Source organism: Erigeron canadensis, chromosome 5, assembly GCF_010389155.1.
Source record: "Erigeron canadensis isolate Cc75 chromosome 5, C_canadensis_v1, whole genome shotgun sequence".
Taxonomy (NCBI): domain Eukaryota; kingdom Viridiplantae; phylum Streptophyta; class Magnoliopsida; order Asterales; family Asteraceae; genus Erigeron; species Erigeron canadensis.
Window position 1 is genome coordinate 3,638,189 of NC_057765.1, and position 144,179 is coordinate 3,782,367.

General features: G+C 34.3%; 14 protein-coding genes and 1 long non-coding RNA gene across 27 annotated transcripts in view; 4 read left to right on the forward strand and 11 right to left on the reverse strand.

The window, feature by feature from the left end:
- LOC122598901 (disease resistance protein RRS1B-like) overlaps nucleotides 1–2,391 on the reverse strand; it is a 2,947-nt gene extending 556 nt beyond the window's left edge. The window contains exons 1-4 of the mRNA XM_043771381.1: nucleotides 2,278–2,391; nucleotides 2,121–2,192; nucleotides 918–1,142; nucleotides 42–815 (exon numbers count right to left, since the gene is read on the reverse strand). Of these exons, the coding sequence (XP_043627316.1) occupies nucleotides 42–815; nucleotides 918–1,142; nucleotides 2,121–2,192; nucleotides 2,278–2,391 (1,185 nt within the window). The remainder of the gene's footprint in view (nucleotides 1–41; nucleotides 816–917; nucleotides 1,143–2,120; nucleotides 2,193–2,277) is intronic.
- On the reverse strand, nucleotides 2,392–8,784 carry LOC122601010 (disease resistance protein RUN1-like). The gene is made up of 2 exons (XM_043773788.1): nucleotides 8,303–8,784; nucleotides 2,392–3,370 (listed from the first exon to the last, which is right to left on the reverse strand). Exons 1-2 carry the CDS (start codon nucleotides 8,782–8,784, stop codon nucleotides 2,392–2,394), a joined length of 1,461 nt encoding a protein of 486 aa, XP_043629723.1.
- An 8,165-nt stretch (nucleotides 8,785–16,949) lies between these two features.
- On the reverse strand, nucleotides 16,950–29,399 carry LOC122600367 (disease resistance protein RUN1-like). Its single transcript, XM_043773075.1, has 12 exons — nucleotides 28,320–29,399; nucleotides 28,095–28,169; nucleotides 27,674–27,895; nucleotides 26,836–27,582; nucleotides 21,350–21,938; nucleotides 21,173–21,270; nucleotides 20,907–20,996; nucleotides 20,728–20,802; nucleotides 17,718–17,846; nucleotides 17,560–17,616; nucleotides 17,408–17,476; nucleotides 16,950–17,290 (listed from the first exon to the last, which is right to left on the reverse strand). Exons 1-12 carry the CDS (start codon nucleotides 29,322–29,324, stop codon nucleotides 17,237–17,239), a joined length of 3,210 nt encoding a protein of 1,069 aa, XP_043629010.1. The 5' UTR covers nucleotides 29,325–29,399; the 3' UTR covers nucleotides 16,950–17,236.
- Nucleotides 29,397–31,703, reverse strand: LOC122600368. The gene is made up of 3 exons (XR_006324040.1): nucleotides 31,626–31,703; nucleotides 30,387–30,818; nucleotides 29,397–29,428 (listed from the first exon to the last, which is right to left on the reverse strand). It is a non-coding gene; the product is annotated as an uncharacterized LOC122600368 (long non-coding RNA).
- Nucleotides 31,704–44,178: 12,475 nt separating this feature from the next.
- Nucleotides 44,179–46,893, reverse strand: LOC122601011 (senescence-associated carboxylesterase 101-like). Its single transcript, XM_043773789.1, has 5 exons — nucleotides 46,882–46,893; nucleotides 46,666–46,785; nucleotides 46,158–46,210; nucleotides 45,689–46,031; nucleotides 44,179–45,574 (listed from the first exon to the last, which is right to left on the reverse strand). The coding sequence occupies exons 1-5, from the start codon at nucleotides 46,891–46,893 to the stop codon at nucleotides 44,249–44,251; spliced, it is 1,854 nt and encodes a 617-aa protein (XP_043629724.1). The 3' UTR covers nucleotides 44,179–44,248.
- Nucleotides 46,894–47,739: 846 nt separating this feature from the next.
- On the reverse strand, nucleotides 47,740–55,582 carry LOC122601012 (disease resistance protein RPV1-like). Its single transcript, XM_043773790.1, has 6 exons — nucleotides 55,098–55,582; nucleotides 50,803–51,895; nucleotides 50,254–50,328; nucleotides 49,934–50,158; nucleotides 49,048–49,833; nucleotides 47,740–48,348 (listed from the first exon to the last, which is right to left on the reverse strand). Exons 1-6 carry the CDS (start codon nucleotides 55,580–55,582, stop codon nucleotides 47,740–47,742), a joined length of 3,273 nt encoding a protein of 1,090 aa, XP_043629725.1.
- Nucleotides 52,260–57,668, forward strand: LOC122602277 (50S ribosomal protein L18-like). 2 transcript variants are annotated; one of them, XM_043774986.1, is made up of 2 exons: nucleotides 52,260–52,515; nucleotides 57,115–57,668. In XM_043774986.1, the coding sequence occupies exon 2, from the start codon at nucleotides 57,128–57,130 to the stop codon at nucleotides 57,503–57,505; it is 378 nt and encodes a 125-aa protein (XP_043630921.1). In that variant the 5' UTR covers nucleotides 52,260–52,515; nucleotides 57,115–57,127; the 3' UTR covers nucleotides 57,506–57,668. The 2 variants fall into 2 exon arrangements, with proteins under 2 accessions (XP_043630921.1, XP_043630922.1); XM_043774987.1 differs by lacking the exon at nucleotides 52,260–52,515 and adding an exon at nucleotides 56,238–56,382.
- A 2,514-nt stretch (nucleotides 57,669–60,182) lies between these two features.
- LOC122601013 lies at nucleotides 60,183–61,680 on the forward strand. Its single transcript, XM_043773791.1, has 6 exons — nucleotides 60,183–60,267; nucleotides 60,354–60,452; nucleotides 60,551–60,591; nucleotides 60,675–61,022; nucleotides 61,119–61,217; nucleotides 61,321–61,680. The coding sequence occupies exons 1-6, from the start codon at nucleotides 60,183–60,185 to the stop codon at nucleotides 61,678–61,680; spliced, it is 1,032 nt and encodes a 343-aa protein (XP_043629726.1).
- A 3,819-nt stretch (nucleotides 61,681–65,499) lies between these two features.
- LOC122599355 (disease resistance protein RPV1-like) lies at nucleotides 65,500–82,870 on the reverse strand. Of its 10 annotated transcripts, none has more exons than XR_006323912.1 (10): nucleotides 82,288–82,870; nucleotides 79,677–80,799; nucleotides 79,503–79,568; nucleotides 71,663–71,887; nucleotides 70,838–71,548; nucleotides 69,686–70,283; nucleotides 69,496–69,593; nucleotides 69,062–69,194; nucleotides 66,264–66,351; nucleotides 65,500–66,016 (listed from the first exon to the last, which is right to left on the reverse strand). XR_006323912.1 is itself a non-coding variant. In XM_043771861.1 (9 exons), the coding sequence occupies exons 1-8, from the start codon at nucleotides 82,776–82,778 to the stop codon at nucleotides 69,544–69,546; spliced, it is 2,985 nt and encodes a 994-aa protein (XP_043627796.1). In that variant the 5' UTR covers nucleotides 82,779–82,870; the 3' UTR covers nucleotides 68,700–69,194; nucleotides 69,496–69,543. The 10 variants fall into 10 exon arrangements, 2 of the variants coding, with proteins under 2 accessions (XP_043627796.1, XP_043627794.1); XR_006323914.1 differs by lacking the exon at nucleotides 65,500–66,016 and adding an exon at nucleotides 66,024–66,167; XR_006323915.1 differs by lacking the exon at nucleotides 66,264–66,351.
- Nucleotides 82,871–89,198: 6,328 nt separating this feature from the next.
- On the forward strand, nucleotides 89,199–107,322 carry LOC122599129. Of its 3 annotated transcripts, none has more exons than XM_043771586.1 (17): nucleotides 89,199–89,761; nucleotides 92,349–93,447; nucleotides 93,811–93,894; nucleotides 94,696–94,917; nucleotides 95,249–95,998; nucleotides 96,093–96,678; nucleotides 96,768–96,865; nucleotides 98,709–98,840; nucleotides 98,905–99,018; nucleotides 101,040–101,530; nucleotides 101,989–103,093; nucleotides 103,164–103,238; nucleotides 103,868–104,092; nucleotides 104,183–104,860; nucleotides 105,345–105,924; nucleotides 106,023–106,118; nucleotides 106,379–106,842. In XM_043771586.1, exons 1-16 carry the CDS (start codon nucleotides 89,292–89,294, stop codon nucleotides 106,088–106,090), a joined length of 6,777 nt encoding a protein of 2,258 aa, XP_043627521.1. In that variant the 5' UTR covers nucleotides 89,199–89,291; the 3' UTR covers nucleotides 106,091–106,118; nucleotides 106,379–106,842. The 3 variants fall into 3 exon arrangements, with proteins under 3 accessions (XP_043627521.1, XP_043627520.1, XP_043627522.1); XM_043771585.1 differs by lacking the exon at nucleotides 106,379–106,842 and adding an exon at nucleotides 106,849–107,322 and having other exon boundaries at nucleotides 89,200–89,761; XM_043771587.1 differs by lacking the exons at nucleotides 98,709–98,840; nucleotides 98,905–99,018; nucleotides 106,379–106,842 and adding an exon at nucleotides 106,849–107,322 and having other exon boundaries at nucleotides 89,201–89,761.
- Nucleotides 107,323–114,587: 7,265 nt separating this feature from the next.
- Nucleotides 114,588–117,852, reverse strand: LOC122600797. Its single transcript, XM_043773560.1, has 5 exons — nucleotides 117,429–117,852; nucleotides 116,190–116,804; nucleotides 116,045–116,103; nucleotides 115,170–115,241; nucleotides 114,588–115,090 (listed from the first exon to the last, which is right to left on the reverse strand). Exons 1-5 carry the CDS (start codon nucleotides 117,759–117,761, stop codon nucleotides 114,775–114,777), a joined length of 1,395 nt encoding a protein of 464 aa, XP_043629495.1. The 5' UTR covers nucleotides 117,762–117,852; the 3' UTR covers nucleotides 114,588–114,774.
- A 1,145-nt stretch (nucleotides 117,853–118,997) lies between these two features.
- On the forward strand, nucleotides 118,998–119,429 carry LOC122601014. Its single transcript, XM_043773792.1, has one exon. It carries the CDS (start codon nucleotides 118,998–119,000, stop codon nucleotides 119,427–119,429), a length of 432 nt encoding a protein of 143 aa, XP_043629727.1.
- A 348-nt stretch (nucleotides 119,430–119,777) lies between these two features.
- Nucleotides 119,778–122,752, reverse strand: LOC122599961 (peptidyl-prolyl cis-trans isomerase CYP28, chloroplastic). Its single transcript, XM_043772582.1, has 3 exons — nucleotides 122,383–122,752; nucleotides 121,205–121,531; nucleotides 119,778–120,159 (listed from the first exon to the last, which is right to left on the reverse strand). Exons 1-3 carry the CDS (start codon nucleotides 122,735–122,737, stop codon nucleotides 119,951–119,953), a joined length of 891 nt encoding a protein of 296 aa, XP_043628517.1. The 5' UTR covers nucleotides 122,738–122,752; the 3' UTR covers nucleotides 119,778–119,950.
- A 4,258-nt stretch (nucleotides 122,753–127,010) lies between these two features.
- LOC122602308 (protein IQ-DOMAIN 19-like) lies at nucleotides 127,011–128,311 on the reverse strand. The gene is made up of 2 exons (XM_043775011.1): nucleotides 128,010–128,311; nucleotides 127,011–127,958 (listed from the first exon to the last, which is right to left on the reverse strand). The coding sequence occupies exons 1-2, from the start codon at nucleotides 128,298–128,300 to the stop codon at nucleotides 127,182–127,184; spliced, it is 1,068 nt and encodes a 355-aa protein (XP_043630946.1). The 5' UTR covers nucleotides 128,301–128,311; the 3' UTR covers nucleotides 127,011–127,181.
- A 9,796-nt stretch (nucleotides 128,312–138,107) lies between these two features.
- LOC122601015 lies at nucleotides 138,108–138,422 on the reverse strand. The gene has a single exon (XM_043773793.1). It carries the CDS (start codon nucleotides 138,420–138,422, stop codon nucleotides 138,108–138,110), a length of 315 nt encoding a protein of 104 aa, XP_043629728.1.
- Nucleotides 138,423–144,179: the final 5,757 nt, after the last annotated feature.

Genomic DNA, 144,179 nt, shown 5'->3' on the forward strand with positions numbered 1-144,179 from the left:
ATATATATATATATATATATAATTTTTTTAAAAAGGCAAACCTGGACACATGAACTCCTGCCTTTGGTAAGCTCAGCATCTCCAACCAAACACACCTTAAGATCTTGATATGATCTGAGCCAAGTCATGTGTTTCAAATCAGATTCTTCAAGCTTGGTTACTGGTATCAATTTGAAAAGGCCTTCAACTTCACACAAATTGACACAGCCTTCATAGCCAAATTCTTGCAATGTGAATCGATGTGACTCAAAGGTAACTATATTTAACTTAATACAGTAATAAATGTACAATTCCGCAAGTGTACTCGGAAGACATCGCAACTCTTTAAGATCATTGCAACCACTGACATCAAGGACCCTAAGACCTCTAAGATAATTGTAACTAGGCAGGAACTCAAACGGACTATTGACTAGATTCAAGTATATCAAAAGCGATTGGTCTTTAAAAGTAAGCGGAAAATAATCAGTGTCACTAAGATTGCAGTTCATTAGATATAACCGCTCTATTGACTGCGGCAAAAGGAAGGAAGCTTGCTGGGTACTTTTTATGGAATGAAGAGATGATCCTTTTTGACTTAATTTTCTTTTTATTTTTTGCAACAGCCCTTTTTGACTTAGTTCCTCCCTCGTGCACAGCTTTTTACACCCTGTTAAATTCAATAAAGCAAGACAAGTAAGACCTCCAAGATTTACGTGAGTCAGACTTATACAATCCCAGAGAATCAATATCTCAAGATAACGGAGTCGATAGATATTGCGGATTTCGCGTAGATCCTTTGAGCTTCTTAGGTTCAAAATCTTGAGTGAATGAAGATCCTGTTTCCAAAGTAATATGAATTAGTGCAAACTATGCCTCCACATAAAGACCACGAAAAATTGAGGAAACAAGCTAAAATAAGAGGATGCTGAGTTCCCTACCACAGGTGGTTCAAATTCTTCCAAGTAGCTGTAGCTCATACCTATAGCCACCAAATTTTCCATGCACAAGTCGGAAGGTATGGCTCGTAAACGGAATCCAATCCAGCAGAGCCATCTTAACTGTTCTGAAAAATTCTTGTAGGGTCCACTGAGACCCACACAGTTTAGCTGGAGCAATCTCAGTTTGTCCATCTTCTTAAATGACGCTGTAGTTAGGTTTGATGACTGCATATGTAACATTGAAGTATATGATGCCCAGTTAACTTTGAAATTCTGAGGCTATACTAAAACAAGAATGCCAAACAAAATTCACAAGCTTTATTATCTGGTAATTAAACAAATGTGTATAAACTGAGCTGAATTTTGAGCAATGTAAGCAGCCGTAAGGCTGAAGATTGTCGTGAATAACTCCTAAAAAGAGTTCGAATTATACATACGTCTGTTCAAAAGTTATGTCTTAGCTTTGAAGGTTAAACTATATTTAAGTGGCCGAGTTTAAAAGGTACTTTTATTCGTTCCCTTTTGAATTTTTAATTATATGATTATATACCTATCATAACTAATAAAACATTTTGCCCCCTTCCTTTTAAGCCTTTAAGAACTTGAAAAGTCGAAACTGCCCCACTCATCTACTACTACTCTAAAAGGTGTCATTCAATACCACCTAGAAAATATTCGCCCCGACACCTTTGTGCGTGTAACCTGCTAGTAAATACCAATGTCCCTGTACTAAGACTTGGAAAAGCTTCATAAATCTTGAGTGTTAGACCATAACTTAGTGATTCTATTTATAAATGAGTGGTAGTTTAGACAATTCCACGTATATTCTTATTCGAGTATAAACACCCCTATATCTATAATCCCTATCAATCCATATTATTCCTCCATGATACTGAGTTCCTCAGTGCTTTATCCCCATCCCTAAACACAAAACAAAACAAAAAAACGTACAATACGCTCCACCCCTATACCGACCCCCTGCCGTCGTCACCAACTCACCATCTACGACACCACAACCACCATTCCTCACGCTCCCAACTGTCAAAACAAACAATACACTTTTTTCACACGCTAACCTAATTTCTACATTAAATATTTATATTCAAGCCTAATTTACATTAAAATCAACTATACATTGAGCATTTAACCGCCAAAATTTTATTATTCCGCGGAAAAATCATAAACTAGCTTTGGACAACTTACCTTGTACGCATGCGGCGCTTTTCCTTGATTTAGCAGCTTTATGTCAAGAGCACCTTCGATATTTTCAGTACCCTAAATAAAAGGATGACAAACGTATATAGATCAAACTAAGAAGGTATGAAAGGTAAAATATGCTGCAATTTACATCTTATCGTACCTTTCCTTTTATCAACATATCATAAGACTCCTCATCTCTCCAAACTCTACTACGTTTAGAAGGGTCTTTGGGTGACTCTTTATAGACAATTGTTCTTGCCATTTCTTGAAGCATTCAGTGCATCATTAGTTTTTTGTTTGGTGAAACCGAAAGAAGGCAACTCTTAAAGAGGGTTTCTATTCCAGATAAAGCCGAGTAATCAGGCTCTAATATCTTCACTACATAATCTATGTCTATGCCAACAAAGAAACAAGCAATATGCAAAAACGATTCTCTATCTGAGTCAAGTGGCAAGGACTCATAGCTCCCTATCAGTACACTATGAATTCTAGCATGAAGCTCTTTTTCAAACGAATTCAATCTACTTTCCCAAAGTTGCCTGTTATTCTGAGATAGGGAGGAACCCAATACTTCAAGAGCAAGTGGATTTCCTTCACAATACCATAGTGCCTTCTCTACAAGACGGTCATAACCATCGGTCAGATATTGGGATCTAAAAGCATGACGACTTAACAGCTCCAGTGAATCATTCTTATCAAGCGATTTCATTTCGAGTTCCTGACACCACCGAGCTGCAGACTCAAACCATTTATTTGGATTACTTTTCCTTGTTGTTATTATAATCTTGCATTGTGTTTTAACTCCAGTTCCAATTAAGGCAAACAATTGGCTCGGTTCGACAATGTTATCAAGCACAATGAGTGCCTTTTCTGTTTTTAGGGCATTTTCGATCTTACTCGTACCTTGCCAAACACTGGGGATTTTTCTCTTCTTGCCCTGTAAGATATCTTCAAGAAGCTTTTGTTGTAGCTTATGCAATTGTTTTGTTGATTTACTACCAATGTCCTCCAATATGCTGATGCTTACAAAACTTTCCCAATTAGAGTAGACAGTGTGCCTGGCCAAAGTCGTCTTACCAATTCCTGCCATTCCCCAAACTGCTAGTATTTGGGCATTGGATTTTTCTAACCAATAATCGATCTCCTTACGCCAAGTATCCATTCCTACTAGATTGGCTTTACGATAAACTTCTTTGAGATCAAGCCTTTTCTCAATGATGTGAACAACTTTTTTCAAAAATTTCGTTTCAGGCCTGCATCAAAACACAAGAGTGTGGTCCCTTATATCTTTATATAAAAAAAAATCCAATTCCATGCACGTCCGTAAGAATCTAAGCATAGCAACATCTTTCAGCACAAGATGTAACTTTCAACTCTCTAGCTCTTTTAAATACAAAAATAAGAGTTACAAGCAAACACGCGGAATAAGAGATCCTAAGACCTCTAATCTAACTAGTTGAACCACAAATTACACTATCATCTAACAATCTCAACAAAAAGGCGCTTTTTTGTTCTTAAAAAGCTAATACACTCAAGCCACAATTTCGAGGCTTATATATAAATAAATAGCTATCTATGTACACTACGTATAAACCATTTAGCCTTTGTTGATTTTAGATTAAGTTTAAACATTCACAATCTCTCATGCATGAGGTACAAATAAATAAAGCCACTTTTTAATTACCTCTTCATTGTAAAATCTTTTTAGTTATCTATTCAACTTTTTGCAAGTCTAAACTACTAATCAATTCATTCTAGGGCCACTGTGAAAGATTAATTTTGTATAAAATGATAATTTTGAGAGAACTTGAAGACTAATTATTTCATTAACCAAAAAATAAACCCTTAACTTAATCCAAGAGATCATTTGCTAATTATACTCTAACTATCAACTAAGTATATCATAGACATTTAACTAATAATAACATATACATATATTAAAACATATTTGTACACCCGTGATTTTGACATCCCCATCTTCAATAGCCGAACTGAGTTGAAGGCAACATCTTTGTATGGACATCAGTATATTGGTTTTGTATATTGGTTTTGTGTTGGTAGGTAGCTAAGATTGATGAGACCTTCCATGACCTTTTCTATTCTAGAGTAATAGTCAATTTCAATGAGTTTCTATGCTCATGGAAGACAGGATTCTTAATGATGTGTAATGCAAACCGAGCGTCATATTGGACGGTGACAGACTAGGGTATCCCAACTCTTTTAGTAGTCTAACCAGCCATGTAATTATAGCTGCAAAAACAACAGCCATATAGCATGATATTCATGTTCGGGAGAAGAACAAGAAATAGTAGACCGCTCCTTAGATTTCCAAATCACTCGAGATCTCCAAAATAAAATGACATAATCATGGCGAGTAACAAGACAAGTAACCCAATTGGAATTTGAATAAGCAAAATGCACTAACCAGTAGCTCCCTTTAAATACTTCAACAGATGAGTGAGGTGCTAATATGCATAGTATCAAAGGCGCGAGGCGAACTCAATGGGCAAAGCTAAGAACAAGGCATTTTATATCCCTTCTTGCATGTTTAAGGGTGGATACGTAACAAAGACAGCAAAAAGAATGGATATCGTCATATGAAGGAACTTCATTTGTCAACATTACATAAGATGTAATATCCCCAATCACAAATGGAAAGATTGGACTAATAGAAAGATCTCTAGTAGTTTAAAGAAGGTGTTTATGATCGCCTTCAACACCACCATTCTGTTGGGATGTGGCATTACAAGAGGCCTGATGTATGGTACCCTTGTTGGAGTAGAATTCGTTTTGCTATCATATCTTAGAACCCAAACATTATCCGTCCAAATAAATTTAACAGTGGTCTTAAAATGGTTCTCAAAGCAATGAAAGCAGTAAGGGTTTAAAAAGCGACATTCTTACTGGCAAACATATGAGTCCAAGTGGAGCGACAAAAATATCAACTATCGTTGGAAAATACCTGAAACCATTACGAGTAGGTAGAGAGTAAAGATCCGTTAAACGAACATGAATTAATTTGAAGGTTGCAGAAGTCTTGAAAGAAATCATAGTTGAAAAAGGCGTAGGGCGCACTCAATGCGCAAATACCTCAGACATGACCTACGCGAAATGCGGAAAAGAAGAAGGCGCAGGACACGAGAAAAAAAAAAGTGCACTTAACTAAAAAAAACAAATGTAATTCAAATTACCAAAGATCCATTCAAAAACCCATAAAGCGCACAACCAAAAACTTCAGAATTGTTCATAGACCAAAAACAAAAAAAACTTCACACTAAATTGTTCATAAATTGAAAACCAACCTTAGCCTTCACACCGTTAAAACGGTGTTGAAATCATGTCTTTAATAGAATGTAGAACAAACGTTAATTTAATCTCTATATAAACTGTAACCCTACTGTCATAATACAATAAAATAATACAATTCAAATGATCAAGTTAGATTAAACACATTAACATGATGAACTTTAGCCTTTAACCCATAGGCATTTAAGTATAACACTGTTTAGCAAAAACAGCGTTATCAGGAAACATATATGTGAAGATGCAGTGTCGTGTCATGTGATCAGTACCACCATTAAGGCATGAGGCATTAATAAACCATTCATTAACAAGATGAATAAAAGCAAAATCACTTACCGGCTAGATAAGTCTATTCCACTACCAGTCCGAGGAGTCAACTTATGTTAAGACAGCATTCTAATCAACTAACTCAACAGTGAAGACCGAGAGAGCAGGTGAATGGTACAACTTTCTTGAAAATGCAGCCACAAACAAACTTGAATAGCCCCTTTCACGTTTGCCACCACCGCTGCAACTCCACCTATCGTGTTTGGCAAGTGGCACCACCATAGATCTATCACCTTTGCCATTTGTGAATGTGTTCGTTTAACTATTGTGTGTGTGTGTGTGTGTGTGTGTGTGTTTTTTTTGGATATATCGGCAACACAAAAAATGAGAAAGAGAAAGAATATGATCAGAAGGCGAAGATGTTGTGAATAGTAAGTTACTAACCTTTTGTCCTTAAACATGGGAATAAATATTTCAATAGAACCTTTTATGATTATCTATTAAAAATATTTTACAAGTCACAATATTAAAATTTTTTACGAGTCACGATATTTTGGAATAATTTTTTATATATTATTAGATGATGTCATAAAAAAAATCAAGATTATATATGAAAAAGTCTTCTCAAAATAAAATAACATCATCACAATCTTATTTTATTAATATAAAAGATTATAATAATAATAATAATTATTATTATTATTATTATATATAATAAATAAATATAAATATATAAAAAGTTGTGTGTAATTAAACGCATAAACTTTGAATTTATAAAGATACAACACAACGAACGTGTTTAACTTCTTATTATGTTGAACACTACTATATTGTATATTTTGAATGAGCGATGTTAAAATTATAATTTTTTTTAAAAATCATAACATATAACAATTATACATCACATTAGCTATGTTAAAAATCTAATGATAATTCAAATCCTATACCTTTAACTCCAAAATGGTACTATTATAATAATTAATTTTGATCTACAAATTTGTTTCTATTTTAATAGAAACCTTTCATGATTATCTACTAAAAACTTTAATATCATAATATTATGAAATAAGTTTTCATTTTCCTTTTTTTATGTCAATTTTTAAATTTTTTTGGATGATGTCATAAATATATTAAAATTGTATATTAAGAAGTCTTCTTTAAAATAAGATGACATCATCAAAATTTTGTTTTATTAATATAATATATTATTTTTAATTTACTAATTATTTTTAATTTCCTTTTTTTCCTTTCAAGTCTTCACATTCAGTTTTAACTTGATGTAATTTCTTTTACATATTTTTGATTCGCATTATCGTCTATTATTAGTACTTGCTCATTACATCTTAACATTGTCGACTTTTAATTTTTTAAAGACTAGTTTTATATATGTATTAATCTAAGTGTCCAATGTTTTAAATATACAATACGTACTAGTGTTTTGAATTTTTCAAATGATTATAATGTTCAAAGTTTTATATAAATTCAATAATGTTAAGATTATAGTAAACCAATTACAAATATTTTTATCTTGTATTTGTAAAAAAAAATACATATTTGTAATTCGCAGGATTTAATCAGGGTTGATTAATTAGTTGTACAGATAAATGACTTGGACAAAACTAGCTCATATATGTTACTGGAGTAACGTGTCTCAATTTTGTCCATATGTTTTTTTTTTCTTTACTCCCTTGGCTTTTAAGGTTATAGATTTTAGTTTTATGATGGAGAAAATATCAAGTAATTCTATATTGGATGTGTGATTACGTCTTTTATATTAAAAATTTTTTGAATTGTATTAACTAATTTATAGTAAAATTTATATTGATTGAACTTATAATATGTTTAAGTTAGAAATTTATTATGTTTGCTTTGAAATATATATTTTCCTTTAAAAATCCGGTCTGAGGTCGAATCATTAAAATATTGTGATATTGATTCAATGTTTGGTCCGACTTTTAAAATATTGCTTGAAAGCCACGACTTTGATGTAGTCCAAATTTGCCTTTATAATTTCATACCATAACAATTTAAAAAACACTAACTTCAATAACCATAAAATGAACCCTGAGGTTCGCTTAAAGACGAGATTATTTACTAATTACACTTTAACTATCAACCAAGTACGTAGTACCTTTAACTAATAATAATACATGGGAGAAATGGATATAATGTTATACGGCAACTACCCTCACATGTTAATATTTTAATAATTTTTGTTTAATAAATAAATGTTTGAGCCCTATGAATTTTATGTATTAAAAAATTAATATATAAGTTAGATACCTAGTAGTATCATATAACTATCATCTAATAACATATACATATACAACAAGACTCGATCACTCGGGTACGGCGAGGTGATAAGCATATGTATGTAGACGTATATTTATATAAAGAAAAATATTGATCAACTTAACTTATATGCCTAAAAATCAACCTAAAACCTTAAGAATTTGACATATGAAACTAATCTACTTTCCTAATATTGCCTCTTGATTTTTCTATATGTCATAATTTTATGATCGAATTGATTTACCATTCACCTATACAAATAGTAGTATTACGGCTGTTGAAATATATTCTTGTAATAGTATACGAAGAACATAGACACATACCCAATTGCAACTTCGCCAGCCATATTACCTACCTTCTTGAGGGCTGCCTTCCACCTTTCAACGTTACCTTGTGTCCACTTTGTATTGCATTTCACCTTTATTTCGAAACTTCCCTCTTGATTCCTAACATGTGAGGGATCAACCTTATAAAAAATCGGTAAAACAAAATGTCTTCGCTTATTTGCTTGCTCAAGGATCAAACATAGCTCGTCAAGACACCATCTAGAATTTGCATACTTTTCAGATAGTACAACAATTGATGCTCTTGATTCTCTAATTCCTCTCTCAATTTCTGGCTGCAGATCTTCACCTCTGCCAATGTCATCATTATCCCTAAAAGTGATAAGTCCTGCATCTTGTAATGCAACATAGAGATGATCGGTAATAGTGAAACGAGTTTCGCCTCGAAAACTTAGAAACACATCATATCTGCAAACTTTATTGTTAGGAACTGGGGATGTATTGGAAGAAGTGGAAGCCATTCCAGTGTCTAGTTTTTGCTTGGATGAAAGATATATTAAAGGCTACGAAAAGTCTTCGGTCTCATGAACAATTTGAGTGGTGGGCGCGTCAACTATATTAAAAGCCATTGAAGTGCCTAGATTTTGCAACTCAATGACACTCTTTGTATTATAAGTGTTAAATTTCATAATTGGTTCGTTTACTTTGTATATAATGTAACATATTTTATATACTAGAGTAAATAAATTTAATTTTTATATAATGTAAATAACAATATCTTACATGATTGGTTCGTTGACTTTGTATATAATTTAACATATTTTATATTTTAGAATAAATAAATTTAATTAACATATTTTTTATTTTCGAATAAATAAATTTAATTTTTATATAATATAAATAACAATATCAAAAATTATACATTGTTATGGAAAATGATAAATCCTCTTAAAAAATAACCTAAAAATCCTCTTAAAATTATAAAAAGATGGTATGTGGTATCAACTAATTTTCTTTTTTAATTTTATCCCCTGATTTTGTCGCATGTCTTCATCTAGTAGTTAGGAAGGTTTTTAGCTAATTCTTTAAGGGAGATTAATCATTCCCCTTATCTATACTTCTATACTACATAACTAGATTTTAGACCTGTGTCCAACACTGGACACGAGATTTACGATATTATCAATATTAAATCTTTATACATTTAAGTCATAAAAGCTTATAATTTTGAAGATATACGGTTCCAAGTGTTATACTTTACAAGTTGTAACACAATAATCACATGTTTGTCATTATCATTATTAGCTGAGACATATTGTAACACCCATCATTTATAAACATGGATTTCCATAAACTTTCACCTAACGGTATCAAAGAAAGCGGAACAAACATTTAAAAGTCCAAACCAATAAATTCAGTTTGGTTTACATTAAAGGGTGTTACTTGCCATATCATTGAAACAAGTCTAAATGAAAATCCATCGGTTGCCCAACATTAAACAACCGATAACAAAGTCTTTACAAGTCTTAAATAGCAAAACATAGTTCAAATGTCTAAAAGGAGCGGCCACTATGGGTAAACTATAGTCATCTTCAAATGCTATCTACCCATGCCTCGCTCTTTATTCATCAACGATCATAAGATTGCTAAACCTGAGGGAGCAACACATTTCAGGAAAACAAGTGTTAGCTAACGAATTAGCTAAGTAAGAATACACAAGGTTTAGAAAGCATTTGTCCAATTAAAACATTATATAAAAGTCGTATTACATCATTAAGGCACATATCATCTCATAACGTCACATCTTGGCATATATCATCTTTCATTAAGGATAAATTATCCTAAAGGTGCCTAGTCATAGTTAACATCTTCACATATCACATCTAAACATCTTTTAAGTATAACATAAGTCACACCCGACTAGATAGATTAACCTTACGGCTGTCCATCAATGTCGTTAAGGAATGGCAAGCCAATCCAGGAGTAATCCGTATGTTCAATGACAAATGGGGCGGGTCAGACCTCCCGTATTACTCTTCACATCTTTGACCATGTTGCAAGGAGCCACCCAAGCAACCACATCTACGCACCCGCCGGGCAAGGGCAAGTACGGGTTAAGCTTAACACTTTCACATCTAGATTACGAGCTCGATTTTTTACATATCATATGGTTTAGGTGTTTACACAACCTAAACAACTAGCACATATACATCTTTTACGTTTGGGCCCTTAAACGTGCACGTGACATGACAACTTAAAGAGTCTAGTGAACTAGATGAACAAGCCATACAAACATGCATAATACAATACATCTCAAAACATAGCATACCATTTCATTTCATTTCATATAACATCATTTCATATTATAGGGACTGCATATCAGGCCTCAAAGGTCATTTATATATCCCATGTCACCTCCCATGTATCCCGAATACCCATAAACGATCAATATATCAAATGGAAGTTAATATATGAAAACCATCTTTTGTTGAACCCTCAACGTGTCAAAGTAGTGTATCTTACCTTGATACAGCTTACCAACAAGTTAAGAGTATCTTAATGTGCTTGCTAAGTGCTCCCGACAACCTAGAACGAGTATAAGATCGAAATATAAGCTAAACAAAGTATTTTGTGAAATTTGGCAACAGGTGCGTCGCATTTTTCAAACAGAAAGTCAGGTCAGTTGCAGGTGCGGCGCACCTGCCCTTGGTGCGTCGCATATCGGGCTTCAAACGAAAATCAATTTTTCAAAACTGGGTTGTGGTGCGTCGCACCACCCATTTGGTGCGTCGCACCTGGGGTGTCGACCAGCAAACTAAATTCCAAACTTGCTCTAAACGATTACTATTCGATCTCAAACCTTTGGCCCGACCTGGAGACACAAAATTGACCTTTTTGACAACACTTTTAATGACTTTAATCCATCAATCAATCCTTTAATCCTTTACAACATAAATCAATCATTGAATCACCCGAATAACATGAAATCGGTAACCGTTTAATCAATTAACCTAACCGACACCCCATGGCTTGGGTTGAATACCTACCTATGACTTTAATAATCAGATTTCAAAAAGAAAATTACCTATAATACCTGTAAATGACTTAGGGGATTCAAGATCTAAACAAAACTTGAACAAAACACCTAGGAACGAAGAGTTTTTGATGATGGATTGCTTTGGGAGGGAGAGAGGATCGGTTAGGGTTCTTCACACACACATTCCAGAAGTTTTGTGACAATTAGGGCTGCCTAATTGCTCATTAACCCCTGGCCATCCACTCATTAAGTTACACTTAGGACCCCTCAACTTCTAAACTTAACGTTCTTAACCTAACTCACTCACCGGGAGACTTAACACACTAACAAGCACTTCATTACATCGTCCTACTTAAATTACTTTCATTAAACATCACGTTAGTCATATCACATTAAACATATAAACATTTAATCACATGATCACATATAAGACACATGAACTTAATGACCTAACGTTAACTAACGGAAAGTCAAATAGTCAAACACGAAAAGTTTGGGATGTTACACATATTTATGCAATTGTTTGTCGTAGTCATTACACAAGGCACATGCTACAATAATTTCTCTATTATAAAATTTTTTAAAACCAGTTGTACTCATAAAATGATATTATTTTGAAAGATAATTAAGAATTAAAATATATACATACTTATGATCTTGTACTTGACATTCAAGTATATGTATTTGATCATGATGTGGACCCATAACATGAATAGGTCTATTTTCAATCACATGTTTTATGGTAATTAGATAACAATTAGGATTTTTTTTCATATTCTTTGATAACAATTAGGACTCTTGATTTGAGTGACAATTGTTATTAATACGCAAAACTAATATATAAAAAAGGAGGAAATTTATATCTTTTTTATTGAGAGATAAAATGAATCTTGAATGGATGTCATGTTGATTTGGATTTATTGTTGAAGTAGCCATCTGTTGTAAATCGTGTTTTTAAAAGAATACGTATAAACTAATGAGATTTTTTCTATAAATATTAATATAAATACTAATATAATAATATATTTAGTCATTGGGATTTAGCCCAACTGAACATTTAATGCCCCTTATGTCTTTCAGTTAAGTGTTGGTCATGGGTTCGAAACCTTTGAAATGCATATTAGGAAGTCCTTGCCAATGAGGTAAGGAATGTGGGTTTTCTCTAGCATTTAGTTGGTTTCCTCCAGAAAGGTAGTGGGGCTTACACCGCCAGTCATGCCCTCAAATTGACCGTGTTGGTGATGTGGTCGATCTCTATCGGACGATGAAGAGGCATTGCCGTCGAGTCCAATCACCACTGTTGTTCTAAAAAAATATATATTTGGATGATGATATTATTAGGATTTTTAATTTATAACTAAATTAAATGATGACATAAACAAAAGTCAATTTGGTGAAATTGAGCGATTTGATTGGTTAATAAATTATTAGATTTTGAAATAATTTTTGTAGACAATATTCCATATGTTGAATTTTTTTTTAATTAATTAAATGATTAAAAGTTTTAGAAACCCCGTGTCTAGTGTTGCACACGAGTCTAAAATCTATACCAGCTATATGGCCTCAACTAAATGTGCAAAAATATTATGTATGTATTTGATCATGATACGGGCCCATAACATGAATAAGTGATAATTAGATAACAATTAGGATTTTTTCATATTCTTTGATAACAATTAGGACTCTTTATTTGAGTAGCAATTATAACATTAAAAAATTAAATATAAATACTTTTTGTAACTTTAAAAAAAAATTCTAAAAAATCTTCTCAGGTTGACAGTTAAAAATAAATATAAATTAAACATTCACGGCTAAAAAGTGTAAATTATTGATGGAAAACAAAAAAATATAAATTAAAGGGACTTTTTCTACAAATTAATATAAATACTAATATGATAATATATTTGGATAATAATTATTAAGATTCGTAATTTATAGTTAATCTAAATAATGACATAAGCGATAGTCAATTTGATAAAATTGAGGGATTTGATTGGTTAATAAGTCATTAGTTCAACAGTCTTATAGTATGTATATATAATAATATATATAGTTCCTCCGTCCCATTTTAATTGTCTTATTTTGATTGGTCAAGTCTTTTTTTCTGATTTTGACCGTAGATATCTTTGTTTGTGTTATATATTAGTTAATGAAAGTTATATCAATGAAAAGTACTATTAAAACTCAATCAAATCATATATGTTATATAAAGTGTTATATAACACAAACAAAAATATTTACGGTCAAAGTTGAAAAAAGACTCAAAAAGTCAAATTAGGACACTTAATATGGGACGGAAGGAGTATTAAGATAAAAAGAATAGCCCCCTATCTGGGGAGAATGTCTAAATTACCCTTTATAAAAAAACCTCACCATTTTTATTTGTAGTCATTCACACACGTAACTCTCTCTTAATATTTAAGACCCTTAAATAAAATGCATATGCATATTTTAATTCAGTTTGACACGAAAAAGGAAAAATCATAAGATAAAACGGTTTAGTAAAAAAAAAAAAGGAAAATCAACAAAGGACTTTTCTTTCTATCAATGTCAATGAAATTTCAGTATTCTTTTCGCAAAAATAATTTTTAGAAATGCCTTAAATTTTATTTTATTTTTGAAACATATACATTCGAAGTAAATTCACATAAGCTTTCTTGGATCCTTTTCTTTTTCTTTGATCTTTTTTAACATCGACCAGTTAGCACCTATTAGAATAAAACAACTAAAAAATAAGCACAAAACTTAGTGAAGAATATAAGCATCAAACAAGCAACTTAACAACATTTTAACCATGACAAACATAGGGATTTACAACTCCTATCTTGCAACGGATCCGTGCATATGAAATGCATAACAACTGAAATCTAGCGATAAAGCTAGAATATCCCTATGATACAAACAACTATTACGGTTAGTCACAACAACTATAACATAACTATTATATTACTATATGATACCTCGGTGGTCATAGTCCTAATTTAACTGTCTCATGTATATGACACATCGGGATTATATAGTTATCCAACCTGTCTATATTACTCATCTTTTACGAACAATAGCAATGATCACCAAAATTGCTTCCAACTTGTCATATATACATTAGCGCATATAATTTTCAATATAAACATGTTAACAACTTTTCTCAATCAACTTAACCAGTTTGACTTTTAAGTCAACTATTCACATATTACTATTAATTACTATTAATTTTATCTACAATTCTCCATATGGATTCTTGAACTACAACCTTACTATCTTCGTGCTAATAACATCAAATTAACTCCTTTAAGCTAATAAAATTATGGGTTATTTTTACTTCGCAAGAATTCATCTTTTCCAAACTAACTATAATAAAATTTCACCCCAATCTCTACTTGATATAAACAACAACACGTTCTATGTTCATTATAATTAGAACCTCAAATAACAATAACCCACTTTTTATGTTACTCAAAATCATCACCTAATCATCAAATCCTCATTTTCCACCATTACCATAATCATAATATATAACAAAGACTAATTTTTTTTATAAATAATCCTTTAAAAATTGAAATTAATGGTTCTTATGAGTATAATAACAGCATAAAAACAAGGGATAATGGCACGAGAATATAACCAACTATGGCCAAAAGGTTATGTAATGTAACCAACTACTCGACTAGCTATGTAGTGTAACCAACTTTGTTTTTTGGGTTATGCAATGTAAGCAACCGGATACAAAACAAGTTGCCGGTTACCACTTTTATTTTTATGGGATAATGGCACCGGAGTGTAACCAACTATGACCAAAAGGTTATGTAATGTAACCAGCTAATCAACTAGCTATGTAGTGTAACCACCTTTATTTGTTGGGTTATGTAATGTAAGCAACCGGATGGAAAACAAGTTGTCGGTTATCATTTTTATTTTTGAAGAACATCAGCAGATTTCGGCGACTGGTAAAGAACAGCAGCAGATTCTGGCAACATGATCAGACTTTTTTTTTTTAGCTTTTGCATCCTTTGTTAAGCCATTGCCATTCAAATCTTTAACAATAGTTGTGGAATCCAATAAAGCAAACCCATTGAGGTATTTGATCATGGTATAGTGCGGTGATTAATATTATAGAATGAATCGGCGTGGTGAAACCATTTGTCTACGACGACAAAGGAGAGATTTATATAGATATAGATATATAGTGATCATATAGAAGAAGATATATTGATTGATAATGATATAATAAATGGGGTGGGTTAATATATTTGGTTTTACATTCTCATTTTGGGTTGTGTTTCATAGTCGTATGATAAAATGAAAAAAAATTAAAGAAGCAAAATAAATGTATAATCATATAACTTCATTTTTGTTAGTGAAATTACAAGGTGGTTATACTACATAGCTAGTCAAGTAGTTCACTACATTACATAACCTTTTAGTCATAGTTGGTTACACAACATAACCTTTTTTTCATAGTTGGTTACATTCTGGTGTCATTATCCCTAACTTTATTTTTGGCTTAACCGGATGGAAACTTGAAGTAGCCGGTAACTTACATGACATAACTCAAAAAACAAAGGTGGTTACACTAGATAGCTAATCGAGTAGTTGGTTACATTACATAACCTTTTGGTCATAGTTGGCTACACTCCGGTGCCATTATCCCTAAAAACAAAACCCATATCTTATATCATCTAATTTCATCCTCCAACCGTTTCTTTTAATTATCTTTACTACACTATAAAAATTATGTCATCATGTTGAAAAATTATAAAAAGAAGAGTTTGGAAATAACCAATTACCCTTAATGACTCCTTCTTTACTACTTATAACAAATTACTTAATTGTCCTTAATGAGCTAATATTACCCGTTAAATCTTTATCTTTTAAAATATCTCCATTATCACTTTTACATAAATTACATTTAAATCAATCTACATCATTCGACGTTGCCACCACCGTCACCACTATTACTACCAATCGCCGTCACCATTAGACCGTCGTCACTGTCATCACCGTCGCATTGCATGAATACCATGCTAGTCTTTATAATCCGTAATTAGGTATAAGAATTATACTCAAGAAATCTTACCTTGAATTGATATAGAATATAATAAACACATAAATTAGGGTTAAACTAATCTTCCTTTTTCTTCTTCCCCTTCCTCACGGCTTCTCTCTCTGCTTTCTCTCTCGATCTGCTTCTTTCTAGTAATATGGGAATGAAAATAATAATAATAATAATAGATATATAAATAATAGTTATTTTTATCAATAAATCTTATGCCGTTGAAAAAAATAATAATATAATAGATATAAATATAGATAACTATGAGTATAGATATGTATATATTCATCATTTAGTTAGTCGGGTATTTACACTCCTAGTCTTTCTAATCTCAATCGTTTAAATTAACTTGTCACCCTAGAACACAAGTCTCCTAACTTAAAATATTTAGGTCTCGGTCGTATGCATAGTCACCCATCATTTCTAAAACAATAACATAATCATTTTATAATAATAATAGTATTATTATAACCATTATTATAATACCTTAAAATTATGGGGTGTTATAATTTTAATAAGTTATTTCAATTAATTTAATCATTTGGGCAAATTTGATATATTTTAAATTCAATAATGGCATTTATGATACCCAAACGAGATATTTGTAGTAACGTAGATACAAGCAGCACAAAATGGATCAGGATACATACATGACATATCATTTACAATTTTACATGCATGGTGGTCTTTTGATATTATTCTTATAAACTATCTTGGCTACTTGTACCTTACAATGACTATAGAATTGGATAGATTTTACATTATACATAACATATGTAGCTTTTTTGTTACCCTGACTCATTCACTAAACAAGTTTCTTCTTCTTCTCGGGCTATTTCCATTGTATATCATATACAGAAGCGACATACCTTTAGTTACTCTTGTCTTACAGTTTCTGCTTATGTGGACATGTACACTTAGCATAACAATCTGAAAGTGTCTGAATGTTGCATAAAAAAAAACAATATAAGTGATATAATACAGGAGTATATACTGTATGCTATATCATATATTAGTGACTTGTTTAGTTGTTTCTCACAAGGAAAATAGGAAATACCTCGACTTCTTTCTGAAGTTCTTTGATATAATCCACAACCATATCCAACATGTCTGCTGTGCTTGTTTGCTGCAAATATCCAAACCGGAGACCTTAATTTTGCAACTTAGTATCTTACAGATATATGAGAATTGAAAGAACAATAATTTTACATTGGGGAAAAAATCTTGTAGCCTCCTCATTGCTTGACTTATTCGTAATCGCCTTACCTATTAGATGAATACAACAAAATAAAAAACACACAATCTTTATCTTTTTGGTACAAGGAAAGAATTGATAGATGAGAACTTAAGTGTTTAATAAAATTAACCCGTTCTGCAATGCTTCTTGGACGAGTAACAAAACCCCTTTTATCCCTGCTTCTTAATGGCACATCATCTTGAAACTGTAACGGTTTTTCCATTGCAGACATCTCTCTTGAACTCGTTTGTTCATCATTCTGTTCATCAAGATACTCAATGGTCAAATTCAGACTAAATTTACTCGAATCAATTACAACCTTAGCAACTATCATCAAAACTATGAAAACATCACCATTTTAGCCTGATCTTCAGATAAACTTGTTTGGTCAGTTTCACCAGATTCTTTTTAGAAACCGATCAGTTAATATTGTTGATTCATTAAAAGTATGTGGACGATTTGTCTTAGACATGATGATGATGATGATGATGATGATGAGTGATGATGATTTTAGTAATCGTGATCCTCGTCCGTACATCTTCAACATGATTAGACCAGAAGAAGTATATTTGATAGATTACGAGAAGAAATTCATTAAACGGAAGTTGGAAGTGATGAAGTGCTTGATAGAAATGATAAAACTGAAACAGAACAAGAGACTATTGATGCTGAAAAGAAAATTGTTGAAGTAATCGAGATCGATTCTGAGTCTGATTTTTGATGAAAGCCGGTGAACTGGATGAATTGATGATGAAGACAGAGATAGAAGATGAAATGAAAATGGTTAAAGAAGTTGAGATCGAGAAGGAAGTTTAGGTTGAATTAGAAGGAACCTCTAGTGCTAAAAAGGAACAAGATCCACGAAGTTTTGACGGGTTTAAAAACATGCTGGAAAATGAAGGGTATAATCAAGATATCTTTGATCATCTCAATACACCTTGAAGAAGCTTATAGTGCTTCAAATACTGAACTATTTCCAAATATGACAACAGAAGAGTCCCCAACCTCCAAAATTATTAATGAAGGAAAATTATTCAGAAACAAAGAGGAGAATTGGAATGTGAAGGAAAAGCAGCTGGACTCTGAGATAACGGTATCTGGAAGGAAAAGCATATCAATTTTTACAAAAAAAAAAAAAACCAACAAAGATCAATACAAAGTATTTAGCAATGAGTGACATGATGGTCAGCTAGAGAATAGAATAGTGATGGAAGATTTGAGGATGAAAGATTTTTATGCTTTGGAAGAACAAAAACAACACAGAATCCAGATGTTGACAAGCATGCCAATGGTGAAAAAAGACGTTTGTGGACAACATGCTTATAAGTCAAGCGGGCTGATGTGAAGTGGAATGTGTTTTTTGAGGTTGATTTATTCGATTTGCTATTTAGATATAACATTCACTGTATGAATTCTCCCACAATGCAGTGATAAAGAAGGATGAATATCGAGTGGCTCAAAAAGCATTACAAAAATATCGAAAGTTAAACCAAAACTTTGGTTTAAATATATCAAGCTAAAAAGTTTAGTATGTATTATGTAATAAAATAAAAGGGTACGACTCCTGGCAAGAGACACAAGAAAAGGAAGGGACGCACTGATTTGAGGGGTGTGGGCGGTTAGTGTTAGTTATTAGGGGAATAGGGAGTTTTAGTGAAACAACACACCCTTTCATGGTGTCCTTTCGGTATGTACAAATAGGGGTCAATGGAGTATATATTTTATGAACAAGATATTGCAAGTATCAATAATATAGGAAGTTTATTCATTCATTCGTGCCTGTGATTTGTTCATCATAACAAGATCAATTCCAACAATTGGTATCAGAGCAAGTTAATTAAGACTATTTCATACCCGTTAACTCCTAGGATGAGAAGTGGGTCACTTGTTTTTGGTAGGAAGAGTTTCGGCCTTTGTTTCCCCTGGGTAGAGCAAGTCTACTTAGTGAACTCGCAGGTGGCGAAGATCAATTGGTCAATACAAATCTTGAGTGGATGGTCGATCGCCGCCTCCTTGTCCCGGAGGCTATCGAGAGGGGCTTGCTATCATAACCTCTTTCCCGGTGTGAGGGCGACGAATTCTTTTTTGTTCGGTCATAGGTTGGTCCAAAGTACGAGAGCCGGCTTGATCCAGGGAAAAACAAGTGCAAGTGGCGATCGATTTAAAAGCAAGAATCAACATGGAAGGGTTGTTATACTTTGCATATAGCGACCAGACCAAGAAAGCAGATACCAAACCACCACCACCATATGTTGAGGAAGAGCTCGTTATTAATATGATGGTGGCACAGACACAAATGATGGTCTTGGTGACAAAGATGGTTGGACTAGACCCGAAAGAAAAACCAGACTCTTTTGTAATTAATTAAACATAAAAACAATATTGGAAAGATATATGTATTAAACTAGATAATTATTCCGCGTAATACGCGGGTAAAAATTATATAATTAATGACATGTTAAATTTTTATAATATCGTAATTAAACAAACATAAATAAAAGATGTTAGAAAAATGGTGATGCCTTCATTTTTACAATCTTTAATTTTTTAATTATTCTAGGCACCATATACATATCAATAATATTTTTATTTAAATATCATAAGATATTAACGATGTAAACCTAAATATTTATTATGTTATATGATAAAAAAAAAATTATATAAAGTCATAAAACAAAAGGAAATATTATAAAGAAAAAAAAGGTGCATTTAGAAAAGCTAATATGAAACTTAGAAATTATTTCCCATAATTAAACCATCAAACTAGTTACTTTCTATAATTAGCCTCTTTCATAGCTTAGAGCCTTTAAGTGAAAGAGCGTGACACATAATGCAGGGGTTACTTTCCATAATTAATGACCATATTTGAAATTATCAAATTAAAAATAAAACTAAGAGTGTTAAAAAAAAGGTATATGACATCATTTTGATCTAATGGCTCAAAATAAAACTTGAACTTCATGTAAAGGTTAAAACTTTTCTAATGAATTAAGGTTTCTCTTTTATTGTATATTAAAGATTAAAGATAGGCAAAATAATAACACAAGTGGCTTCTTGATCTAGTGGTAAGGGGTGCCCATTTTCAATTCCTTTATTCAAGCATTCTTGTTTTGTTTATAACAAGTATACTATTGGATTACCTGCAACTCGCAATATTCAATTTCGTCAATGAGTGAGCTTGAGGTAGATGCCATGGTTTCATTGATGAACAAGTCCTGAAGATTGTAACGTTTTTGGGATGAGTGAATGGAGCTAAAATCTTACACAAAGAAAGGTTAAACTGTTTTTGTATTTACTAAATACATATATAATTGATTACCCATGGTATTGCTTTACTAAGTTCAGATGATTCCATAGTTTTGTCTACAAGAGATGATTTTGATAACTCTGCAATCTTGTAAATTCCCTCCTGTTTTGTTTTTACAACAAAAATGAGAGAGAAGTTATAGAAGCTTTACTATCATACACGCTAAAATCACCAAAATAAAAAGTCATAAGACTAAACCATATTATAATGGTTCAGTTAGGTTACCATTCCAGGTAATTAATCCATGCATAAGAAAAAATATTACACAGCAGACTTACCATTTCAGGACCATACATGATGCATCTAACAGTCTTCACTTCTGTATATGATTGATACGGTAGCTCCGGTTTACCAGTCAATCTCCATCCTCCTACCTCTGTTACAGTTATAAACTTCCTCTTTTTAAAGTGTAATTTCAAAGAAAACCCAACATTAGCTTAACAGGAAGCACATACCTGAATAGTTGATTTTATCATCAACTAAAATCCTGAACCAATCAGCATTGAGTTTTCCAGCCTCCATTAACTCAAAGTAATCACGTCGACAAAGATAGTAAGCCCCTGTGCTAAGTTGAAATTCAGAAACATCTTCTCCAAGAATTGCTACACATTGTTTCTCTTGCAAGGTTTCATTTTCTGCTTCATCAGTGTACACAAGATTTGAACCGCACCAATGTATATCTAGAAGACCCTTGATCACAACGATAGACACATTAACCGTCTCTTCAATTTGTAATGCTTTCCCAATTGGCCAATAGCTTGACCAAATACCAACTTCATCAGGTTTGCCAAAGACTCTGGGGTTGTACATCAAGTTAACACCTCTGGGCGTACTGAGTTTAGCAAACCATACCCAATCTTCACCGTGTGTTGTATATTGAAAAGTTATGATTAATCCTTCGAGCCTCCTGTGCTCGGTGCATGTAGGCACTTTAAAAGACAATAACGTTGATTGGGATGTATACATGTAATCAGTATCTGTCATCATATTTGAATTCTTTATGTTTGGCAGAGATGTGCTCATTATATTATATTCATACAACATCTGTGCCACAAAATCAGAAGATTCCAGTCAGTCATGTGTTGGCGGGGGTTTATGCATGGGTTATATATATATATATATATAGGGGAAAGATGAAATGAACCACCACCACCACCATGATCATCCGGCGACGTCGACCATCTCCGGCAAGACTTACACATATGTAAGTACAACTTACACATGTGCAAGTACAACTTATGTACACAACAATGAAGGTTAAAGGCGGAGCCCGTCAGTCTATGGCGGAGCCATAGCGGCTAAGGGCGGAGCCCGTTAAGTAGATCACCCATCACCGGTCACCCCCTATCACCTATCACACTATGACTTATCACCCTCAATGACCTATTATCACCCCCACCAGCTTTGGTTTATGAATATCCTTAAGGGCGAAGCCCGCTCCGAATCATAATTTTTGACAACCACCACCAGCCACCATCACGTCCGACCACCCCGACCACAACGCCGGCATCAAGGGCTTTGCCCGTACTGTAGCAAACCGTCACCATGTAACATTTGTAAAAATTTGACTTTAGTTGACCCGTTAAGTATGTGTACTTGTGACGTAATTCGTATTAATTAAGTGTTGCATGATCAAATTTCTTGCGTTATAATCGTGTTCAAGGTGTTTATGTGGATTAATAATCTCACGAGTAAATTATGTTCAAGGACTAGTCAAGGTTGATAAGTCGTTTAGTTAGTAATTTAATGAAAGGTTCAAGATTTATTTTATGGTGGAATTAGTTAGTATGGTGTAAAGATTATCCATGGGTCAACCCATATCCTAAACCCATGACCCAAACCCAACCTTATCCCCTTACACCCTACCCATCCTCCCATTCACTCAATTCCCTTAACTCTTTCTCTCTCACACTCTTAAATGCAAGAGTTTTCTTACTTCTCTTTCTCCCTCTCTAAATTTAATACATCAAATTAAATGTTTCAAGCAAGATTTGGTTAGGGTTTTTCATCATCATCATCATTTTATCAACATATCAAAATTTGGGGCTTTAAAGTGCAAGAATCCATTCAAATCAGGTCAAAAATTCGGGTTTGAGCTTTGGTGGAAGATTTGGTAAGTAAAACTATCTCATATTCACCATTTCATGTTTATAATCATGTTTCTAGTCATATTCAAGTGTTTTTGGGTCAAGAATCAAGTCAAAAATGAATTTGGGTCAAACTAGGGTTCCATTAGGGTTGAAATGGGTTAAGGATCGATTTGAGCAAGGTTTGGTGTTATCAATCGAATTTATATAGTGGGTTATGTTTGTCTATGTTCAATTTCGCCTATTCAAGCTTGAAAAATGAGTTTTTGGTCAATTTTAGTGTCAAAACCCGTTTTGAGCAAGAACATGCCCAGGTGTGGCACATTGGGTATGCATGTGCCACAGTTTTTGTGTAAATTCCGAACAGGGTCAAATATGTGCCACATGCATGTGTGCATGTGCCACATAATTGACAAAAATCCGAAATAGCTAAATATGTGCCACAATTTTTGTGTAAAGTCTCAACAGAGTCAAATATGCGCCACATATTTGCCCAAGAATCTGAAAAAGCCAAATGTGTGCCACATGCATTTCCTGCGTGCCACATATTTGCTAATTTTGGATATTTTGTGTTCTAAATCCATCTTATAAACCATTCTTGGGGTGGTGGCATAGTATAGGATATAATGTGACGATAAGATGTTGATGTAATAGGTTTGTGATTGTTGTGCTCCCCGCTCACCCGCTTAAGCTCATTCTAACTTCTAAAGCTAAGGTGAATTCGTAGCCCCTTTTCTCTATATGATTTTGGGGTGGAAAGTGTACAACATGTTTACTCGTTTTGTTGATCGTTATGTGTTCGTTTAATTGTGAATCAAGGTTGCATGAATGATTGGCTATTTTATCAAGGTTATGTGTTTGTTTGTTTTGTGAATTGAGGTTGTATGAATGTTTGGCTAGTTATCAAGGTTATGTGTTTGTTTGCTTTGTGAATCAAGGTCGTATGATTGTTTGGCTAGTTTATCAAGGTTATGTGCTCGTTTGGATTGTGAATCAAGGTTGTGTGATTGTATATGTTCGTATCAAGGTTATGAGGTTCATTAAATGATCCAATCAAGGTTTCAAGGCTTGGTGATCGTTTAACGATCCCAATTATGAGATCATTTAATGACCCAATCAAGGTTTCAAGGTGTGTGATCGTTTATCGATCCAAATCAAGGTTTTATGATCATTTAATGATCTAAATATGTTCGTATCAAGGTTAAACGGTTGTTATCCCGACACTTGGTTCTTATAGTCAAAACCTACGAACTCACCAACTTTATGTTGACGCTTTTTAGTACGCTTTTCGGGTAATCAAGTGAATCAAAAATGTGATGGATGATTGCATTGCATGTGATAGGATTGAGCTTGGACTTTGTGGATCCGTGATTCATTGCACCCGTTTATGGGTTATGCCTAGGATCGTCAGCCATCATTTGGACTATTTTTTTTGTAAACTATTGATGGTGTTGTGCTCCTTGTGCATTATTTGATCTGTAACTTGTATTTGTACTTGAATTATGTATGGATTACTAAATCCTTGAATGCATTTAGTACCTCTACTTAATTTCCATGTCACGCTGAGCTTTTCTATTAATGCCCCATGTTTCCGCCTAGTTGGGGTATTACACACCATCTCTTGGATCACCGCCCATCAAATCCATACGATTCCCATATGCGTCCCTTGACGGTCAGTTTAGAACGGATGAGGACCTCTGACCCGTACCATATCCACCCGAAAACGAACCTGATTCTCGCCGAAAAGTTAGCTTACACATGTGTAAGTTGTATTTACACATGTGTAAGTCTCGCCGGAGATGGTCGCCATCACCGGAGGATCATGGTGGTGGCCGGAGATGGTGGTGGTGGTGGTCGGAGTTAACTTATGCATGTGTAAGTTACATGGACTTTTTTTGGACTCAAATTAGCTAGACTTAATTTATCCCACCCCTATATATATATATATATGTATATATACGTATATGTATATATATATATATATATTGTGTGTGTATGGAGGGATGAGAATATAAGGTTGTCTCATACCTAAAGTTAGGTATGGAACTCGTCACATCTTATTATTTTAATCAATTATAAATCTTGGGGTCTAAATCATATATAGGGAAAAGTTAACTTAGGGACATCTTAGATTAGGAACCATTAGGGACAAATCTCAATCATTCATTTTTCACCATCTCCGACCACCACCATGATCCTCCGGCAACGGTGACCACCGCCACCACGACTTACACGTGTAAGTTATACAACCACCATCACCACCACCATAATCTCCAACCACCACCGTCATCCTCCGGCGACAGCGACCACCGCCACCACAACTTACACATGTATAAGTTACATGGTCCCTAATGGTCCATAATTTAAGATGTCCCTAAATTAACCCATCCCTATATATATATATATGGGTTTGGTATTGTAAAACAAGTATTAAAGTAAAATAAATAAGACAAGATCTTGACCCTGATATCATGGTAAAATTGATGCACGAAGATTCACGAAGCAATTGATGCCCGATGATTTTCATGATGCACGGTGATTTTTAGTGAAAAGAAACCTATTGTTTTATTTGTTTTACTTAAATACTTGTTTTATTATACCTAAAACCTATATATATACATATCTATATACACATATATATTGTTCTTATTTGATTGTCCTTCTATATAGGGTAACACTCCGGTAAAAACAGTCTTAAAATAAGAACGGTGAGAACACTTAAAAACATCATTTTGATGCATTAAAAGTCCATAAAACTAAGTGCATAACTAATTATCATTATTTAAGTGTGTAACAACACATTGATCCGTCAAAATCGAAAAAATCACGTTTTTTGTTTTGTACTTTTGTGCATCCATCTTGGATGCATATTCATCAAAATGATGCATCCAACAAAAAAAGTGATTTTTTCGATTTCGATGGATCAATGTGTTATTAAACACTTAAATAATGATAATTAGTTATGCACTATGTTAGTTTTATGGACTTTTAATGCATCAAAATGTAGTTTTTAAGTGTTCTCACCATGTTCTTATTTTAAGACTGTTCTTATTTGATTGTCCCCCCTATATATATATATATATATATATATATTATAGTTGTTAAAAGCGATCGCATTGTGCGCCTAGGCCCAAGGCGCAACGGATTTTCAGTTAATCGCATCTGAGCCGTAAGCCAAAGGCCCATAAGTTTAGGCGAGATTTTGGGGAATCATTTTTAACTTAAATGGTAAATGGGTCTGAATTACAGATCTTGTTGTGGCTGGATATGAAGGAATCCAGACATCAAGGAGGAGAAGATGTAGAGATAAGATGATAAAGTATAGGAGGGGATACTTGTTGATTTGACATATGGATATGGAACTGTGGAGGCGTACAAAAAACCCTAGAGTGATAGAAAGAAAGAAGTAGTACTTTGTTGTTTTTCATCACGCTTTCTTTTGTTCTTTTTTTTTGTGTGTGTATAATACGTTAGGGTAAATGGGCTGTCTATCCAATAATACAATAAAGCCCATGAAACAAGAACTTATACTTTTTTAATTTACAATTTAGCCCATTAACTCTAATAAACATATCATTCGTACCAAATAATTAACAATATTTGTGAATATTGGTTGAATAATGGCATTTGCTTTGTTTTACTTAAAGTGCGCTTTTTTTCTCTAGTCCCGCGCTTTTTTTGCGCATCTCGCCTAGGCCACATATAGTACCTTTGCGCATTGAGTGCGCCTCCCGCCCTTAACAACTATGATATATATAATACAACAAATATTAAATTATTTATATGCGATGGGCTCCACATCTAAGCTTAGATGTATGGAAACCCTATATTCACTCTAGGTTAAGTAGGCGAACCTGGACACACGAATTCCTGCCTTTGGTAAGCTCAGCATCCCCAACCAAGCACACCTTAAGATCTTGATATTCTCTAAGCCAAGTCATGTGTTTCAAATCAGATTCTTCAAGCTTGGTTATTGGCATCAATTTGAAAAGGCCTTCCACTTCACACAAACTGATACAGCCCTGATAGCCAAATTCTTGCAAAATGAATCGATGCGACTCAAAAGTAACTATATTCAATGAATTACAGTAATAAATGTACAATTCTGCAAGTGTACTTGGAAGACATCGCAGCTCTTTAAGATCATTGCAACCACTGACATCAAGGACCCGGAGATGTTTAAGAGAATTGTAACTAGGCAAGAACTCAAACAGACCATTGACTAGATTCAAGTATATCAAAAGTGGTTGGTCGTTGAAAGTAAGAGGAAAATAGTCAGTGTCACTAAGGTTGCATGAAGAGGAGAATAATCGCTCTAATGACTTTGGCAAAAGAAAGGATGCTTGCTGAGTACTTTCTGTGGCATGAAGAGACGATCCTTCTAGACTTACTAATGAGCTTACTTCCTCCCTCGTGCACAGATTTTTACACCCTGTTAAATTCAGTATAGCAAGACAAGTAAGATCTCCAAGGGTTACGTGAGTCAGACTTGTACAATCCCAGAGAATCAAAATCTCAAGATAACGGAGTCGATAGATGTTGCGGATTTCCCGTAAAAACTTTGAGCTTCTAAGATTCAAAATCTTGAGTGAATGAAGATTCTGTTTCAAAATAATATGAAAAATAAGAGGGATGGGCTAGTAAACATAAAAACTATGAAAAGTTATGGAACTAGCTAAATTAAGAGGTTACCACAGGCGGTTCAAATTCTTCTAAGCAGCTATAGCTCATATCTATAGCCACTAAGTTTTTCATGCACAAGTTGGAGGGTATGGCTCGTAAACTGAATCCAATCCAGCATAGCCATCTTAATTTTTTTGAGAAGTTCTCATAGGGTCCAATGAGATCCACAAAGTTTAGCTGGAGCAATGTTAATCTGTCCATCTTCTTAAATGACTCTGTGGTTAGGTCTGACTGCAAATATAACATTGAAGAATATGATGCCCAGTTATCGAGTAAATATAAATATCAAGGCTAAAGTAAAACAAACGTATCATGAGGGAAATCACCAACTTATACAAAATGTGTAAAACTGAACATTTAACCCCCAGGATTTTTATTATTTTTTGTGCGAAAAAATTATACACTAGCTAGCTTTTAACAGCTCTATCACCTCATACTCATACGACTCTTCTCCTTGATTTAGCAACTTTATGTCAAGAGCCAGACCTTCGATTTTTTTTGAACCCTAAAAAGAAAGATGACAAACAAATAAAAGTACAGATCAACTAAGAAGGTACGAAAGGTGCTATGTTTCGTTACTGCAATATATATAAAACTCCTTATCTGTATCAAACTACAGATCAAATAGAAAGATGCAGTTAATATCTTATCATACCTTTCCTTCCTGCAATATATCATGAGACTCCTTATCTCTCCAAACTCTGCTACGTTTCGCAGGGTTTTTGGGTGACTCTTTATAGACAATTGTTCTTGCCATTTCTTGAAGCATTTTATGCATCATCATTTTGTTGTTTGGTGAAACAGAAAGAAGGCAGCTTTTACAGAGAGTTTCTATTCCAAACAAAGCCGAGTAATCAGGTTCTAAAATCTTCACTACATAATCTTTGTCTTTCCCAACAAAGAAACAAGCAATATGCAAAAACAATTCTCTGTCGGAGTCAAGTGGCAATGACTCATAGCTCCCTATGAGTACATTATGAATTCCAGCATGAAGCTCTTTTTCTAACGAATTCAATCTACTTTCCCAAAGTTGCTTGTTATTCCGAGATAGTGAGGAGCCCAGTACTTCAAGAGCAAGTGGATTTCCTTCACAATACCATAGTGCCTTCTCTACAAGATGATCAAAACCTTCGGTCGGAGCTTTCGACCCAAAAGCGTGAAGACTTAACAGCTCTAATGATTCATTCCTATCAAGAGATTTCATTTTGAGTTCCTGACACCTCCAAGAAGTAGACTGATCAAACCATTTATGTGGATTACTTTCCCTTGTTGTTATTATAATCTTAGATTGTGTTTCAATTCCAGCTCCAAGTAAGAGAAACAAGTGGCTCGGTTCAACAATGTTATCAAGAACAATGAGCGCCCTTTCTGTTTGTAGGGCATTTTCAATCTTACATGTACCTAGCCAAACACTAGGGATTTTTCTCTTCTTGCCCTGTAAGATGTCTGTAAGAAGCTTTTGTTGTAGCTCATGCAATTGTTCTGTTGATTTACTACCAATGTCCTCCAAGATGCTGATGCTTCCAAAATCATCCCAATTAGAGTAGACAATGTGCCTTGCCAAAGTCGTCTTACCATTTCCACCCATGCCCCAAACTGCTAGTATTTGGGCACTGGATTTTTCTAACCAATTATCGATCTCCTTACGCCAAATATCCATCCCTACTAGATTGACTTTGTGATAAAATTTTTTGAGATCAAGCCTTTTCTCAATGATGCCAACAACTTTTTCAGAAAACTTTGTTTCAGGCCTGCATCAAAACACTGCAAGCTCAAAGCTCTAAAAATCCATGAGTGTGCTCCCTTAAGTCTATATATATTATGCGTGAATACAAATTATCAGTCGTTTTATTAAAAAGTATGCAACAATCAAAGGATAACATACATTCGGCTCAACATGTAATTTTGTTAAAATGTATCATAGATTTACAACCTACATCATAATTATAACTCTAATCTAACTAGTTGAATAATAGATTTTTAGATAAATGGGTAAAAATGAGAAATTTGTTTTGATATCTATTGAAAGTAAAAGAGGTTATGATAGGATTCCAAAGCTGGAACTGGGTCAGAAAAGGATCAAGTAAATTTTCTCCTGAAATATTTGACACATTCTTTGGCAGGAAAACATAAGTAAAGGACAAGCAGTTTTTAGCTACTTTTTAGAGGCAGTTATTTAGCAGACTTTATATATATAGTCCTGGTCATTTATTTTGTATCGGGTGGTTGTTTTAACAAATTAATAGGGTCCAATGGCCTAGTGGTAAGGGAAGCACTTGGTGATCTTAAAGTCCTAAGTTCAATCCCCGCTTGACACGGAAAACAGTTCCTATGAGGTACCCGTTACCAAGGAAGCCTAGGCCCTGATGTGAAGTTCTAAAAACGCGGGTTTGATCTATCGAGGTGCCCAGATCATGTGGGGATTAGGATGGAGGTATTGTGCCAGAATCATATGGCTCATAGGGGATGAGTAGATGGGTATCCAATTGTGATACTAAGGGTTCCCCATTACCCCTTTCATTTTTTAAATTAAGTTAGGGTTATTTTACTTTAAAACTGGAGATCTGCCATCTCGAATCGGCTTTTATCTAGTAATTATCAAATTTATCATCCAATTATCATTATATAACTTCTGGGGTTACAAAGTTTCAAAATATAACGGACTATTATTAATTTTGGAGATATTTTCTAGTGTAATATAAGAGGAACCGTAGACACATACCCACTAGGAACTTCGCCAGCCATATTGCCAACCTTCTTAAGGGCTGCCTTCCACCTTTCAACGTTATCTTCTGTCCACTTTGTATCATTGGGTATCACATTTATTCTAAAACTCTCCTCTTGATTCCTAACATGTGCAGGGTCAACATGATAAAAAATCGGTAAAACAAAATGCCTTCGCTTAGTTGCTTGATCCAGGATTAAGCATAGCTCGTCAAGACACCATCTAGAAGTCGCATAGTGTTTAGAGAGTACAACAATTGATGCTCTGGATTCTCTAATTCCTCTCTCGATTTCTGGCTGAAGATCTTCACCTCTTTCAATGTCATCATTATCCTTGAAAGGGATAAGCCCTGCATCTTGTAATGCCTTGTAGAGTTGATCTGTAAATGTAAAACGAGTTTCGCCTTGAAAACTTAGAAAGACGTCGTATCTGCAAACATTATTATTAGAAACTGGAGATGTATTGGAAGAAGTGGAAGCCATTGAAGTATTTAGTTTTTGCTTAGATGAATGATTAAAGGCTACGAAAAAGTCTTCGGTCTCATAAACAATCAGAGAGGTGGCCTTGTCAACTAATTTTATTAATACAACTTGGTGTACAACATGACAGATAACAATCTTTTTATAAGAGTTTAACTAGTCATAGATTTGAAGTTTTGAACCACTATTGATACCTTGAGCATTTTTTGTCTTTCAAAACATTATTCTATTGCAAAAATAGAGGAAGTTTAGTTTAGTACAATAATTATTTTGACTATCATTCATTAAGAGGTGATTGGTTGACGGTTAGAGCTTCATTCAGAAACACATAACAATTCAAAACACACTAGTATTAATACAGAAACACTAGTATTTAATCATACAATTCTTATGTTTGCCAAACTATTTGAATTGATAGGTCGCACCGAATAAGTTCAACAAAAGAAGCATATGTACCTATGATCGATACTGAATGTCGAAACACAAAAACTGCATACCATTACATCATGTGGTTATATAGACTATATATGTTAGTAAAACAAATTAGTTGCTAGGTTCAGATTTCGTTAGCATAAATAAAAAGGTGTAAGCGCTACCAGTATCAGGATATCTACTAAATAATTTGATGGATTATTTTATGAGTACCGATAACTGAACTGTTTCATATAATTCGTTATATATATATACACACACAGAGAGAGACATAAAGATATTAGCTTAGGTATGAAATTAAAGAAGAGAGAAATCAAAATAGAACCTTCATGGAGAAAAAATTGGAAGAACTGAAGGCAGGTTCCAACAGTGGTTGTTCAGGACGGTGGTTTCTTTACGGTGGCGGTCGGGCTGTAATTCAGGAATTAGTCAATTTAGAAATTTAAAATTTAAAATAAATTATAATAATGTTATAACGATCGGACACAATGCGGGTAACCGTTACCATTAGACAAAAAAAACACATTGTTACTTTAATGATCAAAATAAAATGTTTTAAAAGAATTTAGTGGTTAAAGTGTGAAGGACTAAAATATTATCACGCTAAATAAAATGAAAAATATAGAACCCAAGAAGTTAATAGAAATAAAAGAGGCCGTCTGATCATGATTTCAAAGTTGTCTGATCATGAGGCTAAGTGGATTGGTGGATAGATTTTCGTTAAAGAGGCCGTTTTTTCTTGTGGTGATGACAAGGCCCCTGGACCCGACGACTTTAACTTTAGATTCGTGAAAAAGTTTTGGAATAAGATGGAGGTCGATTTTGTGGGTGTATTAAATAATTTTTTTGAAACAGGAACAATCAGCAGGGGTGTTGGCTCGTCGTTTATCACCTTGGTGCCCAAAGTTAAAGATCCATGTGCCTTAATGATTACAGACCAATGACGCTCATTGGTGTCATAAGCAAGGTTATATCCAAGGTCTTGGCGAATCGATTGAAAAAGATTTTATGTTCTGTTATCTCTGACTCCTAAACAGCTTTTCTTAGTGAAAGGTTGATCCTTGATGGCCCGTTAATCTTGAATGAAATGGTTGCTTGGCTGAAAAAAGAGAAAAGGAAAGCTTTCATTCTTAAAGTTGATTTCAATAAGGCATACGATAATGTGAATTGGAATTTTCTTTTAGAGGTTCTGGAGCAAATGGGCTTCCCAGCTCGGTGGCGGTTATGGATCCGTGGTATTCTTGCATCAGCTAGGTCTGCAGTATTAATTAATGGCTCTCCTACATTTGAATTTCAATGCCAAAAAGGTATGCGTCAAGGTGACCCTCTATCGCCTTTTCTTTTTCTGATTGTTATGGAAGGTCTAGCTTGTTTGACGCGGTCTGCTAGGGAGGCGGGTGCAATCTGTGGCATCAGTCTTCCTAATCAAGGCCCTGTTGTTTCTCATTTGTTATATGCGGATGATGTGACTTTTGTTGGCGGCTGGTCGGTTATCAATATTAAAATGGTGACCCGCCTTCTAAGAGTTTTACATATTTGCTCGGGTTTAAGCATCAACTTTTTTAAATCAAACTTATATGGGGTGGGGGTCGATGAGGTGGAAGTAAATAGAGTGGCCGAGAATGTTAAATGTCAGGGAGGTGCCCTACCTTTCACTCACTTGGGAATTAGAATTCGAGGAAACATGAATAAGATTGTGAGTTGGGATTTCATTTTTGACATCTTTGAATCTAGGCTCGCCTTGTGGAAGGCGGATTGTGTTTCTTTTGCAGGAAGAGTCACCCTCATTAAATCCGTTTTGGAAAGTCTGCCGACCTACTACTTTTCTTTATTCAAAGTTCGAGAGAAAGTGGTATCGGGTTTGGAAGTGATTATTAGAAGATTTTTGTGGGGAGGGACGGAGGAGGTGCGAAAAATCCATTGGGTGGTGTGGGATCGGGTGGCTTCTCCAATCAATTCGGGTGGTCTTGGTTTATCTAAACTAAAAGAGTCGAATCTGGCTCTATGATGTGACTAATTTATACCCATTACCCACATCACTATTGGCCATTTTAATATATGTTTCTAGTCGTTTTTGTATGCATTTGGCACGTTTATGGTGTTTGTTAGTGTTTTCAGGCTCTAAACAGGTTGCGCGTTCATTTGGTACATTTTCGGGTGATTATTGGCCAGAAAGTACGTTATGTTGATAAGAGTTGATCCAAATGAACGAGGCGGCAGAGCTTAGTAAGTAATCGAGACCGAAACAAGTGGTCCTGTACAAGCTCTGGACTGCGCCGCAATGGGGATGCACAAGCCCACTGCGCCGCAGTCCTGATCCACGGAATTAAAAGGAAAAACCCCCACTGCGTCGCAGTGGGGATGGCAACAAAGGGACTGTGCCGCAATCAATGAAAGATGAAAGGAGGCCGTGGAATCATACTGCGCCGCAGTGGTGATCACATGAACCACTGCGCCGCAGTCAACCGAAGTCATAGTCGACCAACACCTCACTGCGCCGCAGTGAGGAGAAGCCAAGACCCACTGCGCCGCAGTGGGTGCACGGGAAAACAGACCCTGACTTGCTTCTGCATTAGATTTTGAAGGGGTATAAATAGGAAACCCTAACTCGAAAATTGATCATCAAATACTCTTTCTAGGAGCTGCTCTATAAGGATTCTTCCTTCTCCAATCAAGTGTTTCACTTAGGCGGATTCATCGAAGATATTACAGGCACCCATCTAGATCGTATCTACATTATTGTCTTGCAATTTATTTTCTTCAAACAATTGGTACATCATGTTTCTTTTCTATTTCATTGATTATTGTGAATTGATCATGAGTAGCTAACTGTTTAATCATCCACCTTGATGAAACGAGACGGATAATGTGATTGCTATATTTTAATTCAAAAGGGTTAATTTAATTATCGTTGTTCCGTGATCTTGATGATTTTAATTCTTTTCATTAATTAATTTTGATATTGGTTGCATATGATTCTTCGTTGGTGGTACCAGTTGAATGTGTATGTGATTTTAAAGCGGTTACTTGTCTATAAGTAATTATTACTAGTTCATGGTATGATAGTGAATATCATTTTAAGAAAAGATTAAATTTGTCAACGTGATTGATATCGGTTGGTGGTACCACGTTATTGTCACATAGGTTCAATTGATAATTTGATAAGTCGATAAAAACTGAATGTTAGGAGAATTGTCTTTGTCTTGGTGGTACCGGCTTGGGTAATTCAACTAGTAGTTAGGTGATTCGATAATTTGTTCACGGTTGGTGGTACCACGTGAGTAGAATAATCTTGTCATGACTATCTTTCAAACTCTAGAGAATTTGTTACTCATTAAATGCAATCACATTTGAAGTCAAGGGAAGTCAAGCTGGATGACTTTTAATTATATCGTATAAACTTGTCTTTTAATTTTATGCAATCATTTTGCAAATCAATTTATTTAATTGTCAAAAGGGGAATTTTGAAGCAACACCTGTTTTCCAAACCGTTCAACAAGCAACTAATCATTTCACAGTCCCTGAGAACGAACTCAGACTTACCTCTTGACTATATTACAAACGATCGGGTCCACTGCTCGTGAGTGCGTAGTAGTGAGTTCTTTGGTAGTTTTAGTTTATAAATTTAAAGCTCGATTTTGCACATCACTCTACTTTCAAAATGGATATGGAGATATCGGAATGACGATAATGCTTTTTGGAAGAAGGTTATTGATGCAATTCACAATACTAAAAGGTGTTGAGAACCGCTACCACTCAATCGCTCAACTACCGGGGTATGGAAATCTTTAGTGTGTAACATCAACAAGGTCAAGGTGGCAGGGGTTGGTTTCAATAGTCGTTTTAAAGGTGTTGTTGGATCTGGATCAAAGATAAGATTTTGGATCGATATTTGGGCCTGGGACGAACCCTTAAAAGACAAATTTCCTCGGCTATTCAAACTTGAAAAGGAAAAGAAATGTTATGTTATGGATCGGTTTTGCAAGGACAATGGCAAATTTGGCAGCTTATGTAGATGGAAAAAGGAACCGTCTTCGTTTGAGGAACAACAAGATTTGCAAAATCTTTCGAGTTTGTTGGCTGGTTACACCATTAATGGATCTCCAGATAAATGGCTATGGGTGGACGGGAAAGATAATGTATTTACTGTTAAAGGAGCAAAAGCGTTAAAGTAAGCTCCTGGCTAAAATGAGTTTTGGTTCTACCCACTGGCTTTTCTTAGAAGTCATCTAAGAACTAATGATCAGTTCATTGTCAAGTGGTCCAAATGGGTCACCAAGGATTGCAATATATTTATGTGGAGAGTTTGTTTGGATCGCATAGCTACAATGGAGGCCCTTAAGTACAGGAAGGTTGTACTTGAGAATGTGGAGTGTGTGTTATGCAATGGTGGCCTGGAGGAAACTGTGGAACATATATTATGCTCATGCGAAATGGCTGCGATAATTTGGTCTAAAGTCAACAACTGGTGCAAGGTAAACCCTTTATTTTTCATCTCGATCAAGGACCTTTTCCAAGCTGAAGAGTATGTAGGTGCTGGAAGATTGACTAGAAAGGTCCTTAAGGGGATTATATTCACTACCTGTTGGTGTCTTTGGCGTGCAAGAAACGACATAAGATTCAATGGTGGGAAACGAAACGTTGAAAATGTCTTCCTAGATATCAAGACTACGAGTTTTCTTTGGTATAAAAATAGATCGAGGAAATGTAACATTAGTTGAATGATTTCGATATTTGTATGTAGTAGTGGGATGTACATATTGTATTGCCACTCATCGATTTGATGGGTTGTATCCCTTGTGAATAAAAGTCAATTTTCAAAAAAAAAAACTACACAACACTTTAACTAAACCATTAAATTTTTTAAAAAAAATTAAGCAAGCATGTAGGCAGGCTGCTGAGCCAGCAGCCAGCCAACTTGGTTCACTGTTCACGCGAAAATACTTTAAATAGGTTATAACGCAAAAATACTTTAAATATGTTATAATTCAAATTTCAAATGTGATAAAATAACAAGCAATTTAATCACGTTAATTATACAAATCATCTTAATGGTTTACACATTTTTGTGGTTTTATCTCTTTATTTTTAATAAATTTCTTTATTTGTCTTTACATTTTTAATAGATTACATCTTTTTTAGGTATGTAAGGTGTTAAAAAAGCTTGCACATTTTCGTATTTTTCATTCCTCAAAAAGATATAAGATGCTAGAAAAGTAAAGACGAAGAACAAAATTCACTAAAAGCAACTTTAAATGATGAAACCATGAATATGTATAAACCACATGGATGATTTGTTCAATTAACTCTAAAATAAGGGAAAATTATAACAATAATCAAATATAAAAGTGTATGTCTAGATATGGACACCTACAAGGAAAATTAACACAATGGTCATGAGGTTCTTACTACTAACTATTTTAGTAAAAAATGATAGTAGCTAAACTTTTACTAGTTTATATTTTTTTTTCCTTCAAACATAATAAAAAGCAATGACATAAAATTGTCAAATAGACAAGATTTGTTACATGGCAAATTAAAATCTCAATTATGTAAATGGCAGTTTCAATTCTATCAATTTAAGTTATATATCCGAGTGTTACAAGCCGACCTTTGATTAGAGACAACATAATTCTATTGGAAAAATACAAAAAACATATAGACTCGAAGTCGGGCCTAAAATTTAACAAGCCATTTAATATCGAAAGTCATGTTAGAACTCACTTTTGACACATTAAAACAAATTTATGAATACTAAAAAAATATCCAAATAAAAAGAAGCAAAATGTAATACATATATTATATGGAGTATTCTAACATCGGGATTCGGAAGTACAATCAGTCCCAAACTATTATTTTCTTGCTTTATTAATACTAACTAGGAACTTCCCGCATCGTTTTTTCACGTTTTCTATCTTAAAAGACTATACTACAAACACAACAATTTAACTTTATCAATAAATTCGTAAAACATACCCAAACGTCTATTCAAAGGAAAAAAACAAGTGCCTTAAGTGTATATGGTTTTCCGGTTTGCTAATTGTTCATATGTAAGTAATTCAAAAAGGCTTCAGACATTGCAATTAATTTTGTTATTAACATAGTTGCATTATGCTACTTTACTTGGGTAGAATTCATATACGCCTAATGGATGACCAAAACCTTGATAACAAAATAAAATTCATATCAAATACATATTGATTCACTATATGAAACAAAACCATATATCAACAAAGTTACAAACAAACACTCATAAAAATGAAAAGGAAACAGAAACTATATAAACTACAAGTCATTTTAGTTTTAACATATTGACATTCAAAAAACAATTCATAAAAAAAAGGTCCTTACTTTATCTCAAGACCTTTTAAAGGCCAAAGAATTTAGACATCTTTATTTGGTTGATAACAAAATAAAGTTTATAATAAATGGGACGTTTATAATAAATAAAATGGGAAGTTTATAATAAATTATCATCAAATAGCAAGTAATCAAGGATCAAGAAAACACAATTAGATCCATTTGACACCAAGGAATCAATCACAAATTGTGACTGATGAGCGTCCATTTTGTGATAAAAATCCCTAAGGAAAGGCTTCATTTCTATGCTTAAATGAGTTATTATTCCGGAACTATTGGTACTTAATGAATGATGTGTTTATGCAGGTTCACGGAAGATGCGAGAGATGGTAAATGACATCAAGTGACTCAAGAAGGAAGCCTATGAAGTTACAAGACACAAGGAAGTGATTCGGGAGCCAAACGAAGACGCAAGAACAAGAACAGCAGCCACCAGCACCGCTGGCCACCTTTCAAGCGCCGATCGCCACTCACAAGCGCCGCTCCCTTGATCACCAGCACTGCTAGCCCAATTAAACCCATGACCAGCGCCGCTGGTTAGCCCACCAACGCCGCTGGTCGGCCAAGATCAGAAACTGACTTTTACACCTATTTAAGTCGAAGTAACCCTCAAAACCCTAAGAGAGAGCCGATTCAGCAGCCCTAGCCGCCCATCAACAACCCTAGATCGATTTTGCAGATTCCAATGAGGTTTTGGAGCTTCTAACACCTTCCGATCTTCACTCTTGGTCTAGATCTTTCATCTTTATTTACTTTATATTATCAAACAATGTATTTTATCTTTTCAGACTTTGTTATTGATGTGTCATATTTTATACCATTTCCCACGTGATTTTAGAACCAATTATTCGTTATTTTTATAGTTTTATATCCAACTTTCGATGCTTTGAAGGTGTGTTAAGTGTTTTCAGGTTGGAAATTGATTAGACGAATGAATTGGTTGAGTTTGATGATATATGGAAGAAACGGGAGGAAGATTCGGTTGAAATCAAGCTAAAGACGAAGAAAACGAATCATGGAGTTTGTAACTCCCGTTACTGGAGTAACGGTCGTTATAGAGGAGGTTTGTGGTTTCTCCTGTAACTGGCAATTACTACACAAACGGCTGTTAGAAATCGACTAGCATGTAACGGCCGTTATCCTACTAACGTCCGTTAGTCCTCTAGTACAAATGTAACGGCCAGTTACTACACTAACGGCCGTTACACGCTGATGACATATATATACTCGATTAGGGCTCTGTTAACATGGACGAATATTTGGCAATTTTTATTTAGGTTTCTCATAGTTCTTAGCTTTTTGGAGCAAACAAGTTGTTAGGGTTTCACATCTTTTCAGCTTTGGATTGTAATCATCATTGCTACCGGATTATCTTCAATCATTTGGTATAATATGATTTCTTCTCTATTTGTTTGTTCTTGTGTTTTTAATATGAGTAGCTAAATCCTTAGCATCCGCTTGGGTAGTAAGCATGTCATAGGGTCGAATTAATATTACTTGTAAGTGTTGGACAAGGTTTATATGTTTAATCGAAGACCCACATTTATTTGGATTTAAATATTGTTTTCAACTTTTATATTAATTGATTGATAATTGTAATTAGAAGTTCGGGAGAAATCTATGTCATTGATTTATGAAACGGTTAATCGGTCTATAATTAACTTGAAATCGTTGAGTTCGGGAGAAATCAACGATAAAGATTTTAAACAATTGAATTCATTTCGAGTGAGTCAACGCTTATGATAGAGGGATCTGATTAGGCGAATAAGCAGTTCGAGAGAAAGCTTTCAAAAGATTAAATCATAAAACCAACTCAGGTTTTTATTGCTTAACTGTTTAGAGTAGAAATTAAGTGCGGGAGCAATAATTATATTTTGAGCGGTTAAAGTTTCAAGTATAACGGGAGTTCATCTTGTCTACCTTTTGAGTCGTTCAACAAATGCAAGTAATATTTAGACCCGATGATTGGCATGTGAGCTGATCCAAGTAGGTGTTCCTTTAAATCTTTGTTAAGATTCAACAACCAAATATACTCTTGCGATTAATCCTACGGGATTACTGACTTTTCCTACTAACTTTTGCAACGTGGCAATTTAGCCACAAAACCCCCCTTTTTAATCTGAACCACTTTATTGTAACAATTGCTTAATAAGTCCTTGAGTTCGACCTCGGTTTACCAAGTCAACTATATTGCATACAAACGGGTTCACTGCCCGCAAGTGTGTAGTAGTCAGTAGCTAGGTATTTCGTGTTTATAAATTTAAGACTAGAAAATACACATCAGTCTTTCCTTTAATAGTGCTAGGCTAGTAGGCTGAATACTTGTTTGGATCGATGTGATCATGTAGACGTTTATTGTTTTACTGTATTTGTTTAGATTATGTTGAAATGTGCTATACTGTTTATCGTAGATCCATGTTTATTAGTAATTCCTGTTGCTATTGGTTTTATATCTAAAGATATTAGTTTAATTCTGATGGTTATCTATGATCATGCACTAGGACTAATATGCTAGGACAGAAAACGACTAGTCGGTCTTTAACTAGAAGTAAAAAGTGATTCACTTGTAGCCGAGGGATCCAGAACCATAGTAACTAGAATGAATTGAACATGAAGCTTAACAATACCAGACACGATCATTTGACTTGTAATCGAGCATTGTCGTCACCGGAGGGAATTATATCTGGTTATGGCTTAAAAGCCATGTAATTAAAAGATAAATTATTAACACAAACTTTAGGTCATTAATACTTAAAACAATGAATCTAGCGAGAATTTGTTTTAAAGGGTAGTGTGAGTCTAGCGACAGCACTACTAACTAGGCAAAGTGAATCTAACAAGAATCTGAACCATGATTAAGTTTCCAACAGGCTAGCAAACCAGTAGGATAATATTTGGTCATACCATGAGATCGGAGAGTCCAAACAAGTATTTTAATTTAATTACTGTTATTTGCTTTTTCCAATTACTTTCAGATTAGCCTCACGCTGAATAAGCGGCAACTAGATTTTTATTTTACTGTCAAGTATTAGTTTATTAGGAGTTAGTGACAAACCCCCCAAACAAACTAGAATTACACGTACTACTAGATTAGGTAAAGCAACGCGTCCCTGCGAACGATCCTGTAACTCACCACTAGGCTATACTACACTGACTGGGTTCTCTACTCGTTACGTGTGAGGTTAGATAGTTACTTGTACAACATAAATTTAAAGACAAGAATAAAAACACGCATCAGTGACCAATTTCCAGCACTAAAGGTTCCAATCTAATGCAAATTTTCTCATACGAAGAATAAACCGAAATCACTAATGATATATAAATCCAACCCATAAACCAGGTCAAAGGGCTTCTATCTGACCCAGAAATTTTACAACAGCCCTGAAAATATACAAAGAAAATATAAACTCATTATTTATTATTTATTTATTTATTTATTTATTATTATTATTATTATTATTATTATGTATATAGATCAGGTGAGGCTATAAAACAAAAATATAATTATTATATATGAATCCAACATATACAACCCATACAAAAGAACTGGATTTTTTATATCTAAAAAAAATCATCTGTACTTTTCGGATCTAAATACAATAAATTAAATATACCTCTATATGTATGCATACCAGAAAGTGAAGAGTAGATCGATATATCGGAGTAGATCCAGAGCCTACCGCCAGCGACAATTCCGGCTATCAAGAACCGGAAATGTTAAAGATGTATATATATATAAATATCAACATAGATATATAGATATCAATATATCGGAGTAGATCTAGAGCCCACCACCGGCGACAATTCCGGCTATTAAGAACCGGACAATCTGATTGGGAGAGAAACGAGATTCTGTTCAATTCGCCGGTTATTAAGAACCGGACAATTCCGACGACAATTTCGGCTATATAGAGAAACAAGATCGAAGAGCATTACCATTAGGAGAGAAATTCTGATTTTCTTCTAAACTTTAATTTGAAATTTGAAATGAAAGAAAAGGAAGGTGGAATAGATGAGTGGTCCAGACTTTTCTTTAAGTGAAAATGATTATTTTTTTTAGGTGGTAAAGCTTCTTTGAGAAGCTTTAACATCTTTCACATACTAAAACACCTTCAAAAACATACTAATATCATCATCAAAACATCACAAAAATGACGTGGCTACTCTCAATGGCTGACAAGTCAGTTTTGTGGCATAAACATGTTTTCCTCCTTTAGTAGTATAGTAAGATAGTAAGATAAGATAATATTAGATAAGATAAGATAAGATTTATACATACATTATTATTAGTAGATCGGTATGAAAAACAAAATAAAATATTAAAAAAAGCAGCAAAAAGAGAGTGTAATTACATTTATGTCATCTAACAGAAGAAAACAAAATAAGACACGCAAAACGATTCATGGTTTTTGGGATAGTATACAATTTCTTATACGTGTAAACCATAAAATGCCTATATTATTTGTGAATTTTTAAATGAATATTTTGTGAATAAAAATTAAGGAGAAGATATAAAATAGTATGAAACAATTATTTTTTATTAAAGTAAACAAAAAATAACTAGACAAGTGATAAAGTCCACCAAAAAATATTTGGCTTATTTGATAGCTAAGATCAAATCTTACTATTATGATTAGATGGTAAAAAAACTCATGACCATTATAGTAATTTTTTTTTGTAGGTGTCTATATTTGGACATACACCTTTAAATTTGACCATTGTAGTAATTTTTCCCAAAAAATAATATGTTAATCTAAAATAATATGTAAATCGTGATGACATGGAAAAGATTTATTGGTGTTTGACTGGTTGTTGACTTGTTTCTTCCCAAAATACTATAACAACAGGACTCAATCCCTATACAGGGTATGAGGGAGTTGAGGGCTAGACAATCTTGCCTTCTATAAGGATCTAGTGAAGATCATGTAAAAGTAGAAAAAAGTAAAGAGTTTAGTTACCATACACGTAGGCCGAGTGTCACCTGGCAACATTAAAGGGTAGAGAGGGTAGCAAAAATATCACATAACACACTTTATTGCACATCTAGCAATACATAGTTAATAGGTAATTTGAATATATTGAACATCAACTTAAAGACATAATAAAAAAATCATCAGAATAAAACCAAGCATGTATAGAGAGATTACAAATACGAGTAACCTATATAAGAACTCGCCTTAACCGCCTCCCAACAAGTCAATAGAGACAAAGATGAATAGCATCAACCAGTAATACAAACATAACATAGAAATTAACTAGGGAATCCTGAGTCTCGCGGTGCCCAATTATATACTAAACCTGGGCTAATCAACCTATGCGCCTAGCTAGCAAGAACACAAACCTTAAAACCCCTAAAAGGTGCAAATAAAAAGTATCATGCATGACATTCTTACATGTAAGGAGATAAATTACCTCGAAACCCCTAAAAGGTTTACATATTTACCTTATCTATAATCTCTTATAAAACATATTGAATTCTCTTATTTTACGAAATTCAACACTTTTTTATACCCAAAATACCCCTATTTCTTAATCCTAATTTTCATATACACTTAATCTATATTTTTATCTACTACTCCTTTATAATGATTATTCACCCCCCCTATTTTAGGAAAGGGTTAGAAAATAGTTAAATGGAAAATTACTAGATTGCCTTTAATAAATAACCCTTAAGGAAAGGGTTGTTAGATATTACCAAAATTACTCTTAATAAATTAATTTACATTTTAAACCCTTATCTTCTAAAATATCACTATCACCATTGTATCAACTTACACGGTTAGATCACTCGACACCAATTGTCGATGTTATCAATCACCACCCGTCACCGACATCACTAAACCACCGTTGCCGTCACCACCGCCGCATTGTGCGGGTACAATGCTAGTATTATCTAATAAAAAAAACAACTCTCTCTTTAAATGTCACATGGAAAAAATATATTAGATAACATTAATTACATTACGAGTCTTTTATCTTTTAAAATATTTTCATTAACCGTTTTAAATCAATTACTTTTACATCAATTATTCACACCACTTGACGCCACCTCCACCACCAACAGTCGCTCTCACCACCACACCGTCGCCGCCACCACCATCGCATTGCGCGGGTACCGTAAGACTCTAAACTAGTCCTAATCTACTAAGTATCGGTCTTGTTTTCTCACAAATAAATCATTTTGGGTCAAAAAAACCAACGCGAAGCAAAAGTAAAATCAATAAACCTTTTCGTTTTTCACATCCACAAGATGGATCTCTCACGCGTTGGTTATCTGTTTTCTTTTTAGGTACAGCCGTGCAGTACCACAACCACATCATTATAACGATTTCCTTTTTAACAATAACACCACAACTTAACCACATCAAAGAAACTCGAAACTGAACATCTTTTATCAATTTTAAAGCAATTAAAAATTGTACATGATATAATTCTTTTGGTTTTTTATTTCTACATTAAGATACTGGAAAGAAATCATACATTTATCTATTTTTAATCAATTAAAATAGATCCACACCTTTTGTAAACAGACAAGTATTAATAACTGAAGAAAATAATTAAGTATATTATTCACAAACCAGACTTGAATTACTGATACATTCTGTAGTTCCCACTGTTCATGTAATTAGCAAACTCAGAAACGTACGAGTTTCCTTTGTATTCTTTGTACTCCTTCCACCATTCCATCAGGCTGCTCCCATCCAAGAAAATTTCCGGCGACACGTCAAAGTTGTTGATACCATTCATCAAATAAGCCTCAAACTGCTCCAGTCTTTTAATGATGTCGTCTGCATTGTTGCTCGATCCTTCCTTCCTCAAGTCTCTTAATACAATCCACGCCTCCTCTACATGAGCCCAGAAGCAAGAATCCACTGTAAGACTACTAGCCCTATTTCTACTAACTCTTCCATATGAACCCCCAATTTCATCATACCACTTCTCTATCAGATAATAATGGTACTTCCTAGTCCGAATGTAGTTCGTGTAGCCTATTCTATAGTGATCGGCTATCCCTAGGGGCTCAACAATCATTCTGTAGTTGTTTGCACTCAAAAGCCAACGCATACGAAGCTTTGCACCTTCTTGTAGTGGCATTTGTTCCTTTTCTCCAACAAGCTTATCAAAATACAGGTCCAAGTACTGCTTATGCTTAAGGATTTCTTGTTGCATCTGGATTTCTTGTTTAGTTTTGGGGCTTTTGTAGCTATCGTAGTAACCTCCTTGTGATCTTCTGCTCTTCATGTACCATTCCATGTATGTTAAACTTATCTTCATGTCGTTGAGCTTCTTTGTAGGCTCGTAGCTGTACGTAATAGTATGGCTTCTAATCTTGCGTACTTGTTTCGCCTCTATTCTTAGAATCAAATCATCTGAAATATCACCCAACGCACCAACTTCCTTAAACTGAAATATAATTCCTTCCCTTAATGTATTCAAGTAAGGTTCGCCTGGTTCAACAGCCCCCCGATAAAGAACCTTCCTTTTGATTGATTTCATATCGTTCCCATAATCAGGTATTTCTTTCTTTTCAGCATTCAATGCCGCCATTGTGTCTAAAACTGCTAGGATTGCCTCTTGATCTTCAAAAGCTGCATGCCCACCTGATTCTGTGCAACACAGGAATGTACCAAAAGGCTTGTAAATTGTTTTTGATGTGAAAAAACAAGCAAGAGGATCTCTTCTGGTGACCACATTCAGGAAGCTGGATTTCCATGCTCGGCGTTCACCAATGGCACGTTGAAGGGCCTCATCACCAAGCAGGGGTGAACCAAAAGTTATGCAAATCGGCTGTTTATATTTCTTAGCACCATTGGCTTCTTCAATATCTGCAGCATGTTGGAGCCTTAATGTGAAAAGAATTGCCAGGTACCCCCCTAGAGACTGTCCAGTTATAATCAACGGTTTATTCCTAAGCTGAAGAACAAGCAAATACATATCCGATCTCAGAAGATGCAACAACTGATCTTGATTTTAAAACTTCCATATGTGCATTTTGATATTGACATGGGAATTAATTAAGATATATACCTGATCTTCTAGCTTTGAGAGATCAAGAATGAATTGCTCATACAAATCAATGGCAGCTTTGTTAATGGAGCATGATGGGTTGACCTTTGTGGATATAAAGTTAACAAGGCTGTGGTTTTCTGACGCCACTAAGTCAAACTCTCCATTAAGAAATCGTTTTGTATAATCAAGCGGAATCTTAAAAGCCAAAATTGGGATTCCATATGGATTTGTGTGAAGTTCAAAAGTCAATGTAGTGTTTAAAATTGCATCAAATGCATCTGGAAGAGAATCTATACTGCCCAGAAAATTCGACAGCTCGACTTTACTGTTGAACCTGCAAATTTTATGGATCCAAAGAAAGCTATATATGAATGGCAATGCATCAGCAAAAATATATTAATAACCTTGAAACACATTTTCATGATTCCATTTTTTCATCAGAGTTATTTAATGAAATAAGATTTAGATGGGCAAAAATAGAGCATACATATTTGATGCAGAGAGATTCAAATCCGAGTCGATGTGTGGGTTCATCGTTTCCTGAAAAGGTCAAAATATCATTGAAGCTATCCGTACAAGAAACAAATGTATGATATTATCGATTTAAAAGTTAGTATTCTGAAATCCAGGTTAAAAGAGAAGAAGAGAAAAAGATCTTTATCTATTTAACAGGTTTTAAGCCTTATTTCTTTTTTCTTTTTTTTTTTTGTGAACGCCATTCTATTCTATTCCTAGAACTAAATTACACGTTTGCCTGGAAACCAGGACTCTCGAAAAACCCCCAATTAATCCACCCCCACAAATGTGGGAAGTGGGACTCGAACCCATAGATAGTCAGAAAAAAAAAAAAATCTTTATCCATAGAAGACCTCGAGCTTTCATATGATCTAATTGTAAATATGCAGAAGAAAAAAAGTCTGGCTTAGTAAGATAGTCATATGTGAATAATGGATGAAACTATTTTGTTATATCTACAAAGTATCATATTGGATTACCGGAAGGGAAAACCTCCTCAAGTCGGATTCTGTATCTGTAGATTCACTTTCAGTATCAGATTCGGTATCTGTAGCTTCACTTTTGAGATCAAATGCACTTTTGGGAGATCCCAAGGTTTCCTGTGAGAAGTTGAAATATCATTGTAGCTATCCACGGAAGAAACAAATGTATGATTTTATCAAATTAAAAGTATAACAAATCTTGTTTTATAAAACACAGAAAGTCATTACATTACAATGGCAGGTAGGGCAACAAGTTGCTCTGCTACCTTTATCTATTTAACAAGTTTTAAGCCTTATTTCTTATTTGGACTCTAGTAACCGTGTGGAAGAAAAAAATTTCCTGGTTTTCCAGGCAATTATTTCGAGATGAAAATAGAAGAAAAAAAAAAAACCCTTGCTTAGTCAGATTTTCATATGCAAAAATGGATTATAGTACTTTATATATCTACCAAGTATAATATTGGATTACCCGTAGAGACCAGCCCAAATCATCATATTCTGAATCTGAATATCCAGTTTTGTCACTGATGTCGGTATCCTGTGTGGATTGTAAAGTTTTCAGATGAGCGAATGCAGCTAAATGTTACACAAAGAAGGGTTAAACTGTTTTCTTCTATCTACTAAACCTATAATCTATATATAATCAATTACCATTGATATTGCTATACTAAGTTCAGGTATGGACTCCATAGTTATATCAACAAGAGATGATTTCGATAACTCTGCAATCTTGTAAATTTCCTCCTGTGTTGTTTGTACAATAAAAATGAGAGAAAAGTTATCAAACATAAATGGCCATGTATCAATGGAAACTGAAAAGGGATTCGGGATAGAGATACTAAATAAAAACTGTAGCATAATTCTACCTAGCCTTTCCTGGTAAAGGAAGAATATTCGACAGCAGACTTACCATTTGAGGACCATACATGATGCATCTAATGGTCTTCACTTCTGTATATGATTGATACGGGTGCTCCGGTTTACCAGTCATTCTCCATCCTCCTACCTCTGTTACAATTATAAACCTCCTCTTCATAAAGCTTAATTTCAATGAAAACACCCAACGTTAGCTTAACAGAAGTACATACCTGTATAGTCAATTTTATAATCAACTAAAATCCCGAACCAATCAGGAGTGAGTTTTCCAGCCTCCATTAACTGAAATAAATCACGGCGACAAAGATAGTAAGCCCCCGTGGTAAGTTGAAATTCAGACAAATCTTCTCCAAGAATTGCTACACATTCCTTGTTCTCTTGCAAGGCTTCATTTGCTGCTTCATCGGTGTACACAAGACTTGCACCGCACCAATGTATACTCAAGTTACCCTTGATCACGACGATAGACACAATAACTGTCTCTTCAATTTGTAATGCTTTCCCTATAGGCCAATAGCTTGACCACATGCCAACTTCATTAGGTTTGCCAAAGACTCTGGGGTTGTACATCAGGTTAACACCACTGGACGTACTAATTTTAACAAACCATACCCAATCTTCACCGTGTGCTGTATATTGAAAAGTTATGATTAATCCTTCGAGCCTCTCGTGCTCGGGGCGTGTAGGCACTTTAAAAGACAATAATGTCGATTGTGATGTATACATGTAATCAGTATCAGTCATCATGTATGAATTCTTTATGTGTGGCAGAGATGTGCTCATTATATTATATTCGTACAGCATCTGTGCAAAATAAGTAAAAATTTCCAGTCAGTCATGTGTTTGTGGGTGTTTATACACGGTCATCTGTATCTTTATCTTTATCTTTACTCTCTTATAAAAGAAAAAACCTCTTTTTATTTTAGGTAATTCTACCTTTGAATTACCAGAATTACCCTTGACTTTTTATATTTTGCCCTTAATGAATTATAACTTACATTCTAAACCTTTATTTTAATAATTAACACTTTAAGCCCTTATCTTCTAAAAATTTCTATTATCAAAAACAATTACATCAACCTACACCACTTGACACCGCCACCACCACCTATAGTACCATCACCAACACCACTAGACCGCTTTCCCCACCATCGCCGCCGCATTGCGCGGGTACCATGCTCGTTCCCTACTAAAGTATTTGACCCTCCCCCTAACTCTCCAATTGTGAACCTATCTCCCTAATATACCCCTATACAATCAACACACCTAACAAATAATAAACATGGTCTACCAAATATACCCTTAATAAATTAATTTCCAACATTTATTAAAATAACTACACTACCCCTTATATACATCAATAAAGTACACTACCGCTGCCGCCACCACCACCCGCCCCCGCGACCACCACAATGCGGCTACCACCATTGCCGCGGCATGGCGCGGACATTCATCTAGTATATGTGTGTGTATTTATATATTTCTGGAAAAAAAAAGGCAAACCTGTACACATGGACTCCTGCCTTCTGTAAGCTCGACATCTCCAACCAAGCACACCTTAAGATCTTGATATTCTCTGAGCCAAGTCATGTGTTTCAAATCAGATTCTTCAAGGTTGGTTACTGGCATCAATTTGAAAAGGCCTTCAACTTCAAACAAATTGACACAGCCTTCATAGCCAAATTCTTGCAATGGGAACCGCTGAGACTCAAAAGTTACTGTATTCAACGAATTACAGTAATAAATGTACAATTCTGCAAGTGTACTTGGAAGACGTCGCAGCTCTTTAAGATCACTGCAACCACTGACGTCAAGTACCCGAAGACGTTTAAGATAATTGTAACTAGGCAGAAATTCAAACGGGCTATTGACTAAATTCAAGTATACCAAATGCGGTTGGTCGTTGAAAGTAAGAGGAAAATAATCGGTGTGACTGACATTGCAGTTCATCAGGTATACCCGCTCTAATGACTGCGGCAAAAGAAAGGAAGCTTGCTGAGAACTGTTTATGGCATGAAGAGATGATCCTTCTTGACTTACTTTTTGTTTTTTTGTTTGGAACAGCCCTTCTTGACTTACTAATGGACTTAATTTTTCCCTCGTGCACAGCTTTTCACACCCTGTTAAATTCAATATAGCAAGACGAGTAAGACCTCCAAGGGTTACGTGAGTCAGACTTCTACAATCCCAGAGAATCAAAATCTCAAGAAAACGGAGTCGATAGATATTGCGGATTTCGCGTAGATCTTTTGAGCTTCTAAGATTCAATATCTTGAGTGAAGGAAGCTCCTGTTTCCAAAGTAATATGAATTATGCAAACTATAGCACCAATTAATAACCATGAAAAATCAAGGAACAAGGTAAAATTAGAAGATGCCGTGTTCTCTACCCCAGGTGGTTCAAATTCTTCCAAACAGCTATAGCTCATATCTATAGCCACCAAGTTTTCCATGCACAAGTTGGAGGGTATGGCTCGTAAACCAAATCCAATCCAGCAGAGCCATCTTAACTGTTGTGAAATATTCTCGTACGGTCCAGTGAGACCCACCCAGCTTAGCTGGAGCAATTTTAATTTTTCCATCTTCTTAAATGACTCTGTAGTTAGGTCTGATGACTGCAAATATAACATTGAAGAATATGATGCCCACTAAGAGTATTTAACCCACAAGTTGGTAAATATCATACACTAGCTTATGAAAGCTCTATTACCTTATATGCATGCTGCTCTATTCCTTGATTTAGCAGGTTCATGTCAAGAGCTAGACCTTCGATTTTCCTTGAACCCTAAGGAGAAAGATAACAAATGTAAGACATGTAAGATAAAATTGTTGAAAATTAGTAATTCCTTAATCCATGGTGTTAGATAAAACTATGAAATAGTTTGTGTAATTAGTGTATAGCATAGAAAAAGTGAAAAGGTATGACTCTTGGTATAGAGACATAACCAAATGGTAGGAAAGATAACCGAATAGAAGAAAAGGATGCAATGGTTCATTAAGGGGTACAAATGAACAAACACAACCATTCACTTCCACCTTTTCGTAATCTATATATATGTAATAGTTATGTAACAAACAACATAACATTGTATTCTCCTATCAGAATTCTCTGTCCATAAAAGTGTGTTATTATCAAAGTCTCTAGAAACATATTGTTTCATCTATTCTTGTTTATACCAAAATAAAGTATTATTGGTTGATTATCAAAAGATCCGTATTCGGCCAACAAAAATAAGTTGCAATTAATATCTTATCATACCTTTCCTTTTTTCAATATATCATAAGAATCTTCGTCTTTCCAAACTCTACTACGTTTCGCAGGGTTTTCGGGTGACTCTTTATAGACAATTGTTCTTGCCATTTCTTGAAGCATCCTGTGCATCATCAGTTTTTTGTTTGGTGAAACGGAAAGAAGGCAGCTTTCAAAGAGGGTTTCTATTCCAGACAAAGCCGAGTAATCAGGCTCTAATATCTTTTCAACATAATCTCTGTCTTTGCCAACAAAGAAACAAGCAATATGCAAAAACAAACTTCTGTGAGAGTGAAGTGGCAATGACTCGTAGCTCCCTATGAGTACATCAAGAATTCTAGCATGAAGCTCTTTTTCAAACGAAGTCAATCTACTATCCCAAAATTGCTTGTTCTTCCGAGATAAAGAGGCACCCAATACTTCAAGAGCAAGTGGATTTCCTCCACAATAACTTAGTGCCTTGTCAACTAGATGGTCATAACCTTCCGGAACTTTGGATCCAAAAGCATGATGCCTTAACAGCTCTAACGAATTATTCTTATCAAGTGATTTCATTTCGAGTTCCTGACACCTCCAAGAAGTTAACTGATCAAACCATTTATGTGGATTACTTTGTTTTGTTGTTATTATAATCTTGCATTGTGTTTCAATTCCAGTTCCAAGTAATTCAAACAAGTGGCTTGGTTCAACAATGTTATCAAGAACAATGAGTGCCTTTTCTGTTTGTAGGGCATTTTCAATCTTACGCGTACCTTGCCAAACACTAGGTATCTTTTTCTTCTTGCCTTGAAAAATATCCCCGAGAAGCTTTTTTTGTAGCTCTAACAATTGTTCAATTGATCTACTACCAATGTCTTCCAAGATGCTGATGCTTCCAAAATTTTCCCAATTAGAGTAGACAATGTGCCTGGCCAAAGTCGTCTTACCAATTCCTCCCATGCCCCAAACTGCTAGTATTTGGGCACGGGATCTTTCGAACCAATAATCGACCTCCTTATGCCAAGTATCCATCCCTACTAGATTGGCTTTAAGATAAACTTTTTTGAGATCAAGCTTTTTCTCAATGATGCCAACAATGTTTTCCAAAAACTTTGTTTCAGAGCTGCAAACACAGCAAGCTTTGTTGAAACAAACTAATAAAGTCTTTTAACAAATACTCGTATTACTTAATTAACTATCTATTATTTATACCTATATTTACAAAAGAGGTGGTCTAGGGTCTCCTTTTCGGCTTTCACTTCGCTTTGCCGTTGAGAATTTTTTCAAGGGTTTCCGTAGGCTTACAGGCAGCCTCTCTATCTCAAGGTTGTCTACATCTTAACTCATTATACCCCGCTTATGCCGGCATTGAGTACTTCTATTGTTGTTATTTATAAAAGAGGAGGGTATTTTAGGAATTTTCTTGTCAAACTAGATTGGGTATAACTACCTCAAAATCTCATTGTAAATTTGTAATAGGTAAGAAATCATTTTGCAAATTCACACAATTAATCGATTCAGATAACCTTTCACATTTTTCACACACTAACCTTAAATCCTTCATTAATCGATCCTAAAAGTGGTATCAGAGCCTAGGGGAGTATATTTAAGCTACAATATCATGTTTTTGGAGTTGATTTTGATCCTTTTCAGCTGCGTTTGATTCGGTTATGTGATTACAAGAGGATTAAATCGTGATTTCAGAGTGGGAAGTGGTGCTGGAATTGAACATATTTCAACTCGGTAATATCCTATCGAATTTCTAGCTGTGATTTCATATAAATTTGGATAATAATCTGTTTTTACTTGATTTTTTATTTATGAATTTTCAACAACATGAGTGCTTAATTCTGATTTAAATTGCTTAAATTGATGAATAATTGTTGCTTCTGTTACGATGTGACTCGGTAAGCTAGGAGCTATATTCAGTTGAGTCTTTGTTACATTTGATTGTCGATTTGAGCTGAAAGTTTGTTTGTATAATTGTTACTCGTATAGCAATTCATTTATTTTGGATTAGTATTTGGATGAATTCATTACATAAATGGCTGAACTTTGATTGAAGAAAAAAATGCATAGAACATGTTTGATGAAATGCCTGAGTGAAAGTTTGCTTGATGAATATGACCTTGATATTACTTGTTTATTGCTCGGTAGTACCTGCTTATTGGCTCTGTTCTTTGCTGGTAAATTAATTTATCTTAGTAGTTTAACTCGGTTACAAGCTCACTAGGTTTGCTGGGTACTAGATCAGTATATGCTTGGTAGTTATCTCTTAGCTAGTCATAGTTCATTGGTTCTTGGTTTTGGTCAGTATCAACTGTGTTTGTAAGCTCCACACTTCTGGTTCGTATTGGCTCTGTTCTTTGCTGGTAACTTAATAGTTAATGAAATTATGATCAGGTGGTTTAACTAAGTGTTTTTGGTTCAGTTTATACAAGTTTGGTTCTTGATTCGGTTCTTGCCTTAGTTTTTTTGTTCGGTTCTCAGTCAGGTTTTTGTTTTGGTTCTTGCCCTTAGTTTTTTGGTTCGATTCTTGCCTTAGCTACTTCAGTTCAGTTCTAGGTAAGGTTCTTGGTTCGGTTCTGATTCAAGTTCTCAAAAAACGAAGCTAGTTTGGTTTGGCTTTTAGTTCGATTCTCACTTCTGAGTTAAGTTCCGTTCTAACTCACAGTTTTAGTTCATTTTCTGGTCAAGTCTTTAACACCAGTTCAGTTTTTAGTCTAGTAAAACCCATAACCGAACCACTTCAGTTCGGTGCTGTGTCAAGTCTTAACTCAAGTTCGCTTTCCTCAAGTTTTTCTTTTCTAGTTCGGTTTTGTGTCAAGTTCAACACTCACTACAAAACCTAACCACTTCGGTTCAGTTTATGTTCAAGTTCAGGTCAATTATCAAAACCGAACCATACTAGTTCGGTTTTCTGTCTAGTTTTTAGTTTGGTTTAGTTATTTGTATGGTTTACTGATGTCGCATCCCGAGTAAATGTTCTTAAAACAAAATTTAGATTATGGAAAATTATATGGATCTTATTATTAAATACTCGTATATCTTTATATATAATAAAAAAGGATTGTTTTTTAAAAGTATTTTTAAAAAGATTATGATGTGTCAAGATCACACATTTTTAAAAGGTTTTTTCTTTCATTTATGATGTCATATTTGACACAAAAAAAAAACTCACTTAATGCTTATTTAAAATTCTTAATCTTTTATTTGAAACAAATAAATTTTAAATTTTTCTATGAAATATTATGAAATGTCTTTTTATACTTTGTTAACGTAACATGTACTCTTATTTTACGTATCATTGTGTTAGTCGATTCACTATCTTCATATCAAGTTATAATATATTGATAACAAAAATTACATACGTTCTTTTACATTTTTTTGGTTTTCAAATTTTAGCTAGTATTTACAATATATTACATAATATTATGTAATTATATCGATAATAATCAACGGGGGAAGACAAGCGAATTTGGTCAGGGGTATTAAACATGAGGGGCAATGATTGGAGGAACCTGCTGAGGTAATAATCGTTCAGCAAAAATCGTTTAATTGACCTATTTTGAACAGAAATTCAGCAACTGATACACATTATTGAAACGGATAATAGTCTGGTCTTGGTTTTCGGGATGAAATGGTGTCTATGGATGAGTTAAAACGGGCTATTTGGAGTTGCGGGAGTGAACTCACCATATGATGGCTTCACCTTTGGGTATTAAAGGTTTGTGATACGAATTCACCCATAATATAGGTCCGTATCAAGCCATAAGCTAGGTGTAGAACTCACTCCCAAACGCTAGCTAAAAGGAGGATGAGACACCTAGGTTTATAAACCACCAACCAATCACATATTTGGCCGATGGGTGATGGTAACAATTTGTTAAGCACCATTGGGAGCTATTAAGTGGGGATGTTTATGCTGTTATGTCATAACTTTTTAAAACGACAAGAATTCCATATAGTTGTAATTCGACCTTCATTACCTTGCTTCCGAAGATAGATGATTTCATTATTGTTGTTGGGCCAATTAACCTTATTGGTATCCAATATAAGATCATCGCTAAGGTTTTTGCTAACTGCTTAGCGAAGGTGATTGGTTTTATAGTGCAAAACAATCTGCCTTCATCAAATGTCGTTGGATCCTAGATAATCCACTCATTCTTAGTCTGGTAATAAATTGGTTCTCAAGATGCAAATCCAAATTTTTGTTGGTTCAATTTAATATCTATGTCGTCGTGGTATTGACTATGTTAAAAGCTGTAAGCTAAAAGACTGGCTCAAAAATTTCTATCTAATATAGGAGGAGCATAGACACATACCCATTTAGAACTTCGCCATGCATATTGCTAACCTTCGTAAGGGCTGCCTTCCACCTTTCAACGTTATCTTCTGTCCACTTTGTATCATCGGGTATAACATTTATTTGGAAACTTTCTTCTTGATTTTTATCATGTGAGGGATAAACATGATAAAAAATGGGTAATACAAAATGTCTTAGCTTAGTTGCTTGCTCCAAGATTAAAGATAGCTCGTCAAGACACCATCTAGACGTTGCATAGTTTTTAGATAGCACAACTATGGAAGCTCTGGATTCTCTAATTCCTCTCTCGATTTCTGGCTTCAGATCTTCACCTCTGTCAATGTCGTCATTATCCCTGAAAGGGGTAAGTCCTACATCTACTAATGCCTTATAAAGATGATCTGTAAAAGCATTTCGAGTTTCACCTCGAAAACTTAGAAAGACGTCATATCTGCAAACATTATTATTAGAAACTGGAGATGTATTGGAAGAGGTGGAAGCCATTGAAGTGTTTTAGTTCTTGCTTGGAGATGTATTGGCAGAAATGGAAGCCATTCAAGTGTTTAATTTCTGCTTGGATGAAAGACTAACGGGTACCAAAAAGTCTTCGGTCTCATGAGCAATCAGGTGGGCACGTGACGTCAACTAAATTATTAGTATAAATTACATGGTTGTTTATATAACGAAGCGCGTAACCCGACCAGGGAAAAAGAAGTAACCCGACCACCTGGTGGTCCCCACTATTAGCGGCGACGTCGCCGCAAATAGTGGGTCCCAAGGTATCATGCGTCTGCAACGTTTGACTCGATCACGTGGTGGTGGTCCCCACTATTAGCGGCGACGTCGCCGCAAATAGTGGGTCCCCCCACTGGCAGTATTTCGATATAAACAATGCATCTCTCTGTTTCGATACATATTCGATCCATTCGTCTTTCTCCGAGTACTTCTCCTCCTCCTCCTCTATAATTTCCTCCTCCTCCTCTATAATTTCCTCCTCCTCCTCTGTAAGGAAAATTCTCCAAGAAAATCCTTTCTTCTCCATTCTTATAACTCACAAATCCGGCCATCTATCCCCTCATCATCGTTATCAACATTCCTTTTTACACTACCTACCTTTTCCGGCCTCCCGGAGTCCATTTTTAGGCGTGGTTTTAGCGGCGACATTTTTTCGGCGAAAGCAGTTTTTATAGTTTTCCGGTTTACTGCGGCGATAGCATTTTCCGGCGACTATTATTTTTTCCGGCCAGCCAGACAGTCCGTTTTTTGCTCTACATATTTATCCGGTAAACCATTTTTCAGACGAGGTATTACTCATTTACCTTTTAAATAGTTGTTTTTATATAAATATATAATAGTTTTATCAAATATTTGTTTGGTATATAAATTATTAGTTATAGAGAATAAATGTTATATATGTTTGTTAGAAAATATATGTTGAAAAAAAAAGTTAGAAAATATGTGTTAGAAAATATTAGTTATATAAATGTTATAGACAAACTTGCAAAATAATAATCCAAGCAAAGATTCATGCATACGAAGAGAAGATCTTACTTCAGGTGGCAAATTGGGCGGGCTGGGTAACAGATTATTTCGGTACATTCAAGTCAGGTTGGTTTGACCCTGAAAAACTCGTTAACCATATATTTATAAATAACAATTTGTCATTAAATAGATTGTGGAAACAACTTTAATCCATCTGTTCTTCATAAAGAGATTAGACGGTTGGATGCATTAGAAATACATGTGGGTAACTTCCAACCCGTTTGACCTGTGGCCTGTCTGATCCATTTGATATGTTTACTTAACGACTGGTTTGTTGGTTTGGCTCATTTGACCAGGTAAAGATAAATATTGCCCAAATTGACCCGTGCAAGTAATTGGTCTAGCTGCCAAATATAGATCAGTAGGTTAAAGTTAGTGACCTTCAGTAACTTATTTTGGCATTTCTTAAATAGCCCATAGTTATCCATTACAAGTATATTGATGGTTTTGCTGAGTAGCTTCCATAGTTAATTATCAGGGTTTTTTTAATGTAGGAGAATACAAAGGATGACGGTGTTGAAGAGGTATGTGCTGAGGTTGTTCATGTCATTAAAATACGTTACTGCTAATGTAGTGGATAGGAACAATGGGCGAATAGTTGCAACAGCATCAACAGTTGAACATTCTATCAAAAACTCACTTGAGTGTGGTAGAACCTGCAATGCAAAAGCTGCAACAGTTGTGGGTGAGGTGTTGGCTATGCGGCTTAAGGTAGAAGGTCTTGAATCTGGCCAAGAAAGAGGCATTCATGTTGACGTGAATAAAGAGCTTGAGAAAAAAGATTTCAAAAATCGAACCAAGGTTTGGGCTATTATCAATTCTCTTAAAAGCAACGGTGTCAGGCTCATTCTTGACGAGAATAATGATGCTTCTCGGCTAGGTTAAGCCTTTCTGCTATGACTTGTTTAGCCTGGTACTATTTGGTCCACAAAACACATCATCGGTTTGATCTTTGTTTAAAAAAAATTTTAGAATGGAAAAGCTATATGTTATGAGTGATGACTACTGTGCAGAAGCTCGGCACTTAAGAATAAATACCATGAGTGATGACAAAATCCTACTAAATAGTATAATCTTATATGATGAGATGATGCAAGTTGTTTATTGTTATGCAGCTAATGCTTTATCAACCCGCTACATAATGGGATGTATGTCAATAAGACTGCTGCCATTGTGACATTGCCTCCTGGGTGAGTATGAAAATTTGTATATAGCAATGAGTAACTTGTAAGTCAATTTTTGCCATTAAACTAAGATCTGAACTTATTATTTTTTTTTTATTGTTGCAAAGCTTTATCTGTTAAAAAGTTGAGTCTATCGCCAATATAACTTTGCCTATGAGTCAAAAAATAGTAATTTTGGGTAATCAAAGTGCCAGTTTCTTTTATTAGATAGTATGAAGATAGAAATATTAGTTCAAATTTACTTCCTGAGAAACCGATCTCATTATAGTCTTCAAGTCTTGGGACATCCCCATTTATAATTTAGATCTGCCATTGAGCCATTAGCTAGCCCACCACCAAATGAGAAAAACGCTTGCTTTCTGAGAAAACTGATCTCAATCCACGGTAGGTGCTAAATGCCAAGTGGAAGCCGCATCATCAAGTTGACTAGTCAAACTGGTCATTAAGTTACCAATTGTTACATAAGATACAAGATTTGCAGGTAGGATGGTTAATTGTAATAGAACTAAAGTATTTAAAACCCTTTTTAAAGTTATACACAAAGTCACAAACTACTCATCGTCTTCTAAGATTGCATATCCAAAATTGTCATTTTGTTAATTCCGGTCTCGTGTTTAGTTCCTACCCTCTCAAGTGCTCAGAAATGCATTTTTTTTTGGTCTTTTGTACCGTATGTACACTAAACTTATGAAATTAAATATCTCGAAATACTTAAGCTGATGGATACAATCTAATTTTAAAATACTATATATATACGAAAAATATTAATAGAAAATGTGGTTAGCCTCCAAATAATTTGCTACCTTAATATGTTTGTATAATTGAAGTCTTGTTAATATTATCCCTTGTTATAGTTTATAGACCACATCAAGGTGGTGTTTGTTTGGGACTTAATAAACTTAGTTATGACTTAATCAAAGATACTTAATTCGTTAAATCATCAAAAGTGTTTGTTTTTTTACTTAATAAACAAAAACACATGTATTGACTTTCAATACAGACATTATTTATCCATTCAGCTTATCAATTTAGTCGCTTAATGGTTTAAAAAACAAAAACATACCAAGTCTAATAACAGAACGAAGCGTGTAACCCGACCAGGGAAAAAGAAGTAACCCGACCACCTGGTGGTCCCCACTATTAGTGGGTCCCCCCACTGGCAGTATTTCGATATAAACAATGCATCTCTCTGTTTCGATACATATTCGATCCATTCGTCTTTCTCCGAATACTTCTCCTCCTCCTCCTCTGTAATTTCCTCCTCCTCCTCTGTAAGGAAAATTCTCCAAGAAAATCCTTTCTTCTCTATTCTTATAACTCACAAATCCGGCCATCTATCCCCTCATCATCGTTATCAACATTCCTTTTTACACTACCTACCTTTTCCGGCCTCCCGGAGTCCATTTTTAGGCGTGGTTTTAGCGGCGACATTTTTCCGGCGAAAGCAGTTTTTATAGTTTTCCGATTTACTGCGGCAATAGCATTTTCCGGCGACTATTATTTTTTCCGGCCAGCCAGACAGTCCGTTTTTTGCTCTACATATTTATCCGGTAAACCATTTTTCAGACGAGGTATTACTCATTTACCTTTTAAATAGTTGTTTTTATATAAATATATAATAGTTTTATCAAATATTTGTTTGGTATATAAATTATTAGTTATAGAGAATAAATGTTATATATGTTTGTTAGAAATATATGTTGAAAAAAAAAGTTAGAAAATATGTGTTAGAAAATATTAATTATATAAATGTTATAGTTTAATGTTATATAAAATATATGTTTGTTATAAAAAATATATGTTAGGAACAAGTGTTAGTAAATATATGTTAGAAAGTATTAGTTATAGAAATGTTAGTTAGAAAATATATGTTGAAAACAAAAGTTAGAAAATATGTGTTAGAAAATATGTGTTAGAAAATATTAGTTATATAAATGTTATAGTTTAATGTTATATAAAATATATGTTTGTTATAGAAAATATATGTTAGAAAGTATTAGTTATAGAAATGTTATAGTATTATAGTTAGGAAAGATTAATTATGTTATTATAGTTAAGAATGATATAATTTTTAGAAATTCATATTTTATTTAAGAAAACATTTGTAGTTTTAATTATTGTTTATTATAGTTCAAAATATGATTTTTAGAAAACCCTTTTTAATATGATTGTAATTGTTAATATAGTTGTTATTAGGTTAGTATTAATGTTAGAAACGAAGGTTTGAAAAAAACTTGCAAAAAAGTGGTCATTTTAGGTATAATAATTTTGAAAAACATTTTTGTGTCCAAAATATGTTAATTTAGGTCGCACCTTTTTAAGGACTTTTAGGTTTCTTTATGTTATTTTATAAATTGGGACGGCGGATGTAGGTTAAAATGGCTGCACTTCACGGCGGAGATGGTGGTAACGACCCTCCAAACTGGGGGTGGAATCCCGAATGGGGTTGTAGGCGTACGGGTGGTAAGTATATATTAATGTACGTTGCATATAAATATATGGTACATATGTATATATATACATATTTGTTATTTTATGTTGTTTTGCAGGTATTAGCACAGGGAGAGCTGCTGCTGCTAACAACGATCTGGAGCGCGAGTTTCAGAATTCGGGACGCCGAATCTCGCTTATGTTGAATAACGATCTAAGTAGGTGGCAGGCAATCGGGGACCACGCCAAGCGGTACAAGAGCTATTTGGGGACCTATGTCGCTATCGTCCCACATAATTACGAGTCGTGGGATCAGGTGCCCAACCCATCAAGGATGGACTTACTGACTGGCTTATGGTATAAAACTAATTTTTTTTATTTTTTAAATACGTCATTTAAAAAAAATGGTAGATGCTAACTATTACTTGGTACTATTGCAGAGACGGTTCTACTTAGAACCATATTTAGGTCACCCAGAAAATCACCCGTTACGAGAGACCGTGTCCAGGATGATACGTCAGGATGCCCTGAAGATCTACAGGGATAAAAAAGCAAAATTCAAGAAGACTTGGTTCACTGACAGGGGTGGGTCCCAGAGGCTGGCAGAACTGGAGGGTCAACCTCCGTATGGGTTGCCTCCACAGGTGTGGAGTTATCTACTGGGTTACTGGACCAGCGAGCCCCGGATGATTGCTGCCCAAAGAAACACGACAAACAGGCAGCAACAAAATAATTTTGTCAGTACTCACGGTCGGCAGTCATACGCTCAGCGTGAATGGCGTTACGCTGTAAGTTATAAGTAATTATTTATATCCACGTATGTAAACATATATCTATACAGAGATACACATACAAATATATAACTTTGATTAATGTATATACAGGAAGATAATGACGGGCGACGTGAGGAGCCGCCCGAGTTTTATTTGCGGGCCCACACGAGACGAGATGGGATGGTGCAGGACGCAGTTAGGCCCATTTATGTAAGATCTTGCACAAATCCTGGAGAAAGATATTTTTTTGGTATATTTATATTAAGTATAACTAATTTTTAGTTATTATTAACTTAATTTTCATGTGCTACAGGAGCGGCTTCTTGATACCCACCAAAGACTTTCCCAAGTGCCCAATACCCCGCCTACGCAGACATATGTAGACGCTTTAGGGACACGATCGGGACATACTCGTGTGGTTGGGCGTGTGGTTAGGGGAACACGTGGACTGAATGTCCCCCTCCCAGATGATATAGAGCAACCCTTCCCAGCCCAGCAGTCACCGTCCTTTAACGTCAATGATATGTTCGCCCAGGGTAGCCCTTGGACCCAGTCATCATTCGAAGCCGGACCTAGCACGTCACCATCCCATGCTGGGCCTAGCACGTCACGGGCCCCCACACAGCGGTTGGGTAGTGATAGTGATAGTGATAGTGATGATGAAAGTGATTAGTTTTCTTTTTTTTATTATTGTTTGTATTCATCGTTTAACTGAAGTGTGATTTCCTTTTGTAATCTTCATTTGCGTGATATAATCATTTGTATTTTTTATGTTTGTATACATTTGTTGATAAAAAAATAATTGTAATCAACTTTATAAAAGTATTATAAAATCAATGTATGTACAACAGAAAAGTATGAAAAATTGTTGATTAAAACTTGTTTTGGAACAACAACTTAAATACATAAAAAAATATATACAATAAAAAAAGTATACATACAAACAACCTATATAAAACATTGAACGAATTTAATCATTTATTATAATAGGAGGGTCTGGTGGTACTCTTGGCATGTTTGCGTACAACCAATTTTGATACGCATCTTCTTGATTTGCGTACGTTAATGCTAGTCGACGTACAGGATCGGTTGCGTGAAATTCCCATTCCGGATTCTTGTAGGCCATTGGGTAGTCGCCTGCTAATTTCACTGCAACAAAATGGGTTTCGTTGTTTATCAGGGCAATACTTATCGGTTGTTTGAATAACAGCTGATCTAAGCCGTGATGCATCGGAAATACTGTGCGGGGGTCACGTAGGCTAACGCAGTTGACTATTATACCCAGCTTATTGGTCAGGAGGATATGGAACCACACTTTACTCATCCAATGATGTATAGGCCGGCTTCGTCCATAATAAGATGTTCGCAGCGCCGACAACATTCGGTTGCCCTCTGTTTGCCGAAACATTTGCATGTACCCATCGAGGTCAGATTCAAACTCCACGAGCATCTGCGTACGAACCCACTCTGCACCCATCTCCTCATCTAGCCCCAAAGCTACAGCAGTAGCTCGAAATCCACAGTTACCGTCTCCTTTGACATTTTGTGCGCCTACAACGTACGGCCTTAAGTACGATGGTATCTCACCTAGTACCCAATCGTAATTTTTGGAAAGACTGGCGTTATACGGTTCCGCAACATACCCAACCCAACTGGCCGATGATTGTGCCTCTGACTCCGGATCTGAAACCTGCGCCTGCCTTGATTCATATATGGGTGCATTTCTAGATTGTGTAGGTGGTGGCCCGAAGATGTCATCTACTAAGTTGGAATATGGTTGGTCATAGTTGAGCCAATGGTCTTGGGACGTATCGCCGAATCCATATAATTTTTGTGTCACATATGGTGTATCCCCGACCCCGTAGGATTGGGACGGGTCCCCCCACGTATATATATCATCAAGACCTGGATATGGGTGCAGGTTTCCGAAAATGTCAGGATTATCTTTGACCCATTCTGATTCAGGGTGGGATTGATCGTCGAACAATTTTCGGTTCTCGGGATAACGACAGGACTGGGACGGCTCGTACGTACTGTGTCTGGCGGGCTGCGCAGGTGAGGTTTTGTTCAAATCTGGCACATTGTATTCCCTCGGTCGACTGGACTTGGATTTTCGTAGCCCAGGTGGGTTGGTGTTGAGATCCGGCACCTAGACCATTAGTAAGAATCAGTTTCCTTACCTGAGGTAGTTATATATACTGTATTTATTGAATAAGACAAATATTTTTTTAGATGTATTATGTATACCTTTGGCGGCTTTTGTTTCGAGCCGACTGGTCTTCCGCGTGTGGTCTTTTGAACAAGAGGATCATTCACTTGTGTCTTACCAGGCTTAAACATGTCTTTAATTTTTGACAACCAATGTTTCTTTTGGGCCTTGGGTTGCTGATCCAAGAAATTCATAAGACCATCAACGACTTTATGGACATCGTCTTCTTCGTCTTTGTCTTCTACACATGTCCACGGTGTTAAGTCAAGCTTTTTCCAAAACGGGTCTATGATATGAGGCTGTATACGAGTCCCTGCAGTTTTTTGATATAAATAAGTGTACGAAATTATGTGCTTTTGATGAAAAAATACAAGTAATAAATCGTACTAACCGCGCTGCATGTACTCGGCAATCTTGCAGGCACATGGTAGCCCGCAACTGGACTGAACCTTGCACCCACATTTGTTAACATGTCTTTTAAGGACTTTGTCTAAGCGTACAATTTCATCAGCCATGATGTCCAAAACTTTAAGTGAAACCTTTCCCAATAGGTCCTTCATACAGTTGTAATTATGTTTCCCCTTCCGGGTCCCGTTGCTATACCCCAGTTGGCCCCTTATTTCTGCTTCTTGACTGATGAGGACAGAATCAACACATTGGAGGATTCTAGTAAATGTGCATTTCCCCCTCAATTCTTCCTTCAGTAAATGGTGCTCGGCCTCCACTCTGTTTGTGGTGTGGTTTTGGTAGTTGAGGTGTTCATCGACCCAACAGGACACAAACTGCTCTCGGTATGGGGACAACCAATTATCGGTCAGGTACTTGTAGACGCCTGGAAAACCCCCAAGTTTTTCCTGTAACTCCTTCTCATTTGACTTAAACTCGTCAAAAGTCCGAGACTGATAGACTTTTTTCCACCAAACGTTAAGCCTGTCAATGTTAACATCTTTCTTCATCCGCAATGCCGGTTCGCAGTGCTTGATTATGTTTTGCCATATATGGTACCTACACAGCAGATGTTTCGCTTCCGGCATAACAACCTTCAAAGCTCTCATCAGGGCCAGCTCCCTGTCAGTAAAAACGACACGAACGGCAAAGCTATCAGCAAGGGTGGACCGAAGACATCGTAAAACCCATTGATAATTTGCCTCCCGCTCGTTTACGATAAACGCATACACTAAACTGAAGGTCTTCCCCGTTGAAGTCACGCCGACGATCTCAACTAGCGGCATGTTGTAGATGTTAGTTTTGTACGTGGAGTCTATTTCAATAACCCAGGGAAATGCGCGCCATAGGGTCATTGATGTTGGATGAATGAAAAACAGGTTCTCCAAGCGTCCATTTTTGTTATTTGTGTTGAACTGGTAAAAGTACCTTTTCTCTTGCAACAGTGAAAACATAACCTGCGATTAATGACCAAGATAGAGTAAATAAGTCAATTCCAACAACGTAGTACAATAGAATATTTAATGTTTGTACCTACATTGGAGTACGCCCTGCTTGGCCCGACCTTCTTCTCGCTTTTAGGAAGTTCGTAATGTCTCCTTTGCGAGTCAAGTTTCCTGGAAATTCAAGTTTGAGGTTTACCAGGATCTGATGTGGGTACAAACCGCGATCCGATTGGGTCCCCACAAATTCCTTTTCTTCATCCGTCATCCGTCTAGCGTATGCATTCCCTTGCAGATTGGTAGTTGGATCATGATTGTGTCTCCAATCCTTGACAATTAACCTCCAACCACCATCACGCCCAGGGCGGCCTATTAAAGTGAAGGGACAACCTATCTTACTGGACCGTTCGGGTGGGCCAATTAACCTTGCATCGCGCGCTCCACCGTGGTGACATATAAGTGTCACTTTATTCACCACCTCTTTTGAGTTTTTGTTCGTCCGCCGTATAACTAGAACATAACCCAAATCCATTGTTGTTCTTTGAGCCCACTCCGTTAATTCTTCAAAGGAACCGAACACCTCATCAGTTTCAAAGTCCCCAGCTTCGCATTCATATTCACCGTCTGCATCAGGTTGCTCAAACACATTATCCGGCACTTCAATACGTACGTTTTCTGGGTCTGCCCAAATATCCTCCAAACTATCCATCTGAAACAATTCAAGTAAACATCAACCTCATTAACTATTAATGGTGTCTAGACTCTCTATATATATATATATTTACATCTATACTCAATATATATATATATAAACAAAACGCTTGGAAAAAAAAGATACACAATACCATCAACTACAAATACTGTTAAAATATATATCTTGAAACAATACGCTTGAAACAATACGCTTGAAACAATACGTTTGAAAAAATATATATCTACACTCAAGAAATTTTTTTCAGAAACTTTTATTGTTTCAATATAGTTCCGCATAATATATAGTATCTGAAAATGATGGGCTGCCATCATTTTATCCTATCAAAGAATGGCTTGTTCGGTATGGCAAATTATCATTCCCAAAGTCGATATGGCACTGTCGCCGCTAATGTCGGTGACGTGGCGCCTCGTTTTCATCAACCACATGCTTTGTCAGTCACGCTATAAGTCTGTCGGGGGTCCCACTATTAGCGGCGACGTCGCCGCTAATAACCTGATGGGGTTGACCGTTGACCTGGTGGTGTTACCCAATGCCTTATATAATGAATCCCAATCGGCGATACCTTTAGCTCTTTTGTCTTCAAAATCTTTTTCTATTGTAAAAGGGTACGATCGGTCTCATGAACAATCTGAGTAGTGGCCTAGTGGGCTCGTCAGCTATATTTATTAGTGCAATTTGGTATACTACACGACAAATCCTGTAGAAAGAGTAAATTAGATGGTTGGTTCCTTTAGTTTGTCACTTTGTCCATATTTCAACCACAATCGATACCTGTTAATTTTTTTTTTCCTTTTTAAATATAATTCCATCGCAAAAATATTCAGGCTAATGTTTTATGACTTCATCAGCTACAAGTATTCAAAAGATGTGAATTATTCGCAAATATCGAAAGATACGTTGTCTTAACTGGTAGGCATTAGAAAGTCACCTAGACGAGCGGATACCTTTAATTAGAACCCTTAAAAAACTATAGTTAGTTTGGTGTTCTCGACTTCTTGTAGCTCGTATTCAGCTATTCTATTCAATGAAGCCCTACATAAGTGAACAATATAAGTTATTTTTATCAGCATCAGAATCAAACAAGACTGGAGCTCTGTTAATTTTATCAACAATTTCATCCCACCCAAAACCAGTGTACTTAATAGCATAAGATATAGAGCTCAAGTTACAGATTTTGTCATTTTGAAGTCAATGGATATAGGACATACATAGAGAAAAAAAAAAGTGCATTGAAGATTAATAACTTGCCAGATGGCTGAGTTTAGGTAGAGAGGTTGATGATAGTATGACACTAAGATATCAAATAATTGTGGATCGGCTTTTCAGATTGCGGTTTCGGTTGTTTGAACACCCCTCTGTAACTTTTTGATTTTCAAAAGGTTTTTTATGTATATAACTAAGTCTCATGATGTCAAATTATTTATAATACTACCATAAGTCCATAACAAGAGGTTAAACACAAGAATATAGGTGTAACCAATGTTAATTAAATATTAATCAAGAAAATAAATATAATACATTACATAATCCATCATATAATAGACTTCAAGTCCAATCATTATTCCATGCTTTGAACCATTCCCACACTCACTAACTCAACCTTTAATCATGGCTTTTTCCTAATGGCAGCCTTTAATCGCTAGCATGCGGAACACAATTCAATAAAGAAGATTAAATGTTAGATTATAAAAAGCTAAGTAACATAATAGATTAGACAACTACTAACACAATTACTAGCATGGTACCCGCGCAATACAGCAATGCAACGACGACGATCTAATGGTGGCGGCGACTAGTATTGATAGAGGAGACGGTGGCGGCGGTGTCGAATGGTGTAGGTTGATGTAAATGTAATTTGTGTAAAGGTGGTAGTGGAAGTATTATATAAGATAAGAGTTTGAAGTGTAAATTTAATTTATTATAGACAATTAGATAACTTCTTATAAGTTGTAAAATATGAGGGTCCTTTAAGGATAAATTGGTCATTTTCAAACTCATTTTTTTAAACTTTTCAACAAGATGGTATAACTTTTATAATATAGTAAAGAAGTAAAGATAAGAACAATTGTTAACAAGGGGTGAAGGCCTTTTACCGAAAAAAGATAAGAACAATTCAATACACTCTTGAGAAGGAAAAAAAAGGAACAATTTGATACGTCTCAATGTGTACAATGAAACAGTTAGTATAGAAGCATTTAGGAAGTGATTTTGCACAGAATTAACACTGTAGACGACTTTTGAGACGTATAACTTTTTCAACCAACTTCTTTTCGAGCCGATTAGGCTAATTTTACATTTTAAGATGGTTTTGAATTCTTGATGTATATATAAATATAATATATATATAAAAATCAATTAAGCAACCATTCACATTAAAAATTCAGACACAACACCGGTTAAATTATTAGTTATCCCTTTATTTGTTTCAAATTGATTAATGACCTTGTTATTGTCGAAAACATAACATTACTCTCTTGAAAAAAATAGTACAAGCATACAATTTGAACTACGTGTACTAGCAGATCAACAAGCATACAGCTACTAATAACTCTAGCTACAAGAATTTGATTGTATTATAATCTTTTTCTACGATACTTAAACCACATGCCAAATCTTGTAGTCATACAACTACCTATAATTATTGAGCCAACACCCACTCTTATAATAATCACATAACATACATAAAGGTATTTTGTACTCGCTAAGCAAAATTACTATTTTATAGGTAGAAACAATTTGAAAGATAAGGCAGGGGTTGACAAGTGAACTTGGAAACAAAGAAGGTAGTAAGAGTAATATAGCCCATTGAAGTTACAAAGTCCTACTAGCTAAGCCCTTTCTTTGGAAATCAAGTCTTTCTTGTCTGTGAGTTTGTCAAATATTAGCTTGGAAATCTTTTAGTCAATTGGTAACGATATAGATTGAATATAACTTTGGTTTTTGATCATTTGACTAGCTTGAATGCTTTTATTAAAATGAAATTTGGTATGTAAATTAGGCGTTTGGAACTTTGAATTATACTTGGTAAGTTTGAAGGTAAAACTAGTTTGAAATGCTTAAATTGGTCTTTTATAGGTTTGGTAATAGATTAGTAGATTTTACTCTAAGGTAATGCCAATATTTTTTTAAAAAAATTGTCGTTTTGTGTTTGTGTCATTACAAGTTGGTATTATTAGATTAAAATAGATATGGAAATAATAAGACCACAAAAATGTCAAGGTAATTTTCTAAAGATGCAACATGGTAAAATTCTTGTACTATAGGTAATTTTCTAAAGATGCAAAGTAATATCTTATTATATTTATTGTTTTGTGTTTGAGTCATTTCAAGTTGGTATCTGATTACGTTAAGTAGATATGAAAATGATAAAAACATGAAAATGGCAAAATGCTTGTAGTCATACTAACTACCTACAAGATTCTTCCTCTTATAGTTAAATTCGTGTACTTCAAATTTCAAAAATTTAGACAAATCTCATGCTTTATGATATGGTATTAAAGGATAAAAAAACGCATGAATTGACCACTGCCATTGTCTGTTAACATGATTGCTTAATACCACTTCAATCATTCACCATATGCTCAGCATCTTGACAAGAGCCTCTTGATCCTACTTCAGACTCATGAAAATATAGGATCCTAGATTACTTGTTATTTAATCATACAACTCTGATGTTTGCCAAGCTATTTGAATTGAAGTCTAAATCGAAGAGCACCAAATAAGTTTAGCAAAAGAAGCATACCTGTGAATCTGTGATACTGAATGTCGAAACACAAAAACTGCAGACCATCACATCATGTATGATTTATAGCAAGGATGTTCCAAATAACTGGTCTCGGCAGCTGGGACCCCTTCTTACGTAGAGTAGCCAATGCCTACAAAACAGGTTCCACGACATTAAAGTACCACAAAGGGGAAGGTTCACTGTAATCCAAGATAAAATAAACTATCAACACTCACGATCGCAGAATCGTAGTCCAACAAACGTAGCAAAATTCTTCACGTATAGACAACGTTGTAAAAGCCAGATTACAAGGCCAAGAAATCAACAATTACTCCTAATCTAGACTCACCACAAGGTACACGGCTCGAGTACTGCCTAGAGAGTTTCCAACCATGCATATAGCCAATATCTCCATATCTAAAGAAATCATAGATAGCATATATGAAACTTACCAATTAAAGGCCACAGATAGCACCAACAGAATTTCCAAAATCTGTCAACTATGGTTGCAATTTCTGAGGCCGGCCTGTTTTTCTCCAACCTTGTATCTCTATGACAATGCAAGATGCAAAAAACTAACTTCAATTGAAGCTAAATCTTAATTCAAGAAACAAAAAATTAGCTTTGACAAGTAAAGCATACCTGTATAGTCAAATTTATAACCAACCGAATCCCGAAACCAACTAGGGGTGGGTCCATCAACCTCCATTGACTTGAAGAAATCACGACGACATAGATAGTATGTTTCCATGCTTAGCTGAAATGCAGACAGGTCTCCATTAATAGTCTCATCCCATTCTGTATTATTTTGCCAGGTGCCCTTTTCTAAACTATCTTCATCATACACAAGGTTTGCACCACACCCATGTACCTCTAACCCACTCTCCACAATAATCGAGATATTGACTTTATCACCTACTTCTAATAAGTTATCCATTGCCCAATAACTAAACCATATAGCAAGTTTACCATCTACAGGCCTGCCAAAGACCATGGGGTTGTAAATCCAATCCCGGCCCTTGGTTCTGTTACTTACTTTAGCAAATATCGGCCAGATATGTTGCTCATCACCAGATAATGTATACTTGAATGCCACATTTAATCCTATGAGCATGTGAGTATCAGAACGTGGAGGCACATCAAAGGATAAGCATGAGGATGGTGCCATGTATTCACATGTTATGTTGTGATCCTTGATAACTGGCAGAAATGTGCTCATTATACCGAATTCAGACAGCATCTGTACTACAAAAGTTACAGAATTCAATCATTCATAATATTGATATCATCATATTTTAATTAGTTTAGAAGTAATGGTTCAACGCAGCCGTGGTTTGAGGGTCTTGGGGTATTGATCTACATCTGATCCTATCCATCAAACAATGAAAAACGACTTTGATCCAACCATCCAACAGATACCGCCATTAAAGCAGGCCAATTATTGGGAAGATCCATGTGGCCTTTCCATTTGAACATATTTTGTTATAAATTTAAGTCTCCGCCAGTATTAAAGCCGCAACTACAAGTGAATCATGTCTAGAACTGAATCAGTCTTTTATAGAAATTTTTTATTTTAAAAATTCTTATTATTTTCAATATTAAAAATTGATATTTGTAACCATTTAACTGTCTGTTTGGGTCCGAACCCATTTAGATTAATCAGATTATGGCCGGATCACAATCTATTTAGCGTGATCATGGGTCAGATCATATCATAACTTATATGATCCAAACCTGAACCATTCACTTTGCTCTTTGGGCATGTGCATTTGTTTTAAGAGTGGGAAACAGAACCTGAATATACCAACTTCTGCCTACTGTAAGCTGTAAATCACCAATCAAGCACAGCTCATGATTCTGATACAGTTTGAGCCACTTCATATGTTTCAGATTTGTTTCTTTAATCTTGGATATTGGCACCAACATTAGAAGGCCTTCAATTTCCAAGAGACTAGTACAACCTTCATAATCAATCTTTTGCAATCTGAACCGCCGTGACTGAAAGGTTACTTTCTCCAATGACTTACAACAGGTAATATACAACTCTTCTAGTGTACTCGGGAGGCAATGGATACACTTAAGATTTGTGCAAAAACTTAAGTCAAGGACCCGGAGACTTTTAAGATGATTAAAATCAGGTAAGGACTCAAATATATTATTCCCTAAGTGCAAATGTTGCAAAAGCGATTGTTCTTGGAAGCTCAAAAAATTATTGTTACAATCAAGATTGCAACTTTTCAGCAATAGCCGCTCTAATAGGTGCGGAAAAGAAAACGCCAGTTGAGGACTCTGACCCCCTAACACTAAGGCTTTTAATAGGTGTTCACATCCTGTCATGTTCAATTGAGCAAGACTCATAAGCTCTCCAATGGGTTCAGAAACATGAACCAAACTGTAACAGTTCCAAAGAATCAATGTCTCGAGATTAGGAAGTCGGGAAATATTGTGAATTTCAACTAGACTATGCGAGTCTTTAAAGTTTAGAATCTTCAGCGGTCTAATTACCTGTTCAGAGAGTAGAGAGATTTATTCAGCAATCTACATGCAACCCCCGGAAAATGCTTATAACTAAGTAAAAATCCAAGAGAACAGAAAAGAGATAAACACTAAAGTACCTACCATGGGCGGTTCAAATAGCTCCAATTTGCTGTAACTCATGTCGATAGCTACCAAGTTCCCCATGAATAACTCAGATGGTACAGCTCCTAAGTGAAAACCATGCCAGCAAAGCCATCTCAGATCTTCTGGAAAATCATCATAGGATCCAGATAATTTCACATAGTTTAGCTGTAGCAGCTTTAGATTATCCATCTTTGCAAGTGAATCTGCATTGAAGGCTGATGGCTGAAAATGTAGTGAACAGTGAATTACTTAGCATAGCATCTAAAGTTAAGTATACCAAAATTGCCTAGAGTGGCAACACATGGATACAAACTTCATAAGAACCTAAAGAAAACATTTCAGGTCTGAGTTATATAAACTGGCAACACATCAATAGAAACACCAGGAGAGGACCCACTCACCCTGGTTCCAAGTTACCTAGCTTATTTGGTTCAATCATTTATAAAGTTCCAGGCTTCCAGCTCAAGCTCGATATTAAACTGAGCTCAACACAGATAACAAGCCATGCTCAAGCTTAGGTCTTGGCCCCGACTTTGATTGAACTCTACAAACCTTAGGTGATAAGTAATATGTATGTGTACAGATAAATATATATGTAATTTAGAATTTGCAGACAATATTGTTGAAATTTATTATAGTTAGGCTTGTATATTTCTGACGGGGGATCAAGTTTTTTGACATGTACCCATATCTTTTAAAGGATATTTAAATAAAGAGTTTTTCATCCAACATAACAACCTATTTATCATATTGTCCCTGATGTAACAACTTACTTTTTTATGTTTTGTTTAACCATTGTACTTGTAAAACTCGTCCCTTTTTAACCACCCAAAATTGGAAAAGTTCAACAACTTCTTTGACGTATTTATGGTGTATGTTTAACTATTGACAATAATCTTTATACAGATATTCAAGGTTTTGCTTGAGCGCCTGGCATCATGAAGGGTCATTGAGCTCAAGCCCAGTCAAGCTTGAGCACAGCTCAAATCATCTGCACCCCTAATAATTATTAGACTAATCAGGGGTTTGAAATCTAATGGCTAACTAAAAGACTACAAACTACTCATATGATACCACCATGCCACTGAAAAACAAAAACTACAATCCTAATCAGGGTAAAAGGCTCCTACAGCCATGACTCGAGCAAAGATACAAATGCTTCTAATATGCCTCATGGAGCCTCAGTTTATTTAACACTATCATTGTGGTTAAGATGTAAATTAGAGGTTGTGATACATCCTCCATTATATGCATCTGAAAGCAACGCTCATAATTACACTGATCGCAAAACCACCCACGATTGGGGTACCAGATCAGGGAATAATTGTGATCCGGATCACTCGGAATCGCGAATTGTTTGCCATATTAAGATTCCCAATTAGGTTTATACACTCCAGGCCTCTCGGATACATAAAAACAAGTGTTAAACGTTTTTTGGTTCAGAAATTTATGCTAAAAAGCGTTGTTTTCTATTTTGAAAAACTTTTATAACAACTTCTAACTCGATTCTTTTATACGAAACTTTGAAATAATAAACATTTAAAAGCATTCTTTGAACAAACAGTTAACACACGAACTGGAACAATCGGCTTTACTTTAGCCTACATGGACAGTTTTACCAACCTAACAATAAACAACAATGCTAGAATCCACTTATCTATATATTGCCATGATGAAGGCTCAATTGTTTGAAAAAGTGAACACTTCTAGCAAATATTTGAGTAAAACCCTATTAAGCACTAATATAATAATATAAGAAACTATTATAATTATTGATTGGGTACCTCATACCAAAGTATATGGTACACCATAACAACTTCTATGGTACATCGTACTCAAGTGATCCAAAATGAGCTTACCCCCATCCTACCGATTGTAAGGGACAGAGCCAAACCATGTTACCGTACCAGAATGATCCCAATTTCATGGGACTATGCAATGCTTACATTTAGTTTCATTCATTTGCTATTTTATAGCCTATACATTGTAAGTCGTCACAATAGGTGGCATATCTTGATATCCTTGCAAGAGCAAAAGATCTCAAGTTTAAACCACCCTAGATGAAGATTTGAAGGTGATTTTTTAAATTTAAGAAGAAAAGAAGAATAAAAGTTGAAGAGTTTGGGGTGCCTAGGGAAAGGGTTCAGAAATGGTAAAGAGAATAGCTCGGTTAGACGTTCTAACTTAGACCGCATACCCAAACTTTACTTGATAATTCCCCCCGCCCCGATGTAACCTAAACATGTAAAACCTCCTTTCTTAACATAGTCACTAAATGGATGCCCGCGCAATGCAGTGGCGATAGTGATAGTGACGGAGGTACTAAGATAGTATTAATTTCCATATTAGTTAGTTTACAAATTATTAGTTTCCATGTATTAAGTTAATAGACTCTATAAATACGACCTCTTGTAATCCTCATTAATCACAAATCAAATACAATAACCTATAAGGTTTTTCATGGTATCAGAGCCATAATCCGACCACTAAAATTCCGGTCACCAAAACCCTAAATTTATATACAATCTGTCCTTCTTTAATTTTCCTATTTAATCGTCGAATTAGATAACACCTCCACCACCATTAGCTTCGGAATAACAATCCGATAAACCCTACAAAATTTCTCAGCCGTCAGACCACCCACGCGCCGCCACCATACCCGCTGGAATTTTCATTAATTCGGCAATTACTCCCAAATTCCGGCGATTCATCCCTCACCGCCACCACCACTGTTATCCTTGAAGAATTCCGGTCAAAACCCACCAATTTGATTTTACATTCGCCGCCGTTGACTGCCGCCGCTGGAACCCTAATTTTTTTGAAATTTTTTTTTTCCAGAATTCAAACTTTTTTTAGAAAAAAAAAAAAAATTACAAAAATCCCATGGCAATGCTTGCTTCCATTACTCAACAAGAGAAACCAACTCACAATTCTCACAAGTTTGCTTTCAAATTATCATCAACGAATTATGGATATTGGAAATCCATGCTTGAGGCTTTCTTCACCACACATGGTCTTTTTGGGTACATAAATGGCACAATTCCGTGTCCGTCTCCAACAATACAAGAAAAAGACAATGACAATGACAAAGACGCTGCTTCCACTTCACAACCAAACCCGAATCATCCGATTTGGTTATCTAATGATGCCCATATACGCATGCTCATTATGTCTACTGTGTCTGAAGCATCATTCCAACATGTACAAGGAAGTACTTCACGTGAACTATGGTTATCCCTTGCTCGCGCATATGCCCCACAAACCTCGTCTCGGGAATATACCCTTAAATCTCAACTTCTTCAACTTCAGATAAAGGAAGGTGAATCAACGTCTAATTATCTTACTCGAGCACAAGAGTATGCTAATGCCCTTGCAAATATTGGCGAACCAGTGAAAGACAAAGATCTTGTGATGCATGTTATTACAGGTCTTCCTGAGGTCTTCCTGATGATTACAACAACTTGAAAACAACGATACTTGGCCGGCCGACCCACTTGGCATTCTCCGAACTGCACGGGCTTCTCATAGATCTTGACTGCATGGTGAAGAAACCTGTGGCCGATTTAACACCCGCTCAAACTTTCTCGACTGCTACATTGCCACAATCTTCGAGCACTAGTTGAAATTCATCTTCGCTTCTCAGTGATACTATGGAAGCCCTTCAACAACTAGTTGTTCGTCTTGGTTTTCAACTCCAGCCATCATCCAACCAATCGCCACAAGCTTTGTATACAAATAGGTCAAACAATAACCGAGGCAACAATCAAAACAACCGTAGAGGCCGCGGAAATTATCAGAATTCCCAAAATCGCGGTGGAGGTAATCGAAATCTATTTTCTTGGGCAACTAATCAAAACACTATATATGGTACTTGTAACAAGTGTGGAATTAGTCATCTCCCGTCACAATGCCCAAATCGGGACCCCTCTACAATGCGTAATAGGCAGCCGTATGCTAACTTTGCTCAGACGAACTATGCTGCTAATTCTCGCTCTCCTGCATCAACTTCATGGCTTCCTGACTCAGGTTCTAATTTCCATGTTACTCCTAATCTTTCTAGTTTTGACACGTTTCAGTCGTACTTTGGAGATGACAATGTTCATGTTGGCAATGGTAAGGGTCTTCCTATTTTACATATCGGCTCTTCAACGTTTTATTCACCCAATAAAAGACTTTCTTTACGAGATATCCTTCATGTCCCTGAAATTAAACAAAATCTTATTTCCATTCAAAAGTTTTGCTTAGACAACAATGTGTTCTTTGAATTTCATGCAACTTTCTTTTCTGTGAAGGACAAAGTCACCCATTCTACCCTCCTCGCTGGTCCAAGTAATGGAGGTCTCTACTCATTTTGTCTACCGAGCTACCAACCTATCCAAAAATCTGTGTTCACCACTGTTCGAGTCTCTCCGGACGTGTCGCATCAAAGACTAGGTCACCCTCATTCAAAATTATTTTCTTCTATGTTATCAAGATTTAATTTACCGCTTTCTAGTAATAGTTCTTTAAGTCATTGTACTGCTTGCTCTATTTCTATTGGCAAGTCTTCCAAACTGCATTTACCATTATCTCGAAATAAAGCTTCAAATATTCTTGATCTTATTTATTGTGATGTTTGGGGTCCTTCACCCGTCCCTTCTTTTGATGGTCATTCTTATTTTTTGTTGTGTGTTGATGCCTTTTCACGTTACATGTGGTTCTTTCCCTTGAAACGTAAATCTGATATTTATCATATATTTACTCAGTTTGTTGCTATGGCAGAACGTCAATTTAAAACAAAACTGAAATCAGTCCAAACCGATGGTGGGGGTGAATTTCGCAAATTCTCTTTTTTTCTCAAATCTAGGAATCATCCACAGATTCTCTTATCCTCACACAAGTGAACAAAATGGCCTTGTTGAAAGACGACACCGACATGTCGTTGAAACTGGTCTCACTCTTCTTTCTCAATCCGGTGTCCCATCTAAATTCTGGCATTTTGCTTTTGACACTGCAGTCTACCTTATCAATCGCATGCCCTCTTCAAACACATCACGCACCTCTCCCTTCGAGTTTTTGTTCAAACGGACACCCAATTACACTTTTTTTCGTGTTTTTGGTTGTCAATGTTTTCCCCACCTACGACCCTATAATCCACACAAAATGGATTTTCGGTCTACTCCTTGCACATTCTTGGGGTATAGCACCTCCCATCATGGGTATCGGTGTTTTGACCAAGAGTCTGAACGTCTCTATATTGCTCGTCATGTCCGCTTTAATGAACACTTCTTCCCGTTTCATCAACCCACCTCGCCACCGACACCTACCTCCCAACCAGACGAATACTTCTCGTCTTATCCATCACCTCCACCTCCTATGATCAACCCAGTTTCCAATGAGTTAGCTGCAAATGTTGATTCACCTCCTTCACCTGAGCCCACAACTACGCTCGTTCCTCCTATCCAACCAGTACAACATTCATCCGAACCCGCACAACTCGTCGATCCTATTCCCTCTTCTAGACCAACATCACCACCCCAACCTACTACACACGCACGTCCTTCAAATCTTCGCCAAAATCCTCCTAAAACAAAAAATTTTGATCCATCCGCGAATCATACCTCCACATCTCTTTCCGAATCTGAACCCGCTACCTTTGCTATTGCTAACAAGAACCCTCTATGGCGCAAAGCCATGGAGGATGAATATTCGGCTCTCATGATAAACGGCACATGGTCATTAGTGCCACGTGTTCTAGGAAAAAATGTAGTTGATTGCAAGTGGGTATATAAAGTTAAACGTGATCAACGCGGAATTATCACTCGCTATAAAACGAGACTTGTTGCTAAGGGGTTTCACCAGCAGACAGGCATAGGCATTGACTATACTGACACCTTTACCCCTGTTGTCAAAGCTACCACTATCCGGGTTGTTTTATCTATTGCTACAGCTAACCATTGGCCCTAAAGACAATTAGATGTCCAGAATGTTTTCTTACATGGTGATCTTAAGGAAACAGTGTATCTACAACAACCGCCAGGTTTTGTTGACAGGTCAAAACCTGATCATGTGTGTTTATTGCACAAATCATTGTACGATCTAAAGCAAGCACCGAGAGCGTGGTTTCATCGGCTCTCTCAGGCTCTTTATCACATTAGTTTTAGGGGATCCAAAACCGATCCCTCGCTTTTTATCTATTGTGCTCGTGGTACAGTGATATATATGCTAGTGTACGTTGATGATATTATTTTGACAGGTAACAACCCTTTGATGCTTGATAGGGTTGTTCATCAGCTTAGCCGTGCCTTCGCGATTCAAGACATGAGGCATCTGTCCTATTTTCTGGGTGTGGAAATCACACGTACAGGTTCAGATTTGTTTCTATCTCAATCCAAATATATTAAAGACCTCTTGGAACGTGCAAATTTGTCCAATGCCAAACCAGTTCCATCTCCACTTTCTACATCTGTCGTTTTGTCTAATGGTGATAGCACTGCTTTCTCGGATCCAGTAAAATACCGAAGTACTGTTGGGGGTCTCCAGTATGCTATACTCTTTCTAGGCCTGATATTGCATTTGCTGTGAACAAAGTTTGTCAATACATGCATTCCCCGACTAAGAATCATTGGTCCGCTGTTAAGCGTATTCTTCGTTACTTACAAGGGACATCCAGTTACGGATTACGCATCTCTAGCAACTCCTCAACTCAGTTACATGTTTATGCAGATGCCTCCAATGATATTAATGCCTACTCTGATGTTGATTGGGTTGGTTGCCCACATGACCGTCGATCCACGGGGGGATTTGCTATATATCTAGGATCTAATCTTGTCTCTTGGTCTGCTAGAAAACAACGCACTGTATCTCGGTCATCCACAGAGGTTGAGTACAAGGCTATGGCTGACACTGTCGCCGAACTTACATGGCTTCCATCTCTACTTCATGAATTGCGCATTCCTATACAGACTACTCCAACATTGTGGTGACAATCTAGGCGCTACTTATTTGTCGGCTAATCCCGTCTTTCATGCACGCACAAAGCATGTGGAAATTGATTTTCATTTTGTACGAGAGAAGGTTGCTCAAGGAAATTTGTCAGTAAAGTTCATATCTTCACATGATCAAATTGCGGATGTTTTTACAAAGGCCTTATCTTCAGATCGGTTCATGCTGTTGCGATCCAAGCTAAGAGTGGCACAACGGCCTTAGCTTGAGGGGGCGTATTAAGATAGTATTAGTTTCCATATTAGTTAGTTTACAAATTATTAGTTTCCATGTATTAGGTTAATAGACTCTATAAATACAACCTCTTGTAATCCTCATTAATCACAAATCAAATACAATAACCTATAAGGTTTTTCGGGAGGTGCGGTAGCAGCGACGACAGGTGACGGTGGTGAATAGTGTAGGTAATTGATGTAAAGGTAATTGATGTAAAAGGGAGTAGTGTAATTATTTTAGAAGATAAAGGATAGCTGTAAAATAATTAATTAATGGTATTATAGGTATATGAGTTAATCTTAAGAAAAAAAAACTTTTGATAGGGTGGGGCATTTTTGGCATTTATGGTATCCAAAAACTTTTGATAGTTCTAATCACATACACTTTTAAGGTACTCTCTCACCCATGCCCCGCCAAGTAAGCTATGAGGTGAAGAGTGTTGTTAAATTTGGTCACAGTGAGGAAGATGATACATACATTCGACCAAGTATAATTCCATTTAAGTGTCTAATACCACAACTATTCAGGCCTCGCTCTTTACTTACATCTAGCTACTATGACACGATTGTAATGGTATCATTAAATTATTAGTACTTGATTTGGAATATGAAACTAAATTCCCCTACTTCGGCATTACCATCTTATGATTTTCTTCCCTCACCATTCGCATGTCAAGTGCTAGACCTTCTATAGTTTCTGAACCCTAACGAAAAACAATATATATAAAACAAAGTTAGTTGAAATGGAGAGATAGAAAGAAACTTTAAACATATATATATATATACACACACACACTAAAATAGCATCTTACCACTCCTTGTCTCAACAAAGTGTATGAGTCATCATTAGACCAGATTCTACTACGTTTTGCAGGGTTTGTGGGTGATTCTTCAACCACCATCCTTCTCGCCATCTCTATAAACAGCCCATGCATCATCAGTTTTTTGCTTGGTGAAACAGTAAGAAGGCATCTGTCAATTAGGGTTACGATCCCAGCTGTTGCACAATAATCAGGCTCCAATATCTTCACCACATAATCTTCATCTTCTCCAACAAAGAAACAAGCAATATGCAAAAATAACTCTCGGTAAGTGATGAATGGCAAATACTCGAAGCTCATTCTAAGGATTCCTTGTATTCTGTAATTAGGTTCTCTTTCTAACAAATTCAATGTATTCGTCCAGTATTCTATGTTATTTCTTTTCCTCGAGTCTTTGGCACTAACAAATAAAGAACCCAACATTTTAAGAGCCAGAGGGTTTCCTAAACAATATTGTGCTGCTTTTAATGCAAGCTCCTTGAAACCTTCCATAGGAAGTTTGGATCCAAAGGCATGCCAACATAAAAGCTCTAACGATTCATGTTCATTCAATAACTTAAGTGTGTGCTCTTTACACCTATGGTGTGTAGAACCAAACAATGATTGTACAGATGAAAGCCTGCTTGTTATAATAATCTTGCTTTTTGTATTAATCTGTTCCATGCCAATTAAAGCTTCTAGCTGCTCTTTTTTATCAATATCATCGAGAACAATGAGCACCTTTTTCTTTTCTAATGCCTTCTCAATCTGACTTTTATACGAAGTAACATCGAGTTCTTTTTTCTTGTCCCCCAAAATTTCTGCAAGAAGTTGTACCTGTAAGGTACACAAACCATAAGGTTGTTCACAGATCTTTCCAATGTCTTCAAGAAAACTGCTGCTTTCAAATTTAGGCAAGTTGGATTCATAAATATATTTGGCCAGTGTTGTCTTTCCACTTCCTGCCACACCACAAATTGCGAGAACTTCAGCATCTTCCTTATCTTTCAGCCAGAAATTGATATCTTCAGCTCGAGTGTCCATTCCAGTTAAATGAGGGGGAATAGAAACTAACTTAAGACGTAGCTTATTGGTAATGGTATTAACTATATCCGCAATAAACTTTGTTTCGGGCCTAAAACAATAAAGATGAGAAAACAAACACGTTCAAAATTTAACAATTATGAGATAGTACAACATTTTGAGAGAAAGAGTTCATTTGTTTTCATAAATTTCATCCGTTTGTTAATCCTATGGGTTGCAGCTTCGACCAATTTAGTCACGAATGGGTCAGTTTTACCACAAATAGATCAAAAGGGTAGAATCCCCTGAAAATTGACTTAAATGAAATGAGTAAAATGAGTTTACAGTCCTCCCATGTTTTATTTTAAATACAAAAAACCTCCTAATCATTTTATTAAAAATTTAATTATGATTGAATATACAAGTTTCACACTAAACACTCTTACAAAAACGTATACGTTTGGACATCAGGAGGAGTTTCGAGTCAAACCTGTCTATCTTGACCCACGGCAAAAGTCCACCTTTATGAACCATTTACCAACCCACCCATTTTGACAACTCCATATAGTTCAATCATCATTCCACACACGAAGTAAATTAGATGCTATCAAATCTCCAGTTATTCTCACACTAAGAAATGCAGCCCCAAAAGGCCGAAATAATATATTTTAGTTTATAAGGTTAATATACAGATTCCCTAACACATTATCTATTAGATCTATTACATTCTCTAATTGTTTTTCAACTTTTCAGTCTTTAATTTCACTTTCTTAGGCCATCTTGTATGTTGGAGACTTGGAGGTCAGAGAGGATGTGATGTCGGCATGCATTACTCGTGGAAGAGGGGGAAGTCTCCATCATTCAGTATATCAAACAAGCTAATTCGGCATAATTCGAAGTGAAATCGCAACATTTATTATATTTTACTATATGGGGGGGGGGGGGGGGGGGGGGGGGGGGATATTAACTAGGGCAAAGTGGTTGTGGTGAAAAGGGGAAAGTAATGTGGCGTTCAACAACCACACCTGATGCTCTAAAATCTACTAATCAGTTTCACCATCTAAAGCAAAAAAAAAAAAAAGACAACATTTACCATTGGATAGCTATTTCAAGCTTTATAACACAAGAAATGACCTAGCCCAAAATAAAAGTAATACTTTCTGTTTGGGATGTCCAAAAAATGCACAGTGTCCTTTTCAAGACAAATTCCAAATTTTAATAATCCCTACAACATATTGGTGAGATTAATTTCGGTCAACAAGTTCTCCAAATAAAATTTAACGATTTGCCAAGTCGACCGTTCCATTAGGAAGGAATAGGGGGCATTTGGCAAGCCTTTCCAAGGGTTGTTGTTAATTTGAAATAATAATCTTATAACTAACTACATGCTTAGAATTCGAAACTCGTCTACTAAATTACCTGTTCGAGACAATCTTGTATATGACACAATAAACTCCACAATAAAGTTATTAGCTATAGCATGATAGTATAGTATCCTCAAAAAGATTTTATCCACAATATTATATTGGAACCCAAATTCTAACATTTCAACAATAGCAAGTCGAATTATCCAAACACGAAACAAGGAATACAAACATACCCAGAAAGAACCTTGCCACTCAAATTCGCAACATCCGAAAGCGCTTCCTTCCATCTTTCGATTTTCGCCTCCCCCAATTTTATATCATTTTCAAACCCTAACCTATCAAGTCTCAACTCAAAACTATTCTTTTGCATCTTAACATCTAAAGGATCAACATCATAATAAAATATAGGCACAACAATATGATAAAACCTTTTCCTCCTTTCCATAATCAACACTAGTTCATCAAGACACGACACCGAATTCGCATAGTTTTTCGACAAAACGACAATCGAAGCCCGGGATTCTGCGATTACCGTTTCGGGTTTCGGGTCTTGTGGGTTTTTGGTGTTTCTGAATGTTTTGATACCTGCGGTTACTAAGGCTTCAAAGAGATGGTCGGTGAAGGAATAACGAGTGTCTGAACCTCTGAAGCTTATGAAAACATCGTATTTGGTGTTGTGATGTCTGATTGTATGTAAAGATGATGATGAAGAAGAAGCTGCCATGAGATTTTTAATTTTTTTGAAGGATTTGGGGAAGTTTAATTGAGGGGTGGGTGGATGTTGTCAACTGTGGTTCTTGATCTAAATTTATGGAGTATAACTTGTGTCCTGGGTTTTTGGCACTTTTTGTAAAGCAAGTAAGCAACAAAATGCAAATACTATATTGACTAATAAAGAATGACAAAATATTAATATTAATATATACTATAAGACAGTTGAACTAATGACTAATTAATCAATTATATCGTTCGATTTCATCAAATTGACTTTTGATGATATCATCATTTAGATAAACTACAAATTAAAAATCCTAATAATCATTATCCAAACATATTATTATATTAATATTTATATTAGAGTTAAGTACTTTTTTTGTCCCTGTGGTTTATCGTTTTATCATTTTTCGTCCTCGCCGTTAACTTTTAGCTAAAATCATCTCCGTGGTTTGCATTTCGTCCCTGTATCCGTTAACCCCTCACGTGCTTTGGACGTGAGGGACATTTATGTCTTTTCACCCATCTTCCATTGTTCTTTGTAGCAACCCAGATTCTGTATCTCATCTTCATATAAACCCATAATCCGGTCTAATAACAACCACCACTTCTATATACAACCACCGCCTCCTCCATTAACACAAATCAATATATACACACGCAATCAGTCACACACACAACCTCAGATTAGATCTAAAATTTTATCAACAATATTAATTCTGATTAGATCTAAAATCAACAAACATAATACAAAACAGGTGCCTCGTAATCCGTACAATTAGCGGCAGATGATTAAGATAAAGAAGAAGATGATGAACAACAACAAACACACTACACACATAAAACCAACAGACGAACAGTTCATCTTCTAGATGTATATATCTTCCGGCCTATATCTGTACACACAGTTCATCTTCTAGATGTATATATCTTCTTTCAAAAAACCTAAAAAAGGTAATGATCTTATATATATAAGATACATATATATGCGTATATATATATGATATTGAAATAGTGAGGGAATAATAATGATGGTGGTTGTACGATCTATTAGGCAACTTAGTGGTGCTGTATGGATTGATGTGAAAATACAGATTGTAATGTACATATGCAAGATAAGGTTTTTAATTTTAAGGATTTAATCATTGATATAGATGTAGATATGGATGGGTTTTTTTTAATCTTAAAGATATATTTTTTGTTTTTTTTTGTTTCTGGATTTTATGATGATGAGACGAAATTGCCCCTCACGTGACTTGCATGTGAGGGGATTAACGGCAAAGTGATAACGGCAGGGATGAAATGTAAACAACGGGGATGATTTTAGCCAAAAGTTAACGGCGAGGACGAAAAGTGATAAAACGATAAACCACAGAGATGAAAAAGTACTTAACTTTTTATATTAATTTGTAGAAAAAATCTCATTAATTTACACTTTTATGTTTTCCATCAATAATTTACACCTTTTAGCCCTGAATACTTAATTTATATTTATAAGCTAATAATGACAGTGAGGAACATATGATTATTGTATTACAACTTGTAAAATATAACACTTAAAACCGTGTTTTTTTTAAAATTGTAAGCTTTTATGACTTAAATGTATGAAGATCTGATATTGTTAATATTGTAAATCTCGTGTCCAGTGTGGGACACGGGTCTAGATAATTAAAGGAGGGAGGGCTCTAACGGTTTGGTTAGATTCGGTTAGATAGAAATTTTGAACTGTTTTTCGGGTTTCGGTTCGGTTAGTTAAAAATTTTGAATCGTTAAGTTCGGTTACCCGAAAAAGTCGATTAATTTCGGTTTTATTTTCGGTTAACTATTTTTTAAAGTGATGCTAATATAAAGTTTAAGTTTTCAATTATAATAGTCAATTTACACTGCATTAATTAACTTTTTAATGTATAATAGTTATTTAACTACAATAATATTCTGTTTTATAAATAAATATACATTACATCTAATTGTGAACTACTTTTTTCTAATGTTACAGTTATGCAATTCAAGTTTCTATTTAAGAGTATCATTATTTACTACTTAAAATGTCTTTTATATGATATTACTAGTATTTTTGATAAACATCTTAAACAAAGTTAACAACTTTTCTTAAAAGAGTATATATATATATATATATATATATAAGAAAATTACTTAAAATACCCAAAATTAACCATAAATTGTGAAAGAAAGTTAATAGAATTGTTAATATTTTAGACAACAAATATCAAAAATTAGCTAAATAGATATGTAAATGATGTATTCATGTAATACATATATGTGTAAATATACATATATATATATATATATGATTATATGTAGGTATATATCAAAATTCGGTTCGGTTAACCGCGGGTAATAAATATTGAAAACTGTAACCGAACCGTTAGACTTCGGTTTTTATAATTTCGGTTTTTTCGGGTTTCGTTTTTTCCCGGTTTCAGTTTTTTGGGTTTCGGATCATGCGGTTCGGACCGGTTTTTTGGTTCATTTCTTACACCCCTAAAAGGAGGTTGAAGTGAAAAACACTTTTATATTTCTATTATCCACATTTATAATTCTTCTGTTTTTATTATCCACATTCTATTTTTATTTGTCCCATTTCATGTGTTTTTTTAAACTTATTAGTCAATTTCAGTTTATCTTTAAACACACAAAACTAAGGGGGTCCGAAACTGGCGATACCACCCCTAAAGCGTCGCCTAAATCGTTGTTGGTCCCGAATTTATGCCTCGGATAGTTTGATTGCTAGGGGAGGATGCGAAAACGGGTGATGAAACTAGATATAAATGTTAAAGCATTTAATACTTTTTTTCCCTTTTTTTCTTATTTTGAATATACATGTAGTGTGATAATCAAGTGAGAACCAAAACAATAGTAAAAACAATAAAAACCATCAAAACAAGAGTAATAACTATAAAAACCACTAAAAACTACTTAATATTTTCATAGAGTTTATGTATATTAATTGGTTTGTTGATGAAGTTGTTGGGTTGCTCATGTTGTTGGGCTTATGTTGTTGTTGGGTTGCTAATGCTACTGGCTGTTGTGTTGATGATGCTACTAATGTTGTTGGGCTGCTAATACTACTGTCATTGTTGGACTTCTTTTTTTTTTTTTATAATAAATATAACATTAGCCGGTTGTAAGTTGTTGCAAACAATAATATTTCATTTTTATTATTTATTACATATAGCAATGCAAGCAATAAGATTTCATTTTTATTATTTATTACTTATATAGTATTAATAATCATTCATTCTGAAGCATAACGGCTTTCACTATGATTTAATCAATATAGTAATGTAGCCCAGTCAAGAGAGCAGTCCAGCATTAACAGCCTAGCAATAACGACAATAGTGTATCTAAATTATTACCATTTTAACTTATGTTATATATTTTTATAATAACTTACGTAAAATACATTTATTTAATTAATATTAAACTTAGTCCGTCCGGACGGGTATACACCTAGTGTGTGTATACACACACATATATATGTATATATATATATATATAGTGAAAAGTTATTTTGAGAACTTTTTTTTGCGAGAACCTTTGAGAACTTTTCAAATCAAGACCAACTAATGATTATTCTTTACATGAAAATTGTTTTTTAATTGTTTTCTGAATAACTTATGTTTAATTTTGAAATTTATAATTGTGTGGAGGCATGAATTATCATCCGTTATACAATTATATGGAGATTTGGATTCTTGATCACATGTGCACGAATATTGCTATGTTTACATGTGATCGACTTGCATACATGTGATCATAGCAATATTCGTGCACATGTGATCAACAATCCAAATCTCCACATAATTGTATAACGGATGATAATCCATGCTCCACACAATTATAAACTTCAAAATTACACATAAGTTATTCAGAAAACAATCAAAAAAACAACCGATGATTACTCTTTACATGAAAATTGTTTTTTAATTGTTTTCTGAATAACTTATGTGTAATTTTGAAGTTTATAATTGTGTGGAGGCATGGATTATCATCCGTTATACAATTATATGGAGATTTGGATTCTTGATCACATGTGCACGAATATTGCTATGATTACATGTGATCGACTTGCATACATGTGATCATAGCAATATTCCTGCACATGTGATCAACAATCAAAATCTCCACATAATTGTATAACTGATGATAATCCATGCTCCACACAATTATAAACTTCAAAATTATACATAAGTTATTCATAAAACAATCAAAAAACAATTTTTATATAAAGAATAATCATCCGTTGGACTTAATTTAAAAAGTTCTCAAAGGTTCTGGAAAAAAAAAAGTCCCAACATAACTCTAGCTTATTACCATAATCTAAGAGCATCCCTTACGTGCTAGTGTTGGGGCGTATTCAACGTTGAATACGGTACACACCCAATTGTGTACCGTATTGGTCGTGTATTGGGCTCCGTATTGGAGCATTCATGGTGGTGAATACGGATGGTTTTGTTGATTTGTTTTTTTTTCCTTTGTTAACGGCTAGTTTGCATAATATTTTTTTATTCAAATAATGTTTTAAACAAAAACATTACTTTATTAAAACAAACACATTACATATTAAAAAACATAATTAAAACACGAAACATTACATTTATTAATCACGAAACATTACATTACTTAACACAAACACATCACACGAAATTAAAACATTACTTAACACAATTACATTAAATAAAAATTAAACACTAGGAGAGAGTGGCGGGTAACGCCAGCCATAAAGGGAATCGATCGATGAAATGTCACTGTCACCGTCATTACGGCGCTGGTATTCGTAGTGATAATTTTCTCTTCCGATTGAAAATCGTTGACATACTCTTCACCAGGATCAGTCTCGTATCCTTCAGGTCTCCCGTCATCGTGAATTCGGTTCTGTCCTGTAGCACATGGCCTAAGTTGTTCGCTTTCGATTTGAGCCATGATAGAATCCCATACCTCGTTCAACTCTTCATCAGTGAAGTCGTCTGTTGATTGCAGGTTTACGCGGGTTGAAAATTCCGCCGTCATGATGAAATCCAGACGATGAGGATGCAGTCCTCCAGGTTGAACTCGTGGTTGAACATGTGGTGGAATGGGTGACTGAACAGGGGTACGAGTTGGTCCGCCTCGTGCTCTGCCTCGTGTGGGTTGCCCTCGTGCTCTTCTTTGTCCTCTACCTCGGGTGGGTTGCAGTTGTTCGATAGGACGGGTTGGTTCATTTCGTGCTCTCCCTCGCCCAAAGTTCATGGTTATAGTGTGTGTTTTGTTGATTTTGATGAAATTTTGAGCTGTGTGGTTATAATGTGTAGTTTATGGAATGAGAGGGTGAAGGTATTTATAGGTGAAAAATTATAAGTTTGAAAATAGCCGTTATTGTTCAATGTACTCGTTTTTATTAATAAAATGGTATTTTGAATTATTTAGCCGTTGAGGGACTAAAAGTGAAAATATATAGTATTTGTATTTATTTTATAAATTATATTTGTGGTTTTATTTATTAAAAGTTTGAAAAAAAATATGTTAGAGTGTATTGGTTAGTATTAAATGTATTGAGTATTTGGTGTCAATCGAGAAAAATGTATTGAAAAAAAGTTTTGCTGATATGACACTATAACACTGTATCGGGTAGTATGGAAGAGTACCATTGGGGGTGCTCTAAGCGCAATATATAGTTTCCAACAAAATTCAAAGATGCATACCACATTGCACCTTTCTTTTCTATTCCTTCGTTTTTTGTTCTGCCATTCTATTATTACAGATTTACAGTAGAAAAGTAAACTCACCACCGTCACTTTGCTAAACGTAAAATACCCAATTGAAATATTACTCTATCAATATTTATAGCAACCAGAAAAAGGATAAACAGAAAATAATCATGGACTGTAAATCTTGCCGGAATCAACGGAATCAACAGACATTGAATGGTCGGCGACGGATTTCAAGTGGCCGGCGGCAGCACCTCTATCATCACAACAAATTCGCATTTGGGTTTTCTTTTCGATTTAAAACTTCTAACAGAAATCACTAAATAAGTTGTGGATGTAATCTTTTGGTTGTGGTCGGAGCATCAAAAACATGGTTACGGTGTTGGAGGAGATCCGGCAGTGGTGGTCGGAGCATCAGTAACATCAAGGTAGAGTATTTGTAAATATTGTTCTTTTGTTTAAAAAATCAAGTAAATGTGTTTTATGAGAAAAAAACAGTAAAGAATTGTTGGGGTGTTTATTACTGTGTGTGGGTGTCATAAATCTGGAAAAGGAAAAGAATAATATGTGGGTATGAAAGATAAAATAAGAATAAATACAAAAAGTTATATATCATATTTAATTTCGTTAAGGGTATTCGAGAGTGACAAAATGAGGATCGGTCAAATAATAATATCCCTACATAGGATGATTTGGCGTTATTAGATGACTATTGAGCATTGACTTGTTCATCTTCTTCTTAGATATTTCCATCAATTAATGGCCTCTAATGCTTATTCATAATTCTTTTTCGTCATCTATCTAGTCTAGCTAACATGACTCTTCCAAGAGCAAATGGAAGCAGTTATGACGTATTTTTAAGCTTTAGAGGTGAGGATACACGGCATTCTTTTACTGATCATCTTTATGCAGCGTTAAAGCAAGCAGGAATTAAAACATTTAGAGATAGCGATGATTCAGAAAGAGGTGAAGAACTTAAGCAAGAAATCCATCGTGCGATCAAAGCATCTGATGCTTCAATTATTGTGTTGTCGGAAAACTATGCAACTTCAACATGGTGTCTTGACGAGCTCTCGTTGATCTTAGACCGCAGGAGGGACTGCCATCATTTTGTACTACCCATATTTTATAAGGTGGATCCGTCGGATGTTGGTCAACAAAAAGGGACTTTCTCAATAGAAGCTAATTTAAATTCTTTTTCCCGGAGATGGACAGATGATAACGTGAACCGGTGGAAGGCAGCCCTTACGGAGGTCGTTGGTATTGCTGGCATGTGTCTTGTTGGGTATGCTTCAGTTTTAATATCTCTAGTTTAAAGTACATAAGAAAAAACATATTTTTAGTATACATACATCACCAAGCGTTACTTAGGGCGGCCAAATAAAAAGCAACTAGGCTAATTCGACCCGACAGCCTAAAAACCAACATACGTGCATCCTTAACGTTTTAACCACATGACCAGAATGCTCATAATTTATTACGAAAGACATATATACTTATATGACATACATACATATATATATATATATATATATATATAGGTTTTAGGTAAAATAAAACAACTATTAACGTAAAATAAATAAAACAATAGGTTTTTTTCAGTGATAATCACCGTGCATTATGAAAATCATCGTACATCAATTGCTTTGTGAATCTTCGTGCATCAATTTAACCATGATCCAAGGGTCAAGATTTTGTCTTATTTGTTTTACTTTAATACTTGTTTTACAATACCCAACCCCTATATATATATATATATTTAAAAATTTTGGTACTTGAAATTGAAGCCTTAGTGGTCGCCCAAATTGCCCCATGTACTATATATGCCGTGAACAAATATTTATGTACTAAAGTGTAATAAAATTCATGCGTTTTGTTATTGTGTGTAGCTAACTATAAAGATTTATATTGCATGTATCAAAAAATATATGTTGTATCTATTTAACTACTAGCTAATCAACCCGGGTTTAACCCGGGTTAACCGATAAACGTTTGCAAATAAATCGAATGATACCCGGATAACTTTAAAATATGCTGTCATATTAATATGTATAATAACAACGTTAAATAAGTTAAAAAGTTGTGATAAATTATTATGTAAAAAACGAAATTAAACAGAAACAATAGTATTGTAGTTGTGTACACACGTTAAAACACATTCGGTTGGCAAAAACAAAAACAAAAACGTTCTCTAGAAAAAAAAGCACCATAGTTTTCGGTCTATTATAACGAAAAAATAGGATGATTAAAATCTTACATATTAATGTGGACATTTAATAAAAATCTATATTAATAATACATATTTAAGAAAAAGATATATTGAATTTTTTAAAAAAAAGTATGATGTCATAATTAAATTAAAAGGATGTGTAGTAATATAATTTTTAAAAAATCTTATGTCATAACAATCCTATTTTATTAATATAATAGATTACTTTTCATCATTGATGTATCAGCAAATATTTCATCATTGTTTGTACTTTACTTATTTATATTTGTTTAAAGAATAAGATGGGGCAAGAGGATATATATATACATATAAATATATATATATATATAAAAGTGAATATATGGTTGTTAGATACCTAAGGTTAGGTATATAACCCATCACATACTAATTTTTTAATGTTTATTGTATAATGTATAAATGATTGGGCCCCCATGTTTTTGATGTATTAAAATATCAAGGTGTGAGGGTTCCATACCCAAGCTTGGGTATCTAACAACCACATATTCACATTCGTCATATATATTTTGTGGTTAGAATAAATGTGTGCTAAGCAAAGGCATGACTTAAAGTGATGATTTATATCAATTTAACTGAATTTTTATTTGAACACATGAATGGTTAAACAAACAATATTTATAAGATGCATTATTTTAGATTGACAATACTTCAAGATCAATCAAAGTTTCTATCAAAAATATTCGCCTATGTGTAAGGCAACCACCCCGGGGTTGTGGGTTGTCCATTAGGTGGGCTGGCGTGGAGGTGGTGTGGAAGCCCCAAAGTGGGTATTGGGGTATTGCGGGGAATAGTTTTTGGGGTTATTGTTAAGAAAGAGGTGTGGTTGAGGAGTGGTTGTGGTGTGGTGTGGTGTTGATGTGTCACTACCATTTTAATGTGGTAGCATTACCATTAATAATTCTTGTTGGGTCAAGAGACTTGTAGGGTTCATAACTGATCCAATGATGTTGCCTAGTAGGATTTTGAAAAGCTTTGCATCACAATAACTTTCTGTAGTTAGACAATAAAGAGGCACACATTAAAGTTCTTTTCAAAATAAAGTTTTCCCGGGAGCTGTTTGTTTTCTTCTAATCAGTATATCTGGGTAAGTTAACCATTTGAGGGCCTGAGTATGCATGACTCGGCTGTTGAATTTGACTGCTTTGAAGGCGTGAGTTTGTGAAATTTGACTGTTGACTGCCTTTTATTATTATTAATAATACTAATAAAAGAATTAAATAACAACCACGATTGTTGTAGGTTGAATATCTCGAAAGTGCGGAAAAGTGTTTAGAAACAGTCACTTGGATACCCGGATATCCCGGTTAGGTCGATTACATTTGAGTTAAAGACTTTTTCTCTCTGGTAACCTGGAGAGGGGAAACATTAACCCGTTTTATCAATCTAGTTAATTTATGACACTTACGCCCCCAACTTTTTTGGGTCGTAATCAGATGACTATGCTTTTCCTAATTTGGCCTTTTTGATTTATTGTAACCCGTAGTTTTCAACCAAGATCAAATTTAAACGTAAAGTAGTCGCTATGTTTTATTGTTTTCAACATTATTGTTATTATTACTTTATTGCACAAGCCATTAAATTTCACGTGCTAAACGTGCCATTTTTCTTTGCTTCTTGGTTACAGGTCTGAAACAGATTTTCTGAAGGAGGTTGTGGGTACCATTTACAATAGGCTTGATCGCAAACAAATTTATATTCCACCCAATATAATAGGGATGGATGCTCGAGAGAAGGAGATCAAGTCCTGGATAAATCAATCCGAATCTAAATATTTGGTAATTTATGGCATGGCAGGGAGTGGCAAATCAACGTTGGCCCAGTACATTGTATATTTAAATTTTCAAAGATTTGAGAGTGTTAGTATTGTTGAACACATTGGTCGAAAATGTAAAGAACCACATGATATGGTTAAGTTACAAGAACAACTTTGCACAGATATGTTAAGGGGCAAGGATAGAAGAATACCTAGTGTTTGTCAAGGTACACCTACAATTGAAGTGCTATTGGAACAGACGAAAGCACTCATTGTTCTTGATGATATTGTCAAAGAGAGTCAATTGGAAGATTTACTTGGATCTGGGAATATTAACAAAGAAAGCAAGATTATAGTAACAACTGATAATGATATAAGTAATTGGTTCGAGTTAAAATCCAGGAGCTGTGAAGAGTACAAAATGAAATTACTGAATGATGAAGAATCATTAGAGCTTTTAAGTCTTCATGCCTTCCGATCTAAAACCCCGAGAGATGGTTTCAAGGAGCTCGCAAAACGGGTGGTAGAGTATTGTGAAGGAAGTCCACTGGCTCTAGAAGTTTTGGGCTCTTCTTTGTCAAAGGATAATAGCATCAGGTCTTGGGAAAGTGCTTTAAATTTATTTGGAAAAGATTTTCACAGTGATATCTTTGGTGTACTCAAAAGAAGCTATGATTCGTTACCATATGACTCTGAAAAAGAGTTGTTTTTGCATATTGCTTGTTTCTTTGTTGGCAAAGACATGGATTACATAGTAAAGATATTGGAGCCTGAATACTCTGCAGAATCTAAGATCAAAACCCTTATCAAGCGATGTTTTCTTTATGTTATGCCTAACAAACAACTGATGATGCATAGATTGCTTCAAGAGATGGGAAGAAGCTTAGTTGATCGAGAATCACGTATATTTGCAGAACGTTCTCGACTCTGGCGTAATAAGGACTCTTATGATATGCTGAGAAGAGGAAAGGTAAGATGCCTCTTACTTACCTGTATATAGAAACTTACCTTCAGTGTTCACACCCCCTATAGTCGTATCTTTTCTATAGGTATAATTTTTTTGAACGCAAATTTTATAAAAAAACTAGCCAGAGGCTAAATAAATACAACAGGCCGAGATGGCCTAGTAAACGAAGGATACAATTAGATAATAGAATTTAAGAAGAAAGATCACTATGATGACCAAGAAACACTGGAAGGTCTGATTGATTTTTGTACCAAAAGTAACTTGTAGCTTTAAGTTCTTGGTTGAGCCACCTCACTGACGGTAGTTTGATGTTGAACAAGACTTTTGAGTTCTAAAAGTCGAATGTTTCATTCTTTTTCTGTTTAGAGTTCTGATCTATTGAAAGGTCTAACACTTGACATGCATATGCTGATGGAAGAGGATGAGTTCAATTCCAAGCAATTAAAAGAGGTATGTACCCGTTTCCCCTGTATGTTTTGATTTCTAAGCCTATAGTATGCGAATGCCTCTTTCATATCCTGTGTATCCATGATCAAGTAGGTGGGCCTACACTAAACCATAACTAATTAGCACCTCTGTTATGCCAGGCCACATAACAGCAGAGTGTGGTTTTGTCCTTGCACGGGTACAACATTTATCTGGATGGAGATATTTACACTTTCATAACCTTTTTCCTTTTAAAAGAAGAGAAAAGATCATTTTGTTTTGTGTGCACCTTTTTCCAAAAATATTGTGTATCCAATGTTCAAAACCCAAGGTTTCAACATGTAGAGTTGAAATACTGTACTCATGTCAAATCTTTTATGCAAAACAGCTTTTAATATTTGCATATCTTGTACCTTGGACCTTGAACCTAATGCTATCTGTGATGACCCATCAACCAATAGGTGGGTTACAATAAAAATATTTTTCTAAAGTTAAATTATAAAAGTGCAAATTTCATAAATAGTACTCTACTTATTCACATATTTGATTCAAGGATAGAACTATTTTATTGTCAATTAAGTAATAAACTTTTAATATGTTAACAATTTAAGAACTTTTTACCCCCGAGTAGGTCATTATCATGTCTTTACTTTTACTGGGCAATGGGCATGTACGATTAGTAAAATCGCCATAGTTTTTATTGTACTTAAAACTGCAAATCTTTAGTAACTTGATGATTGGTTTGGTGTTATACCCAGATTTGTGTCATGTGGTTGGTCATGATTGTCCACCTACTCTAAAGTAAATCTCATGTTTAAATTTCAGTCACCACTTACTACTGATTCACTTCAACGGATGGATCAACTGAAATTGCTCCAGCTCAATTTTGTGAAACTCACTGGATCTTACAAGGACTCATCACATCGTTTATTATGGCTCTGCTGGTTTGGATACAACAAAAGTATCATAGATTCTGACATATTCATGGGGAACATGGTAGCTTTAGATTTGAGCTATAGCCGCTTGAAAGAATTTGAACCACCCACGGTAGACACTTCAATATTTTGTTAGGTTCTGAGTTATTCATGGTATTTATACTCCATAAAACAACTCGCCCTTTCCCTTTTTCTCAAATAATGATTCCGGATACCTAAAACACGTCTATCCTTTACTCACTTAATTTAAATATCTCACCTAATATACCTATAATACCCTTAGTGAATTTAGTTGTAAAATACACCCTCAACCCTTAAAATAACTACAAACCCCTTTTTACATCAATAACCACACTTCCTACCGCCACTGCTGCATTGCGTGGGTACCCCTCTAGTTTATGTTTATACACACTGCTGACTATATCTTTTTACTTATGCAACAGGTTCTTCAATCACTAAGGATTCTGAATTTTAAAGATTCGTGCTATCTCTTAGAAATCCGGAACATCCATCTGATCCCCAATCTTGAGGCTTTGATTCTCTGGAACTGCCCCCGTTTGCTTCGTGTTTGTAAGACCATTGGGAGCCTTGAGAAGCTTGCTTTGTTAAACATGACAGGGTGTGAAAACCTGTACAATAAGGAGCGTCTTAATTCATTAGTAGAGCTCAAAGCTACTACCTCTGGCGGAGAAAGTACACAAGATCTGTCCTTTCCCTTGCCACATTCGTTGCAGCGATTATTCCTCAAAAACTGTAAACTTGAGTGTACTGATTATTTTCCCCTGAGTTTCAGTGATCAATCATCTTTGCAATATCTGAATTTAGGCAATAGTCTGTTTGAAGAACTACCTTGTTACATTCATCTTAAAAACCTTCGGGTCCTTGACTTAAGCCTGTGCTCAAGACTTAAATGTCTTCTATGTCTGCCAAGTACACTTGCAGAACTGTATGTATATTATTGTAAGTCAATAGAGAAAATAACATTTGAATCAGGTCGATTTACATTGCAAGAGTTTGGTTATGAAGGATGTATCAATTTGTCCGAAATTGAAGGCTTGCTTAGATTAGTGCTGATAGTCAAACTTGATGAAATTGATTTGGGCCATTTGATGTGGCTAAAAGAATATGAAAATCATGATGTGTGCCTGGTTGGAGATGATGGGCTCACCAAAGACAGAAGTTGTCGTCTTCAGGTTCTCTATTCCTCTCTTAAAAATATAAGCATATCGATATCCCACCTACAAGCTTATATATGAATGACTGAACTTTGTTGACTGTGTGATGCAGATGTTGTATGAATTCAATATTATGAGCACATCTCTGCCAGACATAAAGCATCCCAACTTGACACCTGAGTATGCAGCTCAATACACATGTTTATCTTTTGATGTGCCTTTGTGTCCTAGGAGCAGGAGTCTGAAAGGATTAAACATAACTTTCAGATATAGAATATCAGGTGAGGATTGGGCATGGTTCTGTAAAATTAGTATAACCAGTGTTGGTGATTTAATCTACAATCCCAAAGTATTTGGGAAACCTGCATCTGGTGAAGTTGGGGTGTGGTTAAGCTACTGGCCTATTGGAAACTTGTTAGACATTGGAGATGAAGTTGAGGTGTCGATTGTAGTGATGAGCGGGTTGGAGGTGCTTGAATGTGGTGCACGTCTGGTGTACACTGATGATGATGTAACAGGTGGAATCGTGGAAAATAAAATGGGTTGGGTAGAAACTCTTGGAGGAGACCTTTCTAGATTCCAACTAATCACAGGAGCATATTATCTTTGTCGACGTGATTTCTTCGAGCAAACGGAGGTTGGCAGACTTACGCCTGGTTGGTTTAGTATCTTAGTTGGTGATTATATCGACTCTACAGGTTTGTCCCTCTTGTTGCTAATTCTGGGTGCTTGCAATTGCATGTTAACCACAAATGAAGAATGTTTCTGCTAACACATACTTTTACAGAGGTACGGGGATGGAGGATGACTGGGCGACCTCAACAATTGTATCAATCATTTACAGAACTGAAAAGCATTAGCTGCATCATGTATGGTCCTGAAATGGTAACTATACTCTGTAATACTTCTGTTAGGCTTAAATACATGTTGCAAAGTTTAATCATCTTCAATCCCTTAATTATATATGGTTGGTTTAAATGGAAGTGCCACATATAATTCTGTTGACATGTGTGTAGCATTACCTTCTTTAGTTTGTTTTAACTTGCATAGTTAGCTATATTGCTGTATAAAACACAGCCATTTTTATTTAGTTTTGATGGAGTAAAAGTAATATAATTGTCACCATGTATATACTCTAAGACTGAAAGGGATTCTCATAAAAACGTCTAAGATTAAAATAAATTTATGTGTATCATAAGTATGAATCTCCTTTTTCATTTTCAAACTGAGTAAGCATTTGGGTAAAAGTCTCCTTATGGTGGAAAGTGTTTGAAGAATTTTTGTATTCGCACTTGTTTGATGCACCTTTTTACTCCTTGATGCACCAATACGTTACTATGTTGTTAATAACGGTGATATAACGGTTATTGGTCCTTCCCCAAAATACCGGTTCCGATATTAAGTTATTAACGGTGGTATTTACCTATATTTTACCGATATTTAGCTTTTTAAATATCGGTCTTAACGGTGTTAATAAAGGTTTTGTTTCTTTTCTTTTTTTTGGGGGGGGCCTAAAACCAATAAATATTTATTAGTCCAATCCTAGATAAATAAAAGCTCAAATTTTCAGCCCTAATTCTAACGTAAAACTAAAAAAACAAAAGTCCAGCCCTAATTTTCCATTCAAGCGATCGATCAGAAGGGTTTCTCCTTTGTCTTCACTTCTCAAGCGATCCATCTATTTCTCTGTCTTCACTTCTCTATCATGTTTCAAATACTATTAAGCTTGACTTTTAATACTACTATTAAGTATTATGTATTAATTATTTTGGAATATATATATATATATATATATATATATATATTGCATAATATTATAATCACCGTTATACCACCAATATACCACTATATCAAATATCGGTCCTTGACCGTTATAACCAATATTTGAGTATTAACAACATAGATATGTTATGGTGCAAGTTGGACCAAAAAAGTGCATCAATGTGGCAAAAGGTGCATCAAAGTGTAAAAAAGTTTTATTAGAGACGTGGCATCTCCAAAATCCTTCCTATAATACCATAAGGTGACCTTTCTTTGAACCTAACCCTTTTCATATGCTTTTTTTTTTGAACATCAACCCTTTTCATATGCTATTCTAGTTTCAATATATATTTTTTTATATTATTATATAACATGAATTTTTTGAAATGGGAAGATTAAGTAAATCATCAGAATCTAGTTTGCAGTTTTCGCACATTATGTTAATGATATGATCCCACATCGGCCAAGTATGGGATTGGTTGGTGGTTTATAAGCCTAGATGTCCCCTCCTCCTTTGAGCTAGCTTTTGGGATTATTGAGTTCTACACCTAGCTTACGGCATGATGCGAGCATATTATGGGATGGGTTCGTATCAATTGGTATCAGAGACAACCCAACCTTTCGAGGTTCCAGCGCTCGGAGTGGTGGCCTATGGAGTGGTGGCTTGGACCCAAGGAGAAGGGTGCCAACCGTGACCAACATAGCCGTGACCAACGAGGACGTTGGCTCTTCAAAGGGTGGGGTATTTATATGATCCCACATCGGCCAAGTATGAGATTGGTTGGTGGTTTATAAGCCTAGGTGTCCCCTCCTCCTTTGAGCTAGCTTTTGGGATTGAGTTCTACACCTAGCTTACGGCATGATGCGAGCCTATTATGGGATGGGTTCGTATCAGTTAATTCAATCTAGTTCTTGCAATTATCAAGTTTTTATAAACCTTGTTTTTTATTTATTAAAAAATAAACAGGAGAAAATATACAAGATTACAGAGATGTCTGAATCATCTTTTGTCGACGAAACCGCAATGGCCAAATCAACTATACTTAGGGACACCATGGAATCAGGAACAAGATCTGAAATTTGTGATTCAGAAACTAAGGTAGTTAAATTTTGAATAGAGGAATTTACTATCTCCTCACAACTCACTAAATTATAAATGACAGCTCATGGACATCTCTAAAGCACATATCATTGATAAATCTTTGGAGATGAAATCAAGCTCACTAGATGAGGAAATTCAATCTGCCACATCTGAATTTAGTACATTGAAAGCAGAGGTAATACAACATTAAGCTTGTTTATTTATAAAGTCAAAAGCAGAAAGTAAACAGAAAGAGTATATGCATAGTGTTTTTTCATTATTTGTCCAATAAATCTACCCTTAAGACTGAGAATTCTCATTTCATGAACAACTTACCTACAACTGGGAACACCCAACTGGATTTATGATGAGACCTTCTTCCCTGTTGTCAAGATGGGTGTTCACTTTGAAAGTTAATCCCAATGGTTCATTGCACCTGTTAAAAGCCCTATGAGTTGCAAAATTCTATTCTAAAACATACGGAATTGACTATAAAACCTCCCTAGTCACCAAGATGCAGCCCATTATTTGAATGTGTATAGCAATTGATGCCATTGATCATTGACCTCCTCGCTCCATATAGAATTCCTTTCTAAATGGGGTTCGCAAGAAGGACTATACGTGGCGGAATCACGTAGATGTATGATTAAGCAGGACACACTTAGAGACTTAGAGTATGTCGATTGAGACGTCTATATATATATATATATATCTCAAGCAGTATCCTAAAATGGGAGGAGTCCCCTAAGAGGGGTATTGAGGTGAATATAAGAGTGTTAAGGTAGAAAAGGGAGGGTGCCCAAGTAGGGTTGGGGTTTTGGTTGGGGACTTATGACATAATATGAAAGGGGTGTTTGGTTCATGGATTTTTTTGGAATTGGAATCTAAATTCCATGCCTTTCCTTTGGTTGAGAAATGGATGGAATTGGAATTCAAAAAATTTCATCAATTTCCTTAAAACATGGAATCTTCGTTTTCTTCACAAACTTGATGGAGTGTTTAAACATTCAAAGGAATTCATCTATGCTTACCAAATTACCCTATAACTAAATACCAATATAAAAAGTCTTCACTGATTTGATTCTCAGCGGATATTAACCGCCGCCGCCGCGCTTATTCCGGCTGCCGCTGCTGCTTACCGAAATCCGGCGGCCGCTGCCGCCGCGCTTATTCTGGCTGCCGCTGCTGCTTACCGAGATCCGGCGGCCGCTGCTGTGCCGCTACTCCACCACCAACCTTCTTGTTGTATCCTTTTTTTCCATTAGTTTTTTAATGGGGTCTCTATTGATTCTGTAAGGATCTATAAAAAAGAAGAACCGCTAACCATGTAAGCGTTGGCCGGAAAGGCGGAAACAATGGAGGAACGGCGGCGGTGATTTGTCTTGTAAGGGAGAAAGAGGTGGCGATGGTGTTGACGGTGAAAGTGATATCATGAAAAATGATGGCTGAAGTTTAGAGATTTAAGAGGTTTGTTGAGTTTAAATGATCGGAACATCTTAGTGTTTACTTTTTCTTTTCCGGTCACATTTTGTATTGAATGTGTGAAATGGGTATGCACAGTGTGTGCGCGATGAGATATGGATGGATATGGACAATTCATATTATCATTAAATTATTATTTATATATTATTTATTATCATTAAAAGATCATTATTTTTAAAAGTATAAACAAAGGTTAATTTTGTCATTTGATATAATTTTGTTTTGAATTCCCTAAACTGAATACCATTGAATTCCGTCAACCAAAAAAAAGACAGATTTTGAAACTTTCAGATTTCAATTTCTTCAAATTCCAATTCCTTAAAAAACATTCTGTGAACCAAACTGCCCCGAAGAATTTTTAGTAAATACATAACATGCCTTGAAGTGTAAAGTATCGAGAAGAATAAAGTGTCTAATTGTGTAACAAATTTTTTAGTGATGATTGATTATATTGAAATACTATTTGATTGGGATGTTTTAATTGTGGGATAATGCATAAGTATGATATAATAACTTTTGTCAGAATACAAAGTTGCTAAGATTATCAAAACTTAGAATATTGATTTCTGAGTTTGCATCTAACAATTTTCTTTAGTTTTGCATTTTTTTTTATAGCCATTGGACACCTTGTTATGCTCACTTGATGGGTGATATTGTGGCTGCTTTTTATATAGTTTTATTATTGTTGATGATGATGACACCTACTTAATTGTTTTTGGTGAACCTTCTTAACAGATCCTGACGACTTCCACTTATTCATGTAGTATCACCGCTTCTCCTGAGGGTAATGCTACACTGTATGACATTTTCCTGAGCTTTAGCATCAAGGATATTCATGATAGCACTTTGATGGATCATCTCTATGACACGTTAGTGGGAGCACAATTTATCACTTTTAGGGATTATGAAGTTAACAAAGGTGAACTGACACCGGAAATAGAGAGTGTAATAAAGAAATCTAGGTCATCAATTGTTGTATTGTCAAAGAACTATTTAACTTCCCCTTGCTGCCTTGACGAGCTTCAGTTGATTATTGAGCAAATGAGAGAGCGCAATCACTATGTTTTACCCATTTTTTTCCACATCGAGCCCTCGTATGTTAGAAAACAAAGTGAAACTCTCGAGGCACAACTAAATTTATCTCCAAGGTTTACTGATGTTAGTGTGAATGTGTGGAAGACAGCCCTTACAAAGGTTGCTGATTTGGCCGGATTAGTACTTTCTAGGTATGCATCAACTCTGTTGCTCATAATCTTATCATCACATACATATGTGAGTTTTTTTTGGGCGGTTGGGCCGCGCCAATGTCAGTGACCTGACAGGCAAATCCAATAACTACTAGTTTCTAACTTCAAGCCAGATAATTTCTACTTCATTACATGTAACTCCGTGAATTTTTGTTTATAAATGTGAGTCAGTTTACTGATAATTTAAGATAAATTTGTGCTAGTCACCTGTTTACATCTATCCCTTTCTCATCCTAAATTTCTTTCATACTGTACTTTTAAAGGAGTAGGTGTATTTATTTTGTTGTAATTTTTTAATCACTTTATTTTTAAAAAACAGAAAATAAATCAATATAAAGTTTACAAGTACTGTGGATTTTGCAATATTTGATTTTTTAACATTTGTATCATTAACGCTCGAGTGACATCTGCTGAAGTTACTTGTTTTGTTTCTGTAGTGACAGGTCTGAAACAGAATTTCTGGAGGTTGTTGTTGATACCATTTATAATACACTTGATCGGGGACAACTTTTTCTTTCTCCCAATTTAATGGGTATAGATGCTCAAGTGAAAGAAATACTTTCTCGGTTAATGCAATCTGATGAAGAATTCATAGTAATTTGTGGCATGGGAGGAAGTGGCAAGTCGATGTTGGCTAAGTACATCATCCATTCTAATTGGCAGAGTTTCCAAAGTATTAGTTTCATCGAAGACATTGGTAGCAGATGCAAAGACCCATTTGATTTGCTTGAATTACGAAAACAACTTTGCAGGGATATTTTAGGAGGCAAGAACAGAAAAATATCCAGTGTATACCATCTTCGTAAAATTGAAGAGGTCTTAGAAACCCGAAAGGCACTTGTTGTTCTTGATGACATTGTTGAACCTAAGCATTTAGAAACTTTAATTGGAACTGGTAATATCAATAAGCAGAGCAAGATTGTAATAACTACCAGGGAGAATAGTATATGTAAATGGATCGAATCCATGTCGTGGAGGTGTCAAGAGTACAAAATAAAATTACTGAGTGATAGTGTTTCATTAGAGCTTTTAAGTCATCATGCCTTTAGATCCAAACTTCCATTGGATGGTTACGAGAAGCTTGCAAATCAGATAGTAGACTATTGTGAAGGAAATCCACTGGCTCTGAAAGTGTTGGGTTGCTCTCTGTCAGGTCATAGCATTTCACACTGGGAAAATACATTGGATTCATGGAAAAGAGCGATTCATTCTGGAATTCAAGATGTGCTCGTAAGGAGCTATAACTCACTGCCATATGATTCTGTGAAAGACCTGTTTTTGCATATTGCTTGTTTCTTTATTGGCCAAGATGTGGATTATGTGGTAAAGATATTAGAGCATGATTATTCTGCTGTATCTGGGTTCAACATACTAATCAACAAACACCTTCTTTCTGTTTCGCTAAACAAAAAACTGAGGATGCACCGATTGCATCAAGAAATGGGGAGAAACATAGTCTATCAAGAATCACCTGAAGACCCTTCAAAACGTAGTAGAGTTTGGCGTGATATTGAATCCTATGATCTTCTGAGAAAACAAATGGTAAGATGCTTCTTATGTGTACATGGATACTTATTTTCTCTCATACTTTCTTAACCCTCTTAATGTTTAGGGTTCAAAAACAATAGAAGGTCTAGCATTCGATATGACAAAGCTGAGCCAAGAAGATGCACGGATTGCATTTAAGGTAATACAAAATTAGTGAACATAAATGCATGGTTGTCATATAGTAAGAAGCCATAAAGCTTTTCTTAGAAAACCAGCATTTTAGGTTTACATCTGAGGGGGTCTTATATTAATATGTGTTTATGTGAATATCTAGTGTGCAGTTTACACGTTTCTTTGTTCATGCCCAGCTAAAAGTTATTCTATCTTCTTAATGTATATTGGAAGGCCAAATACAATGGTTTGAATGCAATTGTAATATGTCAAGGTAGCAAGTTTAAATGGTGTTAAAAAATTTCAAAAAAGGCTTCACATTTATGTAAATACTAGCAAGCAACTCCTATGCGGAGTGAGTCGTGTGACCAAATATTTCACGGTCGGAAATTCATGGTGATCGTCGTGACGCTTTTCATGTTGCTTGGTTTCATAACTAGTTTTAATTTTTAGAGTAAAAATAAATATGTTTGTGGGGTATCGAGTTATAGGGTTGAAATTATTAGTAATTTGGTGTAATTAATGGTTGTGATCTAAAAAAGTAAGTGTTTGAAATATGAGTGATGGAAATTAAAGTTATTAGGTGTTTGAAAGGTAAGTGGTTGTGATAGATTAAGGATGTGACACTAATTAACACTTCGTTTGTTTATAATGTAGTCGTCAGAGTTTAGAACAGATTCACTTGAACAGATGGATAACCTAAGATTTCTTCGGCTAAATTGCGTGGAACTCGTTGGATCCTACAAGAACTTCTCAAAAGAATTACGATGGCTGTGTTGGATTGGATTCCATTTAAGGGCTATACCCTCTGAGTTATACATGGGAAACATGGTGGCATTAGATATGAGCTATAGTAAATTGGTAGTATTTGAACCTCCCATGGTAGGGTTTCCAATCTCTATTTTTATCAACTGGCCTTTTAGTGTCTCTTGGTTAATCGGTGCTGAATAATTCTTGTTAATTTTACAACAGGTTCTTCGATCATTGCAGATTCTAAATCTCAAAGACTCGCACAATCTATTAGAAATCAGCGACATCTATCTGATCCCTAATCTTGAGACTTTGATTCTCAGGAACTGTCACCGTCTAATTCATGTTTGTGAAACCCTTGGAGATCTAAACAATCTTTCTTTATTAAACATGACAGGATGTGTAAGCCTATGGGACGTTTCTTTACCACGCTCACTAGAAAGAGTATTTCTCAAGGACTGCAATCTTGAATCCACAGATTACGGTTCCCTTAGTTTCAGTGATCAATCATTTTTGACATACTTGAATTTAGCAAATAATCTATTTGAACTCCTGCCTCGCTACAGTCATCTTACATATCTTCGCGTCCTTGACTTGACTTTGTGCTCAAGACTTAAACGGCTTCTATCTCTTCCAAGTACACTTGCAGAGTTGTATGTAAATTACTGTGAGTCGCTAGAGAAAGTAACTTTTGAATCACAACGATTCACATTGCAAAAGTTTGGCTATGAAGGTTGTATTAGTTTATCAGAAATTGAAGACTTTATCAAATTGGTTCCAGTAGTTAAATTAGATGAAACAGACTTAGGACACATGAAGTGGCTCAAAGAATATCAAAATCATGAGGTGTGTCTGATTGGTGTTGCAGAGCTTACCAACAAAAAAAACCAGTGTCTCCAGGTTTGCTATTCTTTTCTGAATCACATGCGTAAGCTCACACATGCACAACAATGCGCCAGCTGAGACTGGTTAATAAAGTATTAATAGCTGAAATATGCTGTTTGCTTTGCAATATACATACAATTCCGATCAAGTGAAAACACTCTTAAAGTAAGAACAATGTGAAACAATCAAAAACTTTATGTAGATGCCTTATAAGTCCATATAATTAACATAGTGTATCGATGCATCCATGTATTAATGCTTATTTAAGATGCAAATGCATCAACTTGATAAAAATTTGAGATGCAAAAGCATCAATTTAAGTGTTCGTTCTTACTTTAAGGGTGTTCTGAAGGCTACCCTATATCTATATATTATATGGGAAAAGTGAATATAAGGTTGTTCTATACCTAAGCTTAGGTATGGAACCCCTCACATACCAATATTTTATGTTTGTTGTATAATAAATATGTGTGTTATCTTTATTGCTTGTGTGGCACAGGTGTTGTACGAATTCGGTATACTGAGTACATCTCTGCCTGAGATAAAGGATCCGAACATGATGCCCGACTATGTATCTGAGTCACCGTCTTTGTCATTTAGTGTGCCTTCATGTCCCGGTAATAAGAGGATCAAAGGATTAAATGTATCTTTCAAGTATACAATATCCGGTGATGATTGTGCATGGTTTGCTAAAATCAGTACAAACAATGGTGTTGATTTGATGTACAACCCTAAAGTGTTTGGCAAACCTGGATTTAGAGAAGTTGGCATATGGTTAAGCTATTGGCCTATGAAAACATTAGACATTGGAGATATTGTTAGTGTCTCTATTGTTGTGATGAGCGGGTTGGATGTAATTGAGTGTGGTGCGACCCTTGTGTACACTGATGATTTAGCAGACGAGACTTTGGAAAATAGGCTGGGATGGGTAGAAACTGTTGGTGGTGATTTGTCTGAGTTTCAACTAAGCTCAGGAGCTTACTATCTTTGCCGCCAGGATTTCTTTGAGCTAGTGGAAGTTGGAATATTGACCTCTGATTGGTTCAAACTCTTAGTTGCTGACAAAGTTAATGATACAGGTATTTTCCTCTTGCAAGCTATTTACGGTTTTTTTTTATTATTATATTCAGTTTAAGCTATGAACAAAGAAAGTTCCTCGTATTCAACATTTTCTCAGAGGTACAAGGATGGACGATGACCGGTCGACCTAAGAAGACAAGTCCACCTTTTACAGAGTTAGGATGACAAATTCACGATCAATACATTGTCTATGGTAAGGCTCTGCAAATTTTCGATTTCTGCAAAAATTTATAATAAACTATTTTCCGGACATAGACATTCACAGTAAAACAGTTGATGTCCATAAAAAAAAAGTAGTAATATTTAATTTCAATACTAACTATTGACTATTGTGTATAAAAGGAACATTCTAACCTTCTATTTTGTTTTTGGTAAGATGAAAGAAATCTAAAAGAAAATAAAACTGGTGAACTGTACTAAGTTATGTGTTTAGTTCTTTATGTGATTATATAGGTATTTGCATGCCAGTTTGATCGCTCTGTAGATTATAGATTTCGATGACTGAATAGTTCATGTAGTGGATAGCCGGCATTCAAGGTAAATATACGGGTAAATGGTTGATAGTTTCCAACTAATGGGCGCGAACCATTGCTTGATTGATTGAGTTAGCTTCCAAAAAGTGGGTTTGAACCATTCTTTGGTTGATTGAGACAATAATATGTTATGAATCCATATAAATAAAAAGAATAGTGTTTATAATATGCATGTCTATCTCCCATATTAACTAGTATGGTCTTAGTGTCTTACTAGATATGCAGTCTAGATTCCATGTAAACAATAGTAAAGCATTTGATTGCATGGCCTTGCTACATATGGGGTAGAATTGTAGATTACATGTGATAAAGGCCAATCAGATAAGTTGCATTATATATTTATATGCATCTAAGTATGTTGGGCTTATCATTATAAGCTTTATTTTCTAGGTATGATCAACGAATTCATGGGTGATTTGGTGGATGCTTGAATTTAATTTTCGGGCAAGCAAATGCTGAGAATATATTTCTTTTACAATTATGTTACCCCAATCGATAAAGATAAAGGGAGAAGTATATGTTTTATAGAAGGGTTGTAAAGTCTTATTTTGTAGAGGTGAGATCAGGTCTTGCCGGCCATACCTGAAACCGGAAAGGAACAAAATTGAAACCTGTGGACCATACTGGAAGGCACCTGGGTCGATTCGGGCCCAGGCTAACCAGTTTGGCCCGAAAATATACTGGGTTGAGCACGAAAAGACCTGAGACTACTAAAAACTGAAATCCAACTTGATTGTATTGTAATTTGTAGGTAGTGAGTCTTGTAGATATAGAGGAAGACAAATTGAAACCCACTTTATTGGCTTTGATTTATATGGTGTACTTTTTAGAGGTGATTTTTCTATGGAAGTCTCTTTTATCTTAGATACAATTCTGTGTCATTATGCAATGTTCCATTTTTGAGAAATATACTAAAAATTGTATAGTGTTACATTTTGTTTACGACGTTAGAATATTATTTTATTTTTACTAGTTCAAAATATACACAATGACACAAACAAAAAAATAAAAGCAAGAAAACAAATAAAAAGAACTTAGGGGATATTCAAAGAGTTATATTTATTTCTATATCCGTTTCCATTCAAACAAAGTGCGGTATCTATTACTAATGCTTTTCAAAAAAAAAAAAACACAGTATTAACTTATTTTGAGAAAATATCTTAGTGATCCTTTCATGTACCACCAATTTATCAAACATCCCACTCATCAATCCAATAAATTTTTCGACTATTTTCATTCTAAAGAGTCAACAAGAGATTCGCAACGCTGGAACATGGCTTGAATCATATTTGACTCGTTTTCCTTGTTAAGGTTATCCATATTATGTTTTTTAAATACAACTAATCTTCTATATAAAGTCTAAGACCATCCGTAACGCTCAGCTTGTTGCCAGCGTTTTTGGCCCGGCCCAACATGCCGAGGCCATGGTTGGTTGCTTGTACCGGTTGGCCAGTTTGTTGGTTCAGCTTGGTGGAGACCCGGTGGGCGAGGAGCATTTTTTTCCCCTCTTTGCTAGATTATACACTATATATATGGATTATATAGCAATATTATCACTTAATTTAACCTAGTAAATTATATAAACCAAAGGGAGGGAAATAGAGGAAATTTATATCCAAAAAGATGATGATCATGAGTTAAACGTTAAATATATTAATTAGATGACAATATGCAGATCCACAACAAGCACACTTATTAGCATATGCTTAAAAATAAAAGTAAAACAAATACGTACATGGTCTAATTAAATAGTAGTACATATATAGGCTAATTTTTTTTATTTTATATATGCTAGCTATATGCTATGAATACATAAAATCACATAGCAACAACCATATATAACAACACAACAACAACACAGTGATTAGCTTGTAGATCTGCAACCAGCCAGCCGGTGGATCTTCTTAGTGGTGGTGACCATGATGATGGTGTGGATGTGGCTTATGTGGTGGTGGTGGAGGGTGGTGGACCACATGTACTACTGGTGGTGGAGGGTGGTGAACCACTGGTGGAGGTGGGTGGTGGACCACCGGTGGAGGTGGGTGGTGGACGACTGGAGGTGGAGGAGGGTGGTGGACTACATGTACTACTGGTGGTGGAGGGTGGTGAGGATGGTGGTGGTGATGGGGTGGTGATCTTGGCATTTTATTTATTTATTTCTTTCTTTTTGAAGTTATGTGTGGTGGTAGTTGGTTTTGAGAGGAATTGTTGGGTTTATATTGATTGGAGGATAGTATATAATATAGACTAACAAAAGTCAAGTAAAAACGTGTGCATGTGTGTGTGGTATGGTGTTAGGTGTAAGTTACTTAACCATGAATTAAATGAATTTGGTGTCGACGTTCATCTACTCCACGTACTTACTTTCTAAACATTTTATATTTTACTTAGATCAGAGGGTTGCAAAATCTTCGTTAACAAAAAGGAAGCCATCAAAATATCATAGAAATCAACCCATCTACCAATATACTTAACGTAACTAACTTGTACAATATATTATAAAGAATGCATGTAATGGGAAATTTTAATGAAAAGAACTTACTGCCTATATCTATTCGATTAATGAAAAAATTAAACATAAAAAGATTGGTTGGAAAGATTGGATCAGATTTAATATAATGTTAACAAAAAGTAGATATTATAAAGTGATTAATTGGAAGGATTAGATGAGAATTAGTGGAATGTAAATATTGTAATTGTTTGGTATATGTTAGCCTTTAGTATTTTCAGATTATGTGAAAAAATGGAAATTCGTTGGGACAAGTATTCTAAAGATATATATTATTTGTTTGGTATATGTTGGCTTTAGTATTTTAAAAATGTATATTATTCTTAAAACTCTTACAAGAATTTTTATATATACAATCTAAATAAATTTTTGTTAGTTATTTATTTATTTTTTTATTCCTCTCTTTTCTATCTTTAAAAACAAAAACCATGATCATATAGCTTCTCAACAAAAAAAAATATTAATTAATTTTTGGTATTTTGTTCATTATATGATATTGAATTGTTATATTGTTTTTGTTTTTCAACTCTTTTAATTTATTTTATTATCAATTGTAGGTTAGTCATGACTTTTTTTTTCTACAAAAGGTTTATTCTTTTAAATTTATTTTGCTCATTAATTTATTTTTCTCGCTATTTATATCTTTCTTTTTTAAATGTAGAATATGACATATATTTTGTTATTTTTTGTTAGATGAAAAGAAGACAACGTTGGTTCATTTTAAAGATTTGAACCCAACACATAATAAATCATCGTCTAACACATGTTATCGTTTTGATTCCCTTTGATATATATATATATACACTTTGCTTATACTGAGAACCATTTTTTTAAGAACCATAATAACTCTAAAATTATGTATTGAATCACATATTTTTTTTTGTTTATTTACATGAGAAATGATATAAAAAAATATGTTGTAGAAGAAACTTTTTAATAAAACCTTCAAGATAGCCTTTTGTGAACATTTGTAGAAGAAACTTTTTAATATGTTCACATTGTCATTCACATGTTAACAAATGGGTATATATAAGGTTTTGAAAAAAAAAATTTTCTACAACATATATTTTTATAACGTTTCACATGTAAATGAACAAAAAAAACATATGATTCAATACATAATTTAAGAGTTCTCAAGGTTTTTACAAAAATGTAGGTTCTCAAAATAAGGGTCCCATATATATATATATATATATATATATAGTTTTATGGACTTTTAATGCATCAAAATGATGTTTTTAAGTGTTCTCACCGTTCTTATTTTAAAAGTGTTCTCACCGGAGTGTTACCATATATATATAATATATATGTGTGTATGTGTGTGTGTGTGTGGTAAGGTTCATTTGAGAACTATTTACATATAAACATAACTATAACTTGATAGTTCATATGTGAACCAATATGTTCACACATACCATTCACATATGAACATCAAATTATAATATAGAAGTTCTCATGGTTCTTTCAATCCAAATGGTTCTCACATTAACCTTTTCCTAGGGTAAGGTTCATGTGAGAACCATTCACATATGAACATAGGTAATATTAAGTATAAATTGATATGTTCTATGTGAACGAATATGTTCACATATACTATTCTCAAATGAACATCAAGTTATAATTTAGAGGTTCTCATGGTTTTTCCAAATCAAATGGTCTCAAAAGAACTATATATATATATATATATATGGTGGCTATCAAATGAGAACAAAATTAAAATGAATACTTAAAAACTATATTTTGATGCATTAAAAGTTCATAAAACTAACATAGTGCATAACTAATTATCATTATTCTAGTGTTTAACAACACATTGATTCATCAAAATCGAAAAAATCACGTTTTTTGTTGGATGCATCATTTTGATGAATATGCATCCAAGATGAATGCATAAAACAAAAAACATGGTTATTTCGATTTTGACGGATGAATGTGTTGTTAAACACTTAAATAATGATAATTAGTTATGCACTATGTTAATTTTATGGACTTTTAATGCATCAAAATGATGTTTTTAAGGTGTTCTCACCGTTCTTATTTTAAGAGTGTTACTACAAAAAAACAGGCCTTCAGAAACTGAAAAATAGAGACTGATTTTCCTGTTTTCTATAGGCTGGTACTTTCTACGACTAAGCTGTAGTAACTGAATAATCAACAACGACTGATTTTTCAGTCTCTGAATGCCTACTTTTTTTAGTAAATTGGTCAGTGGCTTGTTGATAACCCCATACCCCTTTCAAAATTTTCGGTAATAGCCTGCCTAGAAAAGCCTCTCAACCCCTTGACAGTAGTGGGTTGTGGCCAGCTCAACGTTATCACCGGAGTGTTACCATATATATATATATATATATTATTGAGACTACCCGTCTATCGGATAGGGTTAAAGACTAATATTGGATATATAGAAGACTTTGCAGTATTTAAAAAGGATAATGATAAATCAACCTAATTGATATGCCCAATAATAAGATGATGACATTTGAAAAATTGAAGGGATAAGATATAAAAAAAAAACTAATGAAAAACACGTGTCAAAATTTTAAAGTTTTAGGTTGATTTTTAGGCATATCTCTAAGTCTATTTGTTGTTTTCCTTTAGAAAAAGTAGAGTTTTCGTTTTTGGTTAAACTTTTTTTTTTTTTTTGTAAAGTTACTTTAGAACATAATGGAGGCAATTTTAACCAGTAATTTATTTAACCTCCAACTCCTCTTCATGGAAAATACTTTGAAATGAGAAATCCAAACTTGAACCTAAAATATTTGGAAAAACTCATCTCCAAGGCCCATATAATGGATCCACGTAATGGATTCAGAAGTACAAGCGCAAATATAAAGAGTAAGGGTCTGTTTGTTTTTTTAGTCATTAAGTGACTGAATTGATAAAGTGACTGAATGGATAAATAATGTCTGTATGGATTAAGTCAATACAGTTATTTTTTGTTTATTAAGTCAAAAAAACAAACACTTTTGATGACTTAATGGATTAAGTATTCTTGATTAAGTCACAACTTATTTATTAAGTATTAATCAAACACCACCTAAATAATCTAACGAGTAAGTCGGTAACCAATCTTCAATATATATAACACCACAAAGACAATCCATAATTTTATTATAATAAACATAAACATAAATTATATGTATTCATAATTAGATAAGATAAGGATTTACAAAGCGTCATGAATCATAATAATAAGCAGACCCAAAAAGAGGTCGATCTTTTTATTGATATCCATAGATATGATATCCTTAATTAATAAACAAAGTTACATAGCAAACAGACATAACATAACATAATATAATGATGATCGATTGATCGAGCTAGTTGATCTGCGTAACACAGTCTTCTTACTAATTAGTGGTGGCCATGGTGTGGATGTGACTTACTTGGTGGAGGTGGGTGGTGGACGACTGGTGGTGGTGGTGGATGATGTACAATCGGAGGTGTTGGGTGGTGAACAACCGGAGGCGGAGGGTGGTGGACCACTGGTGGAGGAGGAGGGTGGTGGACTGGTGGTGGTGGGTTGTGGTGATGGTGGTGTGGAGGTGATTTAGGCATTTTTCTTTTGTTATTTTTGTTTTGTTAGTTACAACTTACAAAGTAGTTGTTTGGGTTGGGTCGTGTATATAATGGAGAAGTAATACTAAAAAAAGTCAAACACGACATGTCGACGTGTGTGTAGGTAGGTACCACTTAATCCACTCCACCGACTATTTTACATTTCAATGTGAAATTATCGGGCGTTGTCATGGAAGATATTATATTTATTCTATTTCGTATTATATAAAAATTATTACATGATTTTAGAAATATTATATAGCTCAAAACTTGAGTTGATATTGATTTTTTAATGAGTAAGTAATTGTAAATTAGACAAAATCGACAATATAATTTTATAACAGATTAATATATTATATAAATTCCAAAAGATAATACGTATACAAGTAAAATATTTATAATAAAAAAACAAATTAATAATACAAACATAATCAAAGCTAATTCCCAAATAATTGAAATAGAATGTGAAACAAAAATAATCCATAATAATAAAACATCAACCGAAATAACATTGAAAATAATAAGTGTTTCAAACAAATTTTTCGGAGATGGTTAGGTGTATATATTCAAATCATACACCCTACTGTAATGTGTATATATAATTATGTAATAGTTCACTTGTAATGAGATAAGATAATCTTAAAAATATTACAAACTTAAAAAATAATAATATGCAATTAAAATAAGTGATCTTTTGTAAACAAATTAGAAACAATTTAAAATATCAAAATATAATTTGTTAAACCCAAAATTAAGAATATAAGTTGGGTCCAAAAGAAAATGAAGCAGCCCATTAAGAAAATGAAAACGGGTCCAAAGAAATAAAATGACCCGTTACTATTCTTTGCACGTATTTCCGTACCTTTGTTTTTAATATATATAATAATTCCATTTTATCTCTAAATAAATATAAAAACTTCATATTATATCATAAAAATTAAAACTATTTAATCTTAGAACCGTTGCCGTAAAAACTTCATTCTATATTTACGTTTTATATATTAATAGATAGTTTTAACCTTTTAAATAATTAAAAGTATATAAAGAAAGTTTAATTTTTTTCTAGAAATTGGACTATTATAGATACTTTTAGTTCTCAGGATATATTATTAGAAAATGATAAATTCTTTTAATTCATTTTCCTAAAAATCCTCGTAACAATATGATTATAACATTTGGTAAAATCAAAGGATTTGATTGAAAAAAAGGAGGAACAAGTAGATCATACTAGTCATGACTTAAGATTTTTAGAAAGGTTATTAGGCTATTTACTAGAAGAACGTATCATTTCCCGGAATCCTGGATATATTAGTCAGCTATTTTAATATTTTAGGAGCTTTTAATTTAAAATAAAAAGCTAAAGCTACTGAAAAGCTATCGAAAAGCTTGTGCCAAACATAGTCATCATCGGTAGTAACTTATCAGCTCATAAGCAATATTTTATTAAACAAACGAGTCATATGCCTGCGATGCGGCGGAATGGTAGTGGCGGCGGCAACGGGTGATGGTGGCGGCGACGGGTGGTGGCGCCGATGGTGTGGTATTAATGTAAAAGTCATTGATGTGAAAGATGGTAGTCTAGTTATCTTAAGGATTGCGGAACGTATGTTTAAATAATACTGTAATTCATTATGGATATTGTTGTATATTAGGCAGAGATGTTTAGATTATTTAATCATGAGGAGGGGTAGATGTTTTTTGTGAGAAATATGAAGTCAAATGTTATAAAAGATAGTATAGATATAGAGGAAAAAGTTATAGATATAGATTATTTATCAGCAACTTACTTCAAATATTTTTGGTTGATTACCCTTAATCCACGCTTTTTTGGTCCAAAATGTCATTCGGTGTATGTATCTTGAAACTTATTTGAGTTATTTCCAAGTTTATGACTATATCCCCTTTAATTCCGCAAAATTACTAACGACATATAAACAACTTGTTAGTCATATAAAATAAGCGCGGTGCTATTATGTGACTTCTCATTTCTTTTGTAGATATTAAACTACGAAACCAAATTATTTACAATTAAAGGTTCTTATGGGAGAGTACTGAGTACACATTATTAAAACATTCATTCATTATATATAAATCCATAAACTTTCAAGTTTATTCACAAATCTTTTAAAAAACTAACCAATTAACCAATACACAGATGAAACTAATCCATAAAAAACCCATCCCAACACAAACAAAAGAATGTAGAAACATAACTTATAGTATATAATAAGCCAAGTTCAGATCTTGGCCTAATAATCAAAGAAAGGGTTGTTCTTAAACAACCTATCTGTACTGATTCTGTTCTTGGAAACCCGGACATTTCGGTCATCTTTCTGGGCTCCAAAACCTGTTGAAACTGGACCATTATCCACAAAAAGATTTGGGTGACAGTTTTCATCATCTTCATCAAAAGTTGTCCATTTTACTTCTGAAATTTTTGCTTCCTTCTTTACTTGTTCCTTCTTCAAGGCAGAATTTGACATGTTTTTGATGTCATTAACATGAGCCTTATACTCTTTTCTCACAACTTCTAGCACAGTTTCTCCATATTGATCACACCATTTCCTGAATTTCCCATCAGAATTAGTAAAATATACGCGACTAGTTGCAATGGTTATTAAGAAGGTTTAAGACAACTTCTTACCTTGGAAAGAACTTTTTCAGGTCAGCTTTGTCGATGGGAAGTCTAGTTGAAATCACTTGAATCTGATCATCCCTGAAACATTTGTCAATTCGGGATATATATTAGCTCTAACGACCCACTTAACGATTCTATTGTGCAGCTTAATTTGAGAGCATTTAACACTAAATCATGTTCAACATACTGATCATATATAGAGAAATTCAAAGTTTTTACAAGTGATACGGGTCAACACACCCAATTTTTTTCGACCCTTGGAATAAAGTTTTGCCTTTTTTGACAACTACACCCATTGTGTCCACCTTCACGATTCACATCATCACATGTTTTAGAACAATTATCACTAAATCATGTGGTTCATAAGGTTACAATAATATTGTAGTTACGTGTTCGTTCTAATCATATTTGACATACTGATGTAATAAAGAAATTGAAAGTCTTTGGAACCCCCACCCTCACTTCTTTTGACCCTTGTCCCTTAGATTAAAATTTGGCCTTTTTTTTATGTCACAAACAGATATTGAAATGTACCCAGCCCACCCATTTTGTCACCTCTGTGATTCACATCATGACATGTTTTAGAACATTTAACACTAAATCATGTTGTTCACAAAGTTACAATATTATTGTAGTTAGGTATTCATTCTAATCATATTTGACATACTGATCATATAATAAAGAAATTGCAAGTTTTGTACACTACAAGTGATTAGGGTCAATCCACCCCCACTTTTTTTTACCCTTGAAATAACATTTTGCATTTTTTGACACAACAGTTTTTGAAATATACCCAACCCACCCCTTTTGTCACCTCTACGTATCACATTATCACATGTTTCAAGAAATTGCATCAGAATTGAGAATTTGAGATGGCTTACGATAATTGAAGTTCTGCTTTGGTTTTCATTAGCTCCTCTTTTATTTTATCGGCTAAAACCTGATAAAAACACACGCATAAGCACAAGAGAACTCACAATGTGTATATGTGTATCAAATAAAACCAAACTATTCAAACTAATTCACCTTATCAACAAAGTAATCAGACGACGAACCATCCGTGTGTAGTTTTCTCTTAATTTTAGAATCTTGCCCTTCACTAAGGCCTAAAGAATTTTCATTAACTGAATCATTTAATGACAACGGAATGGTATCTTTCTCAGAATCTTCACTCTTTTTCCATTTCATAAAACCTGTAAACGCCTTTCTTTTAGACTTCTTTGTTGATGATTCCTCATTCACAACACTCTCTGACATAAGAATTGCCGGTTTCTCGTTTTCTTTTTCTTTCAACTCACAGTTCCAAAAGGGGTTCTCTTGAGACATTCCAAGATTCTTGGAACCTGTATCAGAAACACTCTTTTCTTTCCCATTTTTGTTTGATGATGACGATAAACCGATAAAAGATGCAGCTCCTTTGACTTGTTTTACGGCTGAAGTATGCTGCTTTGACTTGGTTTTAGAGCCCGAATCTTTTAAATCGATTACTGACCATTCATCATTTGGGTCCTTTTGTCGTGGTCCAGCAATGACCACATCTTTTGGATCAATTTTAGCTCCTTGAGCTGATAATCTTTGCAACAGTGGATTCTTTGATGTATGATATTCCTCTTCTGATATGCAGTTTGCATACAATAATTCCTGCAACAAAAAATTAAAAAGATAAAAACTTTATTTAGAGTTTTAGACCCACAAAAACCCAAATCTCATTTTGTTCAAGTTTTAATTACCCACCAAAAAAAGAAAAAAAAAAGGTTCAATTATAATTACTTATATATAAATATTAATTAATCTTTCCATCCAAAGTAGATTCCAATTTTACAAAATCAATCTAAGTATAATGATTCGGACAATTATTTTGGGACGAAAGCAGTACTTGTTACTTATGGCTTCCAGAATTTTTCTGTAATTATCAATTTTATCATTGTGTAACTAGAAATATATATTATCTAAAAAAACTAGCAATTTAAGTTTATTAAGTGTGTTAACTGTTAAGCATCACTTCAATCACTTAATAAAAAAAGGAAAAAGTTCACCAAAAGCTTAAAGATGCAAACTTTTTTTAAAACCCAGAAAAACCCAAATCAGAATTTGTTCAAATTAATATACTATTTCAATCACCTACTAAAAATGGAAACAAATTCACCAAAAGCTTAAAGATGCAAACTTTTTTTAAAACCCAGAAAAACCCAAATCAGAATTTGTTCAAATATATATACTATTTGAAAAATCACCAAAACATATGCAAAAAAGTTCAAGTCTAACCTGTAAGAAGATCAATTTATCTCTTAAAATGACAGGCTGTTCATGATCGAAAGGCGAAGAAATAAGAGTATCAAGAAGATGTGTCCGAAAAGCAGAAACTTCAGATTCAGCCAAGATCCCTTCTTTAAACAAGCCCATTAAATTCAAGATCTGATGAAAAGATTCTTGTTGCCATTTTAAGTTATCAGATTGTTGCTTCCACAATCTTTGTTCGGCCGCTGCAATCGCGGGTAATCTTCGTTTCTTGAACGGAAATGGGAGGATGTTCTTGCATACTGATGTTATCGAATCTTGTAGTGATGAGTAGTATGTTGGTTTGTATGTGTACACCATTTTTATTTTTCTGTTTCTTTTTCTTGTAATTAATGTTTTTTTGTTTGTAAAGATTTTGTGTGTGATTGAAGATTGTTGTTTGGAATCTGAATCTGATATGTATTCTATGAAAGAATGATGAATTTTGTTTTCTATTTTGAGTGTTTCCTAAACGGTCACTAGGAGAACTAGCCGTTGAGTCTTTTTAAAACGGTAATGTGGGAATAACAAAACGACGTCGTGCGTCTTATTTTTCTAGAATTTGGTTAAGTTTATATTTATTGGGCTCTTGCTATTGTATTTCATTTGGGCCTTATGGGTTAGAATTAAATTATACAGTAAGATTTTGCAAATTAGTGAAATTACTGCATTAGAATGTTTATTAAACTTTAGAAGTTTTTATGCTATATAAATGGTTAATAAGATTAAATAATTAAGTAAATGTATATCTTTCTTCATGTCACTTTTAGCTATTAGCCTTTTTTCTATGCTAAGTAAATATGTAAAAAGATACATTAAAATCATATTATCAACTTTTATCGTCAAAACCAGTCACCAGATGTAACTTAATATTAGAGAAATTCAGCCAAAAGTATCAGTTTGGAAAAGTTCATGCCTTATTAGGTCAATCTCATAAGACCTTGTCTATAATAAAATCTACTCTTCAAATTTGCCAAATGTTAGAAAGAAAAAATAAGATAAACCAAAACAAGAAAAAGAAGAGAAACATGCAAAAACAAAATATAATATTATCTTCAGAAAACGCCTATTTTGTAGTTTAAAAAATGCCGAAATATCAATTTAAGCCATCATTCATATGGTTTGTCTTTTGTCTCTGCGAAGACCAAAATTCAATTTTTATAGATTATACTCGTATATTAGAGTAGTTTAGGAACAGGACAAAAAATAGTATAACATTTTCCGTTAAAAATAAAAATATGTTTTGGATGTTTAATGGGAACACATTTGCCACAAAAGTGTCACTTGTAATCGTTATTTCTTATGTAAACTACAAAAATATAATAATCCTTCTTGGAAGAGTGTTTTGCCGTCTCTAGGTGGTCTTGTAGTTAGTTGTTGCCCACTAACATATTCTTCAATTTTGTTCATTGATTCTTTTTGCCGTCTTAAGAAACAGGCACTCATATATACCTTATAAAACACAAAAGACATAAAACCACTAAAACATCTTTTAAGATGTTGAAACTACAAAATTTTGATGTAAGCAACACCAGTACTACACCTCCATCAACTATCATGGAGCATGAACAAGAAGGCAATGACATTTCATATGACTATGACAAGTATGATGATGAAGAGACCATTTCTGGTCACGGCTGTGGCTGTTTCCGTGTATTCTCTTACTTTAGTACTCGCCCGTATGATGGAGAATCAACAGCGTTTATCTACCACAGATCTGGAGACGTTTTGGACAATGAAAGTTGGTTAATGAGTCGACTTAAGGCAATAAAGGAGTTTTCGGAAGTGGTGGCAGGCCCTAAGTGGAAGAACTTTATAAGAAAGTTTAGCAAGAAACAACCCAGGAGAGGGAATTCGCCGTTTCAATATGATCCAGAGAGCTACGCCCTCAATTTTAACGACGTTAGTGGTGATGCTGGAGATGATGAATCGTTGCCTCGTAGTTTCTCCGTGAGATATGCTCCTCATTCGCGATCAATGGCGAGTTAAGTGGTGCTTGTGATTATCTACTAAAAGTCTAAAACTTCTCAAATGTGGAACAATTGCCCCAATTGGCTTCTTTAACTAATTGAGTTTTGAATATAATCAAATTCATTTATTCAAGGTTAATTATATATTCTTTTAATTGTAAACCTCAATAACAAAGTACAACCCAGTCTTCCCAAGAAATGTTTTTTTCACAATCCAAATGCATATAAGCATGGAAACAAAGCAATTTAAAACCATATTTCAAAACCACATTAGGGATATTTCACTCCAGAAACGAATGTTGTGGCACATTCGCGAAACAACGGCATCCAAAGAGAACAAATGAGGAGTATTGCTATTTGAACTGGCTTTCTCGGAATCGATAAACTTTCATAAAACGAAAATGCAACTGTTATAAGTGGTCTGTAAATTTACATCATATTAGGTATATATCATTTACAATGACCTTACCCAATTTCAGGTTAAATTCCATCAACAAAAACATGGCATGGACATGATCATCTAGTAATATAATCAACTTATTAAGGTAATGATGGTGAAAGGGTAGGTTTTGTTACTTTAACTTCTCCACAGTTGCTGATATACAGGGTTTTTTGGGGTCTATCCCATATCGCACGGGCATTTTTAGCTCTTCCATCTCCAAAAAACTCCGCCAAGTCATTATATTGTCGGATTCTTTCCCCTGGTTTGAATGTCGGAATTGAAGAAATGCTTGCCACAACATCCATACCTTTTAAGACACAGTAAGAAAACATCAAGATTAAAGTTGCATCCCAAATGTTATGCATATGCACAAGGCAACACACCAGTTAATTAGCTCATTTTTTCACATCTATAATCACGGGTATAATTTTTACTCAACTTTTGGTTTTTACTAAGAATGAAAAATATCAAATTTACAAATTACTAAAAAGAAAAGTTAAAGACTAACAAATCATATTGTGTCACAAATAAGACTCTAATATAACTAATGTCATCTTACATTAGAGAAAAAAATTACGTATTAAAGCACTTGAATACTCTTAACTATTTAGCGTGTTTTCGGCAGAGAATTCTGGCCTAATCCATGAATATTAATCAGGAAAAGTAGATCTCGAAGCTTTCGATTAACTGGCCTACTTTAAATTTAGGAGTTTTTATACAGGATGATCTACATGCTATATAATAATGCTGACACAAAAGAGATAAAAAGGACACCATCAGCAAAAGTAATACTGGTATACCCATAGTCCATACATGAAAAAACTATTATATAACCTTAAAAAGGTTAATCAATTACAGGTAATGACTCGCAAATACGTATGCAAAACTAAACAAATGGCACCCAACGCCTTGTTAGTACTTTATGTGTTTATCTTTCCGCATTGTTGGGTACTGGGGTTGATAAGACAGAAACTTTCTCCTCAAGCATAGGATTAGTATGGTAGAACACCAATTCACCATGTTGGCAGTATATATCATCACGTTGCTATAGTTATGACATAAAACACAAAATCGAGCGCTTTCATGCTATTATCATACATATGCTCGATCCTTTCGACCAATAAAATGTCAGTAAAATTGCTATGCCTAAGCTATAAAATTAAACTCAAGTCCTTTGAGGACTCTTAGCATACTTATGTTGACTTCAGCAGAGAAACATTATGCGTTCTCATTGTCATTATCTAAACTTCAACAAATTATACTGTATGACCTTTCTATCTTCTCGATTATAAACCTTAAAAATATATATGCTCTCAGTCTTTACAAAATTATTAATGTTAAAATGAAATTACCTTCAAGAACAGAGCCAAAGACGATATTCCTCCCATCAAGATCAGGACACGGACCAGGACCAGTAGTGATCATAAACTCCACATTTGAATAATTGGGATCAAGTTTAATGTCATCGTCATCATCATTCTCTGAAAGACACAACGACAAAATACCACCTTTGGTGTGCCTTAATTGAAACGCCTTTGGATCAATAGTCTCTGTATTCTTAATCAAATTCACAGGCGGCTTCACTTCACCTTTATCTCTGCGTCCCTGTTTTCCTGCCATAAAATAGTTACCCGGAAATAATTTCTGAATCAACGTCCCTTTATAGTATCCAGAAACACCTGCACATGTAGGGGGAAGATTTTTTAGTCAATGGTCAACAACATACTACATATGGGTTAATGTATTATTAAATCCTGGTTAGTCAATGTAATGGGTAAAGTCCAATACTAGTCTGTAATTTTGCATATAAGTCTATATATATGCAATCATATATCAACAATAATCCAAAAACATCACAACCACCTAGCCATAAGATATCACCAAGTATACCAATCAAATTAGCAACACAGAAAATCTGTTGGTAACCTATTCGAACCTAAGTAGAGTATCTTAGATTAACTATTAAAAAAATATAGAATTATACCTTAGAAGGAATATCAGAATATGTATGAATAGAGTAGCGTTATATGTCATTTACTCATTGTTCAACATAAAAATAATATGGACATATGAATTAATGTCTCCTAGTAGCGATAACTGAAATTACCATAGATATACAGTATAAGTTATCAAGCATGATACAAACAATAGCAGAACGTGTGAAGTCCCATACATTTCAAAAAATTTGCCATAATAAAAATTACTAATCGACTTGGCATTTAGCAACGCATAGAAATATGTTTGTAACCTTATAACTAAGGGTTAATTGCCTAAAACTTCTATATACTTTTTGATTTGTTCCTTCCCGACCACTGAACTTCTTTAATCCTTCGAGGCAATCGAACCTTTCAAATGTCTCTAGTGAGACATTATAATGTGTCCATATTAGACCATTCTTTTAGTTACCAAAAGAATTTGTTTTGGTAACAAAATGGCCTAATATGAGTAAAAATTAGAAACAGTAATGGGTAATTGGGTACGAGTATCAATAAAAAAAAAAAATGTTAAAAATTGTGCAATTAATAATTACCTGTACACATGGCTTTAAAGTTAGAAACAGTAATGGGTACGAGGTTTCCGTACAACCCAAGAACAACACGTCCAACAGGTTCAGAGTCAGGGCAGAGAGCCAGGTCCGAACCTAAGGTTCGGGTTTGAAAGTAGCTAGGACAGATACTAAAGTCCATAAAAACTCTGTCGGTAATAGTAGTATCTGGTTGTGATGGTGGTGGTGGTGAGGCAATGGAGAGAGAAGGGAGGGAAAGAGTGGTGGTTGTTGAGAGGATTAGTAAGGAGCGGCGGGGGAGGAGTTTGGTGGGAGGGAGATGATGGTGGGGTGGGGGTAGGGTGGCGGTGGCGGTGGTGGTTGTTGAGTATGATGACATGGTGGTAGCATGACGGAAATGAAATGAGGGAGGGTGATGATGATGGATGTAGGTGGGAGTTAGTTTTGTGTGTTCCTGGATAATACACGAAAGCAATGGGTGAGTGTAGGTCCACTTGTTTAATGAAAATGAAAAAAATAAATAAATTGAGTTTTAAGCCAATTGGTGGTTTACGAAAAGATTAAGATGTGGCAGATTTTAACTCTACTTAAGTATAAACGCTGTTTCTATTTATATGGTAGAAAATTTCTTTTAACCTTTGCATGTAACTCATAATCTTTGTCCCCAGAGGCCAAAATGTCTACCACTGAAGAGAAATATAATTTTTCAAACTTTTATCTTGTGTATGTTTTATTCGTTATTGTTAGGTCCTTTTTAACTCTCCCATTCACACGGAAGAGGTTGATAGCGAGCTCATCCAAGGTACTAATATTTTATTATTATGTTAATATTTTGTGAAGTTGTGAATGTCAATGTAAATTTGTTTAAATTCATGTCCCATATTGTTAGAGAAAAAATTATTTATTTAGATAGAAGTTATAATTACTAGGTGAAAACTAAAAATAAGAAAAAGGAAAATATTATTATGTAGGTTGGAGGGATACCCGCACAATGCGACAACTTGAATATGTTATGAAAGAACCCACTATTAATCTTGTTCTTAAAATATTTATACAGTATTAGTATATGTCGTGAAAGAATTCGTTGTTAATCTCATTGTTAAAATATATAATTAAGTACCTGTCTTGTAAGATGTATTTGTAATTTTCATAATAAAATTAAAAAATATTTAAGTTAATATAGTTTAATGATTTAATTATAAGGGATAACTGCAGAAAATAGAAAGCACCTTTCGACCAATTCACGAAAATAGCAGTAACCTTTAAAAGTTTTAATTTTTAGAAGTGAACTTTCATTTATTCCCGAAAATAGTAACATTTGACACGTGTACACAATGACATGGACATTTTTGATGACGTGGCATCTTTTTATGACGTGGCATACTTTATAACTACAGAAAATAAAAAGGATCTTTCGACCAATTTACGATGGATTTTACCTTCTAGCAATAAACTCTCATTTATTGTTGGATTACTTCAACACCGACGGAGGCGGTATTGGAGGTGGTTTCTTCTTGATTTCTTCAATTAATTTAGAAACCGTCGACGGTCTGTTCAAGTTCGAGTTAACCTCTGGACCTCCGCTATCTGGATATATGTCATATGCCGATGAACTATTCTTAAACGGTTCGAATCCGGCCTATGAAACTCTCGTCTCACCTTGAACATCCTCAGGCCGAATCTCCCTCCGGCTAAAACGACGACGTTTTAGCATCTAATTTTTGAGATTTTTAATCTCGAGATAGACGAAAAATAGCTAGATCTATATCTCCTTTAAGATCTTCATACACAACTTTTTAGCTTTTCAATGCTTGAAATAGGAAGAGACTCAACGGAAATTAATAAAATCAAGCTGAAATTAGCTTCAGAAGAAAATGACGAAAAGAAATAACTTGCCAAAATCGAGACTGAAATGGAGCCATGTCATTTTTTCGGGGGAAATCACACGACTGATATAAATTACATAATAAATAAATAAAAAGCAATGCCATGTCATTAGAAAATGCTACGTCATCAAAAAATGTCCATGTCATCATATACACGTGTCAAATGTTACTATTTTCGGGAATAAATGAAAGTTCATTTCTAAAAAGTAAAGCTTTTAAAGGTCACTGCTATTTTCATGAATTGGTCGAAAGGTGCTTTCTATTTTTTACAATTATCCCTAATTATAAAATAGAAAGTTTGATTAGTTATAGTATATGGGAATAACTTAGATAATGTTAACATTATCTTTGTTATATGATGTTACTCTCACAAACCATAAAATTAATGGGAAGCTTTTTGACATGTGTAAAAATTGATGTTAATGAGTATGCGAGAGCAACATCATCTAATAAAGATGATGTTAACATCATATATCATTTTCCCATAGTATATATGTATCATTCAATTTGTTTTAACTTTAAAAGGTATGGGGTGAAAAATATTTATTCGTTTTGAAAGGTACGGAACAAATATCATAATGAAACATCTAAATTATGTTGTTTTAACCAGATTCACGCTAAAGAGCTTCCTCACCCAATATCTAATAAAGAAAAAACTCCTAACAGTCCGATCAAAAGCACCACAACATATTAAAAAAAAAACTTACGTTCTAAAACTTAAACTTAGAGTTTCCCCAAATTCAAACCCTCCAAACTTGCATACCATTATTTTACGAGTTCGACATACTATTTTTAGTATTATAATATCGTCATTTAATGTTTCTCCACCAACAATCACCAAGACACACATGTATTGTCTAATGTCTACTATCACCCGAATGCCATAAAATATAATACAGAGCATATATTGTTTTCGAATGGTTATTCGTCCCTCACCTTTATGATTTTGCGGAGTACAACGTACTCTTAAGTGTAATGTCTCTTTCAAGGTTGTGCATTATCTTTTACTTCGATCAATCGTATACTCGTATGGTCGTATATATATATATATACTTCAGTCGTATATATATGATTAAGTTTTTATCATTATTCTGTTTGGAAAATTTATGTTTAAAACATAAATTATTCAAGTTAATAGATATGTTAAAAAGAGTTGAAAGAGTGTTTAACTAATGTGAGTTTGTCTCACATTGGAAGAGGTATAAAAATTAAGTGTGTTTATAAGGAGGAGTATTAGAGGAATTATAATTCCTTATAAGGGGCCACACCCAAAGTGGGCAAGGGGGTGCGTCGCACCCAACGTGCCCGGAACCGGGGTCGTGGGCGATGTGGCGTTTTAGTGGCGCACTTTGCACTTAGTTCGATTATGGCTTCTATGGCTGGAACAACACTTGCTTTAGTTCAACAAGTGACACCTATTCAAGTGTTACCCACTTAAAAATCTATATATATGTTTTGTTTTTATCAGAATAACAACAAAACACTAACACTCATCCTGGATCATCAACAAAATTCTTAATCTTTCTCTAATCTCTTGCTGTTCTTGAAGATAAATTCTCGGTTGTGGTTTACTCCGGCAGTACAATCTGTTTTGGCTGTTGTACCTTGGGAAACTGACAGGTTCACTTAGGTGGCCCGAAATCAGTTTTAAGGGACTTTGGTTTAACCATATCCTCAACCCGTTTTGCCTTCTTCTTTTCTGTTTTATGTTTATGTTTCTTTTACTTTCTTGTATTGATTAATTAATTAGAGATGAGGATTCCCTCAAGTTAGAATACTAACTTGAGTCAAGTTAGAAAAATCATGACCCTTAGATTAAAATCAAGGGCCAAGATTCAATGATCATCATTAAATCTTGACCTTTGATTTTAATCCAAAGGCTATGATTCGTCTAACTTGATCCATCAACTTGAGGGAATCTCCTTCCATTAATTAGTAGTTAAATTTCATTGTAATCTTGTTGTATTTCGAGTTTGATTATCAATAACATGTTCTTGAATGGTGTTCCTACATATTCTTATATTGTTGATATTTAACTCAACCAATTAGACATTATAACTTATTTGTACAAATACAATCGTTCATAACTTTGAAATCAGCCATTTTAATTAGTAAAACTTTTACATATTCAAGAAAATTTTGCTCTTTTATCAACCGACATGTATCTATGGGGAATGAATCGAATCATGTTTGTCATATATATGCGTACTCGTGGGCCGTGACCCCTTTTTTGTCTTAAGGTGCACTCGAATGGACTCGCTTTTGATTCTCGATCTTTTAGATTTGACTAGGCTTTTTTACTAGTATTTTATTTTGTATTCTCAGATTTATGTCCGCACAATGCGGCGGCAGTGGGGACGGTGATGATGGGGGCGAAGATGGTAGTGAATGTAAAAATAATTGATGTTAAATGTGGTATTGTAGTTATTTTAAATATTAGGGGATCTATATGACTATCCTGTAAATTATTTCGTTAAGGTATTATAGGTATATTAGATAAAGATGTTTAAATTAGTAAATAACAGAGAAACGTATTTTTGATTTTTCAAAGGTAAAAAGTTTAGGGAACAAAAAAGGTGATCATGATTTGTTTTATTAGATAGTATAGATAATTATAATATAAATAGTATAGATAATTATAATATAAATATATGTCTAATTAGTGCTCAATACATGTGTATTAAATTTATATTCGATCGGAGTTGTCATAGACATTCCATTTACTAGTAATTAGTAGAGTTAATTATTTTAACAATAACCGGATAATTTTAGATATAATAACAATAATTATTACAATTGACCAAATCAACATTACAAATCGAATTGACGCTCACCTTTTTTTATTTTCATAAGTAACTAGACAAAAACTTATCACACTTATCTACTAATTAACCCAATGATTACGTACACTTGAGTAATCAACAGCTAATGATTCGTTCAATATCCATATCCAACAACAGATTTGCTGTAATAACCATTATTGGTTAGGATAGTACTCGTGGATCCACATTCACTCTCGATAAGAGACACCATTGACTTGTCAAGCTTAATTGACCATGGGTAGTGATTTGGTTGACCACCCGATCCAACATGAGAAGATGAACGTTGCATCCTTATGGCTCGTGGCATGTTCCTTCCTTCGATTGAAGGTCTTCGTTTGATACTACTTGTAGACCGCCTCTCAGGGGCCCAAGTCTGATCCACAGGGCGTTGCTTAGGAGCGCTGTGAGATCTGACTTTTGCCCTTGAGGACTGGGTGTTGGCCATGTAACTTGGATACACCTCAAATTCTTGAGGTGTTTCAGTATAATCAGCTACAGACTGTGGTCTGGAATTACTAGGTTTCGAGTAGTATAACGCTACATTTTGGGTATAATCGTCAAAATGCTCCATTTCTGAAGCTTTTGGCGAAACAAAATGAGATGGCCTTGTATGACCAATATCCATTTCCACAATTTTGATGTTTTCTTCCAAATATTCTTGATTATTTACACCATGATGAATTGTATGATCATGTGTTCTTCTTCGGTGAGCACGTGCTCTAGCTTGAGCCGTCACTAGAGCATGCATGCACCGAAGAGTCTCAGCAGCTTGCTTTCGCACCAAGTGACCCCTAACTAATGCTTGCAACTTCACTAGCCCTTTTAAAGCGGATAGCGCTTTTCTAGCTAAGTAAGAACGAAAAACCGCTTGTATCAATGTGGCAGCCACATTCTCTTCAACATTGATAGTAGAGGTGTTAGGCATCATTGTGGCAGCTGCCACTTCTTGCGGTGCCAAAATTGCACTAGCATTATGGTTGTTCCATACAAAATTCTCGGGTTGCAAAGAAGGTGGTGGAGTGGATGTGACGTCATTCGAGCTACGAGGGGTCGTGGCCGTTGCGGTGGTGGATGATCGCCGGAAACTCCATCTACGCTTCTCTTTAGGAGTTGTGGGTTGGGTGGTAATGGGTGATGGTGTGTTTTCTTTGGTATGGATTGGTGAATGATTATTATTGGTCTTGTCTTTCTTTCCGGTCAACAAAGTTTTGAACCATTTGCTTGTCTTTCCCATTTCTAGCTAGAGTGTCATTGGATCACACAATGACAATAATTTGTAGATCTGGATCTATTTATATATCTATTGATTGATATCTCTTATATATTTCTTGTTCTCAAAATCATTAGTGTAGATATCTATTCCGTTATATATTTGTAGATCCCAAGGGAATACTTATATGATTTTCTTCAACTACTTTATTCGTCTATTGTTTATGTTATATTTTAAAATTTCTTTAAGTAATTAGAACTTTAAAAGATTTATATTCTAAAATCTACCTTCATTTTGTTTATTTCATGTAAGGCAGGATATATAAGTTAATTATTTACCTTTGTAATTCTGGTAAATTATCATATACTACAATGTTGATACGAAAAGAATGATGATGTTAATTTGACGAATCGAATTGGTCTCTTTTTTTCTACCAAACTTAAATAATCTAAATATCACTCGGTAGCTTAGATATATTTTGTATTATTAATACACATGGTATCCTAGCTACATACTTTTCAATATATAGCAAAATGTTAATACTATATGACATATAGATCCGACTTAAAAAGAAGGTCTAGCTAGTATATCATCATTAATAAAAAGGTAAAAATTAATGAAGATATGTACATGCGGTGTGTGTTGAATTCTTAATAAATGATGTACAATGTACGTTGTCATACATATACATGCCTGCCAGCCTGAAGATGCATGGAGGTAGCTTGAGTAGACAAACAAGGCCATGTTCGATCTAGTGGCGAATTCATCCAAATTATAAAATGTAAATGAATAATATTTATTACTCCATATCTTTGCACAGACAAATTAGATTGATATATCAATATTGTAACGTAACTAGCTAGTTCATGATGTTTCAGTAGGCATATGCCCATCCAAGAAATTACAACATACGTAGACGACAAAATAAAATTAGGCTTAAAAACATGAACACAAATTATATCATACGATACTAGTCTTTTCGAAATTGGGACATTTAGATTGTACATTTAAATTTGAGACGGAAATATATCAGTCCCTTTCAGTTTTAGCAATTTATAATCATGCATGTAATCATCTAACGAGTTCTAAACCTAGTAATGTATATCTTTTGTGCAAAACATATAAAAATCCAAAGTAATAATTTATAAACTTATATACTCCGTAACTATTTTCTCTTTAATAATTTACTTTGATGCTAAATTAATTATTCATACGGATTTTGTTAAATTAATTGTGCCCACGGTACATCTTTAAATGTATTTGTTGATGACTCGAACTTTCCAAAGAGATGATGATATGTATTAATGACAAAAGGATCTGCATGATGCGATGACGATAGTGATAACTGCTGCAGTGTGCTGATGGTGACAATGAGTGATGGTGGAATATGTAAAGATAAATATTAATATAAAATGGATCAACGTAATTATATTTCAGTAAATTGAGGGATGAAAGTTGTAAATTAAGTCATTAAGGGTATATTTCGTATATTATGTTTATTAGTTGTTAGGTGTTTTGATTGTATTAAGATACTAGACGTATGTTCGTACAATGCGACGACGATGGTGGTGGTGGAGGTGGTAACAACAGATGGTGACAACGATGTGAGGTAGCCATGTAGTGAATGTAAAACTAATTTATGATAAAGAACGTAGTGTAGTTATTTTAAAGGTTCATTAAAGGGTATTATAAATATATTAAATGAAAATTTTAAAATTAGTTAGTAAAGAAAAATGGTATTTTAAGTACATCAAATTGGTCTTTTGAGATTTTGAAGAGCATCCAGTTTCTCTGTTTATATGGTATTATTATGGATCATAGATAAATAGTTATTCAAATGTTTCTTGAGATATTGAAAGATTAGAGATGTACATTATTGAAGAATTTTGGAGCTCTCACTAATATTACGTACTTAATAGATTTTACTAGTGCGTATTTGTCGTGATTAAAAAGATCAAACTACGAATCGTAAAAATATGAGAAATTGAAATAAATTACCGTTTAGCTTATGTCAGGTATTCAATTGCCTCTATTTGAGCATTTCTAATATTGAAAACCAAGTTAAAACAAATGTTTAATTTAGAAAGAAGACAATTAATGTCATATAAAGTAATATCCATAGCTAGTCATGGTCTCATAGTTGGGTAATTTGTCATTGATTTTTGTAAGATATCTTTAAGAAGAAAATTAGGCGTCCTCCAAGATAATTTAGTTCGAGAAAAGAATATATCTCTTACTGTGTGTTCTTAATATTCTCTGACCATCTCTAAAATATTTCAGTGGTGAAATTTAAACTTGGTACATCTAGTCATGGACGGATTTAGTATAAGAACAATATGGATAGTTGTCCAGCCCATTTTGAGACAATGTATTATTTTTTTCATTTTAGTGGTATTTATAATTATAATTTTACCCTTAAAAAAATAAATATTAAGAATAAATATAAATTAAATCTTAAGACTAACAGTTTAAATTTATCCTCTCAAAATATTTTTATTTCTCCGCATCTAGTTAAATAACAATACTCTGTTATTAGAGGGAGAAAATTCACACAATTTAATTTCTCAACTAATTAATAAAGTTTTTAATGATCGCTTGGTGAGTTAGTTTAATAGATAAAAGTTAAAAGGCTTTAATATCTATGTGAATGGACAACACTATTGGGTTTAATATCCGAGTCGCCTAACTCATTGGGCTAGTTACTATAATGGGCCAGTAATATCTCTTTCTGGGCTAACACGACGTATCCGTATTTTGTTATATATTTATCATATAATATCCTCCAAGGCTCAAACTCTTGAAGTGATCATTATAAGTGCTATGTGATTTCGAATAGAATAAGTTATATGTATTATTGTTTATTGAGCGATTATTACACGTACCAACATGTGTTACAGACGCAGCTTGACTTTTCTGTTCTATAACATCTTTTCATATTCATTTCCCTTAACGTACACGGGTAGAAATATAGGACATAATTTGGATGTATGTTTGCTCACCTAGCTTGTATTGACTAAATGTAAATGTCAATATGTTAGTATCGATCTAGTAATTAGAAAATCAACTTGGACGTTGTGGTTCTAGAGTTTCTTTGGAATTATAATGGATATGATAAAGGTCTGGCACGTATCATGAGCATAGTACTTCGTATTCAGCTAGTCTTAATTAGAGAAATTTAAATATTTTTTCACAAACACAAAAAAATTTTTATAAAATTAAAATGTTCAATGGCACTATTTTCTTTTTAAATCCTAAATTTGGTTCCTCGATTAGAAACTTTGGATTATTCGTTAACTTTTTCTAAACGTTTTGTATAGTATTTTACCTTTTTTCTACATATTTTTTATTTTGAACAAATTGGACCTCTAATTCTTCTTTTGTTCAAAAGTATTTTACATATCCCTGATAGAAAATAGTTAACGTAAATTTATCTATTTTTTCGAAATTTGACATATAATTTGCTAACTTCAAATGTTCTTTTTTGTAACATTATCTTCAAAGGTTTTACAAGGAAATGTGAAAGTAGCTAGGAAGTGCTAAGAAGCATTGTTGTCGACTCGTAACTTTTGACTCAACTCGGAAACATAATTTTTTGACTCGTGACTTTAAACGTGAGTCGACTCGTAAAAGTCAGGATATTTTCATATAGTACATAATATTGTATACTTTTATATATGTGATGTTTTTCTAAACAAAATATAAGTTGATTATATTAATGAAACGCCCCAAACCATATTATCTCGAAAGGCATACAATCATTTGAAAACTCATGTTAAACAAGCTAAGACAATTTTATACTTAGAAAATTTAAGCCAATTTTCGCCAAAAATCAAAGTTCTCAAATTTGAAAAATGACAAATTGAACCTTCTTAGAATGTTAATATAAGTCTATTGTATGAGTTTCAGGTCTCGGAAAGGTCAAACGAAGCCTCGGTAAAAAGTGTAAAAAATTACAGAGGAGCACAACTCTTGTGTCCCGCAGAGGTCGTCCACAAGAGCCGTCCTCTGCACAAAGGCCGTCCTCTTCAGGTTTTGTACTTTTGACACTTTGAACAACTTTTGACCCTTTTTCTCAAAACCGAGCTTTCGACGACTGATTAGCAACTTAGTTTTGACATAAATCAACTAACACAACATTTCCAAAAGTCTCCATACCATCCATTTATACAAACCAACCGAAACTTCTTATTTCTTACATTTGACAAAAATGAATAATTATACCAAAACAATCAATGTATCATGAGCCATAGTTCAAAGGGGTCTCTACGGGTCCTATCAATGTTACCATTATACGCATTTATGGAATGCTTCAAGCTTTACAAATTCAACTTCAATCTTTATGTTATTTAGCTTTGTTTCTGCAACTGAGACAACCTATAAAAAGGGTAAACAACTAAAAAGTAAGCGATTGCTTAGTGAATAAACTTGCATACAAATATACATACGAAGGAGGGCAAAAACACAAAAGACTATCGCATGTAGCCAGTGATACCGTCATATCATCACTTGCATACTCACTTTTGCGCTAACAAAACAGACATGGATCCACATACGCTAAACAATCATCACCATGATTAACTATCGGGATTCTTAGGCCCCGGAGGTTCTTAGGCCTCATAAACACTATGCCCCATATGGGCCTACGCCGAATCAATCACCACACATGGACAAATAAACTTCAACATGATGTGGTCAACACCACACATGGACAAAAGGCTTCAACATGATGTGGTCGATTGACCCAACGTATACATAAAGGTATGCAAGAGTACTCACCTCCTCCGCGAAAACCAAAATCATAAATCAAGAAGACCGCATGAACACAAAACATGTATGTTTCAACTTAGCAACAAATCACAACGCATATAGGATCATCAATCACATACTAGGCCATCTAGCCATAATCACTAACATTTCAACACCCAACCCATCATTTACAATCTTATATTAATCTTGGGTTGATTCACATAACATGTACCTCTTATATCATTTTCAATTGGCCAAGAGTTACTTTCGTATCAAAATCGTCATTAACATATTTGACCTAGCAGACTTCAAACAAGCATAACTCAATTTCTACTTACTTTTTTAACATGATTCCAGTGGCCAAATTTTCATGACACATACACCTACCTTTTATCTTTAGTGACCAATATGTGAATTGTCCTTCAAAGGTGACTTCTGGTCATTTAAAAATCAAAACTGCTGCTGTTAAACAGCTTTGACCCTACTGCCTTCAAATGACCATAACTTGAGTTCTACACCATATATTGACCTCATTCCAGTGGCCACTTCTTCTTAACACATTTAGGTACATTTTATATTCAGTGAACAAGATATGAATTAACTTTCAAGAATGTGTTTTACCCGTTTTAATGACAGACATAGAATCAGTTTTGCTGAAAAATCAGCATTGCGCCTCTGAACTCAAAAATTCATATCTAGAGTTCTACTTCGTATTTTTAACCTATTCCAGTGGCAAAATTTACTTAACACAATAACCTACATTTTCTTTTTAGGACTCGACAAGTGAAAATTCTGTCATGAGGGTGTTTAACTCGTTTCAAACTCAGGGACAAAATTTGTCCAACATTGTTCTTACTAGTATTCATCAAAACCTTCATGCAACCCAACTAAAAACCCTAAATTTGATTAAATTACAATAACCCTAACTTGTATTATAGCAATTAACTCATTTTTATGAAAACCCCCAAATTCTAAATAAAAAGATAGTTGCATGAACCCTAATTTCTAAAGGAAAACAAGAATTAGGTTAACGAAAAAATTATTACCTTCAAGATTAGGAAATTGGAAATTAAGATGGAAATCACAATCATCATCTTCTTTCTCTCTTTTATTTTTCAGCCCATACACACACAATCCCATACTCTCAATTTCTCCCAAATTATTCAATTTGATGTTAAGATTATTATTATTTACATAGGAATTTGATTAATTGACTTGGAATTATGAAAGTTCCTAGATGAATATGAGATGTAAGGTGAAGAAATTTGGTAGAATAATGAGTAGAAGAATTTGGAAGAAAATGGGGGTGAGTCATGAAATGAGAAATGGCTGGCACTCCTCCTGAGTGCCACGCCTCTAATACATAAAAATGGTATTTTCGCCCGCTATCCGTTAATGTTCCAACTAATTTAACCACATATCTAAAAATAAAATACTAGGAAATTATTTTAATGTCAAAACTATAATAAAGGTTAATTTTCATTGGTCTAATAAAAATATAGGATGTTACAATTAATTCATTTATAAAATATTATATATTCGATAGTTTTGAGTCATAAACATACAGTTTATTTCCAAATTCGAACTAAAAGTATCAAAAATACATATATAACACACAAAATAATGTAACTATAAATATAATATCTAATATATAACCGTAGTATTTGACTACAACAATTATAAGTTTACGAGTCATATTGACACGGTCCAAGTTCACACAGTGTCTCGTAAGAGTCTGGACAAAAAACGAGTCGACTCTTACGAGTCGAGTCGATTATGCCAAGAAACCAACAAGGAGTTAGCTTAGTGGTAAGACAATCACTTGATGACCTTAAGGTCTCAGGTTTGATCCCCGCTTGACACAAAAAATAATTCCTTTAAGGTGCCAATTACCAGTGAAGCCTAGACTCACATGTGAAGTTTAAATACGCGAGTTCAATCCTTCGGGGTGCCCAGATCATATGGAAATTAAAATGGAGGTATTGTACCAGCATCATATGGCTCATACGGGGTGAGTTAATTGGTATCCAATTGTGGTAGCTGGGCTAAGGTTCCCTCCATTACCTTTTTTTAACAACTATGCTAAGAAGTAGAAACAAATTAGGACTTTCATTTAAAGTCCTTATCACGATCATTGAAATCTAAACCAAAACACCTTTGCTAATAAATTTAACCTGTTAATGATGTCGGTAACTCATTGATAATGTTTTAAACATTGGGATATTCCATCCAGATTTGAATTACATTATATATATATATAGGAAAAAGGGAATATAAGGCTGTCCGACACCTAAGCTTAGGTGTGGAACCCGTCACATACTAATATTTTATTATTTCTTGTTTAATGAATAAATGCATGGGCCCCCATGATTTTTATGGATTAAAAAAACAATATGTGAGTGTTCCACACCTAAGCTTAGATACCCGACAGCCTTATATTCCATCCCCCATATATATATATGGAAAAGGAAATATAAGGTTGTCCGGTACCTAAGCTTAGGTGTGGAACCCTTTACATACTAATATTATATTATTTAGTGTTTAGTAAATAAATGTTTGGGCCCTCATAATATTTATGGTTTAAAAAATTAGTATATGAGTATTCTACACCTAAGCTTAGATACCCGACAGCCTTATATTACTATCCCCATATATATATATATATATATATATATATATTAATAAAACAATAAGAATCCTAGCTTTATAAAGCCATCCAACTCAACTTAAAAATATTTTTAGACTTTGCCACGTAGGAATTTTCTTACGTTTCGCCTCCATATTTTTTTCGAAATTTATATACAATATAATTAAATAATAATATAAATATATTTTAAAAATATTTTTAGACTTTGCCACGTAGGAATTTGCTACATTATCGATTTACATTTGATTTATTTTTACACAAATGGTGTTGTTGATGATATCAAAATATCTTAGGGTAAATGTTCTCAAAAGAAGTGTTTAATAACTACGGTAGGTTGAGTGATTGTAATATTGACATGTCAGAAAAGTCAAAAGGTGACCAGAATTTAACCATGAACTATAACATAATCAATTTTCACATAATAAACTTATAGAATACATATTTACTAATGTATAAAATAATCTTTATAACTAGCCGTGTATCGCACAGGGTAAAATACCTAGTATATATATATATATATATGAGAGCCATCCAATGAGAACTAAATTAGAATAAGAACAAATAAGAACAATTTTGTGCCTTGGGATATTATGATCTATGGTTGAGATTAATTGAATAATATTTTAATTAAAAAAAAAGGCAAAAAGGGCATTAATGGAAAAGAATGTTTACACGTAAAAAAGAATGTAACCGCCTCCCATGTTGTTTCCTATCTATAATTTTACATTTAGTTAATTATCAATTTGGCTTTTACCTGATAGAATTCTACATTCGTTTGTATTTCATGTATATTACAAATTTGATGCATCCATCTTTTACATATATAAATATTTGGGGCATCCATGATTTATTATAAAAAATATTGTATTTATAAAATTGTTAGTCTTAAGATTTTTATGTATGATATATGATTTGGTGCATCCACCATTGTGTATGTATATGTAAAACTTTATGCATCTATTATTTATAATTATAATTTGTGCATCCATAAATTTGATGTATCCTCTATTGTTTGTGTATGTAAAACCTTATGCATCCATAATTTATAGTTTATAATTTTATGCATCCATTATTTATAATTTAAATTTGTACGCATTCATAAATTTAATCTATAAAATTAAAAAGGATGAAACAACTAATTATATATATTTTGTTATTTAAAAAATTGATGTGCTTAATTTAATTGCAATCCATTTAGAATGAGATGGAAGTTTTCTTCCGTACATACAAATTACTATCAATAATAGTGGTTACATTTTCAATAATAGAAGTTTTCTTCACTACGTTTTCCTCTTTTCTCCTTGTTTTCACCGCTTTTATTTTAAACTTGTTATCACTGGAAAGTTACCATATATATATATATATATATATATATATATTTGTAAATATGAGTTATTTATATAGGGGTAGCATTCAGCACATCTATCATCAAATGTTAAAATCAAGTTATTAAAGTGAGTTATTTTGGTGTTTTTTTGGAAGCCGTGAATATCCAAACACTCGTATTGTTTACGAGTAAAAGATAGATAAAAAAAAAAAAAAACCAATAGCTAGCCAAACTTAAAGTAATCATCATGATAAATCAATTTTTTTATTTTTCTATTTGTTTCTACTTTTCGGTTAAATAAAAGACAAAACGAGGTTAGTTCGCTACGGAAAAATGTCCACTCATGACAAAGTAATTAAATTGGTCATCATCAATAATAACAAAAAAATATTGTATTACAAAGCTATTTAATTGTTATCATAAAATTTACTCACGTTTTGGCCTCCAAAAATATACTAATTAATTAGTAATAGCTTTATTTAAATCGAGGCTACGCATAGGATGTCTATTGTGTTGATGGCTAGTATATATTGTATATTGTCTAAATTAAGATATGGCAGAAAAATATATATATATATATATGTCAAATCAATCATTTTAGTTGTGAAGTTCGTTATTAACGCATTCGAGTAATTATAATATAACAAAAGAGATCGACGATATAAAATTGTATAATAATCTAGAAACAAACTATAAGAAATCGGTTTTACCCACCATGTAAATATGTAATCGATCATATCTAAGATCACATGCAATATTATTTGAAAATTGAAAACAAAACATATCGTTTTGCATGGAATGAATTGTTATAACCCAAATTGTTGATAATCCAACATGAGTAAACGATAATACAAGATTACAAGATTGAATAATAGATACATTAAGTATTAATTCATAAAAGATAACACAAGACTTATTCACATTCACATAAATAAAGAGAATACACGAGATAATAATAGATCTATTAACCCAAAAGGGTTTGATTTATTCACAAATATTGAAGATCGAACGGAACCACTTTCATCATCACATATATAAAAATCCATAGAAAAAAAAAAGAAGAGAAACAAATAAAGAAAAATAAAACTAAGGCTTTACATTTCATTAGTTCTTAAACTTGTGGCAAAAGCGACGAATCCTTAATAGTGCTCGGCGTTGCCATAGTATTCGATAAGGAAGAACAAGAAGGCGATGAGCCAGGCGACTGTGCCATCGACTTCATAGCCAACATGGAACCTTCGCTCCAAGACCGCCTCATTGGGTACGACACCTTAACCATATGCGAACAATGACTAGCTTGACCACTATTGGATTTATGAAGAGCACAACTACAATTGCTATGATATGGTCTTTGTTGAAGTCCCATATCTTCTATTGATATACATCCCCCATATACTCCATGCAACATTGCATCTCCACTTGCCATGCATATATCTAATTGATAGATATAGATATAGATATAACCCTTTCCTTTGGTATAGTAAAATATCTAATATGTGATAAACTCTCACAACAAGAAAGTGAATAATATGAAATGGTGTGTGGAAATTACAATACCATATGGATGTGTATATATATATATTTATATTAAAGAGACTACGTGTTGACCGAGGTTACAATTAGCTTGTTTTGCACACTAGAATTTTGTCATTTTTTTGTTTGTGGACAACTACTAAGCAAAAGAAACAAAAACTTAACAAGTGAAAATAAAAAGCTAAAAAGCGGATGTTAACTCGATTAATAAAAGATTTAAAAAGGAAATGTTACCATCCCCAGGATCGAGCTGAGAAAATCGAGAAATGAATAAAACAAAGAGACTCGTCGAACTTAACAAATTTGGCAAAACAATTTCTGTTGGCGAAGCCTGCGATATCGATGCAACATAAAAATCGAACAAAGTTATGCCGCATGGGTTTTATTTGTTTGCACCAATCATTTTTAGAATAATTATTTGAATAGTATAGAAGTAGAGTAGATTTATCACTAAAAGTAACCCAAAAAAAAAGAACATAAATAATTACAAAAATCGACCTTGTGGTTGGTTAAAATTACAGGTTTCATTTTTTACTTTTCATGATTTCTGACTTTTGACCTCCGAAACACTTTTGGTCAAAAATTCTATAATGTTGGTCAAAATGTTGATGGCATTTCAAAATTAAAGATCAAAATCATATTTTATGAAATGTAGGGATGAAATTTGTAATTTCAAAAAATTACAGGGACCACTTTTGTAATTAACAAAAGTTTGTTAGAATTAGGCCTCCTTGTAGGCTTGTAGCGGTGTTTGAGGTATATTTGAATCTTCAATCATCGGCTAAAATATGAGCATAGGAGTAGCCGTATGTCCTTTATGGCGTGACCCCTGTACGGATGATTAAACTCTTACCTCAAAACTGTCCAATTTCAGATTTTCTTAGGTTTTGTAACTTTGAATGCTTTTATTTGACCATATGGTGATTGATGCTATTATAGAATTCTTACTGAAGGAATCCAATGCAACTTGGTGAAAAAAGAGTCCTCTTAATACTTTTCCTAGTCAGCGTATATATATATATATATATATATGGGTCGGGTGTTGTAAAAAAACTATTAAAGTAAAACAAATAAAACATGATCTTGACCCTTGGATCATGGTTAAATTGATGTACAAAGATTCACGAAGCAATTGATGCACAATGATTTTCATGATGCACGGTGATCTTCAGTGAAGAAAAACCTATTGTTTTATTTATTTTACTTTAATACTTGTTTTATTTTACCTAAAACCTATATATATATATATATATATGAAAATAAAATCCTCCTAACCAAATAGCCTAATAATCCTCCTAATACATTAAGAATGTGACATGTGGTATCCACTAATTCTCTTTCCTAATCTTGCCCCCTGATTTTTTCACATGTCATCATCTCAAAGTAAGGAGGATTATTAGGCTATTTGGTTAGGATGATTAATCATTTCTCATATATATATATATATGAATATATATGAGAGAGAGATCAAATAAGAAGGTGTGTTAAGGAGAGAAGGGAAAGAATGTTATATTAACCAATCAGAGTGTGACACGTCATTTTTAAAAAAAAATTGCGCGATGGCATTTTTGTAAATAAATCAAACTTTTGGTCAGCCTGGGTTTTGGGTCAGCTTGGGTTCTGGATCAGCTTGGGTGGTCAGCTTGGTTGGTCAGCTTGGGTCAGTTTGGTCAGCCCCGGTTCTGGGTCAGCTTGGTTGGTCAGCTTGGTCAACCCCAAGCTAACCCAACCCAACCCCAACCTGACCCAAAACCCAAGCTGATTCAACCTGACACAGGCCCGAAGCTGACCCAACGTGACCCAAGCTGACCCAAAACCCATAATCTACATTTGTGTAGATTATGTGTAAATTGTGCCAAGCTAACCCAGCCCCAAGCTGACCCAAACTGACCAGACCACAAGCTGACCCAACCTGACCCAAGCTGACCTAACCCAGAACCTAAGCTGACCCAAAACCCATAATCTACATTTGTGTAGATTATGTGTAAATTGTGTCAAGCTAACCCAACCCCAAGCTGACCCAACCTGACCAGACCCCAGGCTAACCCAACCTGACCCAAGTTGATCTAACCCAGAGCCCAAGCTGACCCAACCCAGAACCCAAGCTGACCCAAAACCCATAATCTACATTTGTGTAGATTGTGTGTCAAGCTGACCCAACCCTGACCCAGACCCCAAACTGACCCAACCCCAAGCTGACCCAAGCTGACCTAACCTGACCTGACCTCAAGCTGACCCAAACTCACCCAGACCATAAGCTGACCCAACCTAATCAAGCTAACCCAAACTAAGCTGATCCAACTCAGGCTGACCCAACCCAAGCTGACTCAACCCACTGAAAGTTGAAGCTGACCAAGCTTCACAAAACTTTAAATTATTTACGAAATTGCCACTGCGCTCTTTTTTTTTAATTTAGACACATGTCGCGTTCTGATTGGTCAATAGGACCTTCTCTCCCTTCTCTCCTTAACATCCCTTCTCTCCTTAAAACCCCTTCTTCCAGGATCCTCACCATATATATATATATATATATATATATAAAACCCAAACTCTAAGCCTTAGTTATGTTTCAACCTTGAAATCGTCTATTAGGTTCAGTTTTTAGTTTGGATCCTTAAACCGTAAGTTTGTGATATTTTATTTATTTAATAAAAATCGTTATTAAAAGTAGATGTTTAGTTTAAATATGTTCTAATTTCCAAACACCTAAAAGCGTTAGTATTTCGTTTGTTTATCAAAATTTAGGGCCACTATTTTGATGTATAGTCTTTAGCATTAAAAATCTCAGGACCAGTTTTGTCTATACTATAGACAAAATTCATGTAACAAATTAAATATAAAAGTTCACATCTACAATTGTGAACTTTTAAAACTTCACACTTTATAATATGGATAAATTTCTACTTCAATTCAATAAAGCTTTACACTTAAAATCGTGACAAACTTTTAAAATTGTTTATACTAATTGAAAATGTGAAAAATTACAATATGATTTGTAGTGATAGAAAGGAAACAATAGCCTTTCAAATATTTGATCAATTGAATGCACGGTTCAATTTATGTCTTATTTAATTACCTCGTACAAACTTTGAATTGATCGAGACTTTTATGATGTGTTTGTTTTATTTAGCATTGGATTGCCGCACATAGAACCTGTTGGTCACTATATCTCCGTCCTACTTTTATTCTCTTTCTTAAAATATTTATTTAATTTGATATTAATTATAAATTATGATTTTTTGATTTAATTAAACTAACGAAAAATGATAAACTAACAAACAAATATTTACTAACGTTGTTTGCAAATACACATGGCCTAAATATAACCAATCGGATTATTTTCATTCTCTATTTGTTGTATTGATCTATGTACGCATGTTTATAAATGTTATTTGTAAGTCTAATATTTTTTTATACCGGAACGGTCAATAATAACATACATAAAAATAGTATCCTGCGTACAAAATCCCACCTCTTAGTGTAATATCAAAAATATACAACTTTTTATGTACGCTAAAAACATTAATAGGCGTTGATCGATTAGCATAAGCTCATTGCACTACAAAAAAAGTTCATTTGTTCACAATTGGTTATAGAAAGTGTGAAAAAATTTATGAATTTAATCACAAATAACAATGTGTTGAACAAATATTACATTTAAAAACGTGAATAAATTTTAAAAGCTATAATTTTTTCACATTTATAAATGTGTAAACAAAATGTTAACACTTAAAAGTGTGAAAATTAATTTGTAACACATGATTTCTTCACACTCTCCATGTGTGAAGAAAATAGAGTGTAAAAAAAATAGGTGTTACAAATTTACTTTCACACTCTTAAGTGTGAACAATTGATATATTTTTACACACTTGAAAGTGTGAACTTTTTTTTCCACATGTATAAGTGTGTAAATATTGTGATTTTTTAAATTTCTTCACACTTTTAGATGTAAAATTACTTATACACACTTTTGAATGTGATTAAATTAACAAAATTTTTCATACTTTTTAAAAGTATGAAAAAACAAGTGTGAGGAAATGACATATTTGTTGTGGTGTTGATTTTACCCTTAATTAATTTCTCGAAACTTTCTTTTTTTAGAAGTCAATGCAGACTTATAAATGTAAGAATAAAAAAAACCAATTTATTAAACAACTATCATGTTAAATGTCTCTATCTTTTAGGGCATTTTTTTTTTTAATGGTTGGTACTTACAATTTCTGAAAGAGGGAAGATTGGAAAAAGCAACAGGATGCTAGCGTTACAAAATCAACATACATATATTATCTACTATACGCATTTCATCGATCTCGTATCAGATTAGGAGTTTAAAACGAGTAACAAGATATGTCATGTCAAATTCTTATTTTTCATACCTAAATAAACACATCAAATGCTTAACAAAACATGTGATTTTGGTTAATTGAAGAAAGTAGTTGGGAAATCTAACATGCAAAAACTTGTAGATAACAAAGGAGATCTTGAATGTGTATAACCCAAAATCTTGTTACAATTTGGCAATCTCACACCTAACTTTACCTTCCTCCACAACTAAAATCAGAATATATACTTTAAATTGCAAAAGACAACTAAAAATACTATTATAATTATTATCATTATTCTTTTCTATTTTTGTCTTCTCTTTAAATATCCTTTGTTTTGGGTTTCATATTTGTATCAAGTCTCGAGCAATGGTATCTTATACTAACCTACATTTATTTAATTATTTGTCTTTCTTTACAGTGACGGAGTCAGGATTTATAGGGAGGGGTAACACAAAATTTTTTATTGTTAGTCATATATCGACGTAAAATAATAATACCGACTAAATTGTTACGATTTTTTAAGGATTTTTGGCTATTTTTAATGATTGTTAAGAGTTTTTGGCACTTTGGTAGTTTCCATTTATCATTTAATTGCACAAGTACGTCTTGATGAGTTTATTATTACGATAATCTTTTAGAAGTTTTCAAATAGTTACATTGACGGGTATCTCATATTTGTTTTACCCGTAGCACCAATAAATAATATATCATTTTTCAAAAAAAAATTACACTACATGGATTTAGCGGACCCGTAGCCCAAGCTACCCCTAAGTTCTATGTAAGTCCGCCTAGGTTTCTTTATGTTACTTTTTTAAGAAAAAAAACCTTGGTTATACCTGCCAATGATCAAAGGACTAAATTTTTCAAAAAAATAATCGGTTACTGGTCGAAAAAGTTTTTATTGATAAAGAAGGGAGATTTTATTGGAACATAATTTGACAAATCTTGTTTATGTTCATATCACTTTCTTGTTTATATTTAATTTAAGAATTTAATTCAATCATCAAAAAATAAAAAACATTACAACCAAGATTATTGGTGATGATCAACCTACACATCTCACTCGTGGCTAACACTGGAAACATCATATAGCGATAATTTAGGTATAAGATATATTTTTTTGTAACTTTTTCCCATTGTATTATGATACGTTGTTAAAATAAGCTGTAGTTATTATCATTATAAACAAAAATTTCATAATGTCGGCAATCTCTTGTAACTTTTTTTTTTTTTTTTGTCGATGAGGTCAGCATTGTGGAAGCACATACATTGTTAATCCTATAACACATGGATCTAATGTCTAATTATTAATCTATTATTATATA

Coding starts and splice junctions, on each gene's coding strand:
- LOC122601010 (XM_043773788.1), bottom strand. CDS start 8,784: ATGGCTTCCACTTCTTCCAATACATCCCCAGTTCCTAACAATAAAGTT. Junction 3,371..8,302: donor GCTGGCGAAGTTGCAATTGG/GTATGTGTCTAT, acceptor GTTTTGATGCAG/GCCTGAAACGAAATTTTTGA.
- LOC122600367 (XM_043773075.1), bottom strand. CDS start 29,324: ATGGATATTTGGCGTAAGGAGATCGATAATTGGTTAGAAAAATCCAGT. Junction 27,583..27,673: donor AAGAATTTGAACCGCCTGTG/GTAACCTCTTAA, acceptor ATTTTGAAACAG/AATCTTCATTCACTCAAGAT. Junction 17,617..17,717: donor CAAGAAGCATTGCAGAACGG/GTTAATTTTATT, acceptor TTCATCTAATAG/GTAAGGCGATTACGAATAAG.
- LOC122601011 (XM_043773789.1), bottom strand. Junction 46,211..46,665: donor TGAGGAGGTTTTCCCTTCCG/GTAATCCAATAT, acceptor TGACCTTTTCAG/GAAACGATGAACCCACACAT. Junction 46,032..46,157: donor AATCTCTCTGCATCAAATAT/GTATGCTCTATT, acceptor ATTCATATATAG/CTTTCTTTGGATCCATAAAA.
- LOC122601012 (XM_043773790.1), bottom strand. CDS start 55,582: ATGGCTTCCACCTCTTCCAATACATCTCCAGTTTCTAATAATAATGTT. Junction 50,329..50,802: donor ATATATTGAAAAAAGGAAAG/GTATGATAAGAT, acceptor CTTTCTCCTTAG/GGTTCAAGGAAAATCGAAGG. Junction 48,349..49,047: donor GCAGGAGTCCATGTGTACAG/GTTTGCCTTTTT, acceptor TATTTTGCACAG/ATGCTGTACGAATATAATAT.
- LOC122602277 (XM_043774986.1), top strand. CDS start 57,128: ATGACGGTGTTGAAGAGGTATGTGCTGAGGTTGTTCATGTCATTAAAA.
- LOC122601013 (XM_043773791.1), top strand. CDS start 60,183: ATGGCTGCACTTCACGGCGGAGATGGTGGTAACGACCCTCCAAACTGG. Junction 60,592..60,674: donor GACTTACTGACTGGCTTATG/GTATAAAACTAA, acceptor GTACTATTGCAG/AGACGGTTCTACTTAGAACC. Junction 61,023..61,118: donor AGCGTGAATGGCGTTACGCT/GTAAGTTATAAG, acceptor ATGTATATACAG/GAAGATAATGACGGGCGACG.
- LOC122599355 (XM_043771859.1), bottom strand. CDS start 82,778: ATGGCAGCTTCTTCTTCATCATCATCTTTACATACAATCAGACATCAC. Junction 71,549..71,662: donor AGCTATTTGAACCGCCCATG/GTAGGTACTTTA, acceptor CTCTCTGAACAG/GTAATTAGACCGCTGAAGAT. Junction 69,594..69,685: donor TTATAAATTTGACTATACAG/GTATGCTTTACT, acceptor GCATTGTCATAG/AGATACAAGGTTGGAGAAAA.
- LOC122599129 (XM_043771586.1), top strand. CDS start 89,292: ATGACTCTTCCAAGAGCAAATGGAAGCAGTTATGACGTATTTTTAAGC. Junction 104,093..104,182: donor TAGTATTTGAACCTCCCATG/GTAGGGTTTCCA, acceptor ATTTTACAACAG/GTTCTTCGATCATTGCAGAT. Junction 105,925..106,022: donor TGACAAAGTTAATGATACAG/GTATTTTCCTCT, acceptor ACATTTTCTCAG/AGGTACAAGGATGGACGATG.
- LOC122600797 (XM_043773560.1), bottom strand. CDS start 117,761: ATGGTGTACACATACAAACCAACATACTACTCATCACTACAAGATTCG. Junction 116,104..116,189: donor CTGATTACTTTGTTGATAAG/GTGAATTAGTTT, acceptor TGTTTTTATCAG/GTTTTAGCCGATAAAATAAA. Junction 115,091..115,169: donor CTGAAAAAGTTCTTTCCAAG/GTAAGAAGTTGT, acceptor TGGGAAATTCAG/GAAATGGTGTGATCAATATG.
- LOC122601014 (XM_043773792.1), top strand. CDS start 118,998: ATGGAGCATGAACAAGAAGGCAATGACATTTCATATGACTATGACAAG.
- LOC122599961 (XM_043772582.1), bottom strand. CDS start 122,737: ATGTCATCATACTCAACAACCACCACCGCCACCGCCACCCTACCCCCA. Junction 121,532..122,382: donor CTTTAAAGCCATGTGTACAG/GTAATTATTAAT, acceptor CTACATGTGCAG/GTGTTTCTGGATACTATAAA. Junction 120,160..121,204: donor CTTTGGCTCTGTTCTTGAAG/GTAATTTCATTT, acceptor GTGTCTTAAAAG/GTATGGATGTTGTGGCAAGC.
- LOC122602308 (XM_043775011.1), bottom strand. CDS start 128,300: ATGGGAAAGACAAGCAAATGGTTCAAAACTTTGTTGACCGGAAAGAAA. Junction 127,959..128,009: donor CAATTTTGGCACCGCAAGAA/GTGGCAGCTGCC, acceptor AATGTTGAAGAG/AATGTGGCTGCCACATTGAT.
- LOC122601015 (XM_043773793.1), bottom strand. CDS start 138,422: ATGGCAAGTGGAGATGCAATGTTGCATGGAGTATATGGGGGATGTATA.